Source organism: Trifolium pratense, linkage group LG7 (assembly GCF_020283565.1).
Source record: "Trifolium pratense cultivar HEN17-A07 linkage group LG7, ARS_RC_1.1, whole genome shotgun sequence".
NCBI classification, from domain to species: Eukaryota; Viridiplantae; Streptophyta; class Magnoliopsida; order Fabales; family Fabaceae; genus Trifolium; species Trifolium pratense.
This window is the reverse complement of record NC_060065.1, coordinates 6200414-6339398: the sequence shown is the minus strand read 5'-3', so window position 1 is coordinate 6339398 and position 138985 is coordinate 6200414. Positions and strand designations below refer to the sequence as shown.

The 138985-nt window shown below is 33.0% G+C and overlaps 16 protein-coding genes, 1 long non-coding RNA gene and 4 pseudogenes across 59 annotated transcripts; 3 read left to right on the top strand and 18 right to left on the bottom strand.

The window, feature by feature from the left end:
• The first annotated feature begins 3569 nt into the window (after positions 1-3569).
• LOC123899456 (nuclear nucleic acid-binding protein C1D) lies at positions 3570-7559 on the top strand. Its single transcript, XM_045950590.1, has 6 exons — positions 3570-4112; positions 4197-4252; positions 4344-4398; positions 4646-4726; positions 4830-5119; positions 7195-7559. Exons 1-5 carry the CDS (start codon positions 3896-3898, stop codon positions 5102-5104), a joined length of 684 nt encoding a protein of 227 aa, XP_045806546.1. The 5' UTR covers positions 3570-3895; the 3' UTR covers positions 5105-5119; positions 7195-7559.
• A 572-nt stretch (positions 7560-8131) lies between these two features.
• LOC123897354 (early nodulin-like protein 1) lies at positions 8132-9037 on the bottom strand. Its single transcript, XM_045947955.1, has 2 exons — positions 8761-9037; positions 8132-8660 (listed from the first exon to the last, which is right to left on the bottom strand). The coding sequence occupies exons 1-2, from the start codon at positions 8942-8944 to the stop codon at positions 8257-8259; spliced, it is 588 nt and encodes a 195-aa protein (XP_045803911.1). The 5' UTR covers positions 8945-9037; the 3' UTR covers positions 8132-8256.
• A 1386-nt stretch (positions 9038-10423) lies between these two features.
• Positions 10424-14433, bottom strand: LOC123897353 (transmembrane 9 superfamily member 9-like). Its single transcript, XM_045947954.1, has 7 exons — positions 13956-14433; positions 13194-13358; positions 12847-12956; positions 12645-12750; positions 12448-12560; positions 12142-12295; positions 10424-11856 (listed from the first exon to the last, which is right to left on the bottom strand). Exons 1-7 carry the CDS (start codon positions 14058-14060, stop codon positions 10699-10701), a joined length of 1911 nt encoding a protein of 636 aa, XP_045803910.1. The 5' UTR covers positions 14061-14433; the 3' UTR covers positions 10424-10698.
• A 4251-nt stretch (positions 14434-18684) lies between these two features.
• On the bottom strand, positions 18685-25178 carry LOC123897351. Of its 43 annotated transcripts, none has more exons than XR_006804955.1 (16): positions 24678-24904; positions 24230-24349; positions 24104-24132; positions 23724-23826; positions 23533-23609; positions 22888-22969; positions 22337-22651; positions 21951-22164; positions 20812-20984; positions 20654-20733; positions 20401-20552; positions 20195-20300; positions 19834-19903; positions 19629-19669; positions 19485-19515; positions 18685-19409 (listed from the first exon to the last, which is right to left on the bottom strand). It is a non-coding gene; the product is annotated as an uncharacterized LOC123897351 (long non-coding RNA). The 43 variants fall into 43 exon arrangements; XR_006804971.1 differs by having other exon boundaries at positions 20838-20984; positions 24678-24889; XR_006804992.1 differs by lacking the exon at positions 20654-20733 and having other exon boundaries at positions 24678-25068.
• A 3409-nt stretch (positions 25179-28587) lies between these two features.
• Positions 28588-29467, bottom strand: LOC123897350. Its single transcript, XM_045947950.1, has 2 exons — positions 29274-29467; positions 28588-29184 (listed from the first exon to the last, which is right to left on the bottom strand). The coding sequence occupies exons 1-2, from the start codon at positions 29371-29373 to the stop codon at positions 28688-28690; spliced, it is 597 nt and encodes a 198-aa protein (XP_045803906.1). The 5' UTR covers positions 29374-29467; the 3' UTR covers positions 28588-28687.
• A 1168-nt stretch (positions 29468-30635) lies between these two features.
• LOC123897540 lies at positions 30636-40238 on the bottom strand (annotated as a pseudogene).
• Positions 40239-40768: 530 nt separating this feature from the next.
• Positions 40769-41300, bottom strand: LOC123895741 (P34 probable thiol protease-like). Its single transcript, XM_045946232.1, has 2 exons — positions 41268-41300; positions 40769-41170 (listed from the first exon to the last, which is right to left on the bottom strand). The coding sequence occupies exons 1-2, from the start codon at positions 41298-41300 to the stop codon at positions 40769-40771; spliced, it is 435 nt and encodes a 144-aa protein (XP_045802188.1).
• An 8153-nt stretch (positions 41301-49453) lies between these two features.
• Positions 49454-50932, bottom strand: LOC123897544 (annotated as a pseudogene).
• A 781-nt stretch (positions 50933-51713) lies between these two features.
• Positions 51714-52577, bottom strand: LOC123897543. The gene is made up of 2 exons (XM_045948231.1): positions 52400-52577; positions 51714-52310 (listed from the first exon to the last, which is right to left on the bottom strand). Exons 1-2 carry the CDS (start codon positions 52497-52499, stop codon positions 51814-51816), a joined length of 597 nt encoding a protein of 198 aa, XP_045804187.1. The 5' UTR covers positions 52500-52577; the 3' UTR covers positions 51714-51813.
• A 1737-nt stretch (positions 52578-54314) lies between these two features.
• On the bottom strand, positions 54315-63311 carry LOC123897541 (annotated as a pseudogene).
• Positions 63312-63798: 487 nt separating this feature from the next.
• On the bottom strand, positions 63799-64330 carry LOC123895740 (P34 probable thiol protease-like). The gene is made up of 2 exons (XM_045946231.1): positions 64298-64330; positions 63799-64200 (listed from the first exon to the last, which is right to left on the bottom strand). Exons 1-2 carry the CDS (start codon positions 64328-64330, stop codon positions 63799-63801), a joined length of 435 nt encoding a protein of 144 aa, XP_045802187.1.
• A 7105-nt stretch (positions 64331-71435) lies between these two features.
• LOC123895739 lies at positions 71436-75285 on the bottom strand (annotated as a pseudogene).
• Positions 75286-77211: 1926 nt separating this feature from the next.
• LOC123897542 (phospholipase D Y-like) lies at positions 77212-80928 on the top strand. Its single transcript, XM_045948230.1, has 7 exons — positions 77212-77697; positions 77782-77986; positions 78125-78326; positions 78667-78860; positions 79371-79524; positions 79984-80148; positions 80354-80928. The coding sequence occupies exons 1-7, from the start codon at positions 77550-77552 to the stop codon at positions 80813-80815; spliced, it is 1530 nt and encodes a 509-aa protein (XP_045804186.1). The 5' UTR covers positions 77212-77549; the 3' UTR covers positions 80816-80928.
• A 444-nt stretch (positions 80929-81372) lies between these two features.
• On the bottom strand, positions 81373-87810 carry LOC123897539 (DNA-directed RNA polymerases IV and V subunit 2-like). Its single transcript, XM_045948229.1, is given in 8 exon segments — positions 81373-82156; positions 82424-82695; positions 82891-83835; positions 84290-84581; positions 85210-85657; positions 85660-86092; positions 86438-86650; positions 87208-87810. Coding segments are annotated over 8 exon segments (3591 nt in total). The 5' UTR covers positions 87694-87810; the 3' UTR covers positions 81373-81654.
• A 3954-nt stretch (positions 87811-91764) lies between these two features.
• On the bottom strand, positions 91765-126267 carry LOC123900140 (chorismate mutase 2-like). The gene is made up of 6 exons (XM_045951470.1): positions 126096-126267; positions 96949-97296; positions 93818-93901; positions 93293-93436; positions 92289-92381; positions 91765-92088 (listed from the first exon to the last, which is right to left on the bottom strand). The coding sequence occupies exons 2-6, from the start codon at positions 97210-97212 to the stop codon at positions 91861-91863; spliced, it is 813 nt and encodes a 270-aa protein (XP_045807426.1). The 5' UTR covers positions 97213-97296; positions 126096-126267; the 3' UTR covers positions 91765-91860.
• On the top strand, positions 97853-99784 carry LOC123900139. The gene is made up of 6 exons (XM_045951469.1): positions 97853-98127; positions 98248-98316; positions 98409-98469; positions 98702-98751; positions 98827-99177; positions 99280-99784. The coding sequence occupies exons 1-6, from the start codon at positions 97939-97941 to the stop codon at positions 99535-99537; spliced, it is 978 nt and encodes a 325-aa protein (XP_045807425.1). The 5' UTR covers positions 97853-97938; the 3' UTR covers positions 99538-99784.
• On the bottom strand, positions 100110-101233 carry LOC123900143. The gene is made up of 3 exons (XM_045951472.1): positions 100988-101233; positions 100508-100829; positions 100110-100404 (listed from the first exon to the last, which is right to left on the bottom strand). Exons 1-3 carry the CDS (start codon positions 101005-101007, stop codon positions 100159-100161), a joined length of 588 nt encoding a protein of 195 aa, XP_045807428.1. The 5' UTR covers positions 101008-101233; the 3' UTR covers positions 100110-100158.
• On the bottom strand, positions 120720-121868 carry LOC123900141. The gene is made up of 3 exons (XM_045951471.1): positions 121637-121868; positions 121162-121512; positions 120720-121060 (listed from the first exon to the last, which is right to left on the bottom strand). Exons 1-3 carry the CDS (start codon positions 121757-121759, stop codon positions 120812-120814), a joined length of 723 nt encoding a protein of 240 aa, XP_045807427.1. The 5' UTR covers positions 121760-121868; the 3' UTR covers positions 120720-120811.
• Positions 122686-125211, bottom strand: LOC123895738 (protein FAR1-RELATED SEQUENCE 5-like). The gene is made up of 3 exons (XM_045946230.1): positions 125158-125211; positions 122853-125040; positions 122686-122699 (listed from the first exon to the last, which is right to left on the bottom strand). Exons 1-3 carry the CDS (start codon positions 125209-125211, stop codon positions 122686-122688), a joined length of 2256 nt encoding a protein of 751 aa, XP_045802186.1.
• A 628-nt stretch (positions 126268-126895) lies between the features above and the next one.
• LOC123899745 (protein POLAR LOCALIZATION DURING ASYMMETRIC DIVISION AND REDISTRIBUTION-like) lies at positions 126896-129515 on the bottom strand. The gene is made up of 3 exons (XM_045950956.1): positions 129055-129515; positions 128141-128601; positions 126896-127550 (listed from the first exon to the last, which is right to left on the bottom strand). Exons 1-3 carry the CDS (start codon positions 129368-129370, stop codon positions 127212-127214), a joined length of 1116 nt encoding a protein of 371 aa, XP_045806912.1. The 5' UTR covers positions 129371-129515; the 3' UTR covers positions 126896-127211.
• A 2873-nt stretch (positions 129516-132388) lies between these two features.
• LOC123898999 (probable WRKY transcription factor 40) lies at positions 132389-134827 on the bottom strand. The gene is made up of 4 exons (XM_045950055.1): positions 134494-134827; positions 133999-134337; positions 133605-133721; positions 132389-132913 (listed from the first exon to the last, which is right to left on the bottom strand). Exons 1-4 carry the CDS (start codon positions 134569-134571, stop codon positions 132563-132565), a joined length of 885 nt encoding a protein of 294 aa, XP_045806011.1. The 5' UTR covers positions 134572-134827; the 3' UTR covers positions 132389-132562.
• Positions 134828-138985: the final 4158 nt, after the last annotated feature.

Sequence of the window (138985 nt, the reverse complement as noted above, 5' to 3'; positions counted from 1 at the left end):
ACAAGTGAATTTTCTTTCGAAATTATTAAATTAATAATAAAATATTCAAATTACTATCGTGATTGACAAAAAAAAATAATATTTAGCAGATGTAGTAAAAGTATTTGTTCATTTTAATATAGATCAAAATATCATACATTTTAATTCTTAAAAATGAGAAAAAATGTAATTCAACCATCTTTTAGAGAGACGAGTATAATTTACTCTAGTGGGGTGTTTGTTTCATGGATTATAAATTTATTCTCAGGAATGTGACTTTGGGAATCTTTAATTCCTATGTTTGTTTCAAGTTTTAAAAAATTATGCCTAGGAACTTTTTATTCCTTGGAATATGAATTAAACATGACTTTCCCACTTTTTATTCTCATGTTAAATGGTGGTAATCTTACATTCTCATAAGAATAAGAAGTAACCACCCATAACTCCCCACTCTCCAATTATTTTTAACTCATTTATTTTTTTATTTTAATATTTTAAAATATTAATTGAATTTATTTTAAAAATGTTCCAAGAAACTTTATTTATTTACCAAACATATTGATAGGAATAATATTCCCAGCAATAATATTCCAAGGAATAATAATCCTAGGATTATAATTTTAATCCCCGAAACAAACACACCCTAGGTTTTTAATTTTTGATGGAGAGGATTCAAACTATATCATAATAACGAAAGGAAAAAGTGTGATTCAATTTCATAATGAAATAATTTAGGGGAAATAGTCATTTTAGTTCCTGAATGTGCAACTCGCTGTCATTTTGGTCGCCGACTGAAGAAAAAATACAAAATAGTCCCCGACTCTACAATCCGTTAGTCACTTTAGTCCCTGACGTTAAAAATGACCGTTAACTTTACAAAAAAGCTGATGTGACATTTTTTGGGGACACGTGGCACGTTGACTAGGCATTAGTTGGACAAATAGTCTGATGATATGGCGAGGGACGAAAATGACAATACGAGGGACCAAAATGACAATATTTTTTCCTTTCTTTTTTTTTCTTTTCATTTCTTCATCTTCTTCCTCTCACTCCTTGTTCATACATTCATCAATAAAATCCAGAATTTTAAACCCAAATTTTTTAAAATATCATCAATAAAAAATTTGTAAAATTTTAACCAAATTATCAAACTAAATCGCTAAAACCTCAAATGAAAATATTTTTGATACAATTTGGTTGTTCCAATTTTTCCAGAAGTTACGATAAATAGCAATCGATTGATGGTTGGGATTTAGGTGAAGATGAAAGTGCATAAACAATTTGGCGTAGCTGAGAGCGGTGAAGTGAATTCATTTGAGAAAAGAGGAAAAATCAAAGAGAATAATGAAAGATGAAAAAGAGGAACAATATTATGATGATCTATTGTTATGTGTTTTGGGTTTGGTGGGATTTAGATGACGGTTGATGAGAGAAAAGACAATGTCGTTTTAAAATTTTTGAGATTTAGGGATTTTGTAATTTTTTTATTGATGATTTTTTTAAAAAAGTTGGATTTAAATTTTTGTGTCTTATTGATGAATGTATGAAGATGAAAAGGTGAAGAAGATGAAGAAGGATGAAAGGAAGAAAAGATGAAGAAATGAAGAAGAAAAAAATATTGTCATTTTGGTCCCTCGTATTGTCGTTTTGGTCCCTCGCCATATCATCAGGCCACATGTCCAACTAATGCCTAGTCAACGTGCCATGTGTCCCCAAAAAAATGTCACATCAGCCTTTTTTTGTAAGGTTAACGGTCATTTTAAACGTCAAGGACTAAAGTGACTAACGAATTGTAGAGTCGGGGACTATTTTGTATTTTTTCTTCAATCAGGGACCAGAATGACAGTGAATTGCATATTCAGAGACTAAAATGACTATTTCCCCAATAATTTATTCATAATACATAATGGAACTTCATCACGTTTTTGGAGCATAACAATATACACAGTCATTTCCTTTAGAATACGGGTAACTAACTTTCTTATTTAAAGTTCTACCGGAAAAATTAAGAAACTAAAATGGTAACACAATCCTATTTTTTTTTATACATCGGAAAATAAAAGAAGCAAAAACAAAAAGCAAACTAGGCTCGCGGGCAGTGGCGGTACTACGGTGGGGCTGAGGGTGGCCACGGCCCTCCCCCACCCCAAAAATATAATTTTTTTTGTAGGTGTGTTATTAATTCAAATATATTATTGATGATTTTAAGAAATTCTATACACGTATTTGTACAAATATTAATGTAAATATTTGTTTACAGTTTATTTTTAATGACCATAAGAAACTCAACATATATATTAGTTTAAAGTATCAGTGCAAATATTAGTTTATATTCTATTATTGATGATTTTCACTCTGTATATATACGTAGAATATTATTTTTAAGTTATATAGTTTAATTTTATAATAATGAACTTTGATTTTGTTCGTCCAAAATAAACACATACCTGATTGAATTTATAATATTGAGTAAAATTAACTGAACCAACGTATATAAATAGGTTATGGGTTCGATCCCCAGCTCATTGTAAACAAAAAAAAAGTATATAAATATGAACATAACATCTTATTTGCTTATAAAAAAATCTTATTTGAACACAAATTTGACCAACATATATTTTTACACGGTATATTTTTATATATAATATTATTTTCGTATTTAATTTGTATATTAAAAAAAATTGTGGCCCCCCCAAATTATTTTTTCTGGTTCCGCCACTGCTCGCGGGCGAGCAACACCTGAAGCATCAGCTATCAAAACATTACTAAGCTGAGGAGGATAACTATACCAAATCTTTAGGGTACATATGAGGTATCAATCCTATAATTTAAAATAGTGGACCTAAATTTATATTGATAATTTTGTTTTTCATCCATTGTGAATCCAACTTGAATGTAACATTAGTTGGCCATAGCTCGATTTTCTACTAGATAATAAATATGATATTTAATGACTTCCGTTTAAAACATTTGAAGTATAGGGTCGTTTCAGCTTTGGCTTATGAAAAGACCATTCAACCATATCTTATCATTGATTCACACACACCATCAACTTTACATTATGAGAGCATGATTGCAAAAATAAGTTTTGAGATTTTGGTAAGTCCAATGACTAGCTTATGGCTTATTGAACTAGCTTATAAGTTTGTTTAATAAAAATATAAAGTGTTTGGTAACAAGTTTCTCTAACTAGCTTATAACGTTTCTTGAGATGCTATTTCAAATAGCGTATGAGCCTATATCTTATAGTTTTTTACATTTATTCCATATTTACCCTTATTATTTTTATTTTTTATTTTTTTAAAATCATAATAACTACCCACTAATCATTTTATCAACAAAAAAAATCATTCAGTAACGATATATTTTTATGTCATTTTATACTTACAAAAACTTAATTTGTCAAACACTTTGATTTTATTCTACTAGCTTTTCAGCTATAAGCTACCAGCTATCAGCTATAAACTAGCTTTTCAGCAATAAGCTAATTTATCAGCTATCAGCTAACTTATAGCTTATTTTTATTAAACAGAGCCTTTGAATATGCCGGCTAATGCGGCTATTGAATGTTGCCCGACTATTTTAGAAGTGAAAGCCGAAGATTAATTGATATTCTTTCGCAATCATTAGTTTTCAAATGAATTTGTAGTCCACACAATCAATCATAGGAGATCAACATTATATTAGGTTAAGGTTAAGGTTATGTTATTCTCTATTTCTCTTCATGCCTAAAATAAAATAGTATAAAAACTAAAAACTAAAAACTTAAAATTTTATAATCAGAAAAATTACGACACCCTAATCAGAGTGTAGTTGAAAAAGCCCTAACTTTTAGCTTCTTCCGCCTCAACCACCACCACCAACACCACCGTCGTTCAGTGCCGTGCACCGTGCTTGTTCATTCATTCACCACAAAATGGTTCGAGGAAGTGAAGTTGATACTGAAATCGGTGGAGTACCTGAATCAGTTATGGATTCAGTCAACACAACACTTTCCAATCTTCATGAATTGCGTTCAAATTTTCAACAGTTTTTACCTCTCATAAACCCTCAAATTCTCTCCCAAATTCCACCTCTTCAACGTGCTCAATCTCTCTACCTCCTCTCCAAAATCACTTCCACACTCCTCACATGTAATCATTATCATCTAATTGCAATTACAATTTCATGTTTAATTATTCATTCCAACTTAATCTACTATTATTCATTTTTTGCAGTGAAATTGAGGTGCAATGGGGTTCAACCAAATGATCACCCTGTCAAATCAGAACTTGTAAGTTATTCTTACTATGCTAATCATGTTTTATACCTTAATAATCTAGTTGCTTACAAAGTTTAATTTATTTATTTTTTTGTATTTTCAGGATAGATTAGACTTATACCAAGACAAACTTGAACGTTTGTTAGATTGGAATAAAGGTATATAATTATTTATATCTCTATTTTTTTTTTATGATTTCCAAGCTATTATGCATAGAAATCGGACATGACACCGACACATAGACACTGATCATAATTTAAGAAAATGAAAGTAATTGAATATAAGCACACGCGTCAATCTGTGGTGTGGGTGCTACTCGGTCTTCCGCTTTTTCATTAGCTTAGCTTTGTAGTATTGTATGGTTAAATTGATTGCATTTTAATGATTATGCTTTTGTTTGTGAAGCTCCTTTGAGACCTTCTACTACCTTGAATCATCAAGCAGCTACTCGATTCATCGAACACTCTCTGCCTGATCTCACTCCAGGTGGGTACTGAATTTGATTTGTTCCTTTATAGGAGTTACCTAACATCTATGTGTCTTCCATTTTGATCGCATGTATCTAAAGTAGTGGTTATTTCATATGCAGAGCAAAGGCAACAAATGAGGAACTTAAGTAGAGGGGAAGGACAGAAGATAAGACATCAGGAGCGGGCTGGTAAAAAGAGGAAGTATCAATCTTCTGAAAGGTCATCTGTTCAAGCTGTTGCAAAGGAGTTTCTGGAGAAAGCACAGAGGGAACTTCTAGGTGGTAATAGTGGTGGTATTAGGGGACCGCTTCAAATCGACAACATGTCAGAAGGCGATGACGATGAAATAGACAACATTTCAGAAGACGACAACGATAAACTACCCGTGTCCTGAATTTCCTGAACTCTGGTAGAGCTTCTTAGAACAACCCTATTTGCTTTACAAGTTTACTGCTCGCTGCATCGTGAATTTCTTAACTGTTTAGAGTTTGTGAATTTCTTAAATGTGCTTAGAATTTTGCCTTACAAAAAATATAATATATTATGAACCCGACCGATAGTGCATTTTAGGGATCTCCAAATTTTCCGATTAGATATGCATGGACCCAATATTGTCAAACTTGATATCATACCTAGGATCGGAAGGGGGTTTAAGATCGAAGTTTGCAACTGAAATGATCATAACACTTTTCTAGATTAGACATATGTGGACCCAATATTTTCAAACTTTAAATCCTACTTAGGACCGGAAGGGGGTGACAGAGGATCATAGCACGGATTGTAACGTAATCACAACATTAAACTAAGCTGAAATCGTAAAATCAAAAGGGATAGTAAAAATACAATTTATTTTATATAAATGTACATTAATTTAGAAGTAAAAAATAAAAGGTGATTTTTTCCACCTACGTAAAAGATAACATATCATCGGATACAGAGACGCCTTCCCCAACTTTCCTCATTTTCAGATTTTCTTTTTCAAACACATGGACCCCGCCTATTCCCTCGTTCCTTCCTTTTCTTATAAAATGTGGAGGACAGAGAGGGACCTCGTAGCAGTGCAGATCGACTGACAAGATAAAGTCACATAGAAGGAATAGCATGTCTTTTAGTAAACTAGGCTGCGAAAACCAGCCGATAACAGTCGCACCCAAGATTGTCGTGGCTGACCCATCATATATTTTTAAGATCTTGCCAGTGACCCCAACCTGATCGCTCCGCCCCACGATCATGCTCGCGATTCAGCATGCACGAGCCTTCAATAGGATTGGATCATATAATTCTACAAGGAAACTCACGATCTTGACAACATTGTGTGGACATTCGATAGGAATTTGCATTGCAGTTGACAATTAAAGTAGCTAGATTCCGAAGTACTTTACTAATTCTACAATTTACTGTTATTTATTAGTTGGTATTTGAGCCATAAAGTTCAGATACGCTAAATTTGTTGAAGTGTGTGTTGTACTCCCTCCGGTCCTTTTTATAAGAAACACTTTGGAATTTTTATTTGGTCCTTTTTATAAGAAACACTTTGACACAATTCCATTTGTACCCATATTAAATACAATCAAATAATTCATTATAATGCTAGTGCATTAATTAGAGAGGCCTATTTCCCATGCTAGTCAAAGGTTAGCTTTGGAATATAACATAAAATGTTAGAATCATTAATGAGAAAATTTACCTTCCTTGGTTTGTGTGATTTTGTCAAAGTGTTTCTTATAATAAGGACCGGAGGGAGTATTATAATATTGATGCCGATACGCCCACACTACTCCTAGATACATCATCCTCCAATTTTTATAATGTTTTAAATGTAAAAGAAATTTTTGATTGATGTGTTTGCAATACAACTTGGATACTTTTAGACACAACTCCAAAAACTTGTTTTGAAGATCCTTGAACAGCCTTATTTTTCATCATGTTATCAAGGGAGCACTACTTATTTATTCGTTCTTTGAGGATATAAGGATGGAGAGACGACGTTGTGGGACATTAGAAAAGATGTGTGTGATCATCATCTTGATGGTGGTGTGCTTTTTTTTTAGAATGGCAGACAGTTATTACAAAAAAAAAAAGACTGTTTCACGAGCATTGGAATTTTATCTTGAGGATTTATGGCTTGAGTTTAAGTTTTCATTAGTAAACCTCTTTTGAATGATAAAGAACTGGTGATATCAAATTTGAAATCACCGTTGTTCAGATAGTCGTTGGATAACTTGTAATACACTTGAATATTAATACACAATAAAAGTTAAGTCTTTGAGATATATTTGCATACAGTTGATCATTTATATCCAAGTTTGGGAAAATGGTCTCCAGAATGGTTGCAACTAGAAATGTGTATCCGATTGTGATTAACTTTGCATAGCTGCATATGACCGAAGAGTAAATTGGTCCAGTTCATTAAATATTTCTTTCCACAGTTCATACTTAATTTGAAAATTTCTAGATTTTGATTGTTTTATATTTATTTTGCAGTGTGTGAGCCAAATGAAGCTTGTGTTCGTGGAGGGAGGAACGTTGCTGCTTGCTTTCCATGATTTTTGTGGACAACAACTTTTTCACATACTGGATGGAAAGAAAAGAATCAATCCGTGAAACTTTTGCATGCTATTTCAGTAGTTAAATCATATTAAGGTTGGATTTTAGATGATGTCGGTGTGGTTTACTTTTTGCTTCAATTTCTGTAGTACTGGATGGAAAAGAATCAATCTGTGAAACTTTTGCATGCCTCATCCACTGTATGGAATTTTTCGGGTGACCTATTCAAGGTTTTCACATATTGGACATATTGTTGCCGTTTCACTAGTTAAATTATAATATTAAGGTTGGATTTTAGATAATGTTGGTGGTTTACTTTTTGCTTCAATTTCTGTGGATGGAAAATAATTAATCTTTGAAACTTTTTGCATGCCTTATGTATGGAATTCTAAAAAATGAATTTTTGGTGTGACCTCTATTCAACTGCTTCCACATACTCGGCATATTGCTGCCATATCAGTAGTTAAAGGTTGGATTTTGGATGATGTCCATGGTTTCTTTTTTGCTTCAATTTCTGGATGGAAAAGAGTCAAATCTTTGAAACTTTTGCATGCCATGGAATTCTAAAAAATGAATTTTTAGGGTGACCTTTTTTTGAACTGTGACACAACCTTTTCACAGAGTGGCCATATTGCTGCCATATTGGTAGTTAAACGTTGGGTTTTGGATGGTGATGTCCATGGTTTGTTTCTTACTTCAATTCATGTAGTGATGAAAATAAAAGAATCAATTCTAAAAAATGAAAGCATGTCTACTGTGAAACCATGCCTCAACCACCGTATGGAATTTGAAAAAATGAATTTTGTCGCGGACTCTGTTCATAAAGGTATTTAGAGCCAGAACATTTTAAGAATGTAATCTTCACCAGATCATGAATCAAATATCAAATTTTATTCATAGTTTTGAAAAATAAAATAATGAATGACTACAAAAAATAAATAAATAAGACTCATGAATTACAAAAACTCCACTAATAGATGCCTAAGGTGTGGTTATTATTCAAATGAAAATACCCACATAAATAGCTAATAGTCCCGTAACCATCACAAGGCCAGTTTGCAACACTGGAGCACCGCTAGTAGGAGCAACAGCTGGACCTTGTTCTAACTCTGCTGGAGAAAGTGCAGGAGAAACTCCACTGTAATCCAACACTGCTGGAGAAGGTGCAGGAGAAACACCGCCGCGGTATCTTCGCCTCGGAGAAATAACAACCACAGTGAGCTTTTGTCCCTTCTCACAGTGACCCTTTGCTCCACTGATGAAGTAGAATGGTCCAGAACGGTCTAGCTTCACCTTAGTGTTCCCATCTTTGTACTCTTCAATTGGGTTGGAGATGTTGCAATTAGCATAATCTTCTTTGTTTACTTGCAAAACTGAGTCTTTACCACCATCATATTTCCACACTGCAAAACAAACAAGATAGGAAAAAATGGGTTAGTGATGAAAATTATGAGAGTTAAAAAAATGGGTCTTTTTGAATTGAATGAATATTGAAAATCTTACCAAGATGATCGCCCACATTGAAACGAGACTTTTCCGCCCATCGATTGAGTGAATCTGCCTCAGAAGATGGTACCTTCCATGCATCTATCTTACCTCCAACCAAAAGTTCCTTAGCTGCAGAGAAGCCAAAGAGAAGGAACAGAAACAATAGAGAAGTAGAAACAGTTTTTGAGTAACAAGCCATGGTGATTTTTTTTATAAGTGGTGTAAGTAATTAACTTTGTTAGTATAAGCACAAAGGGGTGGTTTTCAGTATTGTGAGGGTTGCTTAGATTATTGTATTATTTATATAATGTGATGAAGACTGAAGAGGGAAGAAACTAGCCGTTGGGACTTCGAAGACAGCGCAACTGTTTGCTGCTATTATTCCTAGGTTGCGTGTCGACCTCGTACAATTGTAACGTTACAAATAACGTTAGAAAACCTTGAAGGGTTAGTTGAGTAAATAAAGGGACAAATGTGCCACGGGAAATGCACATCTGTAGAAACAGCCAAATGTCCAATCAGCATTAAATTTTGTAAAGTGGTAGGTTTTTTCTAGCTCACCTTGAAAAATCAAGGGAAATTTATTTATATAAAAGAAATAACGACCAATATATTCGGAACACTCTATTGAAAAATTTAAATAGTGGAGTAATGTTATATGAAGGATTTTTTTTGAATAAAAGTTAATTTGGAGATAAAAACTTAAATATTTACCTTTTTGAATAAATATTTTTTAAAATTGCATATTTAAAGAATATTTCGAGGGCACTCTTTAGCAAAAACTCTTTACAAAATCATCAACGAAAATTAATAAAATAAAAGTTAATTTGAAGATGCCACTTATAAATTTACTCACGTGATTAATTCAAATTAATCGAATAAATTGCATATAATTCTTTAGTTTTTTTTTTTAGCAAATTCTTTAGAGGTATCTTATGTGCCACTAAAGTTAATTTTTTTTAATCAAACACCAAAAAAACAAATATAGTAAAATAAGAGTATCTTCCATACTAAAATTTGGTTCTTATTTAGGATGAGAATAGGTCAAGTCGACTGACATGTGAGCCTATACCCTAACTTATATCAAACCATATTAGTCTATATGCCAAGCTTACATTAGGCTCATGCCAATTTTCTTTTCAAGACTTTTTTTAGCTAAATATGTTAAGACTGTTGAGTTATAATTTTTTTTTTTTTGGTAAACTGAGTTATAATTTCTATGCTTCTCATCACCTCCGGCCATGGCCATCAATCGACACATTTTCCATTTGCTATATATAGCGGCAATGAATGAAATCTATAACCATTTTGCCACGCCCTAAAAAATAACATTATAATTGTAAAATAAAAAAATAACATTATAAAATCCCAAATGATTCATTAACCCAACAAAATCTTTCAACTACTGCAACAGCCTCGTCTTCCAACAGTCATTCTATACTTATGCCATTGGGATTGAGCTTTCAATGAAACGACAATGTTCTAGAAGACACAAGCCAAGACCACAGCTAAAGAGTTCAGTGTGAATTATTAATTCTTTATATGCATTAAAAAAAAAATACAGATAAAATTATTAAACCTTCACATGTAATGCAGAAAAAGGATAGAATAAGATTTAGACAGAAAACTAATTGGGGGTCATCACATGCTGATTACTGTTCCAAATAATCAACAGGCATTCAAGCTCAAATTGATGAGATTTCATTTATACAGAGACATAGTGCTCCAAACATAAAAAACAATACTAGCCCATTTAGACAAACCACCTCAAATATGGAGACAGGCAACTAAAATGATACTGAAACAAAAGAATCACTGTCATCATAATTCAAAATTGTATAGAATAGGTTACACGTAAACATGACAGTACCTGAATTTCAAAATCCTTACACAAACTTCCTTCATCCTCTAATAACTATAGTAAATTAACCCAAACCATTACTTGCTATATAACTAATCAATTTTGACAGAGGAGTAGATGAGTCTTGTGAACCAAAAGCATGCATAGAATCCAATAGTACCGGTTACCACAAAAAATGCATAAGAAGCTATAAGCATGTACCCAAAGTAAAATATTGCAGATACCAACTTTGTGATTTCAAGCTTGGTAAAGAAGTAGAATGTTGCATAAAGAAAGAGGTATAGTGCAGAAGAACCAGAAGTAAGGTATGACCGCCACCACCACAAGTAATCCTCACTGCACAACTGGAAGTAACAGAGCACAATGGTTATTTCAGCACAAGTGACAACGAGGATGATGAAGACCAAAAAGAGGAACCCAAAGATGTAGTAAAACTGATTCAACCAGATTGAGGTGAGGATAAAGAAAAGCTCAATGAAAACAGCTCCAAATGGAAGTATTCCCCCAATCAAAACTGAGAAAGCTGGGTTCATGTACCAGGCCTGTTCAGGGACCTGCCTTGGGATTTTGTTTGTTTTCACAGGATTCTCAATTGCAGGTTTTTTGAAACCAATATAGCTACCCACGAAAACAAGTGGAACAGAGATCCCAAACCATAAAAAGACCAGAGCAAACATCGTACCAAATGGCACAGCTCCAGATGATTTTTGGCCCCATATGAGAGTATTCAATATAAAGAAAATGACAGAGACAATTGCAGGGAATAAGGTTGCAGTCCTGAGGGCAATTTTTTTCCACTCTGATCCTTTGAACATTTTGTACAAGCGAGTTGAAGAATAACCAGCAAATATTCCCATGAAAACCCAAACCAAGAGCATAGCTGTCATGAGCCCACCCCGGTTAGAAGGAGAAAGGAACCCAAGGATGGCGAATATCATGGTCACTAGTATCATCCCAAAAAATTGAACACCAGTTCCAACATAAACACACAGCAAATCTGAGTTGTTAGGAGGCCTAAATACATCCCCATGGACAAGCTTCCAACCAGTCTCCTCTTGGGCTTCTTCCTGGGTCTCAAGCTCATTATACTTTGCAATGTCACGATAGAGTGTCCTCAACATTATCATTGCCACCATTCCCGAAAGGAAGAGAACAATCATTAATGAGTTAACAATAGAGAACCAGTGAATTTGGTCATCATTCATTAGCAAATAGGCATCCCATCTTGAAGCCCATTTCACATCACTCTCCTGCAGGTAGCAGCCAAAGGTAAATGTGGAGAATAAGAAATAAAACTAATAATCACATTTCATCATAACAAAAAAGGGAGGAGTAGGATGATGAAGAATCCAGTTGGATATAAGAAGGCAAATTATAAAATTGCCATTCAATGCAACAGGATGTTAGATATTTCATCACACAAAGCCACGGTATATCAGCTCATAACCACTCGCTTGCTACTTAATTCATGTATGCCAATAACCATTCTAAAGCACAAGATATAACTGCTCCAGTATATCAGCTCATATCCTCACCTGGAAGTCTACATCATATGTGAAGATAATTTCCTTGTTCTCTTCAACTTCTTGAGGGGAGTTGTTGTTCACAACTGTGTGCTTAGCATGAGGGTCACAGGTTGTCAAACGAGTCTTCTTCTCATCCCATTTACCGTCATACTCGTGTTTAACACTGCACATCAACATTGACATTTGAAAAATCACCACTAAATACTAAAAAATTATGAACTACTTAGATGGGAAACTTTATGCAGAAAACCTCTACAATCGTGAAAAATAAAATGGAATAAATTGATGCAACAATTAGAGCACAAAAATAATGACCTGAACGGCTTCACCTCAAAGCCCACAATTCTAGCAGATTCAGTTTGCACGTCTCTGTGATACTTGACAGTAAATGCCAAATGATTGTGGATAAAATGCTTTTCCTCCTTGCTCTGTACATTCAGATAAAGTAAGTAAAGAAACTACTTCTTGGTATTCACAACAATAACTATAGTGCTAAAAAACAATATTCGTACCCCGGTATACTGCCCTTTGAGACCGACATGGAAACCAAGCTGGTAAACAGTAGAATCCTGATCATTCCGTTTTATGGGAACAACTAGAGGAAGGTTATCTAGGATCCTGTAAATCAATGGAAAACATATGTAAGATTTAAGATATCAATATGAGAGCAGAAAACTGGCAGAAAATTGTATACCAAATACTGGCATAACATACATGTTCACCCGATATTCATCATTGATCTTCTCTTTGAACTCCTTGGCATTTTTTGCATCAAGTTTAATTTTACCCACAATATTACACATTTGTGGCTCGCGCATTTTGAACTGAAAAATACTACCACATCAGAATCAAATAATAGCCAGAAAAATACTGCAAAAAATCTTGGAAGAAGAAAAAAAAAGCTCACATAGCTAACCAGGTTAATGAGCAATCACCCATTAACAACTTTTCAAATGTGGTTAACCAATTCAGAGGCTAACCGTTCCTAAACTATATATTTCGTTAAGAATATTCCTTTCTTAAAAACTGATTATGACTCAAAATTAACATGTAAAACTTACCACATATAGTGAATTTTCAATGCGATCACCACGAAGAACTTCCCCAAGATTTTCTGCACTATCCTGTATTTTTTTGGGGGCAACATAAGGAAGTGAATAATATGAGTATGGAAGCTGGGTCTTTGTTGATGTCAATTTGTTTACTTTCACTTGCAATATATCTCCCTGCACCAAAGAAATACTTAACAAGTCAGTTAACAACTTATGAAGCAGATCTATATAATAATTCATTTCAGCCAGATTAAGTTCATGACATTTAACACAACAAATATCATGCTTTTATTACAACAAAATATCCAGCCGATAGCTGCAATACTTTAAAACGAGCTACATAAGTATTAAATTAATTTCATCGATGATCTGATTATATATCCTTCATATTTATAAATACACCGCCAAGTTTCACATCGAACAACGCCGGCAACTACTTCTAGCTACACTTATGGAACTTAAACATCCTTCACTCACTCAATTCATTCAAAGTCTAAAACCTCACAATCCTCCATATATATAGCAACAATTATTAGTTAACGTTGTTCTTTGAAGCGATCCACTGAAATTAAGACTCAGAGCATTCATAATTATTGAATACACATGCAATTCTGGATTCAACTAATTAAGAAAGTAAAATACAAAAACGAAAAACCTAGCATCGATTATATACTATCACATCAAGTCGAATTCAATTCAATACAACACAGATCTAACTTCTGAGATTCAAATACAGATCAAAGAGATAACGAAATGGAAGGTTAATAATACCTTGTAGAAATCCTGTGGAGCGACGCCGGGAAGGTAGAAGCAGTAAGCGGTGTGAAAGAGACAGAGAAGAAGTGTAGAGAAAACGAGAGATCTCAAAAACGCCATGGCGTTCGAGATCGAGATCTAGAAGCTTCTTGCGAATGGTTTTTGTCGGTGGTTGAGTTATGAATTATGAATAATAAGATATGAGAATTGATGAAGAAGAAGAAGAAGACGACGGAGGAGGAAGTGGTGGTGGTTGTGTCGGTGTTCGCCACCAGAATGAGAGCGAAGAGGAGTTGGGATGGCGAAGAATTTTTGTCCGGTTGAAAACTGGTACAGTTACTGGATTCTAGTTATATATCGACTTTTCACGAAGTGCTTCCGGTGGATTTGTTGAAACGCGCTTTTCAATTTTTTATTTTTTTTTATGCAAGGAAAAAATCGGAATTAGGATTTAGAAAGAAATGATTGACCAAACTTCTTCATAAGTAAGACTACATAAAAAGGAAATAGGGAAATGTTTTTTATTTAAAAAAATTAATGTTTAATTAATTTTACTTATTTTGTGTAAAAAAATTAATTTTATTTATTTCAGTCAAAATATTTATTTGTTTTATGAGAAAATAGTATATATCTCTTATAATATAAGTTTGTGTACATGATCTTTATGAGAAAATAGTATCTTTTAATGCCAACAATAAAATAATATTTATTGTCCCCGTGAGCTTAGGTCAGTTGGTAGGGACATCGCACTATATGTGCAGGAGCCCGGGTTCGAACTCGGGACACTCCACTTATTCACTTGAATTTTCTAGCCAATTACTACTTGACAAAAAAATAGTATTTATTGTTGGCATATGATTCACAACTTCTGCACAAAATCTGCTTTCGAGTCACAACTTCAAAGCTTCGCACACAACTTCAAAGCTTCACCAAACAGATACCGAAATGACCATAATCGAGTTAGCTTTCCACGGAATCAAACTCAACTAAATTTGGAGTTACAAAGATAGATTAATTACTGTTTTAGTGAAGGTCTGTCCAATTACAAATTTTGCAGATGACCTTCAAATTCAATATCGTCTACCAAACATATCGTAACTCCAAATTCGACGAAATTGAAATGACAACAAGGGTAATTTCGTTAGCTTTCCAGACATGTAAATACTATTAAAAAATGAGCTACAGGGTGAGAGATATGACAAAAATACCAGTAGTAGTATATAATAATTAAATTGGACAGACCTTCACTAAAATGATAATTAATTTCTCTTTGTAATTCCAAATTTAGTGGAGTTTGATTCTGTGGAAATCTAACTCGATTACGGTCATTTTGGTATCAGTTTGGTGAATTATTGATCCAAATTGAGTTCTGTGCGAAGCTTTGAAGTTAAGACTCGAAGTTTTGTGTGGGGGCAAAATTCAAAAAATTATAAAATAGGGGGAAAGTCCACATTTTAAAACAAGGGGTAAAATTCTGATTTAATCAAAACAGGGGGCAAAATTGCATTTAAACCTAATATTTTTATTGTTGGCATAATAGTGTTTTTATAAAAAAAAAAAAAAGTTGCTATATTAGATTGAGTTTGTTGATGCGTATCTTTCATTTTTTTTTTACTATTTTTCTGTTCCATGTATTAATTTTTATTTATTTATTAATCTTTTATGGTTGTCATAATCTTCTTTGATTTATTTATTTTTTAATATATTGTTATAGATTTTTTTTTGGGTACAATATACGTTATCTTTTATATACATGGATAGAAGATTTGAAATGAAATACGATTAAAATTTGAATATCTATATATATAATTCCTAAATAGTTCTCCTAACCCTAATCCACTTAGACCAATTAAATTGTTTTATTTAGACACATCATCTATTTAAATCCAATTAAATCACTCTACAATACCACATCATTTCTACTTATATTATTATTATTATTATTATTATTATTATTATTATTATTATTGTCATCTCTATACTTTTCATATTCTACATTTATATACTTATGGCTTTTTAATATACACTCACTCAAGTCTTTACTTACCCTTTACTTTTTTTTAGCGAATATAATAACTTTTGCTTACTATATTATAATAAGGAGAATATAAAAATACACACTAATTAACTTTGTAACTTCCGTTTATATATTTCCATCTCTTAAGTCACAATTCAATTTTCATCCCTTTGACTCTTCTACCAATATTTTAATATATAGGATACAATTATTTTAATTTGTATCTTATTCATATTTTCCTAACTAACCGTTACGAATGTTAGAAACAAATATTTTCATCCCCTGATGCTCAATCATGTGCTTAACAATATTACCATTTGTTTTTTTGGTTGAACGTGAGAATAGATTTTTTTCATATCTTATATGTGCAATTTCTCTTTCCATTATCTTGCTTCTTCATCTTTTGTGCATCAGGTATAAATACTTATGTTATTTTCTAAAACCATGATTTGTTGTAGTTATTTTATTTTTTGCGAAAATTAACTTTTTGCATAACAAATAAAATTAAGAGAATTTGACATTTTTTGTTTGTTGCAGATTATACATTCAACTTTTGTGTTGCACATCCATTTATAGGTTTAGTTAAGTGCTACTGTATATGTGTATTCATATTATATTATGTTACAAATTAAATAATATATACTTTATTTTTAATTGAATTATGTAATAGTTGTTTTACTTTCCTTTCCTTTACTTTTTTATTTATTCATTTTTTTTATTGATATACTTATTTTTATAATTTTTGATTTTAGGTTTTGGGTCATCATCTCTTACTCAAAAGAACTGAACTGTGAGGTTGGTGCTATTCACATATGTCCCTTTGGAATATTTTTAAAAGGTATGTACCCTTTAATTTTATTTGTTTTATTTGAGTTTTTCTAATTCTGTCACTATTTATATGCCAAGTGTATGACTTAGATTTTGCCACATCTCTTTTCATCCAATCCTTTGTGTGTTTTAAATAGATTTATATGTTGTGCGGAGATATATCATATTACTCCTGTATATATAAATTTTAGATAGTTATTTTGTTACTCATGTAAAGTAAACCATAATCCTTAAACCAATAATATTTATTCATTTAACCACTCACTTACAATGCCACATCACTTTTTCTTAAAAAATAAATCTTTTGAATCTCGGATTCTCTATTTTATTATGATTATTTTGATAATATTTAATGTTTCAATTTTATGTAATTGTAAAATAAAAACAATCGCATCACACCCGTGCATCGCACGGGTAAGGGTCTAGTATATTGTTAGTAGATTGATAGGAGAACTTTCAAAAAAAAAAAAAAAAAAACTGATAGGAGAAATTAGGTTTTTTTGTAGTGCAAGTTTTTTTAGCGGTAGGTTTTTAATCCGAATGTTTTCATTCCACTGGGCATTGTGCAGAGTCTCGTTTAACCTTTAACATGGCTTGGAGGCGTTTGTTAACACAGGTCAATTATTATTCAACGATCATGCTTTCACTTAGTTCAATTCGTAGTCATGGTGTTGTGTTCCTAAGTTTTATTAATAACTTCCTTTATACATTTTCCTTGCTTTTTGAACGAGGCATTAGGGCTCTTTTGTTTGTGGGGGTTGATTTAGGATTAAATATAGACAACTAGACGGCTGCCCGTGCGTTGCACGGGTTCGGCGGAGCATGATTTATATACCAATCATGGTTGCTATGAGCTAAGGAAGCTAGTCATAAGCATATGGAAATTTCTTAGGGGGAGTATCATTTATATATCAATCATGAATGCTATGAGCTGAGGAAGCTAGTCATAAGCATACGGAAATTACTTCGGGGGAGCATCATTTATATATCAATCATGGATGTAAAGGATATGGTGCAATATGGATATATCATGTAGTGTAATAAAGTGTACAAAATATAATAGGTTAGCGCAAAAAAAACTACGAACCATTGTTGATAATTATGGTGCGAAAACTAAAAATTTAGATAAGCGGCATGCAGAAATTACAAACCTTTGTATCAGGAGTGCATAAAAATTACGAATCTATGTGAATGCTCAAATATCGAAGTATCATGAAACTTATATGACACAGAGATTAAGAAACTCTCTGTTAGAAGATGACCTAAAACGCAAAAATTAAGAAACTCTATTAGAAGGATACAAAAATTCTGAACCATTGTGGATACTTGTGTCAAATAAAAATTATAAATCTCTATCGATATATAGAGGTTGACATATGATGCAGAGATCAAGAACCTCTCTATTAACAGAAATTCTATAAGTGGCGCGCAGAGATCATAAATCATAAATGTCTATATTGTAAGCACAAAAAATTTACGAACCATTGTGGATACTTGTGGCGCGAAAACTAAAAAATAATATTCGGGACGCGCAGAAATTACAAACCTTTGTATCAAGAACGCATAAAAATTATGAATCTATGTGAATGCTAAAATATCGTAGTATCATGAAACTCTATATGACGCATAGATTAAGAAACACTCTATTAGAGGCTGACCTAAAGCGCAAAAATTAAGAAACTCTAGCAGCGCGCATAAATTATAAACCTCACTATTAGAAGGATACAAAAATTATCACAAAAAAAAAGAGGAGGATACAAAAATTACGAATCTATATCGATACTCGGAGGGATCCCTTAACCATGGCTCCTTGATCATAACCTGGCTTAATCACATTGAAGTCTCATAGTAGTGCTAGCATTAAATTTCACCCAATAATAAAAAGTGTCCTTAGCAAAAAAAAAAAAACATGTTTCTAACATTTCTTTCAAAAATGAATAAAGACAGTATACATGATTGTATATGATAGTTTCCTCCTTTCAACCAAATAATGTGATTTAAATATCTGGCACTTCTCCAAAAAATTAACCAATAATAAACATTGGATTATGATAAAAGTCATGGCAAAATTAAGATACAGATTTTGATGATCTAGGTTTATATGAAATATCTTCTTCCCCAAGTAAAAGTGCCTTCAAAATCGCCTCGCCTAAGCCACTATAATGTACAATCAAATGACCACCATCTACAACTTCATGATATTGTATCCATGGTAGCTTCTCTGAAATGAATCTTTAAATTTGAGAGGGTACTACTTTATCTTCATAGCCCTGCCAAATGTGAACTGAACTTCTGTTATTGTGAGGGAATGGATTACTAAGCTTCATTGGGTCAAATTCCCAATTTCCAAAGGCAATCATCCAATCACCCCTGAGTGTGTCAAAAACAACCTGGTGCCTCAATTTATCCTGCAAATAGGAACATACAATTGCCACAATGACCATCACAGAAGAGGATTGCCGGATTGAACTGAGTTGAAATTTGGTTGGTTCAACTGGTTCATTGTTTTCATTTTTATTAATTACTTGTTTATTAAGTCATTTGGTTCAAGCGGTTGGATTGAATCAATTAAACCATAAATAAAGGTTTACTGATTCGATCTCTAGTAGCCAATAAGAAGTAATCTGCAAATCAAAAAATCTGAAATGAAAATCTAAAAACCAAATTGGAGATATAAAGAGATGCAAGAAGAGAACTACCTCTTATAACAGATGATTCAAAACTTTCAAGCTAGATCAAAATCCACCATTTATTTGCAAAAACACAATCTCATCAAATGTTAGAAAATAAATCATCAAATAATCTATAGAAATTTCAAATCTTCTAGGGTTGATTCCTCTTACCTACAATAGCTTTGCTTGCACAAGGAAGCTGTATAGCAGGCCTGCATATCAAAGTCAAATAATAAAGCAGCACACATCACTAACATGTTTTGGTAACTTGATTCATTAGCTTAACATGAATAATTGAACATAAGGACTCATTCTATATACTAAACGATTAAATGCATGCTTTGGGTTTGTATAACATCTAAGCTGAAAGACATACCGAGAAAGATTGTTTCTGGAAAATATGTAAGCTGCATTTACAGATGATGCAGTACCAATTTTATAAGAACCTGAAATGGATGAACACGTGGACTTTCCAATTAGAAGCAGACAATGTAGGAAAAGCTAAGTAGGAATTAATCCTTAAAGGAAGAAAACAATATATATCATTTAGCCTATCAGTTGCATCTGAACTATACAGAAAATGACTAAACAACGGAGGGGGAAATTAAAAGTTAAAGTTTCGTAGCTTGAATTTTGTCACCCTAAAATAAGTGTGTTTAGGATATGAAGTTCAAAATAAAAGCATCAAACCATATACCACATTTCAGAAAATGCAAATTAAATGGTGACTACCATACTTGATGATCTATAACTCTCGCACTTCTGGTGCAGAATCCTCCTTCTGTGGCCAATGCATGTCCCATAGCAGCAGTTATAAGATCTAATTTCTCAACCTGCAGCACACTACAACAAAAAAAAAGTTACAAAATGAGTTTAATTGAAAGCAAAGTGGCAATGATTGAGAACAAACTCTGTCTTTTTCTATAGGAATGAAAGAATTTACATCTTTATCAAGGAAAATCATGTGGAGAGCCCCTTCTTCTCTCGGATTAGCACGATCTGGTGTAGACCAGAGATTAATTACTCGAACTCTCAATTGAAAATCAATTTTTCGGCCAATAATCTCAGAAATCTTAGTCATCTTCACATATATTCCTAAAAAATCAAAACACATGAACAAAAAAAATATAAGCAGGATTGCAAAGAATAAAAAGTAAACTGGTAAGTGCAAGAATAAAATGGTAATGTGTATTGACCTGAGTTAGCCATTTTGAGTGAAAGAAAAGGGATGATATGCAAAATGTATTTGCTGGTGATGGATAGAGCGAATAAATGACTGGTATTTATAGAGAAGGATTTGTTAATATAGTAAAGTATGCTCAAATAATTAATATTATGTTTATGCATTTTATACCTGTATCATTGTCTAAGGAGAGATACCAAAAACAGGGAGATAAAGAAGACTGGCATGAAACATTCTCCTAGCTCTTTCCTTAGTACGGTCTCTATAAAATGAAAACGCTGCGGCGCTTATTGCAAGTGCAAGTGCAGTGGACTCGAGACAAAACCATCCAGAAGTCACGCCCCCTGTTGACATGTGCAGAAACGTGAGTCTCAAGATTCTCAATGTGATCAAAATATTCACTTTTTGTTCATGTTAATAAAAAGTGAAACTTTCTAATATTTCAACTGACTGCTTGTTGAAATCCAATTGAAATGGTGATTGTGTAATATATCCTTATTTCAAAAATCAGAGTTGGCAAACAAACTTTTCATATGTAAGGTCAAAGGTTCTATATGTACCACAAATGTTTTTTGGAACAAAACATATGAATTCAGGGCCAAGACAATAGTAACTATCATTATTACAAAACCAAACACACTGGATTTAATTTTAGTCATTGTCTCTATCTAACTCTCAAAGCCATGAGCAAAAAGACTAAAAATTTCAGGGAACTCAGAGCTATACTCTTTGATTTGATTGAAGTTATGAACTTTTTGTTTTATTATAAAATTTTATTCAAAATTCATACAGCTCCATAGGTTTCACAGAACATAATATTAATTGGGACAAATTTCTTGATGGGGTTTTGACTTTAAAATCCTATTGAAGTTTATAATCACTTGCACCAGATAACTGAGACAAGTACCACAAATGTTTTTTGGAACAAAACATATGAATTCAGGGCCAAGACAATAGTAACTATCATTATTACAAAACCAAACACACTGGATTTAATTTTAGTCATTGTCTCTATCTAACTCTCAAAGCCATGAGCAAAAAGACTAAAAATTTCAGGGAACTCAGAGCTATACTCTTTGATTTGATTGAAGTTATGAACTTTTTGTTTTATTATAAAATTTTATTCAAAATTCATACAGCTCCATAGGTTTCACAGAACATAATATTAATTGGGACAAATTTCTTGATGGGGTTTTGACTTTAAAATCCTATTGAAGTTTATAATCACTTGCACCAGATAACTGAGACAAAAGAATCTCAAGATAAAATACTGATTAATATATTTCTAGAAGAAGAAAACATCTACTCACAATCATATGCCAAAATACCCAAAGGGATTAGATATATGGAGTTCCTCATGGCCACCAATGCTGTTTTCCGTCCAGATGGATCAGCAAGAGAGTACATCTTAAACCAAAATTTGCAATACACCAAAAATGTCAATAGGTAAAGGGTTGAAATTGTCTTCAAAAGATCCTTTAGACATAGCTGCTTCAGCTGAATGATAATAAGCAGCTATGATTGCTGCAATGAAAAGAAGAATGGAAAATGAAGAATAGGACCTTGCATCCATTTTGATTTTGGTTAGGAAGAGAATGAAAGGTAGGAAAAAAAAGAGGCTAGAATAAAACAAACAAAGCAGAAAGCAACAGGAAAAAAATCAAATAAATAGAGTATAGAAAGTAACAGAACAAACCTGAGGAAAGAAGGAGAAAAAGGCTTCATCACCTCCATCGCCAAGCACGGCGGTGTCACCGCGAACTGCCATTGCAACTCTCTCGGTCGGAACTCTCTTTTCCTCGCCGGTATAAATACTCTATACATGTTATTTCATGTTTTTCAATCAAACCTGTAAATCAAATCAGTAGCCAATAAGAAGTAATCTGCAAATCAAAAAATCTGAACTGAAAATCTAAAAACCAAATTGGAGATATAAAGAGATGCAAGAAGAGAACTATCTCTTATAACAGATGATCAAAACATTCAAGCTAGATCAAAATCCACCCTTTATCTGCAAAAAACACAATCTCATCAAATGTTATAAAATAAATCCACCCTTTAGTTCTGGTGTTAGTGTTCTATATTTTGATCCACATCAATCATAGAATGAGATCTCATAATTCAGAGGTCTATATTTCCTAGTTTTCAGACAAATCCCTATAATGTACCAAGCATCAAACTCAGTTATATTGACCTTGTGGGTAGACATCAAACTCAGTTATATATACAAAAAAAAAAACCATTTACCTTGCAGAGCGTCGATGGCGGTGAGAGCACATTTGGGTTCAGTAAACTCCACAAAACAAAAAATCATAGCCTTGTCCCCACTCTGCAGTATGCATGATCATGTAAACACAATTAAATATCCATATTAAATCAAGAAAAATAATTGGTGTATATTAACATTCTATACTAAATATATGATAAGATTAGCTATGTATCATTAGAGGAATGTCACGGCAGGTGTAGAAGCAATCATATATAGACTCAAAATTATGGAAAACATTAGAAATAAAATTGTTTAAAGCATTTGCCAATTGCAATCAATAGATAAACAATAAGCATGAATCAAAACCATACATAATATATACATATGAATGCAAAGGAAATAATAAGTTTGAACTCATCTATCAGTAACATACATAAATCAGAGCATATGCAAGAATGAACTACTCGCAGTGTTGTCAATCATGGATTTCATAAAATAGCGATTTGTTCTAATTCCTCTACACTACAATGTTGTAGCACTACTATAGCTACTATTTAACAACATTTCGTACTAAATTGAGTATTGCCTAACAATATCATATTGTTGAAACAACCTATCAATGCAATCAAACAACATCTATACAATTTAAAACCCAAAATTCAAAATTAAGTTGTGCAACCTACCGCATTAGATGCATCTTCAGCTGCCCTAAACCGCCTAGACCGTTGCTAGTTCATTTTAGCCCTCGATGCAACACCATCTATACAATTCAAAACCTAAAATTCAAAATTAAGTTTTGCCACCACCACCAACAACAACAACAAAAAACCATTAAAAACTAACATTCAAATCAAAACAAAGAGAGAACACAAACCAATAGCCATAAACAACAGCTTCCTAGGTCGCACCATGTTAAACAACCTATTAATGTAATCAAACATACACTCAAGCACCTCCTGGAAAGGCGTCGGTGACGGCTGCAATCACATAAATCAAAATTAATATCAAAATCATTCAAAACAACAATAATAATTAATTGGGATTCATTCATAATGAGAAAGAGAAACCCTAACACAGAAACCTGCAACACAAAAGTGGCAGAAAATTTTTCAATTTTTAATAATCAAGTGACGAAGAAACCTTGTTATGGCTAGGAATCATGTTTTAAACTTCAAAATCACAACATATACACAAATTGTCCCCAAAAAAATTCAATTTTTAATTAATCAGAAGAAGACAAACAAAAACATATACATATCAGAAGAAACCTTGACACGAGGAACCTGTTGTAACAACAAACAAACACACATTAGTTAATCAATTAATTAGAAATATAATCCAAACCCAAAAGATAATCTCATATTAAAATGAAAATCATACATCACAGTTATGAGTAGAAGGAACAATATTTTCAAGTTTTTGTCCAGTGAAGATGTCAATACCAACAAAGCAATACTTAACATGATGTTTTCCAGTTTTGGAAGTTGAAACTTCAACAACCTGTGTCCAACACAAACAAACAAACCCCACAAAACATAAATCATTAAAAATCAAAACTTAACTTTGTTTTGCATAAAATAACACAAAATTCATCTGGTATTTGATTAAGCATAATCCAATTGATAAAAATTCAATTTTATCATTGGAATGTTTTCTGCAAAAATTAAAAAAAAAAAACCGAAAACAGTTTGAAAGAGAAAAGAGATTTTTCTAGTCAACTGAGTTTATTGACATCCAAAGATCCAATTTCATGGAGGATTTCAAACATGCAAGATCAAAATTTGAGGAATTGAAATTTGGGGGTTAGGGTTGATGATTTTCGGCCTACCTGAGAGGGAGAATAACATGATTCTGATGACGGCGGCATCACTGGAAGCGGAGAGGACGTTCTGATTCGGAGATTGATTTGTAGGTGGTGGTGGAGGCTGTGGTGGATGCGGTGGTGGAGGAGATGAGACACGGAGGAGAGATGAAAGTGTGAGATGGTGAGAAAGAGAGAGGGAGCGTACGAGAGAGAGAGAGAAGAGAGAGAAAAAAAACTTTACAAATGAAACAAATTTGGGAAAAGAGAAATACATATGTCACTTGGCCCAATGCATGTGTAACATATTGCTAGTATGTGGAAGCTTCTAGTTACCTCCTCATCATCACAACCCACACACTTGTCATGTGAGGTTTTGCATGGATGACATATAGATGGTTTCAAAGTCTACCAAACCTTGAGCCAGGCATGTGGAACATGATCATTGGGCCAAGACAAGAATATGGTGGCAATACACAATTGGACATGAGGCAAGGTGTGAAGCATTGATTGGCTAGATGATTAGGGTTTGCAATTAGGGTTTCCCAATCTATGATCTTTTATGTATATTATAGATACAATTTTCTTGTATTATTTTTTGTTGGAATTTAGTGTGTGTTTGATTGGGTGGAAAGAAAGATGAGAGGAAAGAAAACACCCAAGTCCAAGTTCATTATTTTCTTTCTTCTCCTTTTTCCACCAAACTCCCCTTAGCGTGCTTAGGATGATTGCAAACACTTTTTTTCTATTCATGAATATGTCACTTACTTATACACTTGTGGTGTGCGCAAATTACAAACTTGAGATAACATATACTAAGCATGTTGATGTAAAGATCATTGCTCATAGGTTCTCCAGTGCTGATCATTGCTCGGCGTACCTTTTCCTAAAGCCGTAAGCATGCATGGTTTTGATTATGCACGGGACAAGATTATAATTGGAAGTGAACATTTGGAAAATTAAGTTAATTTATAATTTACATTATTAGCTGGACAAGATTTTTGTGATGTGTTTTTTATCCGAAAAATAAGGATCAATTTTTCAAAATATTTAATTAGGCTAAATTGATCAATGTATAAATACATATGACTGTGTATAATTCAGTAAGAGGAAGAGCAATAAAATTCGGTTTCTCGTATTTTCTTGGCTACTCATGCTCAGTTATGGTGTGCGTAGAAGTAAATATAAAGCATATTATCTGTGACCATAATCAGGGACGGATCTAGAAATCAATGAGACGGAGGGTCGAATGGGCCGTTTTTTTTTTTAATAACAAACAATACATATAAAATAAAATCACTATAGTTTTTTTTACAAACATTGTAGCACCTAAAACAAAATAAAATTTTGTGATAAAATAAAGGAAAATGCTAACATGTTAAAAGTCGGATATGATAATTTTGACTAAAAAATCGTGTAATCAATTTCTTAAAATTACAAAAAAAAAAATGCTCTTATCAATACAAAATTTATATCTTTAAATTCATTATTATCAGCAAAACTCTAAAATAGAATAGACAAACATATAGTATTAAATTAGATATTGTATAAAAAGAAGTAGCTAGGAAATAGGATGTGTCATTAGCAACCCATAAACATTAAATGATCATCTATTTAAACCATTAGTACACAAAAAGACAACAACTAAACCACTCACTCTCTCCATTCACTTATAGGATATACATACACATATGCCCAACTTAACAACTTATAGATTATAATATACACATATATAACATAGTATACATATTTAGGGAGGGGTTGGAGCCCCTGCTCGCCCCCCCTCCAGTCCGTCCCTCACCATAATGAACATTGAGTTTGAATCACACATTCACACAATGTTTGCACTAGTTCTACTTCTACCTTTATATACTAATTTACATCTAAAAGTTTACTTTCACATTAAATAATCTGAACTTGTGGCAATATCCTATGTACTAGTAGCAGTATTTTGCTGTATGTCCGTACAGTTCATTTTGTAACCACACAGGTATATGTACAAGATATGAGTTCGAAATCAAAATTTCTCATTTTTCCACATTAAAAGTGCGAGTTTAATCTTCTTCTTTTTTATCTAGTAGTCAATTGACTAGAAATTTCACCTTTAGTGGGATGGTCCTTGCCAATTGAGTTAAGTTCACGGGATGAGACTAATCATTACTTGACCAATTTTGTTTTTGCAATATATGTTAATGAATTAATATTTATATTTTATCATCATAAATTGTTTTCCCATATACCAAACCACGGTACATATCTACATCATAATATGTGTACCGAAGAATTCACCAATAACTAAATTATTGAGCTCCAGCAATAATGATCTTCAAATTAAAATAAAATTGATTCGGAAACATCCAAATTTCATTCCAATAATTTTGGTTATTTATCTAACCGATGTAAACTTCTTGTTTTTTTTGTTGGTTGATACCCGAAATGGCAAAGCCATTGAAAACTCACGCACATAAAGTAGAGCATTTCTGCAAATTGAGCTAAGATTTGTGGACTAACCGATGTAAACTTCTATCATATGTTTATTATAAGCTATTGCTATAACAAGTATAAAATAAATTTTTTTCATATGCTATATTGGACAACTTATGGACATGTCATAAGTTACTAAGCTCTCAGAAACAGTCTAGCAAGAAACAGTCTCGCAAGTGCTCAACCTAGAAGATATGCTCAAATAAACAATTCATAACAGTCCCTAAGTAATTTTCTACTTTTATGTATCATTTCCTATTATTTGTCTATGAAATTTCCTCACTAATTTCTTGAGGGTTACATTCTACGAAAGTTCCTTCCCTTGAATTTTGAGTAGAAATTGAAATGCATACAGCAGAGTGAATAATATAGCATACTTCATAAAGTAGGCACTTGAAACTTTTTATCGTCATCGTTACGCAGACACCGAACACAACACTAACATGTTTGCTTGCAGCTATCATTTGGAAGTTACCAGAGTGATGAGCAGGCATGGATTGATACACTCCTTTTGGTTTGTACAATAATCCAACTATATTCAGAACTAGATCAGCTAATTCAATAAAAAAGAACTGCCAGCAAAAAAATTGAACATGACATTGAGAGTCAAACAACAACGAAGTCGAGGGGTAAAAGGCAACGACACAATGAAGGGATAAGCCTATCAGAAAAAAATGAATGCTAACTTGCGCCGTCTTCCACACTTAAGAATGCTAACTAGCTCGTTATGTCGGCAATAACACACTCCATTAATAGTGTGCAATAACACACTGATATGGATATGTTTGTGACTGTCATGATATGAACTTCACTGTCATACTACCAAAGGATATGAAAACCAAAACAGAAAGACTTCTGTTTTGATGATTGACTAAGCTATCCTCTTCATAAAGAGAACTCAGTATACATACCACCAACATTAGAGACTTATATTTTTGCCTTCGGGCTATTAAGAGAAAGAAGCTAGTTTCAATTTTGGGTATGGAGAATCACAGCAATGACAAGAGAAGACTCAGATCGGTTATTCACAACAATTGGTCAGAACTTATGAACTACGAACTACTTTGGTCTCACTAACTTCAATACATAAAGCATGCTAATAATTAAAGGGGCAGGATTTCTCATTAAAAATCAATTGGTCAAATTCAACTGGTTTTTTCTTTCTGTTCATTGACGTCTCTAGTTGTTTTTTAGAAGATCTTACTAAAAAATAACACTCAAAATTAACAAAAAGTTTAATCTTTCAAAATCCTCACTCAATGTTAATGTTTAGAGAGATTAACTTCTTCAAGCACTTCCCCTCATTCATTACCAATTCCACACACACAGGGTTCTAACTAACAAACTAAAAGGTATATATAAACTATAAAGCAGCCAATGAACACCATAAGAAATCTCTCAACACAGTCTCACAACGACATGTAAAAATAGTAGTATATAGATTTATAAATAGTTGAAGAAAAGAGAGATTAAAATTGAAATACCCCTTAAGTTGTTCCTCAAAACAAGTAGCAGTAAAAAGTAACATAATGGATAAAACAAAGTCCCTAGATTCAAAAGCAGTGAACACAAAAGATGTCATCATCCTCTTTAAACACCCGGTATGTAGAGCCAGGATTCCTGCGCAACCTTTCAAATAATTTTTCTTCTTCAATGTCAGAACCACGGAAGGTGTTGGGGCCGGAGCAATCAACGAAAACCTTATTATTCTCTTCATATACTCTATATGTATTGCCAACTCTCTTGTGCAAGCTTTTAAAGAATTCTTCTTCGCTGGCATAATCGTCATAACTGCCAAGAGGTAAAAGGTGCTCCAATTCATCTGCTGTTCGATCACCGAAACCGTTGGGCATTGAGGCATTCCGTTCAAATCTTTCCTTGAAGACACTGAATCTGTAGAGTTTCTCTTTTAGCGAAGGGTATGTTTTGCCATATTCCTTGCACCAGATTTGGAAGTCGAAATAGAGAAGGATAAGGTTAGCCCAACCATCCAGAATACACCAGAGAGACAAAGCAACGCCCATCACCGTTTCTTTCAAACTCTTTATTCCTAAAATCAGATTAATTAGGTTTAATTATTATTTTGCAATTATCAAGAGAGAGACAAAAAATATAGAATTCAGATTTCATCGTTTTTACCTTTAAGAAGAAGAGACGGTGGAGGCGAAGCAGCCAAGACATCGGAACCTTGTGGTGGTTGTTGCGGCGGCTGAGAATGCCGATAGCGAGGGTTTTTCATGCTGGCTCGAGAAGGAAGGAGGGTTGAGAGAGAGAGAGAGATTTTGGCGAAATGGGGAATGAATGGAATGAATGATGATCAAAATAATTGTTTCAATTTAACCGGGGGCATTATTTATATTTATATAAGTTACTTTGATAATATTATTTTTTTAGAATTGTGTTAAAAAAAAAATACGCTGGTTGAACAAAGGAAGTTGAGTATTATTTTCCATTCTATCATATATTTCGTATTAATTTATAGCATATATCATATATTTCATATTTAAATAAATTATTACATTAAATATATAATTAATTTTATAAATAATTAAAAAAATAACAAAATATTAAAATTTAATAATCCATATTTTTTATTGAACATCAACCCGTTCAAATACACGGTAACTTATACTAGTAAATAAACACATAAAAGAAGAGCATGAATTTTTTTTTCTGGTAACATATTAATAAACATTGAGTTTGACTCACAATATTTGCACTAGTTCTACCTTTATATAATAATTTACATCTAAAAGTTTACTTTCACATTATCTGAACTTGTGGCAATATCCTCCGTAGTGTGTACTAGTAGTAGTATTTTGTTGCATGTCCATAAATTGTCTTTGCCATGGGACATAACCATAATGTAGTTTGATTGCACTATGTTACCAAAATAACTAAACTATTGAGCACAAGTGATAATAATCTTCAATTAAAATAAAATCGATTCGGAAGCATCCATCCCAATAATTCTTGTTATTTATCTCCGAGTCAAACTCCAAGTAAATGGCCCTATTTTCCAGCAACCGGAGTGTTAACAAAATAAAAAAAATAATAATAAGTACTCCCCGGTCTCCACCGATATGCCTCACCTCTCCTATGTTCCAGGAATACTCTCCACCGGTATATTTTTGTATTTATTACGAAAGTTTTTTAATTTCTCTTAAAAGAAAAAGCTACTTGTTTTAATTTTCTGCTTTTATGTATCATTTCCTATTGTTTGTCCATGAAATTTCCTCACTAATTTCTTGAGGGTTACATTCTACGAAAGTTCCTTCCCTTGAATTTTGAGTAGAAATTGAAAATAATGCATACAGCAGAGTGAATAATATAGCATACTTCATAAGAGAGGCAACATAATAAAAAGACCAGCAAAGCTCAGTTTCAAACTTGAGGTCGATGCCCATGCTGAAAAGGCCCTTTATGGGAACCGGAGTGGACATACGGATGCGTTTAATTAGTCTCTTTTGTGAAATTAACCAGCGCAGCCAACACCAACAATAATAACAATAAAGGAGTAAAACCGTAAATAAGGACACCACATTTTAACGTGGAAAACCCTCAATGTGAGAGTAAAAAACCACGGGTCGTGCAGACCAAACAAATAACTCCACTATTATCGAATAATGAGTACAATAATCACCACCTATGGTGAAACTAACAACCTCACAAACTAGTGGGTATTCCAAACTAACAAAGAGAAGACAATACTACTCAGAACAATTTTCTAAGTAACTAATAAAGTGACAAAAAAAACATGCTCAAATTTCTGCCGAAACGGAGAACGTTCGCCGAGCACACTTTTGTCACCAGTATCAATCTTCTTCCTCTCTATGCCGTGCTCTCTGTTATTACACAGTGCCACACCCAATTGGTTTTTCTTGCACGCACTGTTGACTCACAATTGCACCAATTGTGATTCTTCAATTTAGCGCTACTGTAGCTGCTGCAGCCCTTTCACGCACACAACTTGCACAAAATTGCAATGTTTCTGTTTGTTGCCTCACCTTGCAACTAGGGATTTCAATCCCTTATATATAACAAAACACACCACTCACGTGGGCCTAGCCTATCACATAAAACAAATCTTTTTTTTTTTTCAAATCTTTTCTATTTGTTTTTCTTTTTATTTTGTGTGTGGTTCCCACTTGAGGAGGGATCGACCCAACATTCTCCTCCTCACGACTCAAGCGGGGCAATCAGTTGTCATTCCGACAACTATGCCGCAAGTCTCAATCACATTGTCATGTGCATCTTCAACCAATGCAGGAACTTCAACATCACTTGTAACAACAAGTCCTTCAAAACAGTGTACCTCTTCAAAAGCTTTCTTTCTTGGGTGGTTTTTACCTGTGCATCAGCTTCAACATCCGACTGCATCTCTTCTTCATGAGTTGGATCATCATCTTACACTTGCCACAACACTCCCGAGACAACAACTTAGCTCCATATGGAACACTGGCCACCACAATATCATCAGCTGACTCACAGAAACGGCAATAGGGACCTTGTATTTTCCGGCCACCAGATACTGGTCGCAAGATCACATTTGCTACATTTTTGCATTTACTGCATATGTGTTATCTGCGATGAATCACTCAGGGTGAAGAGCCGTTCATAAAGGTTGGCCGACGCACCACGAGCTATCAGGCAATCACGCTCCATCTCACCAAACTTGATACCTCCAAATCGCTTACTGTCAGCAACAGGCTGTCGAGTCAGTTGGTGAACTGGACCAGTGTTCCTGAATTTGACCTTGTCCTCAGACATGTGGTGCAATCGCTGGTAGAATGTTGGCCACATAAATATGAGTGAGCGGACCACCTCACCAGTCCTCCCATTGTATACTCGTTCATTCCCCCATCTTGAAAAGCCAGCTCTGTCATGTGTGGAACATAAATGGGGTTCAGTACAGCAACAAAAAATAGAAACATAAAAGTGAAACTCTGGAAAGAAATTCCTAAATTTAAAGTGAGCCTGTAGCAAATGCCAAAAGAAGGATCTACAACTGGGAACGCATTATTGTTAAATAAGAAACATAATAGTCATAAAGTAAGCAAGATCAAAAAATTGAAATACAAATTCCTAATCTATAACAACGTAAAATACAAGTAACCTAAATTGTAATTAAATCAAAACAAGTCACGAAACATTACCAGTGAAGCTGGTTAGTAATTGCTTCAACAGAGGAAGTGGAGAAAGGAGTAGCATTTCTCAGTGAACCAACACAAGCAATACCTTTTCCTAAAGCAGCTTCTAGGAGTTGCCCAGGAGTTTGTCGCGAGGGTAATGCATGTGGATTTATGACGATATCAGGAACAATACCTTGTTTTGTGAAATGAAAATTTTCCTGAGACTCAAGAAATCCTAAAACCCCCTTCTGTCCATGCATACTAGAGAACTTATCTCAAAGAACTGGACTTCGAACCTGCAAAATTTAATAGCTTTTCTTAGTGATCAAATACAAATCCATGTTCGGTATGTTTGTCCAATGTTCATTTCAGTTGTGAAACGTAAATTAAAATCCATGTTCAGTATGTTTGTCCAATGAAGTAACCCATAAAAATTTATCCACAAGGCGACGTGCATCATCATTAAAATAGTTTTTTGTTCCACCAGTTACCTGTCTTAACGATTTCTTTCCCTCGTCATTAGAAGACAGCACAACATTTTGAACATAACCCCTTTCGGTGTGTTCTAATTTTATAATGTGGTCTGTCCCTGAATCAGCACACCGCCCAACAATAATATCACCACTCTGCAAATTCGCGCCAAAAATGGAAAGCCATCCTCATCAAGGCTATCAACTCGACCAATTTTACTCTGTATCTTTCCTAAGTTTATGATGTCTTCAGGTTTCTTTCTCTTATCAGAAGATTCCTTATTTTCAATTACAGCTTTGTAACTCCTTATGTGCTCAGATCTGAACATACCACGCTGCAAAGAAGCACGGTTCATCACCAAGGAACCTTCTTGATTATTATCCGAGATGTACATTGACAGCCACAATTGCATTCTGCCAACTATAAAATTCAGACTTCGGAAGAACTTTACTTGTACCTAGATATCCAGGTTTTCCAAGACAATCAGATGCCATTGTCTGAAAAAGTGGTCTTTGAGGATAAAATAATTGGTGAGACAAAGCATCAACTCTTATATTGGGCTTTGTCGTAGAATAGCCAATAGCCCGTGAAGAACGCTTTTGGGATTGATACAACACTCTCCTTGCATGGTCATGGTTTGCAAATGGAACAAGTGAACAGCTTAGGCCCAACAAGCATGACATATCCAGCTCACAATGCGTGTATTTCACAGAAGACTTTCCCTCTTTGCCAAATAAAAACTGAACACTTCAAGCAGTCTTGAAATCCTCTTCTTCTTCAGGACCAATCAGCTCAATCATGCCATTATCCAGTAAGGACTTGAAAGATTTATGGTCCGATTTAGATCGTTTAATCTTGAGCAGATGACCAACTACAAGAGTGGACGGAGAATCCTTCCTGCATCAGATAATATACGGACTTCTCGTTGATTTTGGTCTCTTTCGATTTCCACCTAAATAGAAATTATTAACATTAGGCTCAAAAGAAACAACTAAATCACAATTTTATTGCAATTACTAGTTACTAAAAAGTATACGAGAACACAATAATAGACTGCTTATAAAGTCACCAAAATTGGAAACATAACACAAAAATAGTGGCTAGCTATCGACAAATGTGTAAATTGAAAGACAGCAGAGAACACACAGGTGTAAATTGAAAGACAGCAAAGAACAATACAGTATATATATAAACCAATTTTTGATAGCGGATAGGGACACAAATGACAGAGCACTTTGCAGAGATAGTGCATATAGAAACATGGTCTCACTCACAGAGGAAGCAAAGTTCAAGAAACTAATATAATTACGCTAACCATTTAATCTTATGTGAAGACATAAACTGAGCTGCAAAATTATTATCCAATAAAGCCCAAGTTTCCAGATGCTTAATAGCATACAACAACACCCTTTTTCTACTACATGGGTTCTCTCCATGGTTCAAAAGAAAAGTGCTATAAACTATAGTATAAAATAAAACAAATGTAGAATAGACAGTCAGCTTAGAGAGAATAAATAAAATTGAACCTGATGCGGCAATTCATTTTTCCGTCTTCTGTTTCGTAGCTCTGTTACAAATGATGTGGAATCTGAACAAACTCCAACCCAGTCCCCATTTAGGAAGACTTTGTCTTTTCTCCAAGAACAGTGGTAGTATCATCAACAAGTTCTTCCATTCCACAATCGAACAGCTGAGGAAGTATCGGTTCTGTCACATTGGTACTTACCACTCCTGTTACAGCCAAATTTTTTACAAGTCTGGGGTAGACAGGAAACAAACTTTACCCCAGTGTGAAAGATGCCTGCAACCATTAACTTCTGTTAAAATAAATGATAGCATTTAAATTTTTATAATAAAGCAGGTCAAGCACATAAAAACAGCATATTTGGGAAGCTACTAAGAGAATGGCAGAACCAGATCAATCCTTGTAAATGTTTGGGAAGTTGATACTTATAAAGTTATACTCGTGACAATGATGGATAAAGAAGAGATTACAGATTTCAACATGATTTCTTATCCAACCATTTCAATCAGAACTTACTAATTTTACAGATATATCCCCACAATAAAGGCACTTTAGAGAAGCTGGTACTGAATATGAAACTGAAGAGACCAAGATAGTCACCATAATATCTCGGCATCTAGTCTACACAGGCAGCACTATAAAGTATTGAATTGATGAAGGCGTGATTGGTAAATAAGAAACATCAGTCATAAAGTAAGCAAGATCAAAAAATTGAAATACAAATTCCTCCTCTATAACAATATAAAATAGAAGTAACCTAAATTGTAATTAAATCATAACAAGTCATGAAACATTACCAGTGAAGATGGTTAGTAATTGCTTCAACAGAGGAGGTGGAGAAAGGAGTAGCATTTCTCAGTGAACCAACACAAGCAATACATTTTCCTAAAGCAGCTTCTAGGAGTTGCCCAGCAGTTTGTCGGGAGGGAAATGCATGTGGATTTACGACGATATCAGGAACAATACCTTATTTTGTGAAAGGAAAATTTTCCTGAGACTCAAGAAATCCTAAAACCCCCTTGTGTCCATGCATACTGGAGAACTTATCTCCAAGAACTGGACTTCGAACCTGCAAAATTTAACAGTTTTTCTTAGTGATCAAATACAAATCCATGTTCAGTATGTTTGTCCAATGTTCATTTCAGTTGTGAAACGTAAATTAAAATCCATGTTCAGTATGTTTGTTCAATGAAGTAACCCATAAAAATTTATCCACAAGGCGACATGCATTATCAATAAAATTGTTTTTGGCTCCACCAGTTACCTGTCTTAACGAAACAGTAGCAAAATTCTTCCCCTCATCATTAGAAGACAGCACAACCTTTTGAACATAACCCCTTTCGGTGTGTTTTAATTTTATACTGTGGTCTGTCCTTGAATCAGCACACCGCCCAACAGTAATATCACCACTCTGCAAATTCGCGCCAACATATGGAAAGCCATCCTCATCAAGGCTATCAACTCGACCAATTTTACTCTGTATCTTTCCAAAGTTTACGATGTCTTCAGGTTTCTTTCTCTTATCAGAAGATTCCTTATTTTCAATTTCCGCTTTGTAACTCCTTATGTGCTCAGATCTGAACATACCACACTGCAGAGAAGCACGGTTCATCACCAAGGAATCTTCTTGATTATATCCGAGATGTACATTGACAGCAACAATTGCATTCTACCCATTATAGAATTCAAACTTCGGATGAACTTTACTTTGACCTAGATATCCAGGTTTTCCAAGACAATCAGATGCCATTGTCTGAAAAACTGATCTTTGAGGATAAAATAATTGGTGAGACAAAGCATCAACTCTTATATTGGGGTTTGTCGTAGAATATCCAATAGCCTGTGAAGAATGCTTCTGGGATTGATACAACACTCTCCTTGCATGGTCATGATTTGCAAATGGAACAAGTGAACAGCTTAGACCCAACAAGTATGACATATCCAGCTCACAATGCGTGTACTTCACAGAAGACTTTCCCTCTTTTCCAAATAAAAACTGAACACTTCAAGCAGTCTTGAAATCCTCTTCTTCTTCAGGACCAATCAGCTCAATCACGCCATTATCCAGTAAGGACTTGAAAGATTTATGGTCTGATTTAGATCCTTTAATCTTGAGCAGATTACCAACTACCAAGAGTGGACGGAGAATCCTTCCTGCATCAGATAATATACGCACTTCTCGTTGATTTTGGTCTCTTTCGATTTCCACCTAAATAGAAATTATTAACATTAGGCTCAAAAGAAACAACTAAATCACAATTTTATTGCAATTACTAGTTACTAAAAAGTATACGAGAACACAATAATAGACTGCTAATAAAGTCACCAAAATTGGAAACATCACAAAAATGGTGGCTAGCTAATCGACAAATGTGTAAATTGAAAGACAGCAGAGAACACACAGGTGTAAATTGAAAGACAGCAGAGAACATACAGTATATATATAAACCAAATTTTGATAGAGGATAGGGACACAAATGACAGAGCGCTTTGCAGAGATAGCGCATATAGAAAAATGGTCTTACTCACAGAGGAAGCAAAGTTCAAAAAACTAATATAATTACACTAACCATTTAATCTTATGTTAAGACATAAACTGAGCTGCAAAATTATTATCCAATAAAGCCCAATTTTCCAGACGCTTAATAGCATACAACAACACCCTTTTTCTACTACGAGGGTTCTCTCCATGGTTCAAATGAAAAGTGTTATAAATTATAGTATAAAATAAAACAAATGTAGAATAGACAGTCAGCTTAGAGAGAATAAATAAAAGTGAACCTGATGAGGCAATTCATTTTTCCGTCTTCTGTTTCGTAGCTCTGTTACAAATGATGTGGAATCTGAACAAACTCCAACCCAGTCCCCATTTAGGAAGACTTTGTCTTTTCTGCCAAGAACAGTGGTAGTATCATCAAGTTCTTCCATTCCACAATCGAACAGGTGAGGAAGTATCGGTTCTGTCACATTGGTACTTACCACTCCTGTGACAGCCAAATTTTGTACCAGTCCACAATTTTCACCATCTGGGGTGGACAGGAAACAAACCTTACCCCAGTGTGAAGGATGCCTGCAACCATAAACTTCAGTTAAAATAAATGAAAGCATTTAAATTTTTATAATAAAGCAGGTCAATTATACAAAAACAGCATATTTGGGAAGCTACTAAGAGAGTGGCAGAACTAGATCAATCCCTGTAAATGTTTGGGAAGTTGATACTTATAAAGTTATACTCGTGACAATGATGGATAAAGAAGAGATTACAGATTTCAACATGATTTCTTATCCAACCATTTCAATCAGAACTTACTAATTTTACAGATATAGCCCCACAATAAAGGCACTTTAGGGAAGCTGGTACTGAATATGAAACTGAAGAGACCAAGATAGTCACCATAATATCTCGGCATCTAGTCTAGACAGGCAGCACTATAAAGTATTGAATTGATGAACCGTGAGTTTTAAAGAACAGACGGTGGGTAGTTTGATTTAGTTTTGGTGTTCTGGTTGGTAGTAATACTCCAAGGGGACTTCACATGTTTAAGGTGTTTAGGATTATTAGTTATATTAGTAAAAAAAAAAAAAAAGGATTATTAGTTATACGATTTAGTATGATGCTGATATTAAACTTTCTATTGACACACTTCACCCACCACACAAACAACTGAAAGACTAAAACGGACAGTTAAAATTAACTTACTGGTATCTAGCATCCCCAACCTTTCCCGTGTACTGAACCTGTTGCCTTGTTCTTCTTAATTTTCAGCCATGGTTTGCAGTGGATTTGTTCGGCCAAGAGTTGCAACCACACCAGAAATCCTTTCCATCCTTTTAAAAGGATGTGTCCATGCTCCAGTAGAAAACGCTCTTTGGAGACCATTTGTAATAATGGAAGCATCAAGATAGTGCTCAATTTGAAGAACATCTCGATCTCCATGAAGATCTCTCTGCAGAGCCTTCCCAATCCGTTTCCGAGCATGTGCAAAATGTACCTCAATCTCACGCTCGAGCAGCTCACCAGCCAACTCAAGCTTCTTATTTCTAAAGTCGTCCCTGTTATCAGTTTTTCGGCGGCCAGTATATGCCATGCCAGGTACCGTGCCTTTCTTTTTAACCCTTTAATGCTCGGGAAGACATACATGTCAAGGCACTCGTCAATAGATTCGGGTGGTGGAAATTGGACACCTTTTACACGTTCCTCTAAGAAAAGAAGTGCATTCTTTCCCCTGCGAAATGTTTCGCACTTCTCATCGGCCTCCCGAATGGATGCAAAGAGAATGTTGTCAACTCTTCCATCTCCCTCTTCATAATCAATGAGATCAACAATCTCTTTATCTGAAGTGACACCAAGAGCAAAAAACAGTATCCATACAGGAATCTCCACAGACAGAAAATATACTGTCAGCATCTTCTCTCCGTTTTTAATTCCTTCAAAAGTGGAATTTTCCACCAATTTAACAACCATCCTATTTCTCTTCATCTGTGACTTGTATGAAACTTCCCAATACGGAATATTTGAAACCCAGAGCCTCTTCAGACATATCTGCTCCTGTGCAATAAAAATCTGCAACAAAAGCAATTTACAAACAATACCAAAGAAATACAGTACATTGTGAAGATATAATATAGAATAAATAAAACATTAATGCACTGCAATAAAACCTGAGGTTAAATATTTTGTAATCCCTATAAAATTGCGAATTTTTAAGATAAATTTTACTGTATTCAATTTTAGTCCCTATTTTGAAAGCATTTTACAAAACTGAGTGCCTTAAGTCCCTAAAGAAAAATAGGTACTAAAATTCGAGAAAACTTATGCAGGGATTAAACTTACACAATCATGACTAAAAACAATTTAACCCTGAAATGTATAAAAACTGTAACAAACAAGACATAAATGCATGTAAGTAAACTGAAAGGATTTGGAATTACAAAGACTAAAATTTAAGTGACCAAGATTTGTAGGGACCATTTGCATAATCAAGCCAAATAATAATGAAAAATGTGTAAAATCTTCTTTTTGCTAAACATTAACATAGCTATTAGCTACCAAAGAGGGATTCCAACAAAGTTAACTTGATACCAACTATATAATTTTCAATCTCATTGATTGCTTACATTAAATAAGTTGAGATATAGCTTGTGACTGATCATATGAATCAAATTTTTAATCTTCAGAACAGTTTGATTACCATTGCAACAAAACAGATCCATTAAAACAAAAACAAAAAAAAACAGTTTCACAGTCAAGCCAAATATATTAATCAAATACTCTACATGGTTTTCATTTCTTGAAAACTTTATACTTTAAGCAGTTTTCAACTTTACAAACTAGGAGTATATGCAATACAATGACAATGAAAATAAAAAATTTCAACTTGAAAGTGGTTTACAGATAAAAAAGTGAGCTTTAGCAACCCCAGAAACGAAAAGGAGGGAAATTGATTGTGTTTGGATGTAAATTTGGATTAGAAAACCTAGCTAATTAGAAATGTTGAATTGGGGGAGTAGAAACCCTAAATTGAAATTTAAAAAAAGAGGAAGTAAAGGGAAGAAATCTGCTACCGTAATCGGGACGGGGACGTTTGCCGGTGATGGCAGGGGGTGCTGCTGCTGCTGTTGCTGGGATTCGGCGGCGTATCTCCAATAAGCGTCAGACATGACAGTGTTAGTGAGAGACAGACAAGGTTCGATGAAGTAGAAAATGAGTTTGAGAATGAATTAGATTGTGAAAGTAACCTCCATGGTCAAATTCACAATCACCTTTTTCAGCTTCACTCATCCAACATAAATCAGACATAACCATAACAGGAAGTCTCCCAATAGTTATTTCTCTCTTCTCATCCATGATAATCTCCCTACATTTCAAAATCACACACATAAATCAACCAACGCCCTAGTAATTTCAATGTCAAATCATTTTTCATTTCTCATTTCAAAATTGCAAGCAAAACACATTAGTTGAGACAAAATTATAATAAATAAATATGAAAATGGAGGTGGCAAAAGTTCAACTTAAAAAAAAATATTCCCCACAAAATGAAGATTCACGATATTAATTTTTTATTTATTTAACAGTTTTTTTTTTTTTTTTTGTATATGTTATGCTTTTAAAATATAATTTTTTCGTTGTTCAACTGTACTTTAAAATTTGCCCTGCCCGTCCCTCCCCAAACTTAAATCCTGGCTCCGTCCATAATCTCATTAACACACATAAACAATAAATAAGAACAAATCACAAGTTTCAAAGCATACGAATTTAAAAAACAATTCCTTTAACAAAAGAACAACAATAACTCATTAATTTCTTATGAAAAAACTTGAAGAAATGAGGGAAAAAAAATTCTAACCTGAACTTGAACATCAACTTTCATTTTCGAGACCAAAATCAACGAGAAGTGCGTATATTATCCGATGCAGGGAGGATTCTCCGTCCAATCTTGGTAGTTAGTAATTTGCTCAAGACTAAAGGATCTAAATCGAACCATAAATCTTTAAAGTCCTTACTAGATAGTGGGATAGAGAGCATAAGTGTTGATTCCGTACAATCCTTTGCCGGAACTTCTTAGAAAGTACATATAACCATCAATTCCCCAATCTGTTCCCCACGAGTTTTTGAGAATCCAATAAGGCACTCCATCAGAAGATTGACCATACCCTACTATCAGCATTCCATGAGTTGCTGGCTTTTTATCGCTGATCACCTTCGTAGAAAACCCCTTATAAACACCATCTCTCCCTTTGTATCCTTTGAAATTTTTCACATCCTCCGCAGGGATACATAGTTTTACCAATATAGGTTGGCGTTTAACCGCCTTGAGCATATCATTGAGTATCTTGTCAGGATTTTTTGACTCAACATCAATACGCTTATAATCGTCAATATAAACGACACGTCTTCCTGTTAGCTGTTAATTAATTAGATTGAAAAAAACCATTAGTAATAAAATAATAAACTAAATTTACCATAAAAAAATGAGAAAAGGAGACAAATAACTATTGTACCTTGTTTCTTCGGCAAATCATCTTGGCATTCATATATGGGTAATCTTCTTCCAAAGAAATCCCATTCCTTTTTATATATTCGAAAGCTGCTGATGGTTGGCCACCTTGAGAAGTACCACGTTTTGTGTCACAGACGCAACAGTCGATCAATTCCTGCTCTGAAAAGGCCAAAAGTGTCTTGGGCTTTGACTTAATAAAATATATGCCCTCGACGGCGCCTATCGCTCCGAAAGCCCAACAAGCATCTATAAATTAAAATTAGTACAATATATCATTATTAGATATATATATATATATATATATATATATATAAGGCTTGTATGAATGACAAAGTCATTGCGAATACTTTATATACAATGAGTTTAATTTCGCAATTTTAATGTATCCCGATCCATTTATACATGTCTCGGCTAATATTCTAGATAAATTAGTTGGGGTGTTATATTAATAATATCAATTTGTCTTGGAATAAGAAAAGTCAACAATGTATGTATTAATACACAAGGGTAATTTAATAGTAATAGTAAAACACTTTTATGACAAAATTATTATTCCAAGAACTTTTTTTAATAGCCGTGATTTTTGAAAAAGTTCTTGTAAAAAGGATGAAAGAAGTACATACTAATATCTATTTGATCTTTAACCGGAGTCACAGCACCTTCTTTTCTCCAATCCCATTGGTGATGGTAAATGTGTTGCTGAGGCACAACAAGCAGAGGCACAACAAGCTGTCTATCTCTCTTATTCTTCAACCACTGCAATGTAATTTTTTAATGCATGAATATGGCTTGCAATGGAAATCATTGTCTATCTCTCGTATATATCAATTCAACACTTTTGGAAGGTGGATTTTAATAACAGTGAATAGATGAGACTCATTTTTAATTATAAAAAAATCAATTAATTAAGGAGCTAGCTAGCAGATATGTATATAAATCTTTTTTTAAGAGGATTGGTTTAAGAATCTTTACTATATCTGCTAGATCTATAGAAAAGATTCATGGTAAAGATTTATCGATTCATCGTTCCAATTCTCGTCCCCGTCAGATTATTGATCTATTGTATCATTAAGCATAGATGATCTATTGTATCATTAAGCATAGATGAATACTCTGAATACATTGCATGCATGAAGTTTTTCTACATACCAGGATGTAGAGTAGCGAACAAAGACCCACGGCAGCGCACACAAAAATTTGAATCAGCATGATGATCATTGTTCCTCTTCGTTGCCTAGTAAAATAAAATCAACTCCATGATTAATGTGGCTTAACAAAGAAAATTAAAATAAAAGGAAGCAATGAAAAATCATGGAAATCACTTGAAATTAAAATTTTGTTTCTGGAAACAAGTACTACTAAGAGTAACTTAAAAGAGTTGCTGGGAATTAAAAAAGGTTTGTTTACCCCTTTGAGTGTGTGGAATTATTATAGGTTTGTTGAAGAGTATCGGTCCTCTTCTTCAAGCACTTCCCCTCATTCATTACCAATTCCACACATTCAATAACAATTCCACACACTCAAAGGGGTTCTAACTAACAAACTATAAAGCAGCCAATGAACACCATAAGAAATCTCTCAATACAGTCTCACAACGACATGTAAAAATAGTAGTATATAGAAGAGACAAACTCTAAAGAAATTGCTAGGTTCATGCAGTGATGTCTAAAATGAAAATCATAAAATCAATCAACTCCAAATATAACAACACAAGCAAAACGAAGAGTTAGATAATGATTAAGCTAAAGCGAAGTTATACTAAAAAGGAAAAATGCAATTATGAAGCAGATTTAGAGTAGAAATACAGAAACAGTAGAAATGGTAGTGTTGCTACCTTGCAGTTGATGAATGTGCTTTGACGGGAGGAGCTAGCAACGTTGATGGTGAAAAGCAGAGGAAAAAAATGGAGTGATTGTATGTATGAATGGGTAAGAAGACGAAAAGAAAACCCTTAGAATCTTCTAAAAATGTAAACAAACTCTTACGCACACTATAACAATAAAATCATGAAACGGTGTCGTTCATCAACCCATTCACAAAGGGTAGTAGTAGTGCTTGTTTTTGTGTGTGCCTAGCGTTGCAGTGCGGAAAGGATTTGTTTCAAACATTCCATATTTGGCAGTGTGTCTTTATAGATTTATAAATAGTTGTAGAAAAGAGAGATTAAAACTGAAATACCAATTGTTCTTGTTGTTGTTCTTGTTCCTCAAAGTAAGTAGCGCAGATGCTTGTTTTGCAGGATAGTAAACAGTTGAAGAAAAAAGAGATTAAATCTGAAATACCAATTGTTCTTGTTCTTGTTTGTTTTGCAGGATAGTAAATAGTTGATGAAAAGAGAGATTAAAACTGAAATACCACTTGTTTTTCTTCCTCAAAGTGAGTAGCGCTTATTTTGCAGAATAGTAAATTGTTGAAGAAAAGAGAGATTAAAAATACTAGTATATAGATTAAAAATGCAATTATGAAGCAGATTTAGAGTAGAAATGGTAGTGTTGCTACCTTGCGGTTGATGAATGTGCTTTGACGGGAGGAGCTAGCAACGTTGATGGTGAAAAGCAGAGGAAAAAATGGAGTGATTGTATGAATGAATGGGTAAGAAGACGAAAAGAAAACCCTTAGAATCTTCTAGAAATGTAAACAAACTCTTACGCACACTATAACAATTAAATCATGAAACGGTGTCGTTGATCAACCCATTCACAAAGGGTAGTAGTATATGGTACTTATTTTGCAGGGTAGTGGCTTGTTGTTGCATTGCATTGCGATGGTACTTATTTTGCAGGGTAGTGGCTTGTTGTTGCATTGCATTGCAGGTAGTGGTAGTGTAGTGTGATTGTTTTGTTTAACCAAATGCAATCATGATTGACCATGTGACACTCATGCAGGAAATTTATTTCAAACATTCCACCATATTTCGTGCGTCCTTATTTTATTTTACTTTTTTTTTTTTTTAATAAAGATTTATTTTCATATCTCACATATTTTTAATACAACAATTTAGTCTCTAACAAAAAAAACTAATCCGTAACATTTTCGAACACAAATTAGTCTCTACTATTTTATCCCTAATATAAAAATGTCAGAGACTAACGACCTGTTTGGAATAACTTATTTTTGAACTTATATAAAGCAACTTATGTAAATAAATAAGTTTTTATGTTAATTTTATAAAATAACTTACACAAATAAATAAGATTTTATGTTAGAATGACTAAATTGACCACTCAAAAATATGTTAAAATTCATATATTTTATAAATTTGTGGCGGTGTCTTGATTCAAAAAAAAATGTAGCGGCGTTAGTGTCTTATACTTTTTACATTAACGTTGTCGTTGTGTCCGTGTCATATCGCGGTGTCCGTGTGAGAGTTCGTGCTTCATTGCAAACACAAATTAATCTTTAACATTTTCATACGAACACAAATTAATCTCTACTAGTAGTTTGTCCCCAATATAAAAATGTCAAAGACTAATTTTAATTTTAGAAGGACTAAATTGACCACTCAAAAATATGTTAAAATTTATATATTTTATAAATTTGTGGCGGTGTCTTGATTAAAAAAAAATGTAGCGGTGTTAGTGTCTTATACTTTTTACATTAGCGTTGTCATCGTGTCCGTGCCATATCGCGGTGTCCGTGTGAGAGTTCGTGTTTCATTGTAGACACAAATTAAAAAATTAATGATTATCTATACGATATAAACTTTCAATCCAACAATAAATTTCGTAAAATTCATATTCGGTAGATCACTTATCCACAGTGAATCACTTGTAAAAGTGGTCTACCGTAACATTAGCCTACAAATAAATGGTAGTATTTGGGTAAAGTGAGTGAAATTTGTTTGTAGGAAGAACATGCAGCATTGCAGGGTAGTGGCTTGTGTGATTGTTTTGTACCATAACGAAATGGAATCATGATTGAGTATGTGACGCTCAAACAGGTAATTTATTTCAAACATTCCATATTTCGTGCGTCTTTGTTTTATTTTACTTTTTTATTTTTTTTAATAAAGACTTATTTTTATATCTCACAAATTTTTAATAGAACAATTTAGTCTCTAAAAAAAACTAATCCGTAACATTTTCGAACACAAATTAGTCTCTACTGCTTTATGCCCAATATAAAAATGTCAGAGACTAAGGGTTTGTTTGAAATAACTTATTTTTGAACTTATATAAAGCAACTTATGCAAATAAATAAGATTTTAGGTTAATTTATAAGTTTACGCTAACAAAAAACTGTAGTTTTATAAGTTATTTTTTCACAAACTTATAATAACACATAAAAATTTATTTATTTGCATAAATTATTTTGCCTAAACTCAAAAATAAGTTATTCCGAACGAATTCTAGTTTTAATTTTATTTTTAGAAGGAACTAAATTGACCGGTCAAAAATATCTTAAAACTAAAACTAAAATGAGACCTCTTTCTAATTTTTTTTTAAACTTCTAAATCCTTTTTTAAAACTAGGACACAACCTCCAAATTGTTTTGTCCGGGACGACCATCATGAAAATGGAGTATTATTTTCTTCCTAAATGTGCTACAATCCCATGCACATTCTTACTAGTTTTTAATACCATATATCCGTTAGAATTTAACTTATATATATGGTTAGGTGTAAAGTTATTTTACACATGCGTTTAATAATATACCAACACATAATGTATAGTGTTTAAGAACATATGATGTGTCACATTCATCCAATGATGTGACAACAAATCATTGAATACATGTGTAAAAAAAATTTACATTAACAATGCATACAAATTAATCTTTATCGGTTATGCTTTAAAAGTATATGTATCTAGAAATTTGAGTTTAATTCCTACAAATCAGTTGTAGTTGTAATTAGCTTTGGTCTTTGACGTTAAATGATAGCTGACTAACCAAATTGAATCATGATTGAGCATGTCACGCTAACGCGTGTAATTTATTTCGCCCCTATGGTATGTTTGATTCACGGTTTTTAATTATTTAAAAAATTAAATTGATTAGTTATTATAAAAAACATTTAAATAATACTCCTAATAACTAATTTCACACGGAATAAAGAATCATTGTTGGAGGAAATAAACGGGAACACCAATCAAAATCACTATAACTAGCCTGTGTCCCATTTCCGTTCCGCTCTTTTCATTTTCTTTTTTCTTTTTTTTATGTGAGGCTTTTTTATCAACATTTTTAGCGGTAAGTATATTGTTAATCCCTACAAAAAATTTCTCCACAAAATTTTAGTCTGTACCAAAATCAAATTAGTTATGGGTAGCAGCTTAAATTTGAATTATCAAGGTTATTTTTTTCTTGAATATCAAAGGATTAATGCTGAAAAATAAAATTAGTTTAATTAATCTTAAACTCTTAAATATTTTGAATGAGTTTTTGTAGACATGCTTAAAATATCATAAAAAATTTATTTACTAAAATTTAGAATTTTTTTCAGATGTATGGAATGAATTAAATATAATTTTTTGAAATGTCAAAACTTCAAAATAAAATTAACGAAAATAAGACCACAAAATTAAAGGGATTTGCTACAATAGACCCACTCATTTTTATGAAGGTCTATTTTTTTTGGGTACAGTTATGAAGGTCTATTTTAACAAGTAGCACTTTTTCATTTGGACAAAAAATCCATTTTTTTTATTTTTGAAAAGATAAAAACTAAGGGACACAAATGTATTTTACGATTTGTTTCCCTCCTATTTTTCCCTCCTGACTCTTCTGTTCTCTCTTTCTCTTTGGTGTTTCTCTCTTTCGTGTATTGTTGGCGGTTGCTAATGACAATTCTATTTTGTAGACTTTTGATCATCGTATTATTGTGTAGCAAACGTTGTTGCAATTCCTTGTTTCATGGAACCACTTTTTCCAAGCCATTTTTCTGCAAAATCTATTCAATCCAATCCACAAACAACCGTTCAAATTGGTCGGGATTGTTATAATAAATAAACACCGTGTTATATGTTATACTTATTAATCTTAAAGTAAAAATTGTTCTCTGCACAATCTTTCTCATACTGGATAGAGTGATTTTTTACCGTTCACTTCACTTTTTTACAAGAATAACAGGGAAACACAATGTAGAAAGAGAGAATTGAAGAGTTAGAAAAGAAAAAAAATCATAAATTACATATATGCCCCTTAGTTTTTATTTATCAAAAATAAAAAAATAAAAGAAGAATTTTTTGTTCAAGTGAAAAGGTATTATTTGCTAAAATAGACCATAAAAATTAGTGGGTCTATTGTAGCAAACCCTTGTTTAAATTAGCATTTCTTTAAGAATTAATCTAATATTTAAATTAACATTTTATTCAGAAAGTAAAGAAATTGATTTAATACATGTTATGATATGAATATTATTCAAAATAATATCTCAAGAATTTTAGTGTGAATTAATTCAATTAGTTAGATAGATACATTAGATTAGATTGTTTTTTGTGTGTTCGATTGTCTGGTGGTTAGACCTACACACACTATAAGTGTGGTGACGGTGACATGGAGAATATAGGGTTCGAAACCCAACCCTTTCGATAATATCTTAGAACTTACCAATTGAGTTACTCTTATAGGTAATTAGAGTTGTTTTTATTAAATAAGTTTTGTTGAATAATCAATTTTCTACTATTTTAATTGACCGGAGAATAATTAATTAATTTACTACTGTCAAAAAAAATTGTCTCCTGCAATAATAAAAAGATGAAATAATAAATTTATAAAAAAGGTAATAGATTAACTATAATTTAATTCTTAAAAAAAAAACAAAAAAACTATTAAATCATATACCACATCTTCTGCAACAAAAGAAAAACATTATTTGGATTGAAAACATTCTTGATTGGGGTTTGGAGCACAAGGTTGAGAGAACTAGTGCTGCCTCTTTTTCTCCACGCCTTCAAATTGTGATTTTCCATCTTTCCTTGTCTTTACCATCAAGGATTTGCTTTGATTTCATCTTGACCGATTTAACAAGAAATGATAACTCATCTTTATCTTTATTATCCTTCTGCATCATGTTGCCATTGCCAGAATCTTCAAAAGACATTTTCATTTCTCTGGGAACTGAAAATTCCATTTGACCCTTCTTGTGCTTGTGTGCTAGCTGATGCCAGGCATTTGCAGCACTCCTGATAACATCCACAATTAAAAGTGAGTTTTCATTATGAAATGAAAACCTTCATATACAAGCATCTTGAACTGCAGAAAATACATTGCATTTCAATGTCACCTGTTAAACAAATAGTACCAGAACAACCGGTATTGAATGGATTTGAGTCCTCTAAAGTGAATACTAAACACACATGATTTGTTATACATGTGTGTGCATACAAGATAAACCATCGATGTTTTCATCAATGGTGGATGGATATTAAGTGAATTGATCCATATAGAAAAGCCGAACCGAATATAGGTGTAAGCAATAAAAAGTAAAAACATGGTAACTGACAAATTAGTAGTATTTATTTAATTAATAATTAATTAAAGTTGTGTTATCAGCTGCTTGTAATAACTTTAACAGAAGCAACAATACACTATTTATTGAACACAGAAAATACCTTTTAAATTGCGGATCGGTGGGAATTTAGAGGTGGGAATAGGCTAGGCCGAGCTAGGCTTTGCCAAGCCTGAGCCTGGCCTGTCAAAAAATCGAAGGTCTGAGCCTGGCCTGTGGCCTATCATAGGCTTAAATTCTAGGCCTGAGCCTGGCCTTTTGAAAGTCTGATGTGGCCTGTTAGCCTGTTTAAAAGCCTATTTCATATGAACATATTTAAATAAATAATTATATTTATTTTGAAATATACTTATGAACTAATAAAATAATGTTTCATTTGATATTTTAGAGAATTTGACTATATATGTCATCATATTTCAATTCTAGTTTATAATAATACATTTATATATGTTAAAAACTAATGTAGATTAATAAACTTAAATTACTAAAAAGTTAATAGATTTATAATTTAATCAAAGTATAAATTTTAATATATAAATAATAATCGTAATAAAAATATTATTCATGTTAACTTAAATAGGCCGGCCTAGTAGGCCTCAAAGGCTTTTTTAATGGCCTGCGGCCTGGCCTTTTTAGCTAAATAGGCTTATAAAAAAGCATTGGCCTGCTCTATTTAAAGAAATAGGCTGGCCTGGCCTGAGCCTATGTAGGCTAGGCCTTAAGGCCATGTAGGCCGGCCTGGCCTGTTCCCACCTCTAGGTGGGATCAATAGCATAGTCAGGATCGAAACGACGTGCAAAACGTGGATCATCACTATATGTACTGTTTGGTACTTTACCCTCATCAATAACATTCTCCTTCCCCATTTTGTCCTTCCCTTATTTAAATTTTAGATTGTATCCCTTGAGACTGGTTTCTGTCCCCTTGTCATCAGCAAGCAATAGTTCAAGCTCTTCTTTGCTTGGTTTGTCAACTACAACCATATCCATATATTGGAGCTTATTATGATCCTTGTTATTTTTACTACATTGTGCCTTCTTCCTCTTCTTAACACAAGGTTCCTCAATGAAGAACTCGTCTGCTTCCTCAATTGCTTGTTGATCACTATCATCATCATCTGACGAACACTTCAATTTATTTTTGTTGGCCTTCTTTTTCTCACGCCTTTTCCTCAGAGATGCTTCCAAATGATCTTTTATTCTTCTTTTCCATTAATTTTTTATTTACACATTCCAATCCTGAATGGAAGGTCACCTCCATCTCTTGGCCAACATCATGTTCAGCATCTTCATCTGAACCATTGCCTGAATAGACCAAACAACGATACATGTCTTGTTTTCTAGCTTTTTCATCAAGCTGATCATCAGTCTCACTGCTATCATTGTTACCTTCATCACTTTTTTCATCTTCAATGTCGGATAGAGCAGGCCCACAAATATCCTCCTCTTTCATACGTTGAAGGCCAAACTGAATTGGATAAACAGCTACCGATTTGATCATTCCATTAGGTGGGACAAATGAATTGAATACCACATACATGTCAACAGCCTACAACCAAAAATAAATAAATTCATATTCACAACATTTTCGCAAAACCAAATGTTACAACTATTAGCATTTAAATTAAAAATTTGTTACATCAACATCACATTAGACTTGACATGCACACCTTCACATGGTTCCAGTCCATGTTGACAACAGCCAGCCTATAAGTATCTTTCTCAATCACTGCTACCTCTTCCTGATCCTACTCAACAACAACAATAGTGAATTAATAATAAAATAAGGTTTAAATATATGTCTTTGGTCCTGCAACTGAAAATATTCCACTTTTTAAATTTCAGTCTTCCACCATTAGTAGTGACATAAGGACTAAATTCAAGCACTGTACATATTAATTGTAAGGACCAATTTCAATGAAACAAACGAACGAGGAACAAAGCAAAGGGTCATACCGAAGTGTCTGTATCTTCTTCATCTTTGGTAGTAGAATTTGATTCATTAGTCTCTACTTCTGAGTATGCTCCTTTATCGTTCTCCTCTTCTAGCAATCCCTCTTCTTGATGGCGAAGAAAATCTGATTTGTTGTTGTTTTGAATGGGCCTGCCTCTCTTGTCGATTGGTGCAGAGTAAGAGAAAAAGTATTGTGACTCAAACAACAACGAAGTCGAGGGGTAAAGGCAACGACACAATGAAGGGATAAGCCTATTAGATAAAAATGAATGCTAACTTGCGCCGTCTTCCACACTTAAGAATGCTAACTAGCTCGTTATGTCAGCAATAACACACTCCATTAATAGTGTGCAATAACACACTGATATGGATATGTTTGTGACTGTCATGATATGAACTTCACTGTCATACTACCAAAGGATGTGAAAACCAAAACAGAAAGACTTCTGTTTTGATGATTGACTAAGCTATCCTCTTCATAAAGAGAACTCAGTATACATACCACCAACATTAGAAACTTATATTTTTGCCTTCGGGCTATTAAGAGAAAGAAGCTAGTTTCAATTTTGGGTATGGAGAATCACAGCAATGACAAGAGAAGACTCAGATCGGTTATTCACAACAATTGGTCAGAACTTATGAACTACGAACTACTTTGGTCTCACTAACTTCAATACATAAAGCATGCTAATAATTAAAGGGGCAGGATTTCTCATTAAAAATCAATTGGTCAAATTCAACTGGTTTTTTCTTTCTGTTCATTGACGTCTCTAGTTGTTTTTTAGAAGATCTTACTAAAAAATAACACTCAAAATTAACAAAAAGTTTAATCTTTCAAAATCCTCACTCAATGTTAATGTTTAGAGAGATTAACTTCTTCAAGCACTTCCCCTCATTCATTACCAATTCCACACACACAGGGTTCTAACTAACAAACTAAAAGGTATATATAAACTATAAAGCAGCCAATGAACACCATAAGAAATCTCTCAACACAGTCTCACAACGACATGTAAAAATAGTAGTATATAGATTTATAAATAGTTGAAGAAAAGAGAGATTAAAATTGAAATACCCCTTAAGTTGTTCCTCAAAACAAGTAGCAGTAAAAAGTAACATAATGGATAAAACAAAGTCCCTAGATTCAAAAGCAGTGAACACAAAAGGTGTCTTCATCCTCTTTAAACACCCGGTATGTAGAGCCAGGATTCCTGCGCAACCTTTCAAATAATTTTTCTTCTTCAATGTCAGAACCACGGAAGGTGTTGGGGCCGGAGCAATCAACGAAAACCTTATTATTCTCTTCATATACTCTATATGTATTGCCAACTCTCTTGTGCAAGCTTTTAAAGAATTCATCTTCGCTGCCATCATCGTCATAACTGCCAAGAGGTAAAAGGTGCTCCAATTCATCTGCTGTTCGATCACCGAAACCGTTGGGCATTGAGGCATTCCGTTCAAATGTTTCCTTGAAGACACTGAATCTGTAGAGTTTCTCTTTTAGCGAAGGGTATGTTTTGCCATATTCCTTGCACCAGATTTGGAAGTCGAAATAGAGAAGGATAAGGTTAGCCCAACCATCCAGAATACACCAGAGAGACAAAGCAACGCCCATCACCGTTTCTTTCAAACTCTTTATTCCTAAAATCAGATTAATTAGGTTTAATTATTATTTTGCAATTATCAAGAGAGAGACAAAAAATATAGAATTCAGATTTCATCGTTTTTACCTTTAGGAAGAAGAGACGGTGGAGGCGAAGCAGCCAAGACATCGGAACCTTGTGGTGGTTGTTGCGGCGGCTGAGAATGCCGATAGCGAGGGTTTTTCATGCTGGCTCGAGAAGGAAGGAGGGTTGAGAGAGAGAGAGAGATTTTGGCGAAATGGGGAATGAATGGAATGAATGATGATCAAAATAATTGTTTCAATTTAACCGGGGGCATTATTTATATTTATATAAGTTACTTTGATAATATTATTTTTTTAGGATCGTGTTAAAAAAAAAAGCTGGATGTGAAGTATTACCTTCCATTCTAGCATATATATTAATATGAAATATAAACAAGATTAATAATATATAAGTATATTGTTATGAATAATTTGGTGGATGTCCTTTAAGTATTGACTCATTTCACTGGCCCATTATATTGTCCTATAAATATAACTTGTATTGTCATGTAAACATACACATTGATGAGAATAATACAATCTCTATTCTCTCTCTCTTCTTATCTCCTCTATACTTATATATTATTACTCTTGCTTATACCAGCACGAGGTTACCAACTGAGGTACGCAACTCTTAATCTATTTTTATGAAACCATATATTTATTAATCGTATGAACCTTGTAATAATAATAATAATTAAAATTAAATAAATAAACATCATTTCTTTATGTATTTGATTGTTCGATGTTGTTTACGCTTCGTGACCGACATTTGTATGGTGAAGCATAACACTTTGATCATTCATATTACATAAAATGTTGATCGATTATTTATATAAGTTACTTTGATAATATTATTTTTTTAGAATTGTGTTAAAAAAAAAATACGCAACACGGGAAGTTGAGTATTACTTTCCATTCTAGCATATATTTCGTATTAATTTATAGCATATATCATATATTTCATATTTAAATAAATTATTACATTAAATATATAATTAATTTTATAAATAATTAAAAAAAAACAAAATATTAAAATTTAATAATTCATATTTTTTATTGAACATCAACCCGTGCAAATGCACGGTAACTTATACTAGTAAATAAACACACAAAAGAAGAGCATGAATTTTTTGTTGCATGTCCATAAGTACAATTCATTTGATAACTAAAAGGTATATGTATGATGTCCGAGTTCGAAATAATATTTCTCATTTTTCCACAATAAAAATGCAAGTCTAATCATTAGGCTTAATAGATTACTTCACAAAAAAAGTATTTTGCAGAATATTTATATTTCATCATCATAAATTGTCTTTGCCATGGGACATAACCATAATGTAGTTTGTTTGCACTATGTTACCAAAATAACTAAACTATTGAGCACAAGTGATAATAATCTTCAATTAAAATAAAATCGATTCGGAAGCATCCATCCCAATAATTCTTGTTATTTATCTCCGAGTCAAACTCCAAGTAAATGGCCCTATTTTCCAGCAACCGGAGTGTTAACAAAATAAAAATAATAATAATAAGTACTCCCCGGTCTCCACCGATATGCCTCACCTCTCCCATGTTCCAGGAATACTCTCCACCGGTATATTTTTGTATTTATTACGAAAGTTTTTTAATTTCTCTTAAAAGAAAAAGCTACTTGTTTTAATTTTCTGCTTTTATGTATCATTTCCTATTGTTTGTCCATGAAATTTCCTCACTAATTTCTTGAGGGTTACATTCTACGAAAGTTCCTTCCCTTGAATTTTGAGTAGAAATTGAAATGCATACAGCAGAGTGAATAATATAGCATACTTCATAAGAGAGGCAACATAATAAAAAGACCAGCAAAGCTAAGTTTCAAACTTGAGGTGGACGCCCATGCTGAAAAGGCCCTTTATGGGAACCGGAGTGGACAGCGGAATATACGGATGCGTTTAATTAGTCTCTTTTGTGAAATTAACCAGCGCAGCCAACACCAACAATAATAACAATAAAGGAGTAAAACCGTAAATAAGGACACCACATTTTAACGTGGAAAACCCTCAATGTGAGAGTAAAAAACCACGGGTCGTGCAGACCAAACAAATAACTCCACTATTATCGAATAATGAGTACAATAATCACCACCTATGGTGAAACTAACAACCTCACAAACTAGTGGGTATTCCAAACTAACACAAAGAGAAGACAATACTACTCAGAACATCCGACTGCATCTCTTCTTCATGAGTTGGATCATCATCTTACACTTGCCACAACACTCCCGAGACAACAACTTAGCTCCATATGGAACACTGGCCACCACAATATCATCAGCTGACTCACAGAAACGGCAATAGGGACCTTGTATTTTCCGGCCACCAGATACTGGTCGCAAGATCACATTTGCTACATTTTTGCATTTACTGCATGTGTTATCTGCGATGAATCACTCAGGGTGAAGAGCCGTTCATAAAGGTTGGCCGACGCACCACGAGCTATCAGGCAATCACGCTCCATCTCACCAAACTTGATACCTCCAAATCGCTTACTGTCAGCAACAGGCTGTCGAGTCAGTTGGTGAACTGGACCAGTGTTCCTGAATTTGACCTTGTCCTCAGACATGTGGTGCAATCGCTGGTAGAATGTTGGCCACATAAATATGAGTGAGCGGACCACCTCACCAGTCCTCCCATTGTATACTCGTTCATTCCCCCATCTTGAAAAGCCAGCTCTGTCATGTGTGGAACATAAATGGGGTTCAGTACAGCAACAAAAAAGAGAAACATAAAAGTGAAACTCTGGAAAGAAATTCCTAAATTTAAAGTGAGCCTGTAGCAAATGCCAAAAGAAGGATCTACAACTGGGAACGCATTATTGTTAAATAAGAAACATAATAGTCATAAAGTAAGCAAGATCAAAAAATTGAAATACAAATTCCTAATCTATAACAACGTAAAATACAAGTAACCTAAATTGTAATTAAATCAAAACAAGTCACGAAACATTACCAGTGAAGCTGGTTAGTAATTGCTTCAACAGAGGAAGTGGAGAAAGGAGTAGCATTTCTCAGTGAACCAACACAAGCAATACCTTTTCCTAAAGCAGCTTCTAGGAGTTGCCCAGGAGTTTGTCGCGAGGGAAATGCATGTGGATTTATGACGATATCAGGAACAATACCTTGTTTTGTGAAATGAAAATTTTCCTGAGACTCAAGAAATCCTAAAACCCCCTTCTGTCCATGCATACTAGAGAACTTATCTCAAAGAACTGGACTTCGAACCTGCAAAATTTAATAGCTTTTCTTAGTGATCAAATACAAATCCATGTTCGGTATGTTTGTCCAATGTTCATTTCAGTTGTGAAACGTAAATTAAAATCCATGTTCAGTATGTTTGTCCAATGAAGTAACCCATAAAAATTTATCCACAAGGCGACGTGCATCATCATTAAAATAATTTTTTGTTCCACCAGTTACCTGTCTTAACGATTTCTTTCCCTCGTCATTAGAAGACAGCACAACATTTTGAACATAACCCCTTTTGGTGTGTTCTAATTTTATAATGTGGTCTGTCCCTGAATCAGCACACCGCCCAACAATAATATCACCACTCTGCAAATTCGCGCCAAAAATGGAAAGCCATCCTCATCAAGGCTATCAACTCGACCAATTTTACTCTGTATCTTTCCTAAGTTTATGATGTCTTCAGGTTTCTTTCTCTTATCAGAAGATTCCTTATTTTCAATTACAGCTTTGTAACTCCTTATGTGCTCAGATCTGAACATACCACGCTGCAAAGAAGCACGGTTCATCACCAAGGAATCTTCTTGATTATTATCCGAGATGTACATTGACAGCCACAATTGCATTCTGCCAATTATAAAATTCAGACTTCGGAAGAACTTTACTTGTACCTAGATATCCAGGTTTTCCAAGACAATCAGATGCCATTGTCTGAAAAAGTGGTCTTTGAGGATAAAATAATTGGTGAGACAAAGCATCAACTCTTATATTGGGCTTTGTCGTAGAATAGCCAATAGCCCGTGAAGAACGCTTTTGGGATTGATACAACACTCTCCTTGCATGGTCATGGTTTGCAAATGGAACAAGTGAACAGCTTAGGCCCAACAAGTATGACATATCCAGCTCACAATGCGTGTATTTCACAGAAGACTTTCCCTCTTTGCCAAATAAAAACTGAACACTTCAAGCAGTCTTGAAATCCTCTTCTTCTTCAGGACCAAATCAGCTCAATCATGCCATTATCCAGTAAGGACTTGAAAGATTTATGGTCCGATTTAGATCGTTTAATCTTGAGCAGATGACCAACTACAACAGTGGACGGAGAATCCTTCCTGCATCAGATAATATACGCACTTCTCGTTGATTTTGGTCTCTTTCGATTTCCACCTAAATAGAAATTATTAACATTAGGCTCAAAAGAAACAACTAAATCACAATTTTATTGCAATTACTAGTTACTAAAAAGTATACGAGAACACAATAATAGACTGCTTATAAAGTCACCAAAATTGGAAACATAACACAAAAATAGTGGCTAGCTATCGACAAATGTGTAAATTGAAAGACAGCAGAGAACACACAGGTGTAAATTGAAAGACAGCAAAGAACAATACAGTATATATATAAACCAATTTTGATAGCGGATAGGGACACAAATGACAGAGCACTTTGCAGAGATAGTGCATATAGAAACATGGTCTCACTCACAGAGGAAGCAAAGTTCAAGAAACTAATATAATTACGCTAACCATTTAATCTTATGTGAAGACATAAACTGAGCTGCAAAATTATTATCCAATAAAGCCCAAGTTTCCAGATGCTTAATAGCATACAACAACACCATTTTTCTACTACATGGGTTCTCTCCATGGTTCAAAAGAAAAGTGCTATAAACTATAGTATAAAATAAAACAAATGTAGAATAGACAGTCAGCTTAGAGAGAATAAATAAAATTGAACCTGATGCGGCAATTCATTTTTCCGTCTTCTGTTTCGTAGCTCTGTTACAAATGATGTGGAATCTGAACAAACTCCAACCCAGTCCCCATTTAGGAAGACTTTGTCTTTTCTCCAAGAACAGTGGTAGTATCATCAACAAGTTCTTCCATTCCACAATCGAACAGCTGAGGAAGTATCGGTTCTGTCACATTGGTACTTACCACTCCTGTTACAGCCAAATTTTTTACAAGTCTGGGGTAGACAGGAAACAAACTTTACCCCAGTGTGAAGGATGCCTGCAACCATTAACTTCTGTTAAAATAAATGATAGCATTTAAATTTTTATAATAAAGCAGGTCAAGCACATAAAAACAGCATATTTGGGAAGCTACTAAGAGAATGGCAGAACCAGATCAATCCCTGTAAATGTTTGGGAAGTTGATACTTATAAAGTTATACTCGTGACAATGATGGATAAAGAAGAGATTACAGATTTCAACATGATTTCTTATCCAACCATTTCAATCAGAACTTACTAATTTTACAGATATATCCCCACAATAAAGGCACTTTAGAGAAGCTGGTACTGAATATGAAACTGAAGAGACCAAGATAGTCACCATAATATCTCGGCATCTAGTCTACACAGGCAGCACTATAAAGTATTGAATTGATGAAGGCGTGATTGGTAAATAAGAAACATCAGTCATAAAGTAAGCAAGATCAAAAAATTGAAATACAAATTCCTCCTCTATAACAACCTAAAATAGAAGTAACCTAAATTGTAATTAAATCATAACAAGTCATGAAACATTACCAGTGAAGCTGGTTAGTAATTGCTTCAACAGAGGAAGTGGAGAAAGGAGTAGCATTTCTCAGTGAACCAACACAAGCAATACATTTTCCTAAAGCAGCTTCTAGGAGTTGCCCAGCAGTTTGTCGGGAGGGAAATGCATGTGGATTTACGACGATATCAGGAACAATACCTTATTTTGTGAAAGGAAAATTTTCCTGAGACTCAAGAAATCCTAAAACCCCCTTGTGTCCATGCATACTGGAGAACTTATCTCCAAGAACTGGACTTCGAACCTGCAAAATTTAACAGTTTTTCTTAGTGATCAAATACAAATCCATGTTCAGTATGTTTGTCCAATGTTCATTTCAGTTGTGAAACGTAAATTAAAATCCATGTTCAGTATGTTTGTTCAATGCAGTAACCCATAAAAATTTATCCACAAGGCGACATGCATTATCAATAAAATTGTTTTTGGCTCCACCAGTTACCTGTCTTAACGAAACAGTAGCAAAATTCTTCCCCTCATCATTAGAAGACAGCACAACCTTTTGAACATAACCCCTTTCGGTGTGTTTTAATTTTATACTGTGGTCTGTCCTTGAATCAGCACACCACCCAACAGTAATATCACCACTCTGCAAATTCGCGCCAACATATGGAAAGCCATCCTCATCAAGGCTATCAACTCGACCAATTTTACTCTGTATCTTTCCAAAGTTTACGATGTCTTCAGGTTTCTTTCTCTTATCAGAAGATTCCTTATTTTCAATTTCCGCTTTGTAACTCCTTATGTGCTCAGATCTGAACATACCACACTGCAGAGAAGCACGGTTCATCACCAAGGAATCTTCTTGATTATATCCGAGATGTACATTGACAGCAACAATTGCATTCTACCCATTATAGAATTCAAACTTCGGATGAACTTTACTTTGACCTAGATATCCAGGTTTTTCAAGACAATCAGATGCCATTGTCTGAAAAACTGATCTTTGAGGATAAAATAATTGGTGAGACAAAGCATCAACTCTTATATTGGGGTTTGTCGTAGAATATCCAATAGCCTGTGAAGAATGCTTCTGGGATTGATACAACACTCTCCTTGCATGGTCATGATTTGCAAATGGAACAAGTGAACAGCTTAGACCCAACAAGTATGACATATCCAGCTCACAATGCGTGTACTTCACAGAAGACTTTCCCTCTTTTCCAAATAAAAACTGAACACTTCAAGCAGTCTTGAAATCCTCTTCTTCTTCAGAACCAATCAGCTCAATCACGCCATTATCCAGTAAGGACTTGAAAGATTTATGGTCTGATTTAGATCCTTTAATCTTGAGCAGATTACCAACTACCAAGAGTGGACGGAGAATCCTTCCTGCATCAGATAATATACGCACTTCTCGTTGATTTTGGTCTCTTTCGATTTCCACCTAAATAGAAATTATTAACATTAGGCTCAAAAGAAACAACTAAATCACAATTTTATTGCAATTTCTAGTTACTAAAAAGTATACGAGAACACAATAATAGACTGCTAATAAAGTCACCAAAATTGGAAACATCACAAAAATGGTGGCTAGCTAATCGACAAATGTGTAAATTGAAAGACAGCAGAGAACACACAGGTGTAAATTGAAAGACAGCAGAGAACATACAGTATATATATAAACCAAATTTTGATAGAGGATAGGGACACAAATGACAGAGCGCTTTGCAGAGATAGCGCATATAGAAAAATGGTCTTACTCACAGAGGAAGCAAAGTTCAAAAAACTAATATAATTACACTAACCATTTAATCTTATGTTAAGACATAAACTGAGCTGCAAAATTATTATCCAATAAAGCCCAATTTTCCAGACGCTTAATAGCATACAACAACACCCTTTTTCTACTACGAGGGTTCTCTCCATGGTTCAAATGAAAAGTGTTATAAATTATAGTATAAAATAAAACAAATGTAGAATAGACAGTCAGCTTAGAGAGAATAAATAAAAGTGAACCTGATGAGGCAATTCATTTTTCCGTCTTCTGTTTCGTAGCTCTGTTACAAATGATGTGGAATCTGAACAAACTCCAACCCAGTCCCCATTTAGGAAGACTTTGTCTTTTCTGCCAAGAACAGTGGTAGTATCATCAAGTTCTTCCATTCCACAATCGAACAGGTGAGGAAGTATCGGTTCTGTCACATTGGTACTTACCACTCCTGTGACAGCCAAATTTTGTACCAGTCCACAATTTTCACCATCTGGGGTGGACAGGAAACAAACCTTACCCCAGTGTGAAGGATGCCTGCAACCATAAACTTCAGTTAAAATAAATGAAAGCATTTAAATTTTTATAATAAAGCAGGTCAATTATACAAAAACAGCATATTTGGGAAGCTACTAAGAGAGTGGCAGAACTAGATCAATCCCTGTAAATGTTTGGGAAGTTGATACTTATAAAGTTATACTCGTGACAATGATGGATAAAGAAGAGATTACAGATTTCAACATGATTTCTTATCCAACCATTTCAATCAGAACTTACTAATTTTACAGATATAGCCCCACAATAAAGGCACTTTAGGGAAGCTGGTACTGAATATGAAACTGAAGAGACCAAGATAGTCACCATAATATCTCGGCATCTAGTCTAGACAGGCAGCACTATAAAGTATTGAATTGATGAACCGTGAGTTTTAAAGAACAGACGGTGGGTAGTTTGATTTAGTTTTGGTGTTCTGGTTGGTAGTAATACTCCAAGGGGACTTCACATGTTTAAGGTGTTTAGGATTATTAGTTATATTAGTAAAAAAAAAAAAAAAGGATTATTAGTTATACGATTTAGTATGATGCTGATATTAAACTTTCTATTGACACACTTCACCCACCACACAAACAACTGAAAGACTAAAACGGACAGTTAAAATTAACTTACTGGTATCTAGCATCCCCAACCTTTCCCGTGTACTGAACCTGTTGCCTTGTTCTTCTTAATTTTCAGCCATGGTTTGCAGTGGATTTGTTCGGCCAAGAGTTGCAACCACACCAGAAATCCTTTCCATCCTTTTAAAAGGATGTGTCCATGCTCCAGTAGAAAACGCTCTTTGGAGACCATTTGTAATAATGGAAGCATCAAGATAGTGCTCAATTTGAAGAACATCTCGATCTCCATGAAGATCTCTCTGCAGAGCCTTCCCAATCCGTTTCCGAGCATGTGCAAAATGTACCTCAATCTCACGCTCGAGCAGCTCACCAGCCAACTCAAGCTTCTTATTTCTAAAGTCGTCCTTGTTATCAGTTTTTCGGCGGCCAGTATATGCCATGCCAGGTACCGTGCCTTTCTTTTTAACCCTTTAATGCTCGGGAAGACATACATGTCAAGGCACTCGTCAATAGATTCGGGTGGTGGAAATTGGACACCTTTTACACGTTCCTCTAAGAAAAGAAGTGCATTCTTTCCCCTGCGAAATGTTTCGCACTTCTCATCGGCCTCCCGAATGGATGCAAAGAGAATGTTGTCAACTCTTCCATCTCCCTCTTCATAATCAATGAGATCAACAATCTCTTTATCTGAAGTGACACCAAGAGCAAAAAACAGTATCCATACAGGAATCTCCACAGACAGAAAATATACTGTCAGCATCTTCTCTCCGTTTTTAATTCCTTCAAAAGTGGAATTTTCCACCAATTTAACAACCATCCTATTTCTCTTCATCTGTGACTTGTATGAAACTTCCCAATACGGAATATTTGAAACCCAGAGCCTCTTCAGACATATCTGCTCCTGTGCAATAAAAATCTGCAACAAAAGCAATTTACAAACAATACCAAAGAAATACAGTACATTGTGAAGATATAATATAGAATAAATAAAACATTAATGCACTGCAATAAAACCTGAGGTTAAATATTTTGTAATCCCTATAAAATTGCGAATTTTTAAGATAAATTTTACTGTATTCAATTTTAGTCCCTATTTTGAAAGCATTTTACAAAACTGAGTGCCTTAAGTCCCTAAAGAAAAATAGGTACTAAAATTCGAGAAAACTTATGCAGGGATTAAACTTACACAATCATGACTAAAAACAATTTAACCCTGAAATGTATAAAAACTGTAACAAACAAGACATAAATGCATGTAAGTAAACTGAAAGGATTTGGAATTACAAAGACTAAAATTTAAGTGACCAAGATTTGTAGGGACCATTTGCATAATCAAGCCAAATAATAATGAAAAATGTGTAAAATCTTCTTTTTGCTAAACATTAACATAGCTATTAGCTACCAAAGAGGGATTCCAACAAAGTTAACTTGATACCAACTATATAATTTTCAATCTCATTGATTGCTTACATTAAATAAGTTGAGATATAGCTTGTGACTGATCATATGAATCAAATTTTTAATCTTCAGAACAGTTTGATTACCATTGCAACAAAACAGATCCATTAAAACAAAAACAAAAAAAAACAGTTTCACAGTCAAGCCAAATATATTAATCAAATACTCTACATGGTTTTCATTTCTTGAAAACTTTATACTTTAAGCAGTTTTCAACTTTACAAACTAGGAGTATATGCAATACAATGACAATGAAAATAAAAAATTTCAACTTGAAAGTGGTTTACAGATAAAAAAGTGAGCTTTAGCAACCCCAGAAACGAAAAGGAGGGAAATTGATTGTGTTTGGATGTAAATTTGGATTAGAAAACCTAGCTAATTAGAAATGTTGAATTGGGGGAGTAGAAACCCTAAATTGAAATTTAAAAAAAGAGGAAGTAAAGGGAAGAAATCTGCTACCGTAATCGGGACGGGGACGTTTGCCGGTGATGGCAGGGGGTGCTGCTGCTGCTGTTGCTGGGATTCGGCGGCGTATCTCCAATAAGCGTCAGACATGACAGTGTTAGTGAGAGACAGACAAGGTTCGATGAAGTAGAAAATGAGTTTGAGAATGAATTAGATTGTGAAAGTAACCTCCATGGTCAAATTCACAATCACCTTTTTCAGCTTCACTCATCCAACATAAATCAGACATAACCATAACAGGAAGTCTCCCAATAGTTATTTCTCTCTTCTCATCCATGATAATCTCCCTACATTTCAAAATCACACACATAAATCAACCAACGCCCTAGTAATTTCAATGTCAAATCATTTTTCATTTCTCATTTCAAAATTGCAAGCAAAACACATTAGTTGAGACAAAATTATAATAAATAAATATGAAAATGGAGGTGGCAAAAGTTCAACTTAAAAAAAATATTCCCCACAAAATGAAGATTCACGATATTAATTTTTTATTTATTTAACAGTTTTTTTTTTTTTTTTGTATATGTTATGCTTTTAAAATATAATTTTTTCGTTGTTCAACTGTACTTTAAAATTTGCCCTGCCCGTCCCTCCCCAAACTTAAATCCTGGCTCCGTCCATAATCTCATTAACACACATAAACAATAAATAAGAACAAATCACAAGTTTCAAAGCATACGAATTTAAAAAACAATTCCTTTAACAAAAGAACAACAATAACTCATTAATTTCTTATGAAAAAACTTGAAGAAATGAGGGAAAAAAAATTCTAACCTGAACTTGAACATCAACTTTCATTTTCGAGACCAAAATCAACGAGAAGTGCGTATATTATCCGATGCAGGGAGGATTCTCCGTCCAATCTTGGTAGTTAGTAATTTGCTCAAGACTAAAGGATCTAAATCGAACCATAAATCTTTAAAGTCCTTACTAGATAGTGGGATAGAGAGCATAAGTGTTGATTCCGTACAATCCTTTGCCGGAACTTCTTAGAAAGTACATATAACCATCAATTCCCCAATCTGTTCCCCACGAGTTTTTGAGAATCCAATAAGGCACTCCATCAGAAGATTGACCATACCCTACTATCAGCATTCCATGAGTTGCTGGCTTTTTATCGCTGATCACCTTCGTAGAAAACCCCTTATAAACACCATCTCTCCCTTTGTATCCTTTGAAATTTTTCACATCCTCCGCAGGGATACATAGTTTTACCAATATAGGTTGGCGTTTAACCGCCTTGAGCATATCATTGAGTATCTTGTCAGGATTTTTTGACTCAACATCAATACGCTTATAATCGTCAATATAAACGACACGTCTTCCTGTTAGCTGTTAATTAATTAGATTGAAAAAAACCATTAGTAATAAAATAATAAACTAAATTTACCATAAAAAAATGAGAAAAGGAGACAAATAACTATTGTACCTTGTTTCTTCGGCAAATCATCTTGGCATTCATATATGGGTAATCTTCTTCCAAAGAAATCCCATTCCTTTTTATATATTCGAAAGCTGCTGATGGTTGGCCACCTTGAGAAGTACCACGTTTTGTGTCACAGACGCAACAGTCGATCAATTCCTGCTCTGAAAAGGCCAAAAGTGTCTTGGGCTTTGACTTAATAAAATATATGCCCTCGACGGCGCCTATCGCTCCGAAAGCCCAACAAGCATCTATAAATTAAAATTAGTACAATATATCATTATTAGATATATATATATATATATATATATATATATATAAGGCTTGTATGAATGACAAAGTCATTGCGAATACTTTATATACAATGAGTTTAATTTCGCAATTTTAATGTATCCCGATCCATTTATACATGTCTCGGCTAATATTCTAGATAAATTAGTTGGGGTGTTATATTAATAATATCAATTTGTCTTGGAATAAGAAAAGTCAACAATGTATGTATTAATACACAAGGGTAATTTAATAGTAATAGTAAAACACTTTTATGACAAAATTATTATTCCAAGAACTTTTTTTAATAGCCGTGATTTTTGAAAAAGTTCTTGTAAAAAGGATGAAAGAAGTACATACTAATATCTATTTGATCTTTAACCGGAGTCACAGCACCTTCTTTTCTCCAATCCCATTGGTGATGGTAAATGTGTTGCTGAGGCACAACAAGCAGAGGCACAACAAGCTGTCTATCTCTCTTATTCTTCAACCACTGCAATGTAATTTTTTAATGCATGAATATGGCTTGCAATGGAAATCATTGTCTATCTCTCGTATATATCAATTCAACACTTTTGGAAGGTGGATTTTAATAACAGTGAATAGATGAGACTCATTTTTAATTATAAAAAAATCAATTAATTAAGGAGCTAGCTAGCAGATATGTATATAAATCTTTTTTTAAGAGGATTGGTTTAAGAATCTTTACTATATCTGCTAGATCTATAGAAAAGATTCATGGTAAAGATTTATCGATTCATCGTTCCAATTCTCGTCCCCGTCAGATTATTGATCTATTGTATCATTAAGCATAGATGATCTATTGTATCATTAAGCATAGATGAATACTCTGAATACATTGCATGCATGAAGTTTTTCTACATACCAGGATGTAGAGTAGCGAACAAAGACCCACGGCAGCGCACACAAAAATTTGAATCAGCATGATGATCATTGTTCCTCTTCGTTGCCTAGTAAAATAAAATCAACTCCATGATTAATGTGGCTTAACAAAGAAAATTAAAATAAAAGGAAGCAATGAAAAATCATGGAAATCACTTGAAATTAAAATTTTGTTTCTGGAAACAAGTACTACTAAGAGTAACTTAAAAGAGTTGCTGGGAATTAAAAAAGGTTTGTTTACCCCTTTGAGTGTGTGGAATTATTATAGGTTTGTTGAAGAGTATCGGTCCTCTTCTTCAAGCACTTCCCCTCATTCATTACCAATTCCACACATTCAATAACAATTCCACACACTCAAAGGGGTTCTAACTAACAAACTATAAAGCAGCCAATGAACACCATAAGAAATCTCTCAATACAGTCTCACAACGACATGTAAAAATAGTAGTATATAGAAGAGACAAACTCTAAAGAAATTGCTAGGTTCATGCAGTGATGTCTAAAATGAAAATCATAAAATCAATCAACTCCAAATATAACAACACAAGCAAAACGAAGAGTTAGATAATGATTAAGCTAAAGCGAAGTTATACTAAAAAGGAAAAATGCAATTATGAAGCAGATTTAGAGTAGAAATACAGAAACAGTAGAAATGGTAGTGTTGCTACCTTGCAGTTGATGAATGTGCTTTGACGGGAGGAGCTAGCAACGTTGATGGTGAAAAGCAGAGGAAAAAAATGGAGTGATTGTATGTATGAATGGGTAAGAAGACGAAAAGAAAACCCTTAGAATCTTCTAAAAATGTAAACAAACTCTTACGCACACTATAACAATAAAATCATGAAACGGTGTCGTTCATCAACCCATTCACAAAGGGTAGTAGTAGTGCTTGTTTTTGTGTGTGCCTAGCGTTGCAGTGCGGAAAGGATTTGTTTCAAACATTCCATATTTGGCAGTGTGTCTTTATAGATTTATAAATAGTTGTAGAAAAGAGAGATTAAAACTGAAATACCAATTGTTCTTGTTGTTGTTCTTGTTCCTCAAAGTAAGTAGCGCAGATGCTTGTTTTGCAGGATAGTAAACAGTTGAAGAAAAAAGAGATTAAATCTGAAATACCAATTGTTCTTGTTCTTGTTTGTTTTGCAGGATAGTAAATAGTTGATGAAAAGAGAGATTAAAACTGAAATACCACTTGTTTTTCTTCCTCAAAGTGAGTAGCGCTTATTTTGCAGAATAGTAAATTGTTGAAGAAAAGAGAGATTAAAAATACTAGTATATAGATTAAAAATGCAATTATGAAGCAGATTTAGAGTAGAAATGGTAGTGTTGCTACCTTGCGGTTGATGAATGTGCTTTGACGGGAGGAGCTAGCAACGTTGATGGTGAAAAGCAGAGGAAAAAATGGAGTGATTGTATGAATGAATGGGTAAGAAGACGAAAAGAAAACCCTTAGAATCTTCTAGAAATGTAAACAAACTCTTACGCACACTATAACAATTAAATCATGAAACGGTGTCGTTGATCAACCCATTCACAAAGGGTAGTAGTATATGGTACTTATTTTGCAGGGTAGTGGCTTGTTGTTGCATTGCATTGCGATGGTACTTATTTTGCAGGGTAGTGGCTTGTTGTTGCATTGCATTGCAGGTAGTGGTAGTGTAGTGTGATTGTTTTGTTTAACCAAATGCAATCATGATTGACCATGTGACACTCATGCAGGAAATTTATTTCAAACATTCCACCATATTTCGTGCGTCCTTATTTTATTTTACTTTTTTTTTTTTTTAATAAAGATTTATTTTCATATCTCACATATTTTTAATACAACAATTTAGTCTCTAACAAAAAAAACTAATCCGTAACATTTTCGAACACAAATTAGTCTCTACTATTTTATCCCTAATATAAAAATGTCAGAGACTAACGACCTGTTTGGAATAACTTATTTTTGAACTTATATAAAGCAACTTATGTAAATAAATAAGTTTTTATGTTAATTTTATAAAATAACTTACACAAATAAATAAGATTTTATGTTAGAATGACTAAATTGACCACTCAAAAATATGTTAAAATTCATATATTTTATAAATTTGTGGCGGTGTCTTGATTCAAAAAAAAATGTAGCGGCGTTAGTGTCTTATACTTTTTACATTAACGTTGTCGTTGTGTCCGTGTCATATCGCGGTGTCCGTGTGAGAGTTCGTGCTTCATTGCAAACACAAATTAATCTTTAACATTTTCATACGAACACAAATTAACCTCTACTAGTAGTTTGTCCCCAATATAAAAATGTCAAAGACTAATTTTAATTTTAGAAGGACTAAATTGACCACTCAAAAATATGTTAAAATTTATATATTTTATAAATTTGTGGCGGTGTCTTGATTAAAAAAATGTAGCGGTGTCAGTGTCTTATACTTTTTACATTAGCGTTGTCATCGTGTCCGTGCCATATCGCGGTGTCAGTGTGAGAGTTCGTGTTTCATTGCAGACACAAATTAATCTTTAACATTTCCACACGAACACAAATTAATCACTACTATTAGTTTGTCCCCAATATAAAAATGTCAAAGAGTAATTTTAATTTACTTCATTCCAAATTTTTTAAAGTTGTAAATCTTATTTGAACAAAAATGAAAATAAAGGAAAACAAATACAAATAAAGGTAAATTTTAATATGGACCATTTCATCAATTGGTCAATGGTGGACCAGTCGTGAATAACATTATAACGAATATGAATTTTACAAAATTCATCGTTGGATTAAAAGTTTATATCATATAGACCATCCATAGAAAAATTTAGAAAAATTAAAAATCATTTGATATGTTATTAAGACACATCAAGATTAACGGTTTATTAAAAAAAATTAAAATTAAAAAATTAAAATTAAAATCTTGATGGGTCTCAATAACATATCAAATGATTTTAAAAAAAAATAAAAAATTAATGATTATCTATACGATATAAACTTTCAATCCAACAGTAAATTTCGTAAAATTCATATTCGGTAGATCACTTGTCCACGGTGGACCACTTGTAAAAGTGGTCTACCGTAAGATTAGCCTACAAATAAATGGTAGTATTTGGGTAAAGTGAGTGAAATTTGTTTGTAGGAAGAACATGCAGCATTGCAGGGTAGTGGCTTGTTTTGTGTGTGCGTAGCGTTGTTGCATTGCAGGTAGTGGTAGTGTGATTGTTTTGTACCATAACAAAATGGAATCATGATTGAGTATGTGACGCTCAAACAGGTAATTTATTTCAAACATTCCATATTTCGTGCGTCTTTGTTTTATTTTACTTTTTTATTTTTTTAATAAAGACTTATTTTTATATCTCACAAATTTTTAATAGAACAATTTAGTCTCTAAAAAAAAATCCGTAACATTTTCGAACACAAATTAGTCTCTACTGCTTTATCCCCAATATAAAAATGTCAGAGACTAAGGGTTTGTTTGAAATAACTTATTTTTGAACTTATATAAAGCAACTAATGCAAATAAATAAGATTTTAGGTTAATTTATAAGTTTACGCTAACAAAAATTGTAGTTTTATAAGTTATTTTTTCACAAACTTATAATAACACATAAAAATTTATTTATTTGCATAAATTATTTTGCCTAAACTCAAAAATAAGTTATTCCGAACGGATTCTAGTTTTAATTTTATTTTTAGAAGGAACTAAATTGACCGGTCAAAAATATCTTAAAACTAAAACTAAAATGAGACCTCTTTCTAAATTTTTTTTAAACTTCTAAATCCTTTTTTAAAACTAGGACACAACCTCCAAATTGTTTTGTCTGGGACGACCCTCATGAAAATGGAGTATTATTTTCTTCCTAAATGTGCTACAATCCCATGCACATTCTTACTAGTTTTTAATACCATATATCCGTTAGAATTTAACTTATATATATGGTTAGGTGTAAAGTTATTTTACACATGCGTTTAATAATATACCAACACATAATGTATAGTGTTTAAGAACATATGATGTGTCACATTCATCCAATGATGTGACAACAAATCATTGAATACAAGTGTAAAAAAAATTTACATTGACAATGCATACAAATTAATCTTTATCGGTTATGCTTTAAAAGTATATGTATCTAGAAATTTGAGTTTAATTCCTACAAATCAGTTGTAGTTGTAATTAGCTTTGGTCTTTGACGTTAAATGATAGCTGACTAACCAAATTGAATCATGATTGAGCATGTCACGCTAACGCGTGTAATTTATTTCGCCCCTATGGTATGCTTGATTCACGGTTTTTAATTATTTAAATAATTAAATTGATTATTTATTATAAAAAAACATTTAAATAATACTCCTAATAACTAATTTCACACGGAATAAAGAATCATTGTTGGAGGAAATAAATGAGAACACCAATCAAAATCACTATAACTAACCTGTGTCCCATTTCCGTTCCGTTCCGCTCTTTTCATTTTTTTTTTCTTTTTTCTTTTTTTTATGTGAGGCTTTTTTTATCAACATTTTTAGCGGTAAGTATATTGTTAATCCCTACAAAAAATTTCTCCACGAAATCTTAGTCTGTACCAAAATCAAATTAGTTATGGGTAGCAGCTTAAATTTGAATTATCAAGGTTATTTTTTTCTTGAATATCAAAGGATTAATGCTGAAAAATAAAATTAGTTTAATTAATCTTAAACTCTTAAATATTTTGAATGAGTTTTTGTAGACATGCTTAAAATATCATAAAAAATTTATTTACTAAAATTTAGAATTTTTTTCAGATGTATGGAATGAATTAAATATAATTTTTTGAAATGTCAAAACTTCAAAATAAAATTAACGAAAATAAGACCACAAAATTAAAGGGATTTGCTACAATAGACCCACTCATTTTTATGAAGGTCTATTTTTTTTGGGTACAGTTATGAAGGTCTATTTTAACAAGTAGCACTTTTTCATTTGGACAAAAAATCCATTTTTTTTATTTTTGAAAAGATAAAAACTAAGGGACACAAATGTATTTTACGATTTGTTTCCCTCCTATTTTTCCCTCCTGACTCTTCTGTTCTCTCTTTCTCTTTGGTGTTTCTCTCTTTCGTGTACTGTTGGCGGTTGCTAATGACAATTCTATTTTGTAGACTTTTGATCATTGTATTATTGTGTAGCAAACGTTGTTGCAATTCCTTGTTTCATGGAACCACTTTTTCCAAGCCATTTTTCTGCAAAATCTATTCAATCCAATCCACAAACAACCGTTCAAATTGGTCGGGATTGTTATAATAAATAAACACCGTGTTATATGTTATACTTATTAATCTTAAAGTAAAAATTGTTCTCTGCACAATCTTTCTCATACTGGATAGAGTGATTTTTTACCGTTCACTTCACTTTTTTACAAGAATAACAGGGAAACACAATGTAGAAAGAGAGAATTGAAGAGTTAGAAAAGAAAAAAAAATCATAAATTACATATATGCCCCTTAGTTTTTATTTATCAAAAATAAAAAAATAAAAGAAGAATTTTTTGTTCAAGTGAAAAGGTATTATTTGCTAAAATAGACCATAAAAATTAGTGGGTCTATTGTAGCAAACCCTTGTTTAAATTAACATTTCTTTAAGAATTAATCTAATATTTAAATTAACATTTTATTCAAGAATTTTAGTGTGAATTAATTCAATTAGTTAGATAGATACATTAGATTAGATTGTTTTTTGTGTGTTCGATTGTCTGGTGGGGTTAGACCTACACACACTATAAGTGTGGTGACGGTGACATGGAGAATATAGGGTTCGAAACCCAACCCTTTCAATAATATCTTAGAACTTACCAATTGAGTTACTCTTATAGGTAATTAGAGTTATTTTTATTAAATAGTTTTGTTGAATAATCAATTTTCTACTATTTTAATTGACCGGAGAATAATTAATTAATTTACTACTGTCAAAAAAAATTGTCTCCTGCAATAATAAAAAGATGAAATAATAAATTTATAAAAAAGGTAATAGATTAACTATAATTTAATTCTTAAAAAAAAAACAAAAAAACTATTAAATCATCTACCACATCTTCTGCAACAAAAGAAAAACATTATTTGGATTGAAAACATTCTTGATTGGAGTTGGAGCACAAGGTTGAGAGAACTAGTGCTGCCTCTTTTACTCCGCAACTTTAAATTGTGATTTTCCATCTTTCCTTGTCTTTACCATCAAGGATTTGCTTTGATTTCATCTTGACCGATTTAACAAGAAATGATAACTCATCTTTATCTTTATTATCCTTCTGCATCATGTTGCCATTGCCAGAATCTTCAAAAGACATTTTCATTTCTCTGGGAACTGAAAATTCCATTTGACCCTTCTTGTGCTTGTGTGCTAGCTGATGCCAGGCATTTGCAGCACTCCTAATAACATCCACAATTAAAAGTGAGTTTTCATTATGAAATGAAAAACTTCATATACAAGCATCTTGAACTGCAGAAAATACATTGCATTTCAATGTCACCTGTTAAACAAATAGTACCAGAACAACCGGTATTGAATGGATTTGAGTCCTCTAAAGTGAATACTAAACACACATGATTTGTTATACATGTGTGTGCATACAAGATAAACCATCGATGTTTTCATCAATGGTGGATGGATATTAAGTGAATTGATCCATATAGAAAAGCCGAACCGAATATAGGTGTAAGCAATAAAAAGTAAAAACATGGTAACTGACAAATTAGTAGTATTTATTTAATTAATAATTAATTAAAGTTGTGTTATCAGCTGCTTGTAATAACTTTAACAGAAGCAACAATACACTATTTATTGAACACAGAAAATACCTTTTAAATTGCGGATCGGTGGGATCAATAGCATAGTCAGGATCGAAACGACGTGCAAAACGTGGATCATCACTATATGTACTGTTTGGTACTTTACCCTCATCAATAACATTCTCCTTCCCCATTTTGTCCTTCCCTTATTTAAATTTTAGATTGTATCCCTTGAGACTGGTTTCTGTCCCCTTGTCATCAGCAAGCAATAGTTCAAGCTCTTCTTTGCTTGGTTTGTCAACTACAACCATATCCATATATTGGAGCTTATTATGATCCTTGTTATTTTTACTACATTGTGCCTTCTTCCTCTTCTTAACACAAGGTTCCTCAATGAAGAACTCGTCTGCTTCCTCAATTGCTTGTTGATCACTATCATCATCATCTGACGAACACTTCAATTTATTTTTGTTGGCCTTCTTTTTCTCACGCCTTTTCCTCAGAGATGCTTCCAAATGATCTTTTATTCTTCTTTTCCATTAATTTTTTATTTACACATTCCAATCCTGAATGGAAGGTCACCTCCATCTTTTGGCCAACATCATGTTCAGCATCTTCATCTGAACCATTGCCTGAATAGACCAAACAACGATACATGTCTTGTTTTCTAGCTTTTTCATCAAGCTGATCATCAGTCTCACTGCTATCATTGTTACCTTCATCACTTTTTTCATCTTCAATATCGGATAGAACAGGTCCACGAATATCCTCCTCTTTCATACGTTGAAGGTCAAACTGAATTGGATAAACAGCTACCGATTTGATCATTCCATTAGGTGGGACAAATGAATTGAATACCACATACATGTCAACAGCCTACAACCAAAAATAAATAAATTCATATTCACAACATTTTCGCAAAACCAAATGTTACAACTATTAGCATTTAAATTAAAAATTTGTTACATCAACATCACATTAGACTTGACATGCACACCTTCACATAGTTCCAGTCCATGTTGATAACAGCCAGCCTATAAGTATCTTTCTCAATCACTGCTACCTCTTCCTGATCCTACTCAACAACAACAACAATAGTGAATTAATAATAAAATAAGGTTTAAATATATGTCTTTGGTCCTGCAACTGAAAATATTCCACTTTTTAAATTTCAGTCTTCCACCATTAGTAGTGACATAAGGACTAAATTCAAACACTGTACATATTAATTGTAAGGACCAATTTCAATGAAACAAACGAACGAGGAACAAAGCAAAGGGTCATACCGAAGTGTCCGTATCTTCTTCATCTGTGGTAGTAGAATTTGATTCATTAGTCTCTACTTCTGAGTATGCTCCTTTATCGTTCTCCTCCTCTAGCAATCCCTCTTCTTGATGGCGAAGAAAATCTGATTTGTTGTTGTTTTGAATGGGCCTGCCTCTCTTGTCGATTGGTGCAGAGTAAGAGAAAAAGTATTGTGACTCAAACAATTGAACATGGCATTGAGACTCAAACAACAACGAAGTCGAGGGGTACAGGCAACGACACAATGAAGGGATAAGCCTATGAGAAAAAAATGAATGCTAACTTGCCCCGTCTTCCACACTTAAGAATGCTAACTAGCTCGTTATGTCGGCAATAACACACTCCATTAATAGTGTGCAATAACACACTGATATGGATATGTTTGTGACTGTCATGATATGAACTTCACTGTCATACTACCAAAGGATGTGAAAACCAAAACAGAAAGACTTTTGTTTTGATGATTGACTAAGCTATCCTCTTCATAAAGAGAACTCAGTATACATACCACCAACATTAGAAACTTATATTTTTGCCTTCGGGCTATTAAGAGAAAGAAGCTAGTTTCAATTTTGGGTATGGAGAATCACAGCAATGACAAGAGAAGACTCAGATCGGTTATTCACAACAATTGGTCAGAACTTATGAACTACGAACTACTTTGGTCTCACTAACTTCAATACATAAAGCATGCTAATAATTAAAGGGGCAGGATTTCTCATTAAAAATCAATTGGTCAAATTCAACTGGTTTTTTCTTTCTGTTCATTGACGTCTCTAGTTGTTTTTTAGAAGATCTTACTAAAAAATAACACTCAAAATTAACAAAAAGTTTAATCTTTCAAAATCCTCACTCAATGTTAATGTTTAGAGAGATTAACTTCTTCAAGCACTTCCCCTCATTCATTACCAATTCCACACACACAGGGTTCTAACTAACAAACTAAAAGGTATATATAAACTATAAAGCAGCCAATGAACACCATAAGAAATCTCTCAACACAGTCTCACAACGACATGTAAAAATAGTAGTATATAGATTTATAAATAGTTGAAGAAAAGAGAGATTAAAATTGAAATACCCCTTAAGTTGTTCCTCAAAACAAGTAGCAGTAAAAAGTAACATAATGGATAAAACAAAGTCCCTAGTTTCTAAAGCATTCAACACAAAAGATGTCATCATCCTCTTTAAACACCCGGTATGTAGAGCCAGGATTCCTGCGCAACCTTTCAAATAATTTTTCTTCTTCAATGTCAGAACCACGGAAGGTGTTGGGGCCGGAGCAATCAACGAAAACCTTATTATTCTCTTCATATACTCTATATGTATTGCCAACTCTCTTGTGCAAGCTTTTAAAGAATTCTTCTTCGCTGCCATCATCGTCATAACTGCCAAAAGGTAAAAGGTGCTCCAATTCATCTGCTGTTCGATCACCGAAACCGTTGGGCATTGAGGCATTCCGTTCAAATCTTTCCTTGAAGACACTGAATCTGTAGAGTTTCTCTTTTAGCGAAGGGTATGTTTTGCCATATTCCTTGCACCAGATTTGGAAGTCGAAATAGAGAAGGATAAGGTTAGCCCAACCATCCAGAATACACCAGAGAGACAAAGCAACGCCCATCACCGTTTCTTTCAAATAGAGAAGGATAAGGTGAACCCAATTGTTTTTACCTTTAGGATGAAGAGACGGAGGAGGCGAAGCAGCCAATACATCGGAACGTTGTGGTGGTTTTTGCGGCGGCTGAGAATGCCGAGAGCGAGGGTTTTTCATTTGGTTGAGAGAGAGAGTGATGATCGATTTTGGCGCAATGGGGAATGAATGAATGAATGAATGACGTGAGTGAACGGCGCAATAGGGTTTTATATCCCCTATTTTCAATTTTTTAAAGTTTTCATCCTCTATTTTAAAAGTCATATATTTTGGTCCCCTATATAATCAAAGTACTCATCTTTGCATTCTAGGAAGCAAGCGTATAAAAAATGACTATTTAGAAACATCCACCCTATTCAAAAAATACACTCAGAGGCTCGTCTTCTAGACAACGAACATCTTTGTAGTTATTCTCGCTTTCTAGAAAGCGAACACTCCTTATATTTAACGCGTGTTTAACTTCTTCCCCCATTTTTTGTCAAAAAAACTTCTTCCCCCATTTTTGTAGTTACTAAAAAATGAAAAAAAAACTCCCAACAAATTCTCAAATCCGAAAATGCCAAAATCTTAATGAAAGCGGCTGATTCTTGCTTGTTTGTGGTCGAAATCCTCAAGGAAGTGAAGATTGATATGAGGTAAGCCCCCATTTGATCGTTTCTCGCATTTTTTTTGCTTTTTTTTTTTGTGCGACTCGGTTTGTTCACTTTATGGTTGGCGAACATTACTCATGTTGTTTCGATTTTCGAAGTTCTGTTTATGAATTGGTTTTTGCAGTTACGTGATTGTATTGAACTACTGCAATTTTATTGTGTGGATATGGATAAAATAAATAAGCTAGTTAGGCGTGTTAGAGGGAGTAGCTCCTCTGCTATGAGAGACAGGGAGGCGGAGCGCCAAGCAAAGCCTGAGCGCATTATTGATGAAGATGAAGATTTGGATCTTGAGCGACATGATGATGAAGACATGCATGAGGCTCAACCTGAGCCGGAGGCGGAGCAAGTGGTTGACGATGAGGTGGAGGTTGATGATGTACCTAGGGATGACAATTTGACTCATATCTAGAGGATACTCGCAAAAATTATGCACAACGGGTAGGGTAAAAATCCGCATTTTGGGTACAGACACATGTATGGGTAATTACCCACAAAAATGAACTGGTATGGGTATGGGTACCTTAGTACCCATCTGCCCCATACCCACATAATATTTATTTATTTATTTTATTTATATTATTATATAATAATATATATAAATCAATTTTAAACAATACAACTCTATTAAACTATTACATATTTTTAATAAAAAAATTATTTATAACATAATACAAAAATAATGTGAATATTTAACATAAATATGAACTTTAACATAAGGTTAGTAATAATTTTGTTTATAATTTTCATGAGTCAATAATAAAATCTTTGAAATTTTTTTAATTCTATTAAAATTATATGATATTTTATAATTAATCAATTTATTTTTAGTAAAAATGCGGTAACGGGTATGAGTATGGGGACGAGGAGAAAAGTTGTTACCCACGCGGGTATGAGAATGGGTGCGGGTATTTTTCCAATCCGTGGGTATGGAGATGAATACTATAGTATTCTACCCATATCCTACCGATTGTCATTCCTAGATGTACCGGATTTCCACAATCCATTTGAGGGTCGTCCTGATAAATTGTTTATTTCATCATCATAAATTGTTTTCCCCATATACCAAACCATCTGATCTCATTATTTTTGTAAAGAAAATATCTCATCAGTATGTCATTTATTATATATTAAATTTTAAAATTATCTATAATAAAAGTAAATGTTTTTTTCACCAAAAAAAAAAAAATGTTATTGCTGATTGATTTGTTTGTGTAAAACTATTTTATCGTGTATCATGACATTCTTGTCGAGATGTGGAACATAACCCGAATGTAATTTGTTTGTACTATGTTACCGAAATAGCTAAACTTCTTCAATTAAAATAAAATCGATTAGGAAGCATCCAAAAATTCTCGTTACAGTATTTATATCCAAGTCAAACTCCAAATAAATTGCCCTATTTTGTAGCAACAGGAGTGTTAACAAAAAAAAAAAAAAAGCTGCGGCAATATCAACTATGTAATTAATGTTGCTTTGGAATTGTCTGTGGACTGCACTGCATATGACAGATCTTTCCAATAGTATATTCCAAGAAGATCCTATTTTAGAAAACAAATTGGAATCTCATGTCAAAATTTATATAGTTACAATTTACAAACAAGTTAAGCAAATCAAGTGATCTGTATCATCATCATCATCATCACCATCATTCATCATGCATCATGTCTGCATCTGTTACTTTGCTTTCTAGAGTTACTATATCTTAGTCAGTGACTATATAGTAATAAAATCATGAGATGCAGTGTGATAATTCTTCTATTGGCGTTATTGAGCTTAAACAAATTTTGTGAGTCAACCTCATCTTGTAAAGCATGGCTAGTGCAATCTATCCCGACCGATATGCCTCACCTCTCCCATGTTCCAGGAGTACTCTCCACCGGTATATTTTTGTATTTATTACGATAAATTTTAGTAATTAGTTGTTAGTAAATTTGTAATTGAGTTGGATTGGATTATATTATAGGGGATGTGCTCCGTTGGATGGCTGCAAACTCAACTCGTAGACTTGATGTTATTGCTCAGTACTGGCAGCTACTAGCTTCGCCTGATGATCCTCGCTCTGGTGATTACGGTTATTCTCAAGATCAGATGCATAAATTTGGTGTTCATCAAGGTGCTGCAGTTTATCAAGCATTAGATGATGCTGCAGACCGTAATGTTAATATTAGGTGCGTTTCGATTTTGCTTAATAGTTTAATGGTTATTGTTAAGCTTGAATTGAATCGTGAACACTGAATGAACACTTTGATCAGTTGATGTCTCTGATGTTAATTTCTTGTTGTATGTTTCATATGGAGTTGATGTAGGTTACTGTCTCATTCTGGTGTTTATCCAACATTTACTTTAGAACCATCCAAACTTGCTTCTGGAAGGCCAAATGTTATGAATGTGACTTTGCTACTGAAGGATTGGTGGGGCTCTGGTATTGTCCATGCCAAAGTTTGGATTTCTGATAATAGGGATGTCTATATTGGATCTGCAAACAATGACTGGAAATCTCTTACACAGGTAATTAAGTAATTGATTTCATCACAAACATGATCTATGTTTCATTTGTTTTATGTTGGCTATTACCTTTCATAATTGTTTTATGTAAACTTTTATCATATAAGTGCTTATGTATACGCTATTTATATCACAAAGATAAAATAAATTGTTCTCATATGCTATCTTGGACAGCTTATGGGCATGTCATGAGTTATTTTCATAAGCTCTCAGAAACAATCTCACAAGTGCTCAACCTAGAAGATGTACTCAAATAAACAATTCCAAACAGTTGTTTAGTATAATCTAATATCTGTTCAACCAATGATACTTGACTCGTTTCTTATTACTTCCTTGCTTTTAGGTCAAGGAAGTTGGAATTTATCTTGCTGATTGTCCTGGAATAGCTAAAAAAGTTGAGGTCTACTTTAACAATTTATGGACACTAGCATCTCTCAATTCTTCAGCTTACACAAAAACAGTGATGGATCAACAGTGGCAAGTCGAAAGAAAGGTTCCTTGTTGGTCACATTTCATCCAACCTAGAGATAGGTGCAAGTAAGTCTAGAATCCAAGCCTTGTGATAAAAATAAGCTTGCTTAGTTTCTCAACTAGAAATTGCTACTTGGTGAGACTTTCTGCCTTCATGTATCATTTCCTACTGTTTGCCTATGAAATTTCCTTCAATTGAATTCTGATGTTTGTGAGAAGAGAGAATAGTTAATGAGTGTATCAATATAAATTAAAATGCAGACGTAAGCATGATGTTTAACATGAGAAAACATGAGAGATGAGATAAAGCATACTTCCAAAAGCAGGTACTTCACTTTTTGTGGTTACACAAGCAACTATGAATAGATGACTGTAAAGTTATGAATCACCGACATGGACATCGGACACAATAATTTAAGAAAATGGGGGCAATTGAATGTGAACACCTGTGACGGTGCCGACACGTGTTAGAACAACGGACACATCTTCAATCTGAAGTGTGATTGTTACATAGCAGTAAAGTAAGCATTAACATTCTTGAATTTTTATTTATTACCATATTTAACTGTGTCACAGGTCACCTCTTCCTCAATATGTGAAGACACCTCACGTTGCAGGATATCCTATTCTGTCTGACCCTTATATGTTTGAAGCTTCAATTCAAACTCCTGGGAGTAACTATTCAACAAAGCTTCCCCAAGTCAATTATCTCTCCTTTGCTCCCCCAGAGGTAATGTTTATTTTAACAATTTGTATGGTAACATGCATCAGAAATGGTTGACTTACAGTTACATAGAAGCACAAGCTTATTTAAATAATTTTGATACTGTGCTACAATCAAAAGCTTGATTATTTAGTTATCATGCTTTTTTTCATGGAATTGGAGATTGGTTTATCAGGGCTCTTAGATTGGAAGGGTCAAATTTGCCTTCATATCATCAAATTTGCTCTTAGTGTCCTATATAATTAGTTAGTAGATAAACCTGAAATCTCTAAACCACCCTTTATGTTCATATTGCAAACATATTAAGTCGTTTTATTTTGAAGTGGTTTTTGTGATTATACCCTTTAGTTTGAGTCTAGAAACGAATGGTTATACCCTGCAATTAATCATCATTTTTCCTCTACAATTTTAAATAAATAAATATTGCCAGTCTTCATTGAATCTTAGTATTGTTGGTGTTTGCAGCTATCATTTGGCAGTTATCAGAGTGATGAGCAGGCATGGATTGATACAATTAAATCTGTTGGAACAAGGGAGACAGTTAGAATCAATACCATGGACTGGTTAGGTCAGTCACAATTTACAGACCAAACAATTTTCTGGTCATCTTTATCGTCTGCAATATCAGAGGTAACCGAGCTAACTTCAAGTATTCTTTGCATATTCATTGAGTTATTGTCTTTTGTTATTTTCTCTCTTTGTTAAACGTCTAAAATTTCATTTATGTACAAAATTTAGAAATTAATTTTGATACACTGTCAGAGTAAAATGTTTTACACTGACATTGAATTATCTAGGGTGACATTTTCTTTTGATGTTTCAACTGAACAAACAGGTTGTGTTTTCCAAGCATGCAACAGTAAAGATACTGGTAGCATATTGGGCACACTTCATCAATAGCACAGATGAGTACTTGAAATATCTTCTCTACACCAACAATCTATGCTCTTCTTCCAAATACAACAAATGTTCTGGTAAAGTTGAGATCAAATATTACGTGGTACCAGGTTTCAACAATACAGGACCTGCCATTCAGGGTGGAAATAGTACAGGAAATTTATATCCTGATTTTACAAGAGTCAATCACGGAAAATATGTAGTTAGTAATGTAAGGGCTCATATTGGGACAAGTAACCTTGTATGGGACTATTTCTATGTTACAGCAGGTGTTAGTTTTGGGACATACAACACTGCCGTTGTATCTCAACTTAGGGAAATATTTAATGCTGATTGGAACTCGCCATATGCTGTTCATGTTCAAGAGCTAGAGAGAGCCTATATTTCTAGTTTCAAATAGATATCTCACGAATGAAAGAAAAAACTGAATAAACCAATGTACTCCCAAGGATTAGTAGAAGATAGATTTAAATTAATCTAATAAGATTTATTTTTAGTATATTATTTCAATAAGTTATAAAAATTTGATGGTGTTTTTCACCAAAACAAATTTTTTATAGTTTAGAATAAAAACAAAAATGATGAAAAGACTCTGGACTTATTAATTCTATTAATTAATTATAAGAAACCAAAACCATTGATGAATTACAGGAATTAATAGTACAAATAATTAAACTTGAAAGTAATCATAATGATACAATTTTTTCTATAACTATAAAATTGCTTTTATTTTATTTTTTTGGTACATTATATCATTGCTTTTATAATTTTAGATTTATTAACGGTTAATCTATAACAATATAAAAATATTGAGCAGCTACCAGTTTCCAACTATATAGTATAAAAATATTGACTGCAGATTCAACTGCTACCAATTTCCAACTCCTGCAAAACAAATATGCAAAATATCTACTTTTGTTTGTAAAAATAAAATAAATAACCATCAAAACCAAAGAAGATAGAAAACTAATTTTGGGCAATCCCAACTAACCAGCAGTTCATCATTCATGAATTTCCTGGGAAAGAAGCTTCCAGGTATGGACATTGGACATTCCTTTTAAAAGTTTAAACAATTCAAACGAAAAGAAATGCAAAGGCATTCAAGAAAATCACAATGCTTGTCATGAAATACTCCTAACTGGTATCAACAAAACAACATCCAGGAACCAAACTGATATTTACGGGGTTCAAAAGTCTATAGTCTAGGGAAAGCATAAGAGAGGCGACATAATAAAAAGACTAGCAAAGCTCAGTTTCAAACTTGAGGTTGATGCCCATGCTGAACAGCTCCTGAGACAACAATTTAGCTCCATATGGAACACTGGCCACCACAATATCATCAGCTGACTCACAGAAACGGCAATAGGGACCTCGAATTTTCCGGCCACCAGATACTGGTCGCAAGATCACATTTGCTACATTTTTGCATTTACTGCAAATGTGTATCTGTGATGAATCACTCAGGGTGAAGAGTCGTTCGTATAGGTTGGCCGATGCACCATGAGCTATCAGGCAATCACGCTCCATCTCACCAAACTTGATACCTCCAAATCGCTTCCTGTCAGCAACAGGCTGTCGAGTCAGTGGGTGAACTGGACCAGTGTTCCTGAATTTGACCTTGTCCTCAGACATGTGGTGCAATCGCTGGTAGAATGTTGGCCCCATAAATATGAGTGAGCGGACCACCTCACCAGTCCTCCCATTATATACTCGTTCATTCCCCCATCTTGAAAAGCCAGCTCTGTCATGTGTGGAACGTAAATGGGGTTCAGTACAGCAACAAAAAATAGAAACTTAAAAGTGAAACTTTGGAAAGAAATTCCTAAATTTAAAGTGAGCCTGTAGCAAATGCCAAAAGAAGGATCTACAACTGGGAAAGCATTATAACAAGTCATAGTCATAAAGTAAGCAAGATCAAAAAATTGAAATACAAATTCTTCCTCTATAACGACGTAAAATACAAGTAACCTAAATTGTAATTAAATCAAAACAAGTCATGAAACATTACCTGTGAAGCTGGTTAGTAATTGCTTCAACAGAGGAAGTGGAGAAAGGAGTAGCATTTCTCAGTGAACCAACACAAGCAATACCTTTTCCTAAAGCAGCTTCTAGGAGTTGCCCAGGAGTTTGTCGCGAGGGAAATGCATGTGGATTTATGACGATATCAGGAACAATACCTTGTTTTGTGAAAGGAAAATTTTCCTGAGACTCAAGAAATCCTAAAACCCCCTTCTGTCCATGCATACTGGAGAACTTATCTCCAAGTACAGGACTTCGAACCTGCAAAATTTAATAGCTTTTCTTAGTGATCAAATACAAATCCATGTTCGGTATGTTTGTCCAATGTTCATTTCAGTTGTGAAACGTAAATTAAAATCCATGTTCAGTATGTTTGTCCAATGAAGTAACCCATAAAAATTTATCCACAAGGCAACATGCATTATCATTAAAATAGTTTTTGGTTCCACCAGTTACCTGTCTTAACGAAACAGTCGCAAAATTCTTCCCCTCATCATTAGAAGACAGCACAACCTTTTGAACATAACCCCTTTCGGTGTGTTTTAATTTTATACTGTGGTCTGTCCCTGAATCAGCACACCGCCCAATAATAATATCACCACTCTGCAAATTCGCACCAACAAATGGAAAGCCATCCTCATCAAGGCTATCAACTCGACCAATTTTACTCTGTATCTTTCCAAAGTTTACTATGTCTTCAGGTTTCTTTCTCTTATCAGAAGATTCCTTATTTTCAATTTCAGCTTTGTAACTCCTTATGTGCTCAGATCTGAACATACCACGCTGCAAAGAAGCACGGTTCATCACCAAGGAATCTTCTTGATTATATCCGAGATGTACATTGACAGCCACAATTGCATTCTGCCCATTATAGAATTCAGACTTCGGAAGAACTTTACTTGTACCTAGATATCCAGGTTTTCCAAGACAATCAGATGCCATTGTCTGAAAAAGTGGTCTTTGAGGATAAAATAATTGGTGAGACAAAGCATCAACTCTTATATTGGGGTTAGTCGTAGAATAGCCAATAGCCTGTGAAGAATGCTTCTGGGATTGATACAACACTCTCCTTGCATGGTCATGGTTTGCAAATGGAACAAGTGAACAGCTTAGGCCCAACAAGTATGACATATCCAGCTCACAATGCGTGTACTTCACAGAAGACTTTCCCTCTTTGCCAAATAAATACTGAACACTCCAAGCAGTCTTGAAATCCTCTTCTTCTTCAGGACCAATCAGCTCAATCACGCCATTGTCCAGTAAGGACTTGAAAGATTTATGGTCCGATTTAGATCCTTTAATCTTAAGCAGATTACTAACTACCAAGAGTGGACGGAGAATCCTTCCCGCATCAGATAATATACGCACTTCTCGTTGATTTTGGTCTCTTTTGATTTCCACCTAAATAGAAATTATTAACATTAGACTCAAAAGAAACAAAATAAACCAAATCACAATTTTATTGCAATTACTAGTTACTAAAAAGTATAAGAGAACACAATAATAGACTGCTTATAACACAAAAATCACAATTCTATATGCACTATCTCTGCAAAGCGCTCTGTCATTTGCTCTCCTCTTATTCTTCATTGGACGGTTCACCAAAATTGGAAACATAACACAAAAATGGTGGCTAGCTATCGACAAATGTGTAAATTGAAAGACAGCAGAGAACACACAGGTGTAAATTGAAAGACAGCAGAGAACACACAGTATAAAATAGCATACAACAACACCCTTTTTCCACTACATGGATTCTCTCCATGGTTCGAATGAAAAGTGCTATAAATTATAGTATAAAATAAAACAAATGTAGAATAGACAGTCAGCTTAAAGAGAATAAACAAAAGTAAACCTGATGAGGCAATTCATTTTTCCGTCTTCTGTTTCGTAGCTCTGTTACAAATGATGTGGAATCTGAACAAATTCCAACCCAGTCCCCATTTAGGAAGACTTTGTCTTTTCTTCCAAGAACAGTGGTAGTATCATCAACAAGTTCTTCCATTCCACAATCGAACAGCTGAGGAAGTATCGGTTCTGTCACATTGGTACTTACCACTCCTGTGACAGCCAAATTTTTTACCAGTCCACAATTTTCACCATCAGGGGTAGACAGGAAACAAACCTTCCCCCAGTGTGAAGGATGCCTGCAACCATAAACTTCTGTTAAAATAAATGAAAGCATTTAAATTTTTATAATAAAGCAGATCAAGCATACAAAAACAGCATATTTCGGATGCTAATAAGACAATGCCAGAGACCAGATCAATCCCTGTAAATGTTTGGGAAGTTGATACTTATAAAGTTATACTCGTGACAGTGATGGCTAATGAAGAGATTACAGATTTCAACAAGATTTCTTATCCAACCATTTCAATCAGAACTTACTAATTTTACAGATATATCCCCCACAATAAAGGCACTTTAGAGAAGCTGGTACTGAATATGAAATTGAAGAGACCAAGATAGTCACCATAATATATATCAGCATCTAGTCTACACAGGCAGCACTATAGAGTATTGAATTGATGAACCGCGAGTTTTAAAGATAAGACGGTGGGTAGTTTGATTTAGTTTTGGTTTTCCGGTTGGTAGTAATACTCCAAGGGAATTTCACATGTTTAATGTGTTTAGGATTATTAGTTATATTAGCAAAAAAAAAAGGATTATTAGTTATACGATTTAGTATGATGCTGATTTAAACTTTCTATTGACACACTTCACCCACCACACAAACAACTGAAAGACTAAAATGGACAGTTAAAAGTAACTTACGGGTATCTAGCATCCCCAACTTTTCCTGTGTACTGAACCTGTTGCCTTGTTCTTCTTAATTCAGCCATGGTTTGCAGTGGATTTGTTCGGCCAAGAGTTGCAACCACACCAGAAATCCTTTCCATCCTTTTAAAAGGATGTGTCCATGCTCCAGTAGAAAACGCTCTTTGGAGACCATTTGTAATAATGGAAGCATCAAGATAGTGCTCAATTTGACGAACATCTCGATCTCCATAAAGATCTCTCTGCAGAGCCTTCCCCATCCGCTTCCGAGCATGTGCAAAATGTACTTTAATCTCACGCTCGAGCAGCTCACCAGCCAACTCAAGCCTCTTATTTCGAAAGTCGTCCCTGTTATCAGTTTTTCGGCGGCCAGTATATGCCAGCAAGAGAACTTTCACCATGTATGCCAGGTACCGTGCCTTTCTTTTTAACCCTTTAATGCTCGAAAGACATACATGTCAAGGCACTCGTCAATAGATTCGGGTGGTGGAAATTGGACACCTTTTACACGTTCCTCTAAGAAAAGAAGTGCATTCTTTCCCCTGCGAAATGTTTCGCACTTCTCATCGGCCTCCCGAATGGATGCAAAGAGAATGTTGTCAACTCTTCCATCTCCCACTTCATAATCAATGAGATCAACAATCTCTTTATCTGAAGTGACACCAAGAGCAAAAAACAGTATCCATACAGGAATCTCCACAGACAGAAAATATACTGTCAGCATCTTCTCTCCGTTTTTAATTCCTTCAAAAGTGGAATTTTCCACCAATTTAACAACCATCCTATTTCTCTTCATCTGTGACTTGTATGCAACTGCCCAATACGGAATATTTGAAACCCAGAGCCTCTTCAGAAATATCTGCTCCTGTGCAATAAAAATCTGCAACAAAAGCAATTTACAAACAATACCAAAGAAATACAGTACATGGTGAAGATATAATATAGAATAAATAAAACATTAATGCACTACAATAAATTGCGAATTTTTAAGTTTAGTCTCTAAGATAAATTTTACTGTATTCAATTTTAGTCCCTATTTTGAAAGCATTTTACAAAAATGAGTGCCTTAAGTCCCTAAAGAAAAATAGTACTAAAATTTGAGAAAACTTATGCAGGGATTAAACTTAAACAATCGTGAATAAAAACAATTTAACCCTAAAATGTATAAAAACTGTAACAAACAAGTCATAAATGCATGTAAGTAAATGATAATAATATAGCTAACCTTCTCAGCACCCTTGATGAGAAAGTAACCTCCATGGTCAAATTCACAATCACCTTTTTCAGCTTCACTCATCCAACATAAATCAGACATAACCATAACAGGAAGTCTCCCAATAGTTATTTCTCTCTTCTCATCCATGATAATCTCCCTATCAATATACTCCTCCTTCCCAGTCTTAAATTTGTCACTCCGAACCTTCTTCGGAATATAAACCTGTAATAAACACAGTTGAGTTATTCAAACATCAAAATACACACAATACAACCACCATTGTGTTCACATCAATCTCCCTTACTTTTTATCTTCTACAACTCGCCCACATTTCAAAATCACACACATAAATCAAACAAGGAGCCAGGATTATTATAGAGTCTGGGCAAAATTTCACATGTGACATAATATATAAATAGTCTAACAAAAAATCTAAGTTTTGCCCTAAACTAACCCCTAAAAATCTCAGTTGACCTAAACTAACCCTTAAAAATACCAACAATTTTGGCACGAGCCTGGGCAACTGCCCTTGCCCAGGCTTGCTGGGCCTTGGAACCGCCCTCCTAGTAATTTGGATGTCATAAATCATTTTTCATTTCTCAAAATCTCATTTAACACAGAAACACCAAATAAGAACCAACCAACCACAAATTTCAAAGCTTAAAAATAAAAATTAAAAACCTCTAACAAAACCACAATAACTTAATTTCTTATAACAAAACCACAATAACTCATCAATTTCACGAAAACTTAAAGAAATGAGGGAAAAAAATGCTAACCTGAACTTGAACCTCAACTTTCATTTTAGAAGCATAAGTCATTCTCTGCAACCTAGCATGCCTCGGAAGCATCTTCAACTCTTGAGCATTACCTTCACCACACCAAAACTTAGGTCGATCAAGGGTTACATTTCCAAATTTCACAGTCGCATAACGATAATGCTCGTTATCTCCTTTCTTAGAAGGATCAAAACCAGGAGTAACAGCGAGATCTCCAAACGAATTGAAAGCATCTTGAAGACCAGAACTGATAAATTGATTATACGAGTTGATTTGATGACTGATTAAACCATATTCGTCGAAAAACATCACCGAAGCTTTTTTGCAGAAATACTTCACCATATCAGGACCTACTTCGTTGAGGATTTCTGAATTCGTTGATGGATCTTCGTCTAGGTCAATGTCCTCCATTTCTGTGTCGTATTCTAGATCAACATCGTTGATATTGAGCTTGTGTGCGTCTTTGCTTGAACCAACGTGACCCATGGTTGTTGAGAATTTCAATTTTCAACGATGATTTTGCTTCGGTGAAGATTTTAGGGTTTAAGTAGAGAGTTCACTCTCTCACTCTGAGAGTTTGTGAAGTTGTGGAAATGAGTTCTAGTTGTACATTGATGCTAACTCAATAACAGTGTTAATCAGATGATATAATGGTAATAGTTGCTTTTTTAAGGGGTGTTATGGTAAAGTACTGTCCCCAATTTGTGGTTTCCCGTGGTCCCCACTGTTGTTTGGTTGATTACTTTCCTCGTTTTCTGACAGAAAAGTAGCGGAAAGACGCATGTGCCCTTGTGGGTTTGGGAAAATGAATCGAATAGTTTTTTCAGGGAAGAGATTCTCTCCGGTGGATTTTCCAAGGGAGAGTGTCCAATGTTGATCTTAGCCATCCAATTATGTGGGATCCATTTGACCAATAGTGAATCATTGGCAGAGATTTCACTGTATCATTATATCAATGGAGAGAATTCTCTCCCTTTTCTTTCCCTTTTCTAGATTATTTTTTAATTTATACTCTCTCCGTCTCGATATATAAGAGCTACTTTGATTATATGTACTATTTAACTAGAACTTTGACCCATGCGGTGCATGAGTCTAATTAGGTGTAATATGTAATAATAAAAAATAAAATACAAAAATTCTAAGAGCATTTTCAATAAGAGTAGTATAGGAAATTTCATGGACTAATTATTCTATATTTGTTTATGTGCTTATTTTATATTTTATATATTTTTTAAATAATTTGGAACCCCGTCGTTTTGTTTACTTAATAAAAAAAATTGCTGATAACTAAAGGTTAAAAAATTGATGATAATTAAAGGTTAAAAAAAAATTAAAGACATAATCAAGAACATAAACTTAAGTAGACATCCATAAATAAATAAAAATTGTGATTAATTCTGCCGTTCAAATTTATTGAAAACGGGGTTAACATATTATGATTGCTAAATTCTTTCATAATCGAAGCACATGTTTTAGCGGTTGAAAGATTTTATTGTAAGTAAGGGATGCAGGTTCGATGACAAATCTGTATTTTTTTAATATAAAGTTGCAATAAAAAGAAAGAGAAAATGAGAGGGGGAAAAATTTGGTTTAGGGTTAGCTTATGTTAGCAAGCTTATAATATAAGAGATTATTGGTTTTTAATTGTTTAAATTGTGCAATGAAAATTGATAGTGCTTAATTGTCGTATGAAATCTTTCCTATGAAAGTTGATGGAGCTTAACACTTTGTGGACATAATTTAAATCACAATTGGTCTGCTAGTGCATATTGTATCAATTATCACCGGTTAATATTAAATTGTGATTAGTCACATGATTATGGTTGTGTTTGGTTGTATTGCAAAAAAAATTGATTTAGCAGAATTGAGTTTGATAATAACTTTTCAAATTACACGTGATAATATCTGGTAGAAAAAAATCATTGATCAGGAAAGACATAAAAATATTTTGTGAGATGATCCGGTAGAAAAAAATCATTGATCAGGAAAGACATAAATTTTTTTTGTGATGAATAATATAGTCAACAATAATTTTGATATGATATACTTTTAAAATTGATGATGCTTATCAATTATTGGACATAATTTTAATCACAATTAGTATACTTGCCATAATGGTTGGAAATATTGCCTTGTATTGAAGGTTTACGGGTTCGAATCCTAGTCAAGACAAAATTGTATTATTTTTTCATAAAAATTGCAAGATAAAATGGAGGGAAAACAGGAAAACAAATTAGGGTTTAGAGTTTGCTTGTGTATACAAGCTTATAATATAAAAGATTTCTTCATCTTGTTTTGACTGTATTTTTATAATAACATATAAATGTAAACATTAACATATGAGATCTTATTTAATTTGTTTTGATAAGTATTTTTAAAATATCAAATTTTTATAATTTTTACAAATAGACAATTAAAGATATTAGTGATCAAAATTGTACATTAGCATACGTGTTGTGGTCAACCGAGTCTTATATTTTGGGACGAAGAGAGTAATTTAATTTATAAATTTAACTCTATAGGTCAAAAAAAAAACTCAACAAACTAAAGATTATTCTTATAAAATTAGGAGACCAAATATAAATATTTTGACTTCTACGCTTACAAAAGATTAGGGAGATCCTTAATATGGTCCCTAAATTTATAAGATCGTCCATAGTCCCTTTTATGTTATCTCCAATAGTCATATATTCTTCAAGCAACATTGTTCAACCTAACATAATATTAGGAGACAATTACAAACATGATCGTCATTTTGTGTAACAATTGACCTAACTAGTAATTAGGAGACGATTGCGAGCAAACTAAACTTAACCTTACGAATTTAGTCGAAATTGTATGTAACAATTGACTTAACCAGTGATTATGAAACAATTGCGAGCAGACTAAACTTAACCTTATGAACTTAGTTGTCATTTTATGTAACAATTGACCTAACTAGTGAGTATATGACAATTGATAATAAACTAAACTTAACCATGTAAACTTAGTCGTCATTCATTTTATCTAACGATTGACTTAACTAATGATTAGGAGACAATTATTAACAGACTAAATTTAACCTTACGAACTTAGTTGTATGTAACAATTGACCCATGATAAATCGATCAATCATAAAATATCGTATCATCTTATTACAATTTAAAAAAATTCAAATATTTTAATGTTGACTCATGAAAATTATAAAAAAAAGTTCATATATCTATTGACATATTCACGCTGTATTTGCATTATATTACAAATAAACATTTTTATTAAAATGTTTAATGGTTTAATAGTTTTGTAGTTTTTTAAAATTGATATGCATGTATTAATATATAATTATAATATAAATAAACATATATTATGTGGGCATGGGGCAGAGTGGGTACTAAAGTACCCGCATCTATACCTGTTTATTTTTGCGGGTAATTACTCATATTAGTACCCGTAACCAAAGTGTGGGTTATTGACTTATCCGTTGTGGATATTTTTTGTGAGTACCCACTGGGTATAAGTCAAATTGGCATCCCTACTAAACGTACCTTATTTTGAATAACAACAGATCTATATGTTTTTACGCCTCCCAATTTGAGTGTTGATTGGATTTGCGAATTTGAGATATGATGATTCCCTTTGGGTGTTGATTATATCTGCGAATTTGAGATACAACAATTCCCTCTGGCATTTATTACATCTGCAAATTTGTGGATGCAATGAATCCCTCCAAGTGTTGATTAGATTTGCAAGTTTAAGATAGAATGATTCCCTCTTGGTGTTGACTACATTTGCGAATTTGAGATACAACGAATCCCTCTGCTTGTTGATTAGATATGCGATTTTGAGATACAATGATTCCCTTTGGGTTAGATCTAAGAATCTATATGGGTGTTCAGTGGATCTTCGAATTTCATATACACTGGATGCCTCTATGTTGGTTGAATATAAGAATTGTATAGAAAAATTATAAGAAAAAAGATTTGGAAGAAAACGAAATTACGATAAGTCGAACTAATGTTTATCTTAGAGACAATGCAATTACGATATACGACTAAATCGGGTTTGAGGAGATTGTGAGATAAGGAAATTAGGGTTCATGAATGAATGTATTGTTTCATTTGATATTCGCGATTTGGAAGATTATAAATTTAGGGTTCATAAATGAATGAAATGTAACTTCAGTCTTTCAATAATATCACAATGCCCCACAAAATTTTGTATATTTCCGTAATATACCCAATGTGCAAAAATCGCGAAAACGAGGAACCGACTATTGGAGGTAACATAAAAGGGACCATGGGTTGTCCTTTAAATTTAGGGACCATATTAGGGGTCCAAAATATTAATTCTATCTTTTATTTTTTTCAAATAGAATCAAGAAAATAGTTCTATATTAATTTTACGTAAAGACTTTATTAGGGTTTACTAATTCTATTTTTCAGTGTTGCATAACTAAACATACATATAATAGGGTTTACTAAAAATTAATTAAGCATATATATATATATATATATATATATATATATATATATATATATATATATATATATATATATATATATATATATATATATATATATAGATTCTGCACTATTTAGAGATGCTTAAGAATTTGATTCATCAATTAAATAGTGACAATGTATTATTCTTCAATTTTAATGGTATTATATGGGTTTAATCGAGACGACGTAGTAAATACTCGACTTCAACATCTTTTGTTAGGGGTATTATCGAGTCTAGGTATAAGCGGGAAACTATTGCAGGATCAACCTTGTATTTTCCATTGACATCGTGATCAAGACTCACTTCCTGACCAAACACCATTGCTTTCTTTTCAACTCTCTTCACAACTATATCTTCTACGCTCTTCACCGTCAACAATTTCATCAATGATTTTTTGTCCTACAAAAACAAAATGTTTAATTTTTTAACACAAAAAAGAAGTATAAAAACCAAATAATAGTACAAAAAGAGGAGTGATAAAAACATGTGTGCAGCTTGCATAATTTGTGCAAAAGTGATGCAAATAATATAATATTTTGTAATAATTAGTCAAATTATGGCTGTGTTCTTAAACTACATTCATTGATTCTCATATATACCTTGGCACGAATTAAAGGCTCATAGTCGCGAGGATTTTCCTTGAACTTCGCCTCAGCTACAAACTTTCCATAATGAATCCTTCTAGAGATGGCCTGTGGATATTGTATAGAATAAGGACAATGTATGCAAAAATCATATTTGTTCTCTATTTAATTTGTATTCTAATCTTTATTTCTAGTTTGAGTTTTAATTTTTTAAAAATGAGAATCTATTTTCTAACTTTAAAGTTTTATCCAAAAAATAGTGAAATCGATATTTAACTTTTTTTTCTCTACAAAAAGTGAAAAATAAAAGTAAAACATATATTCTAATACCGACGTGCATCGAGAGTAAACTCATATTTTTTTAAGTGTGATCGATGTCAGTTTGACAAAAATAAGATAAACATATATGTGTAACTCCAAACTTGAATCATATTTTGCCTAAAAAACAAATTGAATCATATTTGTTTTTTTTTATTCTTGTCAAACTATCATCGATCTAAGTCACCATCTCAATTATAAGGACAAACAAAATCTTGATCTTCTACTTTTAAAAGGTGACAACAGTTGTTTGTGATGTCATAGACAATTTCAAAGTACTAATACTACTAATCCACGATAAATCACCAATATGACACAATCTATCGTGTAACATATTTGAATTACCTGAATCATAATTCAAATGTGCAATCAACGCATCGATCGTTGGTCATTTAATCAAGATTGGATAGTCCAAATATGAATTTAGATTTTTTTTTTAAAAAAAAAAACAGAAGAAGAAGAAATAAAATATTGAGTTTGTAACCTAAATTGCCCGACCTCAATTCAAAAGTTGTGAATGTGGTTACTACTATAAATGTGTGAGTGGAAGAAATCCAATTCTATGTATAACTTAATTCAAGACAAAAAAGTTAGAGACAACATTTGACTTGAAATTGACTAAGGTGATTGTTTTGCTTGCATAGCTTCACCCACTATAACATATATGCTACTCATAAAATAATTTGAATGAGAAATTTTACCTGCAATAATGAAAGATCACTTGCCGCCGTTTGTGCGTAGTTGCCATCGTCCCCGGAAGTAACAAAAAGCGGAAGCATCTCGTTGAAATATATTTTCCGTATACTCTTGTTTATGTTAACTGAAGCAGCTGTAGGATGCAAAAACTAAAGACGAAGTTCAAAAGTGATGCATATTTCCCCTTGATGAATATGCATATTCATTTATTGGAATGCTATTTCCATATATTGTTTAGAAAATAAATTTGGTTCATACATATAAAATTCCTTAGAATTATTCCTTAGAGTGATATATAGAGGTAGTTACATAATTTTATTTTCAACTTCGCTCTATTTCATGTATACAAAAGCAATATAAAATGCAGTTATTTTATTCTTGCAAATGTTTTATATTTGACGAAAAAATTTCAATGCCGCAACAAATGTGATAATTCAAATTTCTAACTTACACATTTCTGGAAATTATTTTACCGTCATAATACAAACAACTATAAAGCGTCAAACCACACAAGAGTTTTCCCGAATTACCTGTGAAAAGTTGTAATGTGGCACAAGTGAGGCAGGTAAATTTTCTTCATAGGAATTTTCTTCGGGGTTGATATATCTACCCATCTGACAGATAACATATATACTTTTGTCAAAAAAATTATAGTCATTTTATATTATATCATCAAAACCACTCATTGCATAAGTAAAAAAAAAAAAAAACCACTCATTGCAATAATAATAGTAACATATCAAAGATAAAACTACAAACAATGAAGTGTGGTGTTTAATAGTCTCTGACTATAAAATAGCTATAAGCAGTAGTCAATCCGGCTCAATATGTGTTGTGGCCTAAAATGTGGTTCCTATAGATATTTTAAACTTCGTTATTCGTCTCTCTAAAAATTTTCAACAAGTTTTGGTCTCCAAATTAATTTTCGTCACACCTTTATTTCATTCTTTTAAGGCAACTCATGTGTATTTTCGAAATTTTAAATTATTTTTTGTAATTACGTTTAGCACATTATAAACTTTTCTTTTACAAAAGTTTTAAAAAAATTCAACAAAGAATTATTAAATATAGCTCTTAAAAATTATATATATATATATATATATATATATATATATATATATATATATATATATATATATATATATATATATATATATATTTTAAAAAAAAAATTATAAATTTTTGTTGATAATTATAAATATAAATACAATAACTCGTTTAAAAATGTGACAGTACACATAAATTGTTTTAAAAGTGAAGACAAAAAATTGCTAAAAAAACATAATTTTTTTAAACTAATGATGTTGTTTACTAGCATCGATCATAATACCTCATTGTATATATCCAGACAATATGTCCGTTGAGGCTTGAGGTTTATAAGGTCTGTTTGGTTCAACGGAGGGAATGAGAGGGGAGGAGGGATTTTAATGAAAGGGAGGGGAAGGGAGGGAAGAAGAGGGGAGATAGTTTAATTAAATATATGTTTGGTTCAAAAGAGGGGAGGTGAGTGAAGATGAAGTATTTTAATTAAATATATGTTTGGTTCATAAGGGAGAATAAAAATATTTTAAAACTTTTTTTAAAAAAAGCTAAATTAACCCACCCAAATTGGTACCAAAGAGAATCGAACCTCAGACCTAAAGAGGAACACACTCTCAGGTCCCAATCCAATATCAATGCACCAACACACGTGGGTTGAGATATTTTAAAACTAATTTACCTTTAAACCCTTAAAATCTTATAACACTCATATTTCACCTTATTCAATAAAATAATTAAAAAATAAATTCACATAAATTAAAAAAAATAAAAAAGCAAATAGAAAGCATATATATGATTCCCGTAAAAAAAAAAATATGATATGGAAATTATAGTACAGCACAAAAAATTAAAGTGTGATTCACGAAGAGAAACGAAGAGAAAGTAATTAACAATAGCAACATATCACGTAGAGCATAATTGAGATGAAACAAAATCAAACATGGATGAGTAGTAGCAAGCAGAACGCTGAGAAGAGCTGTGGTGACAACAAGGAGTAGGTTAAAGACAAGAAAAATGTTTGTAACCTAATAATAAAAATTGTAATAAGGATAATATGAGAATTTTAAAATTTTAAAATATATTGAGGATAGTTTTGACAGTTTAGTAAAATTATAAAAAACTTCCCTCCCTTCCCTTCAAATCCTTCTAATTTGGGGAAGCAAAAATTAAGTTTAGGAGAAATTTTGCTCCCCTCCCTTCATATCCCCTCCTAAAAATTGAACAAAACAAACAAAATTTAAAATATTACCTCTTCTCCCCTCCTCTCCAAAACCTCCGAACCAAACAAACTCTAAGTAACAAGCGTGTTTATTTTTTTGACGTAAACAAACTTAGGGGATGTATTGGATTGAGATTTCATGTGATTTTAAAAGATTTTTATGACAAAAAAATTTCGAGGTATTCAATCAAGACTTTTACAAAAGTTAAATAAATCATGTGGTATTCAATTAAGACAAACATGATTTTTTTTGTCAGGGAAATAAAATTCGTTGGTATTCAATTGAGATTTGCTACTACTTTTAAAATGTCTACTGGTATTCAAAAGTCTACCGATTTTGATGGATTCTTATTTAGAATGGATTTTGAGAGATTTTCTAAGCCTTGAGACTTTTTTAACTCTCCAAGACTTTTTATTTTCATTATCACGGTATCAATTTTTTTTTTGCCGTGCATTACATTCGTCTGCTTCTTTTCCCATCAATGGTGGTAGTGGTTTTTATTTGTGATTAGAAAGATATACGTAAAAAAAATGTAAGGTTTGTTTTTGTTTAAATATTTGGATTCGCAAAAAAATATAATTTCTTTTATTAAAATTTATTGATTCTTTTAAAATTTTCCTAATATACAAAAGTTTCATAATATATAAAGTATTGTGAAATCTTGATTGTAAAAAGTCTTTTGAAAAAAATCTCTCAAATTTCATTCAAATCATGTGTTAAAAATTTTGATTGTAAAAAAATCTTGTAAAAAAGTCTTTAAAATCTCACAAAATCAATATAGTCAAACAAAATCTCATAAAATCACCAAAACTTTTTTTTTTTTTTTGCAAAAATTGTCTCATAAAATCTCAATCCAATACACTCCCTTAATGTATTTAATTCATCACAATAGTTACAATATAAGGTGGACAATATTGAAAAACATGATTAATAGCATAAGACCTAGCCACCCGAGCTAACTCATGGGTCACTCGATTCGCTTGTTGTTGGACAAAAATAACCTTGCAGTTATGAAACAAACTTAATAATGTTTTACACTTATCAATCAAACTACCATATTCAGTGAGATTCTAAAGGCCTAATAGACTTTTAAAAATATTATTTTTTAAAGGCCTAAATCAAATATCTTGACAGCTTATGTTTGGACCGACGTTAACTAAAATAACGTCTCATTGATATTGAATAATGCAACTATAATCTAAATACTACTGTCTGAAAGACAAATATATCCCCAATTCGTAGGGCGAGGCCGCCGGCCCGCACTCCCAATCCCTCCACACAACAAACAATGGGATCAAACACACACATTCGGGACAAGCCGGGTCGCGCTCCTCTCACTCAACGCTACCTATTAGCCATACTCATATGTAATTAAGCAAGGTTAGCGAGTAGCAACATACCTTGGCTTGAATATCCTCTGTTTGGTTAAGAATGAAGTCGAACAACGAGCCAGAAAAGTTGGGAATGGAAGCATAATGTGGATCGTAGGTAGGAGAATTGAGAGGGAACCGTGCTCTTTCAATCACATTAAATACAATCGTATCTTCTTGTCTAACCAATGATGCTCTCACTGATTCAAGTGTGTATTCATCTCCTTTTACTGTTTTGTATATGTCCGTACAACTTATCAACACAACAACCACAAGTAGAAATCGAAGCATCATTGTACGTTGTTATCTTTTACACTCAAATCGTTCAACACAGCATATGGACAAAACATGGATTATATAGTGTGATGTGATGACCAACTAGTAAGAGACAAAACGAAATTTTTATTAAAATCAAATCATGGTCAATTATTTGGTCAATAAAGAATAAAATTATTTTGTCAGAAAAAGGAATAAAATCGTGGATCGACCCGAAAAAAATTGGTGAATTAAAACACTTCCCTTTTGGGCACCCTCCTCCTTTGCATTTCCATGTTTAGGCATTTAATTTAATAAAGAATAAAAGGTAATCTTAATTATTTATCCTCGATCGAGACTGCAAATTTTTATTTTTTAGATTTTTGAATAACTAATGTATCTGACTTTTTTTTTTTTGGTATAAAAAAGGGGCAAAAATCCCCTGTATCCAACCTTAATTATAGACCAAATACATTAGTTAACCAATGAATTAAAAAATAGAAATTTGCTTATAACTAAGGCCGAAAAGAGTATCAAATTATAAGTGGTTTTACATTAGCAACAAAACATTTAATTATATTTTTTCTATTATACTTTTAAGTATTTTTTTACTTTCTATTTTTTAAATTATTCATTGTATCTTTCTCATGCCATTAATCTATGGCAGCATCTATTATGAACCCCCAAAAATGGGGGTTTATGGTGCACCAAGCCCTTTTTACCGCGGGCCCACTTCAATTTATTATAAGATTATTTTAAGAAACAATGGAAGATTACGTTTATGCCCCTGAATCATATTTTCACTTTTCTCTTTCTCTTTCTCTTTCTCTTCGTCTTTCTCTTTCTCTGAGGAAGAAGGATCCTCTTCTCCAACGATCCTCTTCTCCACCCACACCACCGGCGAACTCATCTTCTCTTCTCCGCTCACCCCCGACGAACTCATTGACTTCAGAGGTCGATTTCTAATTCTTCTGCGTTTGTTAATTTCTAATTTTTTTTTTATTGAAACCCTAATTTTCTTCAATTCTATTTCGAATCCTGCGTTTGTTCTCATTCTTTAGGTAAAATTTACAGAAATCCAACATGAATAGATCACGTATTTCAGTAGAAGCTCCTAAACGATTGCCAATTACCGACAAATGGGTGAGTTTCTCATTTTGGTTGATACAACTTTTTTTCCTTTTGCTTTTCATCTTATTTTGTCATTATAATTATTGTATTCATATTTGTGCTAGATACAAATGGAATTCAAAGCAGAAAAGTTTTACTATTCCTATAAGAGGATGAGACATGAGTGTAAGTTTAAACTGAAATCTACTTTTTTATCAGAATTTGTTTTGTTTTATGATGTACTATGTTGATGACCATTATTTATCTGAGAATGTTTGGAGTACTCATGAGTTCTGAATGTGCTATAGGATTTTTAAGAAATTCTGTCCAATAGCGATATCTAGTATGCTCACATTATAAGTAGATTGTGTTTAAAATGAATAACCTAAGTATTTTGCTTATCTTATGTTAATTGTAGCATCTTATGGAAATGACGAGGACTTCCATGCTGCATTTTATGAAGGAAAGGTAATGTTACCAAATAAGTAGTTTGTAGTTGGAAATTTAAGAATTCCTTAATCTAAATTGCAATTGTTTTGACAGGACAAAATCTATTTTCCTACTTGTTGGTATCAAAGACATGCTCCCCGTATTGGGGAAACTGTAGTAATCAAAGATGAACATGGGAACAACTTTATTGCTTTTGTAAACAAAGGTGACAAACCATACCTAGAGTTTAACCAAACAAAACTCAGGTTGATGTACCAGCTAACAGTTTTTGGTTTAATTAAACTAAAGTTAGTTGATGAAAATAAGTTTGAGATGAAAGTTATGGGACATTACCTAGGAAAAATAGACACAAACGATCCAGCTAAATATTATGGTCATTGGGGTTATGATCCAATGTGGATTTTGGAGATTTCTGAATCCATGGCAACAGAAGGGAAACCTTTGGTATTTACCTACTTCAACCACATTGTACTTATTTATTTTATTAATTTTTATTCTAAATTATGACTAATTGAAGTTTTTGATTCGATACATTTATTGATGTAGATGATACCTGACTCTGTGGTGGATATCATTTACCACGGCTCAGTAGCTTATGAGCTTGAGGTGTCCATCTCCGAGACAACTGAATGCTATACTTGGGAAGTGCAACATACGGGTGTGAATTTTCTAATAGCGGGTGGATGGGTCGATTTTTTAAAGAACCAAGTCAAAAAAGGGATTAAGAAAATGTTTTTCTACAACGATGGTGCAAAATCTACCGTGATTTTGAGAAGTACTGATGGCTGCTGGGCTTGGAGCTGAAGCTGCTATAGTTAGGCTGTGGGGATTTGTGTTTAGGAGTTATTATTCCCTTTTAGTTTGTAATTAAGCTAGTTGGAACTTGTATGGTGTTGCACTGTCATCTAACTTAGTTTGTGGTTTAGGATTTATTTTTCTTATTTAATGTTTCTGCTATGTAGTATATGGAAGCTACTGTTTGTGCTTGACCATTTTGAATTAAAACTTTGTTATAAATCAAATATCTATATAGCTATTAATGAAAACATGATTTGCCGATAAACTTGTTGCACCTCAAAATATAAGATAAACATAATACATAAGAGTTGTTTTCTTGGCAAACAATACATAGAGTTGTTAAATTAGAAACGGATGATTACATCAAATGCATATTACATAAGCTTGGTAACTTCACAAACATTTGTACAAAACATTTGTACCAAACTCTTTGAAGTGCTTGACCATTTTGAATTAAAACTTTGTTGTTATAAATCAAATACCTATATAGCTATTAATGAAAACATGATTTGCCGATAAACTTGTTGCACCTCAAAATATAAGATAAACATAATACATTAGAGTTGTTTTCTTGGCAAACAATACAGAGTTGTTAAATTAGAAACGGATGATTACATCAAATGCATATTACATAAGCTTGGTAACTTCACAAACATTTGTACCAAACTCTTTGAATTCAAAGCGCACCCTATCTTCGAATTCAATATTGTTGTCCGAACAAAATTTTTTCCATCCTTTTACAATCTTGACATTTTTCAAATGTGTACACGGATATTTTAAGTGAACTTCTGAACTGGATTGGTCTGGTACTCCTAGAATGAGCTTATGAAAATTGAATCGCCGAACATAATCATTTAATGCAGTCGGTAAGGTCTGCAAAACCCAATTTTAAAAATTATATAATGTTAGTTTGACATGTAATTAAGCATAATAAAAATAGCAAAATAATGAAAATAAACTTAAAAACATAGCTTACAATCTGAGTTGGGGTACTGAAGTTTAGGTGACCAACGCTGAATTCAAATACATGTGATTTAGGGACTTGACGACCACTGACCAATGTAGTGAAGGTCTCATAATAGACATTATCGCTGCATGGAGGTATGTTATTGATAGTGATTGCACTCATTCCATCAGACATAGTTGGATCTATAATTTCAACTTCTTCTTCACTTCCTTCATAATTTCCGTTTTGCAAATCATAATTTTCATAGAAATCAACACCGTTTTCAGCCAGAAAAGCAGCATAATCAGGATCAATTTCGTTGTCATCATCATCATCATTATACTGAGAGCTACTATAGAAGAATTAAATTTTAAAATGAATTAAGATGGAATTGTATGAAAATATTTTATATACTATACTTAGTCATAGTGTCGTAACAATCGAAATACTAACAAATTGTCTCAAGTAAATTGAAGCCTATGAATAATAAAAATAAATTGTTATCGGTACCTGTTATTTGATGCAGCCATGTTTAACCTATATACAAATTTGAAGCAGTTAATTTTTTAAAATTGGAAGCAAGGATGCAAAAGAAGAAAGCTACAGTTCGGGCTAAAACTCCCCCATCACAGCAAATAACAACCAAGGGAAAATCAAAACTGACTAAGCACTAAAACTACCACCAAACTTCAATACCAGAATAGAGACACCTAAACCACCAACAAGCATCAACGTTAATAAAAATAATGAACAATATATTAGATAAGAATTCTAATTGCATATGGGTTTATTAAAATTGATCTGTAACTTGAGGTGTTTAGCTTAAAACTCAGATGAAGAAGAAGGTAGAGAAAACTTTACCTGTCCTTTGGAGAAGATGATGCGCCGTCCAAAAATTAGGGCAAATGGAACTACTATTAGTTTGCAAATGGTTTCATGGGTAAGTGGTAGTATACACGACAATGACTCTTGGTTGGGCTAAAAATGGTAACTTTAGTATCAACAAGTTGGCCCACTTGTTTCCCACTTGTTTTTTTGCAGAATTTGGAGTTTTTTAGAAAGTTGAATAAAAATTGAAATATGATCAAGACTAATGAGTGAATATGACATGATTAAGTTATATTATGCAATTTAAAATAGAAATATGATTATGACTAATCTCATCATAAAATTGTTAATTTTAAATTTTACAAAGTAATCAACATCCATACTATTACATTTGGTGGTATAAATCAGGGATGATCTTATCCGAACAAATTCAAAAGTAAAACCACAGAACAAACCAATCAAAACTAAAACCGCAAAAAAACGCATTTAGTTTAAACCGCACGAATGATTTTTATTTTAAATGGACTCTACTCAATATATTCTATGGCTGCCATATTCTATTACTTCACAATTTTCAAATATTTAAGCAACTCAGACAAGTTTTTTTAAATGGACTCTACTCGATATATTCTAAATTGACTCTACTCAATATATTCCATTATTTTTCAATTATTTAAGCAACTCAGACAAGTTTTTTTAAATGAACTCTACTCGATATATTCTAAATTGACTCTACTCAATATATTCCATTATTTTTCAATCATTTAAGCAACTCAGACAAGTTTTTTTAAATGGAGTCTACTCAATATCTTCCTATATGCATTATCAATTTCATAGACACATAATGACCAACTCAGCAAACTTATAAACCCACACTTCACATAGTAGTTAACATTGTCAATTTCATACAAACAGGTGATACAATCACCAAACATACCACTTAAAAGATAATCCTTGCTAAGTAGACATATAGGATGATTAACAAAGTACTTGAAGCATACAACAAAGAGGTAGAGTAAAACAAATAAAGATCAAATATCATCACATCAATGGATGATTAATCTTCAACGTGCATTGGATTTTCTCACAATGGTAACAGTCAGGATACTTGGAGGTTTGTCAAGCCGAAACTTCAACGTGTCCTTTGGTTTGAGATTCAATCGTCTAACGAAGATACCCCATAAAGTTCCTCCTAAATGAAGTTCTGGGCGCTTCTTTGGTTTCTTCCTGTAGCCCTTGACTACTTTGCATTCAATCTTTTGATGAGTTTGTTCATTGATGACAACCATGATTTTATTCTCAATATCAGGATACTCTAGGCAAACAACAGCAGGAAAGTGCTACAACAATGAACATATAAAAATGTGGGTAACTTGACACACAAAAAACAAAAAATTATTTAACAAAATATTTAATTATTTAAGGCTATTGATAGTCAACTTACCATAACACAGTGTCCTTTAGCAAATTTCTTACGAACAAATTTGTCCCACACAAAACAGTTTATGTTGTTCATTTCTCCATGAGGACCATTAGGTTCTATAACTTCCTCATTAACGGGAGCATCGGGATTAGATTCTGCACCTGGCTCGTAGAGAGGAACATCATCGTCTGAACAACAAACCGTATTCGATTCAGCAGGAACATCATAAAGAGGAGAAAATTCACTCATGCTCTCGTCGAACATTAGAAAGTTGTTTTCCTCTTCATAATAAATAATAACTTTTGTCTGTTGTGTAAATCCATTATTTGTTGCAACAGTAATACCGGAACTCAAGCACAATTTTCCCTTTCTCCATATAAAATTCACCTTAGTCTTCTTTCGATAGGCATTTATAATAAATCCATGCCTTTCATAATTGAACTTAGTAGACCAATTGTTGACAAAATAAGGACACACATATATGGCTTCCTAGATTCATGTAAATACATTAGGAACAAACCAAACATGTAAATAAAATTGATGATATGTTGTGATTGTAACTAAATTAAGTGAACAATACCTTATCAGGAACAATAGTAGTTTTGAACCAATTGGGTGTGCAGCTTGATGGTCCAGCAACATTCCTTATATAATAGGGTGACAAAGACAAATTTATCATCTTCCCACAAACATGTAAATAATAGTAGTAACACATATTCTAGACGTGGTCCCAAAATTTCAAAGTACAAGTAGTACACATTAAAGAAACATGTTCACTTCTCAATACAGAAAACGACACTACCTTACTTTATTTCATTTTTAAATGACACAAAAAACATAAAAACAATTCCAAACATAAAGTACTTTGAAAGTTGTACAAGTGAAATGCTACCAAACGGGAAACATGCAAATTGCAAGAATATATTAACATAAGAAAATGTCAAAACTTACCTTTTTGAGTTTGTAACCATGTCTGCTATGCAAGAAGCGAAATTCACTTCCCTTTCAATTGTTGATGGAGCCATTGTTGGAGGCTGAGGTTCAGGTAAAATCCTCATCCAAAACATATTTTCGTCGAACACATAACTGAGGGTCACCCTAGTAGGTTTCACAAAGCCAAAATACTTACCAACACAAATTCCATCAGTTAGTGTCATATCAGTGTTGGATCGGTTATACAAGACCATAACCTTCATTCTATTTGGACCCCTTATCCACCCAAATTGGTGCTTCATAAATTCAATTTTCCATTTTGCATAAAAATCTCCGGGAATGTCAATATTTTCCTAAATATCATGAACAAAACATAAATGAATACGTTTTCAACTAATGATCTGAAAACCTAAAAATTGATAAATTAAAAGACAGTAGCATATACCTTATTTGGATCTATTACAGTTTCAAAATAGTGGCGATATTTGGCAATATCTTCGGGTGTTGGTAATCTGAAAATGTTGAAATTGCTAAGAACATGTCACAGATCGAGTAACCAACAATATATATATATATATAAACCCTAGATGTGTAATCGAGCATAAGAAGCATAGATATTACACGATTTAGACATGCAATAACTTAAAATGTGCGATCTGTAACTCACCTTTTGGAAGACGACGCCATTGATGGAGAAGAGGAGCAAGAACATGAAGAAGATGGAAGTAGAAGAGGATACGAGGGTTGGACTATGTTTACTTTACCTTTTGTCTCTCACATATATGATTGGCACATATCTAACCATACATTTTTTGTCTCACATATGTTTACCACTTTACCTTTTGTCTCTCACTTTTTGTCTAACCTTACACTTTTTGGTCCAAAAAAAAAAAACAATAAAATAGTGTTGTGAAATACACTATGTGCACCAAATTACCTAACACGGTGAAACACACCCAATGCGTCAAACTAGTTGCATTTTAATTAACTAACAACGCGTAGAAACACACCGGACGCGCCAAGTTAGTTTGTATTTTTATTTACTACTAATACCGCGAAACACATCCGACACGCCAAATTAGTTAGCAATTTATTTCCTTATACACCATGCTATTTTTTTAATCTACTTTGTTAACCTTCTAAAATTACCAACGTGTACCAATTTGTCAAAAAAAAATCAATGTGTATCATATAGTTCATTTTGCTTCTTTAATTTATGGTCATACATAATATATAAGAGTGTTCTAACACATTCATTCAATACATAGATGATTTTTCAAGTCAATGCGTACAAGATTTTGTTGCCAAAAAATTACATGTAATTTAAGCGTTAATGCAAATTGTCTTCCATAGGTGCAAGAGTGTTCCAAAATTCTTGGACTTTTTGTTCTAAATAAATCCGACGTTCATTGTGTTGGCCGCGAAGTAGAATAATTGATGTCCACATCCTTACAACATTTTCGTCATGAGTTGTACTAAGATTTGTATGAAATCCATGCTCCATCTCTAACCAGTCTAATACCCATATTGATGAAGCGTCCCTGTCATTAAGAAGTTAAAGGCATTTGACTAAACAAAAAAGATAACTTTATTTGACATTTTTATCATTACTAACCTTGTAGAGTAATTAGGCATTCCTCTTGGTGCTTTAATTTCCCAATTACCAAAATCTTTTAATCCATTTAAAAAAGTGTTTTTATACTTATCCGTTAAAACTAACTCAGCAATCACCTTGCACTAAAAAAAATTGAAACAAAATAGTCACAATTATTGAAAATTAGTCTAAGTAATTTTGACTCAAAATTTGAAATGTAATTACCAGTTTCGATATTCTTTCCCTTCTTGTTGCTATATTGTCAGCTTGTAGTAATGAATCTAGATGATATACAACTTTATCTTTAATAGAAATGACCATAAGAAACCAGTGTCCACATTCATCCTTTAAGGGAACATAGATCTAGTAATTTCAAAAAACATAGTTATCGGTTATAGATTATAAAGTAATTGTTGATCAATAGATTATAGGGAAGTATGTGCTATAAATTAACAGAACTCACATATTTTAGAGTTGTAAATGGACTCATAAAATTTGAATAATGTTTTGTCAAACTTTGTAAATCATGACCGTCTTTTACATCTTCCTGTAACAAATAGAGATAAATAAACCTTAAGCTCGAAATTATAAACAATTAATGCATCATTTTTATTTATTAATTAAGAAGGATATGTACCGCAAAAGTTGGAGGCAATGACCAAACTAATTTGTTAGCTGCATCATGTTGAGAACAAGTAGTTTTTATTGCCATTAAATTGAATATTTGGTCTTGAACAACCTCATTAGGACACAAACAATGAAGCTCCATTCTAGATACTTTAAAACCTCCTATTTGAATCATCACTTCACTACATTGTATACCAAAAATATTAGGAAATAAAAGTTGAGTTAATTAGTTATTAAAATAGCTGTGTTTCAGTTTTGATGAAAATTACTTACTTTGGATCATGACCTGCATTAAATACATATGCACAAAGTTGGATGTCAGGAATTTGAAGGTGCATTGCTTTAGTTGGTGTAAATGTACACTTAACCCCCTGTTACAATAAAACTTGTTAGTTCATATCAATGTTTTGAGATAGTCACCAATACAAATAAGTCAATAACTTACCTCAGGCAATTGTATTTCTTTCATGTTGGTATGTTTAGTAGAACTTGGGGATGCTTTAGTTGGTGTAAATGAACTCTTGCTTGCATATTTGTTACTTGTGGATGGTGTCCTAATCGTTTTCTTTTTGTTCTTTGAATTTTCCATTGCAATTTTAATCTAATGATAAAACTTGTTTAGTAAATAATGAAGACAAATATCATATTTAATCAAATTTCAAGAATAAGTTATATACCCCTTGTCTTGTTTGATGACTCCGGGATTTTGGTGATACTTTCTTCATCTGTTTACTTGGTGTAGAGAGTGTAGGAGTCATGGATTTTAAAAATGACATATGTTGCTTTTGGGTGCAATACGAACTATCAGTTTGATGAAGACTTGAAATTTTAGCAGCCGTATTATCCGCATCATCTTCGTCCGATACATCGAATATAATATTGGATGTTTCAATATCATGGTAATGTTGATTGTATCTTACTTTCTTACCAATTGATGAACAATTAAATGAACTGATATTTGATTGTGGTGGACAACTCTTTGAAGAATTATTTTTGACATGTAAATTTGTGGATTTTGGCAAGCTTGATCTCACTTCATCTAAAATGGTACTTAACTGCTGTATCATTTGAGTCAATTCCTATCAAACAAAACACCATATTGTCATGTTAAGCTATCACTATAATTAAGCATGACTCTAAAGAATGATGTAACTTACCTGAATCTTAGTTGAAGCTGATTCTACACAACTAACTAGTTCATCCAATGAAACATGACTATGTCCATCTTGTGTATCCATCACCTACCATAAAACGATCAATGCATTATTATTTATTAGACTTAAAATCTGAATAAACAACAAAAGTTTTGGATTAACAACTCACATCTTTTTCTGAATCTTTGATCCACACCCATTTTCCTGATGTTTTTTTTTTCATCTTGTGTAAGCTTTTCATGTTTAGCTCTGCACTGGCTTTTTCGAAGAAAAGAAAAGCATAATTACTTCAGGGTGATGTTTTGGGCAAGCATCTTGGTGTTGCTCGATAGTTGATAGACATCTTGGTGCAAGCATTTAATGCAATAGTTGACTAAGAAATTTTAAAACGTTGCAATACCATGTGAGGATCATCCGACCATGTGATTGACAGTGTATTAGTATATGCAAATGTGTGAATGTGTGATAACAAAAGATGTTCAAATACTTACCATTTCAGAAAATTTCCATTCTAGTGTATGAGACCCATGTGATTGAAAATCACACTATATGCCATATGCTGGTATATCCTCAAAAGACTACACTAGTTTTAACATAGTCACCAAGGAAGTTCAACTTCTAATTTAACTTCAATAATTTTCATGTACGTTGGTAAAACTAAGATTAAGTATTTTAGAAAGTTTATTAGTGATAATCGTCATATAATTTGAATTTCAATGTCTAAATTACAAATTTGATATTGCGATTAATGGATTGGACGATTATTACGAATTCAAATTAGACGATAATTACGACTAATCGCATTATAAAAATCATAATTGGTTAATCCGAATTCAAATTAGACGATTATTACCACTAATCGCATTATAAAAATCATAATTGGTTAATCCGAATTCAAATTAGACGATGATTACCACTAATCGCATTATAAAATACTTACTTTAGACCTACGAATTCAAATTAGACGATAATTACCACTAATCGCATTATAAAAATCATAATTGGTTAATCCGAATTCAAATTAGACGATGATTACGACTAATCGCATTATAAATATCATAATTGGTTAATCCGAATTCAAATTAGACGATTATTACCACTAATCGCATTATAAAAATCAGAATTGGTTAATCCGAATTCAAATTAGACGATGATTACCACTAATCGCATTATAAAATACTTACTTTAGACCTACGAATTCAAATTAGACGATGATTACCACTAATCGCATTATAAAAATCATAATTGGTTAATCCGAATTAAAATTAGACGATGATCACCACTAATCGCATCATAAAATACTTACTTTAGACCTACGAATTCAAATTAGGCGATGATTACGACTAATCGCATTATAAATATCATAATTGGTTAATCCGAATTCAAATTAGACGATTATTACCACTAATCGCATTATAAAAATCATAATTGGTTAATCCGAATTCAAATTAGACGATGATTACCACTAATCGCATTATAAAATACTTACTTTAGACCTACGAATTCAAATTAGACGATGATTACCACTAATCGCATTATAAAAATCATAATTGGTTAATCCGAATTCAAATTAGACGATGATTACGACTAATCGCATTATAAATATCATAATTGGTTAATCCGAATTCAAATTAGACGATTATTACCACTAATCGCATTATAAAAATCAGAATTGGTTAATCCGAATTCAAATTAGACGATGATTACCACTAATCGCATTATAAAATACTTACTTTAGACCTACGAATTCAAATTAGACGATGATTACCACTAATCGCATTATAAAAATCATAATTGGTTAATCCGAATTAAAATTAGACGATGATCACCACTAATCGCATCATAAAATACTTACTTTAGACCTACGAATTCAAATTAGGCGATGATTACGACTAATCGCATTATAAATATCATAATTGGTTAATCCGAATTCAAATTAGACGATTATTACCACTAATCGCATTATAAAAATCATAATTGGTTAATCCGAATTCAAATTAGACGATGATTACCACTAATCGCATTATAAAATACTTACTTTAGACCTACGAATTCAAATTAGACGATGATTATCACTAATCGCATTATAAAAATCATAATTGGTTAATCCGAATTAAAATTAGACGATGATCACCACTAATCGCATTATAAAATACTTACTTTAGACCTACGAATTCAAATTAGGCGATGATTACGACTAATCGCATTATAAATATCATAATTGGTTAATCCGAATTCAAATTAGACGATTATTACCACTAATCGCATTATAAAAATCATAATTGATTAATCCGAATTCAAATTAGACGATGATTGCCACTAATCGTATTATAAAATACTTACTTTAGATCTACGAATTCAAATTAGACGATGATTACCACTAATCGCATTATAAAATACTTACTTTAGACCTACGAATTCAAATTAGACGATGATTATCACTAATCGCATTATAAAAATCATAATTGGTTAATCCGAATTAAAATTAGACGATGATCACCACTAATCGCATTATAAAATACTTACTTTAGACCTACGAATTCAAATTAGGCGATGATTACGACTAATCGCATTATAAATATCATAATTGGTTAATCCGAATTCAAATTAGACGATTATTACCACTAATCGCATTATAAAAATCATAATTGATTAATCCGAATTCAAATTAGACGATGATTGCCACTAATCGTATTATAAAATACTTACTTTAGATCTACGAATTCAAATTAGACGATGATTACCACTAATCGCATTATAAAATACTTACTTTAGACCTACGAATTCAAATTAGGCGATGATTACGACTAATCGCATTATAAATATCATAATTGGTTAATCCGAATTCAAATTAGACGATTATTACCACTAATCGCATTATAAAAATCAGAATTGGTTAATCCGAATTCAAATTAGACGATGATTACCACTAATCGCATTATAAAATACTTACTTTAGACCTACGAATTCAAATTAGACGATGATTATCACTAATCGCATTATAAAAATCATAATTGGTTAATCCGAATTAAAATTAGACGATGATCACCACTAATCGCATTATAAAATACTTACTTTAGACCTACGAATTCAAATTAGGCGATGATTACGACTAATCGCATTATAAATATCATAATTGGTTAATCCGAATTCAAATTAGACGATTATTACCACTAATCGCATTATAAAAATCATAATTGATTAATCCGAATTCAAATTAGACGATGATTACCACTAATCGTATTATAAAATACTTACTTTAGATCTACGAATTCAAATTAGACGATGATTACCACTAATCGCATTATAAAATACTTACTTTAGACCTACGAATTCAAATTAGGCGATGATTACGACTAATCGCATTATAAATATCATAATTGGTTAATCCGAATTCAAATTAGACGATTATTACCACTAATCGCATTATAAAAATCATAATTGATTAATCCGAATTCAAATTAGACGATGATTACCACTAATCGCATTATAAAATACTTACTTTAGATCTACGAATTCAAATTAGACGATGATTACCACTAATCGCATTATAAAATACTTACTTTAGACCTACGAATTCAAATTAGACGATGATTACCACTAATCGCATTATAAAATACTTACTTTAGACCTACGAATTCAAATTAGACGATAATTACCACTAATCGCATTATAAATATCATAATTGGTTAATCCGAATTCAAATTAGACGATTATTACCACTAATCGCATTATAAAAATCATAATTTGTTAATCCGAATTCAAATTAGGCGATGACTACCACTAATTCCATTATAAATACTTACTTTAGAACTTGAAATTAAATTTAGAAGATGGTTATGACTATTCTTCAAGGGCATGTAATAATTGTTTAATCAATTGTTTAACTCTTCTATTTGAAACATCGAATTATTAAATACTTACTTTAGACCTTCGAATTAAAATTAGGCCATGAATATCACTAATTCCATTATAAATACTTACTTTAGAACTTGAAATTCAAATTAGACTAAGGTTATGACTATTCTTCAAGGGCATGTAACAATTGTTTAAACATAACAAACCCTAAACGCTAAACGCTAATTGAATTCGAATTAACCAATTACGATTTTTATAATGCGATTAGTCGTATTCATCGTCTAATTTGAATTCGGATTAACCAATTATGATATTTATAATGCGATTAGTCGTAATCATCGTCTAATTTGAATTCGGATTAACCAATTATGATTTTTATAATGCGATTAGTGGTAATCATCGTCTAATTTGAATTCGTAGGTCTAAAGTAAGTATTTTATAATGCGATTAGTGGTAATCATCGTCTAATTTGAATTCGGATTAACCAATTATGATTTTTATAATGCGATTAGTGGTAATCATCGTCTAATTTGAATTCGTAGGTCTAAAGTAAGTATTTTATAATGCGATTAGTGGTAATCATCGTCTAATTTGAATTCGGATTAACCAATTATGATTTTTATAATGCGATTAGTGGTAATAATCGTCTAATTTGAATTCCTAGGTCTAAAGTAAGTATTTTATAAAGGATTAGTCGTAATCATCGTCTAATTTGAATTCGGATTAACCAATTATGATATTTATAATGCGATTAGTCGTATTCATCGTCTAATTTGAATTTGTAGGTCTAAACTTAATATTTTATAATGCGATTAGTGGTAATCATCGTCTAATTTGAATTCGGATTAACCAATTATGATTTTTATAATGCGATTAGTGGTAATAATCGTCTAATTTGAATTCGGATTAACCAATTATGATTTTTATAATGCGATTAGTCGTAATCATCGTCTAATTTGAATTCGGATTAACCAATTATGATTTTTATAATGCGATTAGTCGTAATCATCGTCTAATTTGAATTCGGATTAACCAATTATGATTTTTATAATGCGATTAGTCGTATTCATCGTCTAATTTGAATTTGTAGGTCTAAACTAAATATTTTATAATGCGATTAGTGGTAATCATCGTCTAATTTGAATTCGTAGGTCTAAAGTAAGTATTTTATAATGCGATTAGTGGTAATCATCGTCTAATTTGAATTCGGATTAACCAATTATGATTTTTATAATGCGATTAGTCGTATTCATCGTCTAATTTGAATTTGTAGGTCTAAACTAAATATTTTATAATGCGATTAGTGGTAATCATCGTCTAATTTGAATTCGGATTAACCAATTATGATTTTTATAATGCGATTAGTCGTAATCATCGTCTAATTTGAATTCGGATTAACCAATTATGATTTTTATAATGCGATTAGTCGTATTCATCGTCTAATTTGAATTTGTAGGTCTAAACTAAATATTTTATAATGCGATTAGTGGTAATCATCGTCTAATTTGAATTCGTAGGTCTAAAGTAAGTATTTTATAATGCGATTAGTGGTAATCATCGTCTAATTTTAATTCGGATTAACCAATTATGATTTTTATAATGCGATTAGTCGTATTCATCGTCTAATTTGAATTTGTAGGTCTAAACTTAATATTTTATAATGCGATTAGTGGTAATCATCGTCTAATTTGAATTCGGATTAACCAATTATGATTTTTATAATGCGATTAGTGGTAATAATCGTCTAATTTGAATTCGGATTAACCAATTATGATTTTTATAATGCGATTAGTCGTAATCATCGTCTAATTTGAATTCGGATTAACCAATTATGATTTTTATAATGCGATTAGTCGTATTCATCGTCTAATTTGAATTTGTAGGTCTAAACTAAATATTTTATAATGCGATTAGTGGTAATCATCGTCTAATTTGAATTCGGATTAACCAATTATGATTTTTATAATGCGATTAGTCGTAATCATCGTCTAATTTGAATTCGGATTAACCAATTATGATTTTTATAATGCGATTAGTGGTCTAAATATTATTTTTATAATGGAATTAGCATAAACAATGTCAATGTTATTGGTTTGAGTGGCAATAGACTTATGAAAAATTAAACTTAATACTCGTACCAACCAAAAAATCAAACAATCAAGTATCAAATGTTGTAGTAAATGAACATATTAATTCTACCTACAATTCTTACCAACCTTTGATCTGTGATATTAATGAATGCCCTATTTAATTGGCACAAATTAGTTTACACGATCATTGAGTAGAATCACTTAGTATATTCACTATGACTAATGTTGAAGAGGATGGTTTTCATGTTGTTTTTGAAGGAAGAAATCCAGGCGTCTACTCTTCCTGGGAAGATGCATCTGAACAAGTTATTGGTTGGAGTGGCAATAGACATGTGAAATATCCAACCTATGTTCTTGCATGGTCCTCATGGGTTAGGTTCTGCAAAAAGAAAGGGCGTGATCCTGAAAAGGGAAATTATACAAACAAAGACACAGAAATTGGTTCATCTCAGTCTCAGACACATAATGATGTGAATGGTTTGTATAATGTTACTTTTACTTAGTCTTTTGATTACAAAATTAGTTTTAATTTTATTTATTCATCTTGCAATATTGTAATTGTTTTGTAGCATATGTAGATAATGTTCAACCCAACATGTTTGCAATAGACACCACTTCAGATAAATTTATCATTCAACACAGTCTGCAAACAGAACTTGCACGAATTTGTGATGCATATGGCATTCCACCACCAACGTTCACTTTACAAGAAAGGAGACTATTTGATGGAGTACCATACGTTAGGTACTATGGTGCATTGGTTTCTGGTGCTGTTGGACCCCCCTCTGTTTCACTTGGAAGATTTGCAAGACTAGATGATGATGCTAGAGAAGATGTAGCATCTATATTGATTCGACGTTTGTTATCAGTTGCTGGGCATACCATTAGAGATTTTAATTATTATAATGTCCTACTCCTTGAAGAACAAGTTGAATCGATGAAAAACGAAATCCTTGAGTTGAAGTATGAACTTGGAATCCAAAATGAAGATAAGTTTGACAGCATAATATCAAACTAATTAGTTTTAATTAATTGGTTTTTAGACTTAATTTGTTTTGTTGTATGTTTGTGATGCTAAGACATGGATTTGAAGTATCTGTATGACTTTAATTTGTTTTGTTATCTATTAAGACTTTAATTTTCACTTTGATTATTACAAGGATTATAGTTTGTTCATAGTCTACTTTAACTTGGTTACACTTTTGTTCCTAGTTTAATTAATGTTTGGGAAGTGGGGACTGTTATTGCCTAGTGACTAGTGTATACAGCTGATGCACTCTGCGCCTACTGCACACACTGGTTACATAGATGATGGTATATATAGGACAAATCGAAACCTTAATTGTCACATCAAATCAGGCCAAATTGTTTGACCAATGTAACTAGTATCCAACAAAACCTAACTATGAACCAATTTCATTACCCTATTTGTGCCTTGTTGTATGAACTTGTAGAGGTGTGATTAGCTCAGCCAAACGAAATTTCTAAATATGGCATGTAGTAAAATTCCTCAGTAAAATTTACACCAAGTAAATTTTGATTCATGGGATAGAATGACAAACTTTTGCATTGCACTACAACCAACACACCAACATATCAATAAGTAGTCTATATAACTGACATATCAATAAGGTTATTTCACACAAACACAAATTACTTCTATCTCAAAATTCTAAGTTGTTCACAATGGAAGGAAGTAATGAGAAACACATCTCTGCAAATGCTTCAGCTGAACAAGTTGACAAACGTTATGAGGAAGGCATTTCTGTTACTTCAAAACTTGACAAGGTAGTTTAAATTTTTTGTTCTGTTTTGTTCGTTTTAATTTTTTCAAATTTCAAGTGATTTATAGTTATATTTGACATGCAGAATGATCAACAAGCATTGATGGAGGAGTTGGGTTCCAGAATACCAATGATTTTCTCAACCCTTGATGATATTGTGGGTATTGTTAAGGTATATAAAACTGAAATACACAAATAGTTTGCAAAGAATGATAACATATGCATATATTAATAGTTTCATGTGTTTATGCAGAAACAAGCTATAAGAATGGATATGATTGAGTTGAACATGGATAGGATTACCTCAGGTCTTGATGATTCTGTGGTTCTCATCAAGGTATAAATACAATAACCTAAACCATTCAATATTCTGAGGCAACATATTTTTAAATGTGTATCTTACCATTTTTTTTTTCCAGAACAATGTCAAAAGCACAGAGAAGTTTCATGAAATCTTCAAAGGACTTGTGAACAAGTTAGACAAGATTCAGGATCTATTGACTAAACAAACGCCAAAGGGAAAGACTGCTTTGTCTCCAAGCATCTTGTCAACACCTAAGACTACTTTGTCTCCAAGCACTATGTCAACACCTAAGACTACTTTGTCTCCAAGCATTATGTCAACACCTAGTAGTAGTAGAAATGCTATGCTGTCTCCAATGTCTGTGTCACCATTTAACCAAACACAGGACCTCTCAAACATTGTGTTTATTCCTTCATCTGATGAGGAAGACATTCAGAAGCGTCGTAGACTTAGTAAGAAAGCTATTAACAAAACTTCATCAAGTTCTGTGTCTCTTAATGTTGATAAGATGCCAACATCAAAACTACCTTCTAAGGGACGCTCAGCTAAAGCGTCAAATGCTATGACACCGGAAGAGGTAGAGAGCTTGGTTGGCAGGATGCTTTCTTTTATACCCTCACCTAAGATTCATGGAATGAATCTTCCTAAGACTGAACCATTGCAAACACTAAAGGAATATCATGAAAGTCATTTCAATGACAAAACACCAATTTTGAAATCTGTCAATCCAACAGGGCACACTTTGTCTAAGGTTAACTACTCTTTACTTATCTAAACACTTACCTGTACTTATTTAAATTCGAAAGTTCATTTTCCTTCAACTTTGTTATGTAGTTCATAAAGACCCTTTTTCCTGTGACTCCATCTATGAACATGACTGCTGATGAAGCTCACGTTGCAGCATACATATTTCACCCTAAGAACAAAGCAGAGTAATATTCACTTAAATATTAACTATTACTTTATAAATTCGCCCTACCATTTCGTAATGACAATTTTAATGTTTTCTTTTATCCATACAGTGAAGTATTATTCAAACTTGGTGATTTTGAAGGAAAGAGGAAAGATTTCCAAACACTTTGTCCTTTCAGGACAATTAATTCAGAGGTATTTGGTTTATTAACTGTTACTTTACTGTTAAGGGACTTATTTTAATTTATGTCAACTTATTCATGGGTAATGCTTCATAGATAATGCACATGATGGCCTTGAAGATCAATTGGACTCAACAGCAGATGAGTGACCCAACTAAATGGGTTTTGCCACCTACTTTTTTGGTACTTGTATGCTTAATAAACCACATTTTGAAATTAACTTCTTATAAAATAATCACTAATCTCAACTTTACTGTTTTCTTAGGATGCTATTAACATGGGTCAAACTATAGAAGAGCTTGTTGAAGAGTTTGCACCTTATTGGATGCCTCCGTATGAAAATCTGTCACATGTATGTAACTTACATTACAAGTTTTTATGCACTATAGATCTTATTACATATCTTAACAAACTTATATTTTAGATATACATTCCATACGAAGACGTTTGTGGCCTATGGTTCCTTATGGTTGCTTCGATGGAAGATAAGATTATTCATCACCTTGAACCATCATACATTGTACAAGCTACCATTGAAGCAAGACAAGATATCATTCAAAAAGTGGTAATGGTTCAGTTAACTATAGTCTTGTAAATAACTATATGATTTATTCACCATCTAACTTTGTGATTTGAAAAAAAATGAAGTGGGATGTCATCACTGAGATGTCTCAATCTCCTTCATTCCCTGCACCATTCGTTACTCAGACAATGACTGATAACCGATGGTATATTGTGGATCCAAATGGCAACTTAGGAACTGGATTTTGGTATGTGGTGTACAATAATAATTATATTTGTTTAACACAACCAATGGACTTAAATTTGTTAATAATGTACTTTACATTCTATTGCAGCCAACATTCTGCTGTTTATGTCATGGACTGGATGGACAAGGAATTTCCATTGAAAAGTGATGATGTTTTAGGGGTGAGTACTTCATAATATTTTTTTGATTTTTAGACAAAATGTAAAATAGGAATTTAACTAAAAATTCTTGTGTTTCAGGAAAAAAACGAAGATGTGCTCAGGATGAGAATTGCTTTGAATCTGATTCTTGGTGATCACAATGATGTCAAAGCAAAAGTTGAAGAAGCTGCTGCTGAGGCTTGGAACAGTAGACGCTTTGCTTAACTAGATGTTTGGAGGCAAGGAGGATTGCAGGCTTGGAGTCTTGGTGCTATTTTGAAGTTTACATTTTGGAGCTGCAAAAAGTATTGTAATGCTAATGCTATGATGTCATTTTGAAACTATGTCAATTAGGAGTATTTGATTATGGTTTAATTAGGAATGGTTTAATTATGGGTGTCTTTTTATGTAGTTCTATTTATGTTGTCAGTGTCTAGGTATGGTTTGTTTAGTGTGGTATTATAATCAAGTTTAATTACTATGTATTGTTAGAACAATACAAGTTTGCTATGGACAAGTATTTGCTATGTTTGTTGTATGAAGCAATGAATTATAAGTATAAGTTTAAGCATATCCTTTCACATGTACTTTGACACAAACTAAGATTCGAAAATGTATTTGTATGCTTTTGGCTAAAATCCAAATTGTGCATGTTCAATGAGTTAAAAAACTTGGTTAAAATTTATTTTCAATCCTATGGTATTACATAAAAGCTGTTGTGTAACCATATGCCCCTTAAAGAATATATCTATTTTGCATTTTGCAGTCACCAAGCTAGCATGTTCAATGGCTAATAACCAATCATTAAGTTTTAATTAAAGGTCCAAATTAGGCCCCAAATTAGAATATAAAATTTAAAATATAAATTAATTATGACTAATATTCAAATTTTAAGTTGATTATACTTAATTTAAATTTCCTAAATTTTAATTTTAAACTATGAAATTCAAATTAGGGGTTGATTATGAATACATATTTTTTTTAATGATAGCACGCGTTTAGAAATAAAAGGGGTTTAAAAATCCTTTGTTGGGCCAATTTAAGAATACTTCGTAGGCCCATTGGTAAAAAAAAAGACCCGATCCATTGTCATTCCATTATACCGTTGTCCAGCAACTAGATTAGGGTTTCACTCATTTTCACTTTTCATCCAGACAGCGCCGCTCGAGGGAGAGACAATGGATTCAAACACAAATGGGTAAGTTTTGACTTTTTATCATTACTTTCTATTCTGTGTATGAACATATAAGAATAAAGTAGTACTTTAGAATAGTTTATGCCATTTTAGGACTGGTTGAAAGAGACAATGGATCCAAGTATTTGTAGTACAGCAGTCCTCCACAATGAATAAATTAGTACTTTTAAATTCGATATTTTTGTTTTATTAGAATAGTTAGGCGCCGAATAGTTTAAGTAATACTTTTCTGCATGTGTAGTGTTTTTTGTACTCTGAATTTTTGGGACCACATGTCTCTTACCTGTTATGCTGGTTTAATATTTACCACCAACATAAACTTCTAATTATCGATCCTTTCTTTTGTTAAACTGCCAACAAATTGCAACAGACCTGGTGAAGGGAGTTCATCTGGGCCTTCAACTGTATTTCGGTCTGTTATATATCCAGACAGGGTAATTAGTTTTTCAGTTATCTTTATTAAAACCTAATTATCAGTATATTATGAGTTAAATATGGCCAATATAACTGTTTTGTTTTATTTACTATTTTAAACTCAGGACGAGATTCAAATTCCAAAACAATTTATGGACATTTGGAAGGAGGTTATATGCAATGTTCCTGATGGCTGTTTTAAGGATCCTTCTCACAACTTTTGGAACTTTACTACTTCAACAGTGAAAAAGTGCAATTGCTTCATGAGTGGAAGAATGCTGGCAAAGTACTGTGGTTTCACTAAACCACAAAATGTAATTTTCAAGTATGAACCTAGTTACAATCAATTTAACATGAGGTTTGTTGATCACAATGGAGCTGACATCAAATACCTGGGATTACATTATCCAACTAACTATCATCAAATGAGGCTTAATGATCCTACCATCATAGTGCTTCCATCTTATATGCATGTGATTACTGGTGACGGTGGCGATAATCCGAATGGCTACGTCCCTCTTCAGTGGTTACAGATTACTTCAGCTATAAAGGAGATGTTTGAAAGAGGTGTTAACCAAAATGATGGTGTTAACCAAAATGATGTTCATCATGAAACCAATGTCAATGGTGGAGGCCCCAATGTCAATGCTAGAGGGGAACAACCATACGAATGGGAACTGGTTGTTAGCAAAAAGTTTGCAAGAGGACACGGCGTTCTGGTAAGTTATGTATTAGTTTCATTAACTTTATTTAAATGTTTTTTTAATCAACTTAGTTTTAACTTACTTAATTTTAATTATTTTTTTAGCACTTTCCAGCACTTGTCTGCAACGATAAGCCATTCAATCTTGACCACCGTCTTCTTGTTGTCAACTCAGAGACAAATCAAAGCATTGTTTGCACTGTGGTTAACTCCACCGGTACAGAAAAACCAAAATGGCACCTAGGACTGAAGTTCTATGATTTTGTGAAACAACTCAAACTGAATCACAATGATAAGTTGAAGTTTGTGCTAGACAAACCTCCGACAATCTTGGAAGTGGAGGTTGTGAGAACTGGTCAAACTTCTAACCCTGCTACTTGAAGAATTGCACTTTCATATGCTTTAATTTTTTTATGTGTTTCTTGTGTTATGTTTGTAATGTTCCCGTTAATATTTCCTTTTGAAACTGTTGTTATAATTTGGCAGCTGCCTTTGGTATTGTAATGGTAACTTGAACATATAGATAGTTTGATGAAGTTATTTATCAAGCTTATCTTCATATTAAGTATGGTGAGTACGTCACCTTTAACTTAGATATGGTGATTAGGTTGTGTTTGTGAAGTACAATGTTATATATGTGGTTGCTTGTTAGATTATTTACTAAGTATGCCCATGATAGGATGCTTTACAAAATTCACAACAAAACCAAATGTAATATACAAAAGAACAAAAGTAGACTTTGCAATATGGTGATTCATAGTGGGTAGTAGTAGGTCAAACTACCCCACAAAGAAGTAACAAAGTAGTTGACAAACCCAAAGAACATACATTGGATGCATTGGACGTAAATCATAAATAAGTAACAAAGTAGTTGACAAACCCAAAGAACATACACATAATAAATGTGTCAATTCATTTGACATTTTAATTTGCTACTAACGCGGACAAATGCAATGTGGCAAAACACACCAAACCCGCCAAGTTAGTTTGCATTTTTATTTACTACTAACATGGCGAAACACACCCAACACCAGACACGCCAAGTTAGGGGTTGCACCCAACACCAGACACGCCAAGTTAGGGGTTGCATTTTATTACCACTAACGCGGCGAAACACACCAGACGCGTCAAATTAGCTTGCATTTTTATTTACTAATAACGCGGAAAAACATACCCGTCACGCCAAATCATAATAATCCAAATACACATGCATTGACGTAAAGAAAAACCATCATAAATAGTTAAAATAGTTGTAGACAAAATCAAATAACATACACAACCAAACTACATTCAAAACAACCATCATAAATAGTTAAAGTAGTTGTAGACAAAATCAAATAACATACACAACCAAACTACATTCAAAACATAACTAAACTTACCTATCAAGCATACACCATATCATAAATAATTATTACATTGACTTAGATTTTGACAACTTTCATCAGATTGCTATTTGCTTTGTTGACAAACTTAAGGTTGAGCACATCTCCAGCAACAAATCCATTTATATTAATGAAATTCTTCCAACCTGTACCAATTTTTGTGTACTCTTTATTTCTAGAATTCTTCAGCACAAGTTTGCAAGGTACCTCATCACCTTGAGGACCATAGAGAACCACACTATCGAATCCAGAATTCCTTATGTAGGTAGCAAAGTCTTTGTTTAAGGACTGCATTAATTAACCGTGAAAATTTAAAAAGATAAATCTATAAGACTAATGCATGCATGTGAAAAACAAAGAGACATATAGTATAATGCGGTAGTACTTACCAACTGAGAGCCAGAAGCAAGATAAGGAGTGAGTGTGACATTAAATGTCACAGGATCAGCAGCAAAGTGATAATAACTATGGTAAGTAGGCAACTTGTTTGGATTAAACTCTTGATTTAGAAAATCAAGTATAAAACGGTTTTTACCCACATAAGTCATGACTAACATTCTGTTTCTATCAATTCCAAAATGAGCTCTCATTTCTGACCACCCACCAACAATAAGAGGATGTTGAATTGATCGATTGAACTTAACTTTCAATGAACGGTTTTCGCTATCAAACACAACAACTTCTTCTTCAAGTTCATGATAAATCTTTTCAATAATTTTCGGACTCATTTCACCATATGGCTACATGACAAATTATATTGCAAAAAAAGAGGAATCAATGAATCATTTTTTTTTCCTTTCAAGAAGTAGGAAAAGGAAAATGAATGGATCATAAATGATATATAGTAAGAATAAAAGTTTGTACCTGATCAATGATATAAGCAGTAACAAATTTTCCTTTGTTCTTAACCTCAACTTGTCTTGTTGATGGAGCCATTGTTTGAGGCTGAGGTCCATTGATGGAGAAGGAAGAGGAAGAGGAAGCCATTGATGGAGAAGATAAGCTACAAGATATGCGATTGAATGTGAAGAAGAGGAAGTAGAATTCCACCCTGGGTACTCAAATGTGTATTTACTGTGTATACTAATTTGGTAAAGTTGATACTTGATAGCATGTGGCTGCCGTGGCTTTGTGTCATATATATTCATATATATTTAAGGGTACTGTTTGGGAAATTAGTGGTATAGGTTTTTTTGGGTTACAAAGAGGGCTATGAGTCCATTAGTGGTATAGGTTTTAATTCCTTAGAAGAAAAAAAACGGTATAGGGTTCAATTGTGGTGAAACACACCCGACGCGCAAAATTAATTATATTTTTATTTACTTTTAACGCGGCAAAACACACACAACGAGCAAATTAATTTTCTTTTTTATTTACTAACAACATGGCGAAATCCACCCGACGCGTCAAATTAATTATATTTTTATTTACTTTTAACGCGGCGAAACACACACAACGAGCCAATTTATTTTGCATTTTTATTTACTACTAATGCGGCGAAACAACCCGACGCGCCAAATTAATTTTCTTTTTAATTTATTAATAACACGGCAAAACACACGCAACACGCCAATTTATGTTGCATTTTTATTTACTCTTAACGCGACAAAACACACACGACGCGCCAAATTAATTTACATTTTTATTTTATTTTTTCGCGGCGAAACACACGCAACGCACCAAAATCAAAATAATCCAAATACACATGCATTGGACGTGAACAGAAACCATCATAAATAATTAACAAAGTAGTTCGAGACAAACACAAAGAACATACACATAACCAAACTACATTCAAAAGGTAACTAAACACGTTGACCGTTTTTTTTTTGAAACAAACTAAACACATTAACGTATGAAACTTAACATAGTACTTGATACTTTAAAACTTAAATCACTAAACCTATGATAGACTAAACTAATATCACTGAAACTTAACATAGTTATAAACTTAACACTTCATACTTAGATTTCGACAACTTTCATCACATTGATCTTTATCCACGGTAGTCGTCGTCGTCGTCATCATCATCATCACCACCACCACCACTATCATCATCATCATCATCATCATCATGACCATCATCATCCGTTGTCTTGCTCTTGTCGACAAAGGTTTTCTGTTTTTTAAATGCACCACAAGTTTGCTTGTTATGACCAGTAATCCCACAAAAACCACATTGAGTCTGTTTCCTTTTGTTACCAGCCCTGCCTGCAACATTTGCGACACGCCCCTTGGTTTTAGCGGTGAGTGGATTTTGCAGATAACGATCACCGTGTCCTTCAATCTTCTTACCATCCTCAGGTTGTACCTCATACTTACTTTTAACATGTCCATAAATATCATTCAATAACTCCATGGTTTCGGCATAAGCCTCTGGATTTTTACACACCAAATTGTTGATTTCCCTACATCTGTGATTTAAAGATTTGTAGCGACAAACTGACATCGAATCCCATCCACCTGATTGTCCTTGGCTTGTGTAATTTACCGAGTCCTTAGCATTCTTTGTCCATCTGTCTAACACCAAAGCTGATGGAATTTCTACCATATTCATATAAACCATGACACATATAATATGATCACAAGGGATACCAATAGATTCCATCCTAAGACATGAACATTTTAGTTCCATACTAATAGGCCAATAAGACACGTGCCATTCACAATCAGATCTACAATATTTGTTGACAATATATATGAAACAGGAAGCTGTTTGTTTGCAACCAACAACTTTGACAGCACATGATTTTCGCATGATAGAGCGAAATAGAAAGAAAACGTTTTTTGTGTAAACTTTAGATGCATTTGTCTCAAGTAAATGGAATTCAGTTTGCACCATTCGGTCACCATGCATCGATAGATAGTCAGCTTCAAGCTCTTTGTACCTCAAATGTTCTATGCATTGGTTGAAATGTTGCAAGAACTCAGTTAAGTTATTGCGGTAGTTTACAAATTTACCCATTTTAGAATGAAGCCCCTCACAGCGGGAAGTAGTTCTAAAGCCTCCAAAAAACTTACCTCGAATGTGTGCTGCAGCCCACATCTCCTTCTTTTGATACATATCTAAAACCCAATTATTATCATGAACTCCACACTCGATAACCATGTCATTCCATTTTCTTTCAAAGTCAACAATCTCATAATCACACAACATTAATTTTCTGAACAAATGCGTGAATCTGTTGCTCTTCACATTGGAGGTTGCATTCCTTATAAGGTGCCAAGCGCATAATCTATGGTGGACATCAGGAAACACCTTTCTTATTGCATTCTTCATGGCTAAGTCACCATCCGTTATCACAGATTTTGGCATCTTGCCCTTCATTGCTTCCAACAAACATTCAAGCAACCAAACATATGTTTCCTCAATCTCATTGGCAACAATAGCACTGGCAAATACTGTAGTTTGGTTGTGGTGATTTACCCCAGAAAATATAACTATAGGACACAAATAACGATTCCTCTTGTATGTTGCATCAAAGGCCAAAACATCACCAAATATGTTGTAATCCATTTGACACCTACCATCAGACCAAAATAAGTGTTGCAACCTTCCTTCCTTATCAACTGTATGCTTCCAGTACATTGCTGGGTCAGAACTCTTCAATGAACGCAAATATGCTAATGCAGCTCTTGAGTCAGTACCTTTAGAACGCCTATCCTTGTCTACTACATTATACATGTCTTTTTGTGAGAAAGTGACATTCTCATACCCTCCAACCTGATTAGCAAATGTTCCAAATATTTGAGAGGTCCGGATACCCGAATTCTTATAGTGATTCATTTGAATTATGTCATCATCATCCATTCCCCTGTGACCTGGTAGAAACCCAATAAATAGTTCTTTAACAGCCGGGTGATTATGCACATCATTAATAGACCTTATGGACCAACGCTGAGTGATTCGATTAACACTCACAACACACTTTGCTTTACAACCGCATCTTGTAATTGGCTTTGCTTCACGCTGACGGATCTTGTTGTCCTTAAATCTGTCTTCTCTAAACCCTTGCCTGTAACACACAAACTCCTGTCGGACATCCTCTTTATTTGCGTTTTTTTTCTTCTTGCTTTTGCGGCTACAAAATCCATGCATTCGAGCATACCAGTTGTAGAATGTAAAAGCCACCTCAAGGTTAGGAAAATCATACATCATGATATCAGTTGTTGTCATATTCTTAAAATCTACTCCGCCCATATCCTGTACACCGTTTATACTGTAATTAACAATCATATTGCTTGGTGCACATTCACTTTCCAAATCCTGAACAATTGTAAAACATTTGTCACATGAATTGAACCCAACAATATTTCAATAACATTATATATCATTATATATCAGTTAAACGATAACCCACATGGAATTTAAAATTAAACACACCTCACGGGAATCATCATTTTGACTTGAAAATTGTTCTTCGGCGTCTGGTTCCATCCCAGGTGGTTTAAAAGAGGAATTTCAACTGCATAATCAACAAAACTGAATTCAGAGCAACACTAACCCTAAACCTTTATGAACAATTTCAGGTGGTTTAATATTTATACTAAGAATGAGCAATTTCCTATTCTACAAAGAGGAATTTCCTATTCTACAAAGAGGAATTTAAACAACAAACCTTGATATTTTGTAAAGAAGGAGACCGATTCTTTGCTCAACTGAACCGTGAAATTGCAGAGAAATTGAAAGAAATTGAAAGATTTTGTGGTCGAGGGAAACGTGATTTCGATGATTAATCACCCATTGATGCAGATCTACTCAAAATCGGAATTGCTTTGTGAAGGTCGAAGATGGAGTAGATGAAGGTTTGTCGTTTTTTGTTTTTAGGAAGATGAAGCTCTCTCTGTCTCTCGTTGGGAGTAGGAAGAAGTGAAAGTGAGAAGGAAGGGCAAAACAGTAATCACATAAAGCTTTTCAATTTTTTGATTTTTCAATTTTCAGGTGGGCCCACGGTAAAACAGTGAAAAAGTGGGGGTGTATTTAGGGGTGCACCCTAAAAGTGTCCATAATAGATGCTGCCTTAATCTATATCTATATATAAAAAAATATAAATTTTTTTGGCATGAACTTTTCATAATACCAACAATACACTTAATTTTTTTAGTAACAAAAAATCTTTTATTACCACCACACCATCCTCATCCTAAATTTTTGTAAATTAATACTCCTCTCCACTCCAAAATAGGTTTGGTTTAAGAAAATTCTAACTTGGATTATCCAAAAAGTCAATAATTGTATATGTACTGAACACATAGAGATTATTTCCAACTTTATAAAAACAAAACACGTATTATTGGACACAAGGTATAGTAAGAAAATACCTGTGGCCGTTGGAATGTGCTTAAGTCTAATGAGTCTCTGCAAGTTTTGAAAAGGCAAAAGTAAAAGAGAACGGAACACAGAAGCTTGATGAAGATCGCAGTTGCTCCGCTTCATTTCAATTTGGCAACAACAGTACAAGAGACTTGGGTGTAGGCCCCAACACCACACCACAAGGAACGAACCTTCTCCACATGTCAGCTTTTATCATGGTTAAGAACTTTGTTGGTGAAGACTTCACGTGAATTTTAAGCATTTGGTTAATACTTAATAGTATAGTACTAGTGCTACTAACATAACATGAATTAAAAAATTGAAATTCACTGGCCACCGTGACAACATTTATTGTCATACATGTAGTATACCATGTAAATGGATTTTGATTAGACCAACACAGTTTTTTTAATTTCAATACTTCATACTTCAATCTGAAGTCAATAGTAAAAGTAATTTAATGATAATTGAGGTAAAAATCCTTGTTGTTCCTTTACCTAGTATGTATGAGTGAGTGGTGAAATCTGTTTTGTGTTGGTGCTCACCATGAAATCTGTTTCGGCGTGTTTTATTGGTCAATTTAGTTGTTGTTCTCCGTTGCTTTTTCAATAGGCTTACATTTGTTTTTTTTCCTCATGTTCGGGTCGCTAGGTTATTTGGTCTACTCGATGGTGGTTTTCTTGCCACCTTTTTTATTCTTTTTTTGTCGCTCTTATTTAATATCAATAGATCAATCTCAAATTGATGATCAATGACTAGTGTGTCGCAATGTGTTTCTTTGGATCCAAAACCATAAAAAACATACACATAGCAGTGAAGAAATATATATACTACTACGTTTAATTTGTTTAAACAAGATAAATATATAGAATTTTCTACAAATAGCTGCAATGCATCAAAAGCTTGAGTTTGCGTGTTCATTGCTAAATCCAGAGAAATTTTACAGTGCATCCTAGTAGCTTTCATCTGTATCCCCTCAAAATTGAGTGCTTAGGCCATTTACTGCAGAAGACTAAACCAGAAATCCAAAAAATTGAATCTATATAATGAAGCACAGGTCATTAAACTGCACAGCCTGTAGTAACAATATTTTGGTGCCTTAATCAACTTCACACTTTCAAAAGCTATCCTACAACTTGACTAAACCTAAAAGCAGCCTCAGGATCAAGCGGGAAAGTAAATCGAGAAGTTTCTGGAACATGGTGCGGGACATGTCTTGCAGTGTCTTCCCACCAATTAATTGTTATCTCCTTCTCATTGAGCTTTTGTGTGGCATATTCTAAAGCGGACTCCAGCTCTATTATCCGTTCTTCGAGTCTTGCTTCAAGTAGTTCATGCAATCTTCTCTCCAGTTCAACTGGAGAGACCCCAGATGACATATCATAACTTGGTTCTTGAGGTTCCATTATTATTTCACCAAAACTTAAACTTTCGCTTTTCACATTAGAGTCGTTAGCAGCAACCTGTCAATTCGCATTTTCAGTCATTCTAGAATGTAATAATAGCCAATAACAAAGTAAACAGAAAAATATAATCAGCTAAGTTCCTAACAAGTCACAAATGAGCAGCTAAAGTCAAAGGAAGGAAAAGCAGCATATAACCCCTAATTAAGAATATAATTTTCATAACCTGCGTCGGTCAAAATTCAAGAGTGGCCTCTTTTCTAGAAGTAGCCTCCTCTTGATACCAAAAGGACATTACAGTGAAATTCCATCTGGATATTGCCTTTCAACTGCTTGAAGAGACTATTTCTGAATCAATATTTGAAAGGTTTATGTAACTGATGGATGGTATTTGTACAAAATTATATAAAAAAAAGAAGTAGCAACTCATAAACAAATTGTACTAAGCACATAACAGCTCCCTGATTTTATATTGGTTGATTATACATATATCCCTAAAAGATCAAACAAATCAATAAAAAGAGTAGACTAAACAAATAACAGAAGAAACTAATTAAGGTCTAACTGGTGCAAAATCATCACTTTCTTGGTTTACTCATCAATTCAGGAAATGAATGTAATTTTGAGAAATCAAACCCAAAACAATTTACCTCAACTCTTTCTTGTTGTGCATCTTCAAATGCATCTTCTCCATCCAAATAAACCTGCAACCGTTGTAACTCATACTCAAATTCCGCCTGAAGCTCATTTATTTCTGCACATTCACCTTGTTCACTTATGTTATAATCTACATAACGATTACTAATCACCACGTTACTTTTCAACTCCGGCTGAACATATGGTTTTAGTGAATGAACTGAAGGGTGACTATTAGAACAGGAAACTTCTCGAATATCAGTAACGGAACAGGCAAGAACATCATCACATTGTTTCAATGACTTAACAACTACATCTTTAATTTCAAGTTCCCCTTTCATGTTTCGAAGAATTGCTTCCATTTCTTTTCGCAACCCAACCATCTTGCTAAGCTCATTTTTAGTCGCCGCTACCACATATAACAAACCACAACCAACTCCTAGCTTAAAAGATGTATCATTCCAATCTAACTGTCCTGTAGAACACCAACACCATTATAAAGTTAACAACAAAAACACACATATAATGATATATAAAAAAAAATCCGAAATAATTTCGCTTGAAACAAGTATATATATTTTTATTCAATTCATAATCAGATTCAATAATCAGATAATTACATTGTCATAATCATAATCAGATTCAATAGTTCAGATAATTACACAGATTTAAGTTTAGCTTAATCAGAGAAATTATCACGAAAGAAACTAGCAAAACATCATCAGTAATCATAATCACAAATGAATCATGCATAAGCAGTAGCAATTAGGTATCAATTGAATTTGAAATTCTCAAATTAATTAATCATCAGCAGTAAAACCAATCACAGAATAATCAAGCATAAACAGTAGCAATAAGGTATCAAATTGAAGTTGAAATTTTCAAATTAATTAATCAAATTACAAATAGATATAGATTAGATTCTCACTCGACTCTTCCTCGCCGCCTTTCGATTCACTGACGATCGGCGTCGACGGTATCTTCTCCCGGCGTTTAAGAATTCGTCGCTTCTTATTCGGCTTGAGCGCTGCAAACAATCTAGCAAGAAGCCAGCCAGGCGAATAGCATTTAGTCGGACGATGAGAATCGTCCGATGGTGTTTGATGAACGTCATCCATGAAGTCAACGGCGTCGTTATCTTCGTCGGCGAGAAGAATATCGGCAACACGTAAGTGACGACGGTTATGGGAAGAGTGAGGAAAGAGAGTGGCGGGATTGGTGGATTTAAAGAAGAAGCGCTTCATATTTGATGGCACTGTGAAAGAGCAATAAATTCGATGATGATAGTGATCGGTTCAACTTCAAAAGGTGGTGTTTTAGGAGAGAGAGGCAGGTTTGGATTTTGGAGGGAACTTTTTGGTTCTTTGTTCCCTAACTACTATATTCCCTACCCTACTTAAGGGATAAAATCTTCTTTTGTGATCACAAATCACAATAATTTCTCACATTATTTAGGGGCTTATACACAAATTAGGATAAAATAGTACTATATGAAGAAATAATGAATTTTTATTTTTATATAAATACGTGTTATGGACTGGGCCTAGACCCCAATAACTGAGGAAATCTTCCTCTGGACCGTCAAGCAAGGTTCAAATATATAGCGGCACACGAAGACCTTCTACGAGTCAACAATCACAATATTTATGCATATTGTAACGGTCGACCACCGGAATGATGAATATTTATTGCTCATCATGGCTCTTCATCCGTTTTTTGGCAGTCAATTGAAGACCTTAATGGCTATCAAGGACATTTTTTTTTGTTTACAATGTTGGCAATGAGGATCGAAACCTAGTCAATTGACTACCCAAATCACTCACAACTAGACCAAACCTAGTGGCTTGGCCATCAAGGACCTTGAGCCAACGATAGGGGCTAAATATACTCCACTCCTGTTGTTGAGTCAGGTACGCATTCTAACACACATAAAACATTTGTTTCACCCAAATAACTGACTTGAGCGTCATAGCACATGTAGGTACACACCCCCTCCACTTCATCGGGGTCGGAACGGAGCAATGCCGGACACGGTCATTCTTCTAATCGAACAAGATCAACATGTATATAAAATTTAATTATGCGTATTTTGTTGCGAGTTAAAAAATCGTTTATTCACAATTGTGGCTGGCTAAGTATTTTCTATACCAAGAGATATGCCAACAATAAAGAGATTAAAAGTGTAAATATATAAAAAAATTGTTTCAAGTGATAAAGTTTTTAATTCCTTTAAGCATTTCAAATGAGTATATAGGACACAACCACAAATTCTTGTCAAATAAAGGACACACCAAAAATGACAAATAATCATGATTTAACATTTGTGTTTGGATGTTCAAAGAAATATGAAAAAGAGAAATAGTGAAGAGAGAAATAAAAGAGAAGTTGAGTCAAAATTCTATATTGTTTGGATGAATAGAAATAGAGAAGAGGATGAGTACAAAAATGGGTAGAGAGAAATTAATAAAAATGATGAAAGACAAATTTGTCTTTCATATTTAAAATTTAAATATAAATTAAAGGGCATTGTGGGAAAATTACAACTCTCAACAGTCAACTCCTTCAACTCACAAATCCCATCTATTGGAGATAGATTTCTCTTGACATGAGACCCACCTAAATTATTTTTTTCTTTCTTATTTCTCTCTTCATCCAAACTGAAAAATGCATTATTTATTTGCTATTTCTCTCTTCTTTATTTCTCTCTCATAAATTTCTCTTCTTTTATCAAAAGGATATTTTATTATATTATCTTCTTGTATGATTATATGTTATAAGTCCTTTTTTTTTCTTCAAAAATTACATAACTCCTTTAATCAATACTTAAGTCCTACAAACAGGCTTAAAACAACTAGAATCGGAACGGATATACTATTGTCAAGTCTCTAGTAAATACGATAATTAATAATAATTGTATACAAATATACCGTTTTATCAATACTTTTATTTATTTATTTTTATATAGATGAAATGAAAAACATTACAAAAAGTTATATACACAACTACGAAATCTCGTCTCCGAATTCAGGTAAAAGCGTCTATCCATATTGGGGTGACGTACAGACAACTATAAACTCACCCAACGTGAGTCTTGGAATCAATTCCATATTGCAATCCTTTACTTCACTCTCAATCATGTTACCTGAATGAAATATTCTTTCGTGGTCACATGACCAAAACATTACATTCGGTCTCAACCAATCAAAACTTGAGATCACATAAAAAAACAAATAAGAAATATAATAAAAAAATAATTTTGAGGTCCACCTTAATTAAATGGGTGTGAGACCAAATGCAAATTTTGGTCTATGGACCATACAAGAATAATTCTAAATGAATTTAAATTTTATCTAGAAAACGAAAAATACTTTCTTAGACACAACCACAAAGTATAGGTGTTGGACACACACATATGTAAAATTAATTTAAAGAAAAAATGATTAAAATTATATTAATTGATATGACTATTTTATTTTTCTTTTAATTTTTTTGATTAATGTGTGTGCCTAAATGTTGTGCTTATATTCTTGTGCTAGGCAAGAATGTCTCCTAGAAAACTATCTCAAACTATTGAGTGTGCTACATTTACACGTGTGTGGATTCAAACAAAGTTCAAAGTTCAAACATCTTCGAAATAAATAACATATGCTATTCTGCTGAAATTAATTGATGAGTAGTCCTAAGTTCGTTTCATGATCACTTATCTCTCAAACATTTGATTCTACCAATTTACACGAGTTGATAAACCAAATTAAAGTCAGTTGATGTATCCATTATTATTCTCAAATTCAATTAGCAAAGATAGAATTCCCGTGACTTTCATTTATTATTTACATGGAAAGAAATCATTTATTTGTTCACGGAGATCATACATGTAGTTGTATTCGTATAGAATATAGCATTAATCAGTCAAAAAAACAAAATACTAAAATGTCGTAGACTTGTAGAAGCGCAATATACTTGTATTATAAGGGTCCGTTTGATGCACATGATAAGAGATATGATAGGATATCTGTATCATATCATGTCTCAATTCAGTGTTTGGTGACACGACATATATGATAAGTTAATCCCGAAGTTTATCTTATCCTGTCTCTCTAGTTCAATTTTTATTTTTTGTTAACCAGTGATTCAGTGACCTGGCCGGATCAAATTATTAATTTAATTTTTAAAATAATGATTTATAGTGACTATAAAAGCACCATGTTTAATTATTTAAACGTGGGGCTAAACTAAAAAAAATAGAAACATAATACTGAGCATTTTTTATAAACAAAACTAATATATTTATTATATTGGATATTGCCATCATGCCATGCCTAGATATAAAAAAAGATACCCACTCATTTTATGTTATTAATACTAAATAATATATAACATGGTTAACCAATCAATAACAAAAAACAATGTCCAGTGCAATACATGTGTGAATATATTCATCGTTTTTCAAAATCCAAAATTCTTCCGGAAATGGCAGTGGCAAGTGCTGTGGCAAAATTAGGATCTCTTGTCAAAGAAGTAGCCATTTGTTGAACTAATAGTTGCTGGAGAGAAGACTTTTGAGCATCTTCAATTGCTATCAATTTTCTTTGTGTGACCAAGTCAAGAGTTGAAGATGGATTCTTAGGAGAGGGTGAAGATATTGGAACCAAATATGTAGAGCTGGTTGTTTCACTTTGGTTTGAACAACTACTACTCATTTGTATTTGTGCTTGGTGATTTGGATGGTTGTGTTCTCCTTCGTATGTTGTCACTAATATGGAAGGGTCTTCTACACTTCTTTGCACCTGAGTAATTAACATAAAAGAAAGGGGTTCATAAATTGGTCTTATGACTTCTTGATGTGTGTATATATATAAAACTCAATATAGTATATTCCAAATTTCCAATATTGGTCTCAATTTAATTACTTTCATTTTGTTTTATTTAAAATATTTTTTTCTATGTACTATTCTATTTTTTGGATGGAGAAAGTTTAAGTGAAGGTAGATCTCAAGATTCATAAGTTTAGGTAAATTAGGTCACAAAGATTTAACAAGTCATCGTAGATTTCAAGACTCATAAAACACATTTACAAAGGTACTTACAAGTTATCCATCAACGAGGTTCTATACAGACAAGTAAAAATTGAACTTACGTCTTTGCGGAGTATGAGTCAACTTCTTATTAACTGGATCAACCTCTGTTGACTTCTACTATTTTTTATTTATTTCTACGAGTAAGTTTCATGATTGAAACTTTAGAAAATATAATCAGTTTCTTATTATTTGAAATAAATTATTTGCTATTAATTAAAAAAATTCTTATATAATAAGTGGTAAATTTTCGTTAGAGACAATGATCTCACTTAATAAAACTTCAAAATCACCATTAACTTGAAAATCATCAATCATAGATCCATTGTTCATTTTCTTAGATTAAAGTTCATTATATGAATAAGAAATGACACTACTACTAATTAATTAATTAATTAAGTACCTTCTTCTTGACTGGGCAGCCAGGTGCAAAGGAGCACTTGAAGTAAGCCCTAGGAGAGGGGTTATCTCTAGTAACTTTCTGACCATATTTTCTCCACTGATATCCATCTCTCACATACTGATCAATACCCAAAAACAAATTAAACATCCTCAGTTAGTACTAATTATTGGGAAGAACCTAAAAAATTAATCTTTATTATATAATCCCAAAATTTAAGTAATTAAACTAATTTTTTTGGCTATTCTTCCTTGTTGTATTTTCCTAGTTTTTTCTGTTTCTTTTTTCACATTGACGTAGAATCTCGACTACTCCTTATACTCTTTGTACGCTTCTAATTTTAATATTCTATTATAGTTTCGAAATAAAAATAAAAATTCGAAATTGTAGAACTTACTAAGCTGGTATTGGATGCATCTGTTGGTACAAGAACCTTGGAGATTTTTGGTGAGTTAATGTTGTTGTGTTTGAATGTTGTCTCCTCATGATGATCAGTAGTAACTGTGCTGCTCTCAGCAATAGCATAGCCAAACTTATTCATACAATTTTCAATGCTTTCGGCTTTTCTCTTCCGCGATTGTGTCACCAATTCATTTTCAAAATTTGTGTGACTAAATTGACTCAAATGCTTTTGCAAAGCAACATAATTTTCACACATGTGGTTCAGCTTCTCATTTAATCTCTTATTCTCATGACTTAGACGCTCCAACTCTTCAACCAAAACTTGATCAGCAACCTGAATTATCATCATAAGTTAATTTAATTTAATTTCAACATTTTATGTTATTATTATTTGGATCGATAAGCATGTTATGTGATAATCATCAATTTACGGAAAAAAGAAGAGAAAAAAAGGTCATGCTAACAGGTGTCTTGAGTGTATAGTACTGACCACAGCATCAACGACTGTATCGTTTCTAGAAGGGGCAATGTTAAGGTTGAGAGAAGTATCCACACACGTTGGTTCCATATATGTAGAGGAATTTAACACAAAGATAAAAATGATTGAGGCAAATTAAATTTATGATGATTTTCAATGCTTTATTGAAATATATATTACTTGTGATATAGAATTATCCTATAGAGCATGGAAGTATATATAGTATTTACAAAGTGAGATGTATAATTTAAGAGAGAAATGAGAAAAGGGGTTGAGAGTTGTTTGGGAGGAAAGGAGGAGGAAATGATGAAAGGTGAGGAGGAAGAAGTCTCATGCAATTTCGTCCTTTTCTAGTTTGTCTATAGTTTATTTTCTTATGCAATTTATTAAAGCGGAATAGACACGCTTTCAACACAAACAAAAACGTACTCGTACTCATATTAAAAAAATATTAAAAAAAAAAGAAAGAGAAAGACAAAAACAAAATATGAATTTAATGTTTTTTTTTCTTAAATTAAATTAAAAACAATATTTTATTTAATGTGATCTTAAATATCCGTCAATTTCTGAACCAAAAAAAAAATCCGTCAATTTAGTCTATTTAAGTATATGAAATTCTTGTACCAAAAAAAAAAAAAAGTATATGAAATTCTAACAATTTTTTTTTACGCTAAAAAAATAAAAAAATTGTTAGAATTGTTAAAAAAAAACAATTTAGTCTCTAAAATATATGAAAATTTGTCAATTTAAAGTGTAAAGTATATGAGAATTTGTAAATTTAATCTGTATGTTTAGTGTATATGTCGATATTAGACGTTGTTCTGGACTAACCTAAAATTTATGTTCGCTATATTATTATTGAGCTAGTCACATAAGCATAATTGTCCAACAAGAGGAAGCTTCAATTGATCTGATCCAATGGATTATCTCCTTTCAAGAGATAACTTTTACCCTCGAATTCTCTTGAATAACGTAACGGTCACCATCAATGCTCTAACGACGCTATCAGCCTCCTAAAAAATGTGACATTGTGCAACATCGCAAGATGTGCAATTATAATCCTAAAAATCTCTCATTTCACGTTTTCATGTTAACTCGAGCATCCATGAATATTTGCATATAGATCCTCTATAACCAACTTTAACTTGACGGTTCATTACTTGACGTGAGCACCTTTTTCTGATCACTTCAAATAAGACGCCACTTTCATTCTTTCCTCAACTCTCATTAAAAAGTCTTTTGATCAATAAGTATCACAAGTAAATCAAATGAGATATAATATAAAATATTAATCCAATTGTAAAAAAATAATTATGTATAGTAAAAGACTTGTCTCACTCATATACTATTAAGCCTAAAATTATTCATAGATATTGCACTAAATTTTTTATTCATTATAATTAACTAATAAAAAAACAGTTCCCATGAAAAAAGAATATCTAGTTGTCAATGTCATCCACCTTAGCAAGGAAGAAAAAGGCAAGTTGATCAATGTTTATTTGTTTCCCATTGACTGACCTCAACATTATCTCATTGACTCACTTGGATGGTATTAATGAGTGTAGTTGTGTGTATTTCTTCCCAAAGAGGATGTTTCCATAATCATATCTTGGTCTTCTTCATTATTGACTTGACTCGTCTCTTAACTAAACCAATTTTTTCCTTGTGAAAACTCACAAAGTCTATGGCTTATCTTGGACTTTTTGGTTATTTCGTCTTGTCGATAGGTTACTCAATCCCCACGATTCTCAAATTATACTAATCATATTCTTAAAGCTCCATAACGTGACCGGTTGATTCAGTTAGAAAATTAGCAAAATTGTTAGTTTGGATAGAGTGGATTTGGATCCTCTCCACTACTTTCTTTCATGTTTCTTATGCTCATTTGTCTAGTACAATTTCATATAATTTTCATCTTAACTATTTATTTTTAATCGGACAGTCGATACTCGATAGCAATTATTGCATTAATACAGTAAGCACGTATAATATGTTCTCTTGGTACACTTTTAAAGGACAACTTTAAGAATGTTAAAAGTATTTTTAAATATGCATTCAATTAAAAAAGTAAATTCAATTGTATGCACGTGTAAAAAAGTTTTACATTGTCATTATATAAAAAAATTTAAGTAAATTTACTTGTCTCAAGTTTTTAGTTTTTACAAAAGAAAATTCAACGAGATTCAATAATTTTTATTTATTTATTGTCGAAATAGTTAAGCTTATAGAAATAAATAATCACAAAGTTCAAACTCTCACTCCTGTTAAAGAAATCTCACATCGGATATGAGTTGGTTTGGATAAAGGTTTATAGGTAAAAGACAATTTTCACCTTATAAGCTGAATTTGTAAGGTTGAGTTAGACCTAATATAAAAATCTAAATATGGTATCAGAGCTTCTCATAGATCTGTTAGACCACATGTTATCAGGTTGTTGGGCGCGAGGGAGTGCGTTATATCTGAAGTTACACATTAAATATGAGTTTATAAAATAGAGGCAATTCTCACTTTACAAATCGGTTTTGTAAGATTGAGTTAAACCCAATACCCAATTTTAAGATGATATCATAGCCTCTCAAAGATTCGTTTGGTCATCCGCTATCGGCTCACCTACCATTTATATCCACGCACCAAGCCCAACAGTACTAAGACGTGAGGGGGATGTTAAGAAGTCTCATATCAAATGTGAGTTGGCTTAACAATGATTTATAAGTAAAAGACAATTATCATCTTACAAGCCAATTTTGTAAGATTGAGTTACACAAAATACTCAAATTTTAAAATTCCAACAAATCAAATGTATTTGCGCAACTATCAATTGAGCTAAACTTACCTGACAACATAATAATTCATCTTGGATAAAAATCTTCTCAATTTCTTAAAATTGGTTTCTTTAAAAAAATAAATAAGAGGATCCAAACTCTTTCATTTTATAGTACAATTTTCAATTTTTTAGATCAATTACAAGAAAAAGTTCAATTCATAATTTTAATTTAAATCGGCTTGATTAATATGAAACATCATCCCCTTTATTGTCAAAAAAATAAAAATAAAAATGAAACATCATCCCCTAAATAACTACCCTCAACTCACGAAAAAAAAAAAAAACAGAGAGAAAATTAGTTGGGACGCAGACACGCATTGTGAAAATGTTTATCCACCAAACAGTGTGAAATTCAATTGATTCCGATCCAAGTTAAAATTGACAGCTACAAATCACATGTACAACACTCACGATAAAATTGAAGTCTGTAATCAATTTCCACAATGCTGGGACAGAAATTTCAAAAGGATGACCTTAATTATAATTAGCAATGCTGGTAGGGACATCAACATTTTATATGCAGTAGTCGGGGTTCGAACCCCGAACACTTTACTTATTCATCTTAAAAGGTGAAATTTCTAATTACCAGACAACCTGATAAAATAAATAAATAAATTGATCGTGTCGGATCAGAAGATGCGACCGCGCCGACGTTGATGTTGGAAAAGCCCATGTTGAAGCGGAGGGGGGTTGTGTACCTGCAGGTGCTCCGACGCTCAAGTCAGTGAGAGTGAAACAAAGGTTTTCTGTGCTAAAATAATGCGTACCTTCAAATGACAAGGAGTTGCGTTTATATAGCCTCCAGTGTTGGACCAAGACCCTTGATGGCATTAATGACCATCAAGTAGCTGCCGGAAAACGGCTTGGAGGCCTTGACGTGCAGTAAATGCTCATCATTCCGGTTTACGGCTGTTACGATACGTGAGAGTATCAGACCGTTGGTGAGTCGAGCAAGGCTCGCGGGCTCTTCATGGAAGGCTAGCTCGGGGGATTATTGTTCGACATCCTCTTCTGCTCGAGCATCGGTGCTCGGCCCATAACATAAATAAATAAATAATATTGATGACCCTCAAGATAATATCACTGATTAAATTTTATATAAGTATAAAAATATTTTACTAATTATTCATTCTATATTTTTACCTGTGTTTTTTGTTTATACTCATATAAAGCAACCGATTTTATTTTTAATTATTTTAGAAACAAAGAGGCCTAAATAATGATTCAATCACAACCAATGTGACCACCATCTATATAAGATGCAGATGTACTTAATCTCACCTTGCAGGAGGCTTCCAACTTACTAACACTACCCGTTGTCGAGATTCTACCTCAGGTGTTATTGTTCTTGCAATTAGGATTGACAATGAACCAAACCAGCTCGAACAAAGTTCAAAGCTCGATTCAACAATTGATTCGTTGAACTTGATTTATGAACCAAATGAACCGAAAGTTGAAGATTAAGTTCGTTAATTAAATGAGTTGAACTAGAACTATATATAGTTCAACTCATTTGGTTCACGAGTTGACTCGATTATATATAAAACTTCAAAATATATTTTTAAACAACACTTTAAAAATAATTATTAAACTTATATATTTGATTTATACGTTTATATAATTGATTTTTTTGACATATGCATAATTGAATTTATACATTTAGATAATTGATAATATATA

Excerpts from the sequence above, each read along its gene's own strand:
- LOC123897350 (XM_045947950.1), bottom strand. The coding sequence starts at position 29,373 with ATGAAAAACCCTCGCTATCGGCATTCTCAGCCGCCGCAACAACCACCA. Across the intron at positions 29,185-29,273 it reads ACCGTCTCTTCTTCTTAAAG|GAATAAAGAGTTTGAAAGAA; the intron begins GTAAAAACGATG and ends ATCTGATTTTAG.
- LOC123900140 (XM_045951470.1), bottom strand. The coding sequence starts at position 97,212 with ATGATGCTTCGATTTCTACTTGTGGTTGTTGTGTTGATAAGTTGTACG. Across the intron at positions 93,902-96,948 it reads CAGAGGATATTCAAGCCAAG|ATGGGTAGATATATCAACCC; the intron begins GTATGTTGCTAC and ends GTTATCTGTCAG. Across the intron at positions 92,089-92,288 it reads AGCCTTTAATTCGTGCCAAG|GACAAAAAATCATTGATGAA; the intron begins GTATATATGAGA and ends TTGTTTTTGTAG.
- LOC123900141 (XM_045951471.1), bottom strand. The coding sequence starts at position 121,759 with ATGGCTTCCTCTTCCTCTTCCTTCTCCATCAATGGACCTCAGCCTCAA. Across the intron at positions 121,513-121,636 it reads CTGCTTATATCATTGATCAG|CCATATGGTGAAATGAGTCC; the intron begins GTACAAACTTTT and ends TTTGTCATGTAG. Across the intron at positions 121,061-121,161 it reads TTGCTTCTGGCTCTCAGTTG|TCCTTAAACAAAGACTTTGC; the intron begins GTAAGTACTACC and ends TAATTAATGCAG.
- LOC123899456 (XM_045950590.1), top strand. The coding sequence starts at position 3,896 with ATGGTTCGAGGAAGTGAAGTTGATACTGAAATCGGTGGAGTACCTGAA. Across the intron at positions 4,113-4,196 it reads CACTTCCACACTCCTCACAT|TGAAATTGAGGTGCAATGGG; the intron begins GTAATCATTATC and ends CATTTTTTGCAG. Across the intron at positions 4,253-4,343 it reads ACCCTGTCAAATCAGAACTT|GATAGATTAGACTTATACCA; the intron begins GTAAGTTATTCT and ends TTGTATTTTCAG.
- LOC123898999 (XM_045950055.1), bottom strand. The coding sequence starts at position 134,571 with ATGGAACCAACGTGTGTGGATACTTCTCTCAACCTTAACATTGCCCCT. Across the intron at positions 134,338-134,493 it reads ATACAGTCGTTGATGCTGTG|GTTGCTGATCAAGTTTTGGT; the intron begins GTCAGTACTATA and ends ATGATAATTCAG. Across the intron at positions 132,914-133,604 it reads GCTGCCCAGTCAAGAAGAAG|GTGCAAAGAAGTGTAGAAGA; the intron begins GTACTTAATTAA and ends TTAATTACTCAG.
- LOC123900139 (XM_045951469.1), top strand. The coding sequence starts at position 97,939 with ATGGAAGATTACGTTTATGCCCCTGAATCATATTTTCACTTTTCTCTT. Across the intron at positions 98,128-98,247 it reads CGAACTCATTGACTTCAGAG|AAATCCAACATGAATAGATC; the intron begins GTCGATTTCTAA and ends TAAAATTTACAG. Across the intron at positions 98,317-98,408 it reads TGCCAATTACCGACAAATGG|ATACAAATGGAATTCAAAGC; the intron begins GTGAGTTTCTCA and ends TATTTGTGCTAG.
- LOC123897353 (XM_045947954.1), bottom strand. The coding sequence starts at position 14,060 with ATGGCGTTTTTGAGATCTCTCGTTTTCTCTACACTTCTTCTCTGTCTC. Across the intron at positions 13,359-13,955 it reads CTCCACAGGATTTCTACAAG|GGAGATATATTGCAAGTGAA; the intron begins GTATTATTAACC and ends TCTTTGGTGCAG. Across the intron at positions 12,561-12,644 it reads TCAAAGGGCAGTATACCGGG|AGCAAGGAGGAAAAGCATTT; the intron begins GTACGAATATTG and ends CTGAATGTACAG.
- LOC123895738 (XM_045946230.1), bottom strand. The coding sequence starts at position 125,211 with ATGGAACCAGACGCCGAAGAACAATTTTCAAGTCAAAATGATGATTCC. Across the intron at positions 125,041-125,157 it reads AAAATGATGATTCCCGTGAG|GATTTGGAAAGTGAATGTGC; the intron begins GTGTGTTTAATT and ends ACAATTGTTCAG.
- LOC123897542 (XM_045948230.1), top strand. The coding sequence starts at position 77,550 with ATGAGATGCAGTGTGATAATTCTTCTATTGGCGTTATTGAGCTTAAAC. Across the intron at positions 78,327-78,666 it reads ACTGGAAATCTCTTACACAG|GTCAAGGAAGTTGGAATTTA; the intron begins GTAATTAAGTAA and ends CCTTGCTTTTAG. Across the intron at positions 80,149-80,353 it reads TATCGTCTGCAATATCAGAG|GTTGTGTTTTCCAAGCATGC; the intron begins GTAACCGAGCTA and ends CTGAACAAACAG.
- LOC123895740 (XM_045946231.1), bottom strand. The coding sequence starts at position 64,330 with ATGAATGCCAAGATGATTTGCCGAAGAAACAAG. Across the intron at positions 64,201-64,297 it reads TGATTTGCCGAAGAAACAAG|CTAACAGGAAGACGTGTCGT; the intron begins GTACAATAGTTA and ends ATTAATTAACAG.
- LOC123899745 (XM_045950956.1), bottom strand. The coding sequence starts at position 129,370 with ATGAAGCGCTTCTTCTTTAAATCCACCAATCCCGCCACTCTCTTTCCT. Across the intron at positions 128,602-129,054 it reads AGGCGGCGAGGAAGAGTCGA|GACAGTTAGATTGGAATGAT; the intron begins GTGAGAATCTAA and ends GGTGTTCTACAG. Across the intron at positions 127,551-128,140 it reads CACAACAAGAAAGAGTTGAG|GTTGCTGCTAACGACTCTAA; the intron begins GTAAATTGTTTT and ends GCGAATTGACAG.
- LOC123895741 (XM_045946232.1), bottom strand. The coding sequence starts at position 41,300 with ATGAATGCCAAGATGATTTGCCGAAGAAACAAG. Across the intron at positions 41,171-41,267 it reads TGATTTGCCGAAGAAACAAG|CTAACAGGAAGACGTGTCGT; the intron begins GTACAATAGTTA and ends ATTAATTAACAG.
- LOC123900143 (XM_045951472.1), bottom strand. The coding sequence starts at position 101,007 with ATGGCTGCATCAAATAACAG. Across the intron at positions 100,830-100,987 it reads ATGGCTGCATCAAATAACAG|TAGCTCTCAGTATAATGATG; the intron begins GTACCGATAACA and ends ATTCTTCTATAG. Across the intron at positions 100,405-100,507 it reads TCAGTACCCCAACTCAGATT|ACCTTACCGACTGCATTAAA; the intron begins GTAAGCTATGTT and ends TGGGTTTTGCAG.
- LOC123897354 (XM_045947955.1), bottom strand. The coding sequence starts at position 8,944 with ATGGCTTGTTACTCAAAAACTGTTTCTACTTCTCTATTGTTTCTGTTC. Across the intron at positions 8,661-8,760 it reads CAATGTGGGCGATCATCTTG|TGTGGAAATATGATGGTGGT; the intron begins GTAAGATTTTCA and ends TTTGTTTTGCAG.
- LOC123897543 (XM_045948231.1), bottom strand. The coding sequence starts at position 52,499 with ATGAAAAACCCTCGCTATCGGCATTCTCAGCCGCCGCAACAACCACCA. Across the intron at positions 52,311-52,399 it reads ACCGTCTCTTCTTCCTAAAG|GAATAAAGAGTTTGAAAGAA; the intron begins GTAAAAACGATG and ends ATCTGATTTTAG.